We start from the raw sequence: 144179 nt of genomic DNA, 5'->3' as shown, positions 1-144179 counted from the left end.
GGCTCTGAAGAAGAATTTAGTTTTAATTGCTATGTTGGAAGACCGTGGCTACGATGTGATATTTAGCAAAGGAAAGGCTTTCCTTAGACATATTGCCATGGTACAAGTGAAGCGGATTGGGGTTCGTGTGAAGAGCCTTTACAAATTAGATGTAGATGACTGTGTTGCCTTGAGCACGAAAGCAAAGAAGGTGCAAATCCGAGATATTGGTGAATTATGGCATAGGAAAATTGGCCATTTGGACCATGGAGCCTTGAAGATCATGAAACAAATTTCTATAGGACTTCCCGAGGGTGCACTAGAGCAGCGAGATACATTCAAAGGGTGTACACTGAGGAAGTACACCAAAGCCACATTTCATGATAAGGATAGTAGAGCGCAAGCAGTCCTTGAAAGAGTTCACTCAAATGTCTGTGGACCCTTCTCGATAGCCTCCACGACCAAGCACATGTATTATGTTATATTTCAAGATGATTTCTCACGTAAGTGTTAGATTTTATTCATGCAGAAGAAATTGACGAGTCTCATCATTGAGTAATTATATGGACCTTAATTGGCCTTAATTCACCTCCTAGCTTAGTCAAACCAACTATTCTCACAACCTATTGCATACTTTTGATTATATTTTTCTTATGAGATGAGTTAGAGTTGGATATTTTGCTTTGTGGTCTAATGTGCATGTAATGCAAGAATAAAGGATAAGAGCAAGGGAAATGCAGGGATAAAAGGTAAAAGCAAGGCACTAAGGTAAAAGACCTTGGTAAAAACTCAGATGGGATAAGGGAGAGGAATTACAGGAGGTAAATCCTCCCCATTTACTGCCCATCCATTCGAATATCCCTCCATCAACTAAAGGTACAAGCAGCCAAATCAGGAGTATTAAAAGACAGCCAAGCAAGTGGAAGTACAAGCAGCCTCCCTACTAGAAGGTAGTCGAGCTAGTGAAAGTGAAAGGACAAGTTACCATTAAGTTGGGAGTTGTACCTCCCTAATTTTGAGGGAAGTCATTGAGAATTCAGATGTATAAATAAAGAGGCTTAGGACCTCAATTTTTTTAGTCAATTAGCCAATCAATAGTCAGTCAGTCAGTTAGCAAGTATTTGGACCTTTTGACTTGTAACAGTTTGATGTAATACAATGTTCTTTGATAATTAAGATGAGTTTTGATTTGAGCCAACATTGAGTTAACTCAGAGGGTTGAAGCTCTTGGGTTAGGGCCCAACCCTAGCAGCCAAATCTCCTCTTTATTGTACTGTTATGTTAGCATAGCTTCCTGCTTTCTATTCATTTGCTTAATCAAATGCATTCTCATTACAGCAGCAATATAGATTCATGCTTTCTATTCATTCACTTAAGCAGTTCATTTCCATTATAGCACTAGCATAGATGCATGGTTTGATTATTCATTTGGTTAAGTAGATGCATGTTCATTATAGTGGTTCAACATAGATTCATGGCTTTCCTGTTCATTTACTGAAGTGGCTTCCTGTTTTCTGTTCATTTGCTGAGTGGTTGCAATTTCATTACAGTAGTGCAGGGCAGATTGGTTGTGTTTCAGTTTGTTCCATTTATGCTTTTGTTTAACCAGTAAGTTGACAAAGAAAAGATCCACAAGGTTTCTCACAGGTGTCTTGGCCTCACCTCCTCCCTCTGGGACCATGAGGTGAGGAAGGAACCCTGCAGCAACCCCAAAAACACAGGGTTTTGGTTTTCATAGGGTTTGTCGTTTAAACACAGTCACTGAGTTCATTGCATTGTCACTCTGTTCCTCTCATGATTATCCACCCCTTCACTCTCTCTTTCTGTCATTTAGACCTCCACCCTCTTCCCAGATCTCTCATGCTGTCATTCTCCTTCAGCCTGAAACACTCAACGAGAGCTGTTAATTCATGTTCAAATGATTTTTAACCGTTGATCACCTTTCACACGCAAAACCCACCAATCACTACCCAATCCACTTTTCGCGTTTGACTTTCTGCCTTTTAAATCCCCACCGTCGATCTGCCTTGTCAGATCCGACAGTTATCGCACACCCGCTCACCAACCTGCTCGGTCACATCTCCGCCGTAGATCTGCCTTGCTAGATCCGACGACCCTCGTGCCATATCGCGTGGATTTCTTTCCGACCGTTATCGGGCTGAGGGCATGCAATATGGGCAGTTTCCTCGTGCTACGTGTTGGCCGGGGAGGCTAGTCACTCAAAATTCTGGAAAACCATTTACGGCTTTGAGGGCGCGTGATATTCCGCTTACCGCCCTCCAAACCCGCTTGTCATTTTTGCACGTTTTCTTTTACCCGCTTCCATCTTCGCCATAGATCTGTCCTCTGATCTGACAGTTGTCGCTTCACCTGATCACCAACTGGCTTGGCCGATCTCCGTCATTCATCTGCTAATCGCCTCCGCGATATAATCCTAGTCATCCATCCTATTAGTCCACCATGTCTGCCCATTTGCCTACGTACCCTCCTACTATCCGATCTCAACCATTCATTTACCCTTCACCCGCCTGATCCAACGGTCCTCATGTGTTGTTGCTCATTACATCCTCTTTTCACCATTTTGACCTCTGACCGCTTCTTCCGCTTATACACAGACTTAGCCTAGTTCCATTTTTGACCCCTTAGTCTAGTTTTGTTGCTTTACTCCTGCAACTTAGATAGTTAGCATTAGATTAGTGTTGCTTAGCAATTCTGCTTAGTCTAGCTATTTTCATGATTAATTAGGTTATGGTGATTTAGGTTTGCATGTTGTTTTCTTCATTTCTGCAGTAGAATAGCTCTCCCCTAGACTAGGTTTTCTCTCCTTCCATCAAAATCAAGCTTCTTCTGACCCTATAGAAGTCTGGCTTGGAACCCCTGGGGTCTCTTGCCAGATGAGCAGTGACAACAGGCAGTACCTTCACTTCTACTTGTGTATATAACATAGTCACCTCCAAGTTTGTATGAACCTTGAGTTGATAAGTAAAGCTGGTAGCCCTAGGAGTTGCAGCATTCTTGCTACAATACCTAGGCTCATCACTTTTTGGCGTCGTTGTCGGGGAGGTGTCAGAGTAGTAGTGATTATTGTTCTTTTCTTCTATTTTCTAGTTTCCAACTTTCTTCCATTAGTTTATTTTTGCAAAAGTAATCTAGTTTCTTTCTTTCATTTTGTCATTTATCTACTTTCCTTTCCATTCTACAAGATAATCTAGTTTCCCTTCCATTTTGCAAGTAGTTTCCTTTTGTTAGTGCTTTTCATTAAATTTAGCAATTTCATTCTACAAGTAGTTTTATTTCTATCAATAATTTATTTTCATTCAATCAACAATTTCAATTCAGCAAGTAGTTTTTCATTTAATCAACAATTTCCTTTCTACAATTACTTTCCAGCTTTAAAGAAAAATCTTCCAAAAGTCCAAAAACATTTCCTTTCATGCCTCGTAGGATTAGGGATAATTCAGGGAAATTCTTGCCAAATACCCCCACCTCATCCAATAGTCAACCTTCTTTCTTCTTCACTGACGGTGAATTGGAAGCTCCTTTAGGTGAGAAACCTAATATATTTGAGGAACCTATAGGGGAAGAAGAAGAGGAAGAACCCATTCCTACTGAACCAATGGCTGAACACTTAAGTGACAGAGGAGATAGAGGGAGAATTGTGAGTGCCTTCCCCTATAGGGAAACCAATGGGGACACTAAAATGAATAATATAAGCCCCTCTGCTCTACCTCATTTCCATGGCTTAACCACAGAGGAACCTGACACTTTCCTATTTGAGTTTGTTTTTGTCTGCCAAACCTATGACTACACAAATGATGAGCAAAAGTTGAAACTATTTCCATCTACCCTCAAGGAGGCAGCATTGCACTGGTTCATGGGTTTACGTGGAGATAGCATAACAACTTGGGCTTAGATGCAACAGGCCTTTAACAAAAAATATAGGGACTACTGAGGTCAAAAGACACTAAGAATGAGATTTTCAGGATGACCATTGGCCATGATGAATCCCTAAAAGACTATGAAGAAAGATTTCAGCCCAGTTACAAAAGGACCAGGTGCACACTTGACCCTGAGTCACTAAAGTTGGTCTTGCTTAGAGGAACAAGGGAGGATATCTTAGACACCTTACATATGTTATCAAGAGGGGATATCTACCAACTACCCTATGAGGAAATCAAGACTGTCTTTAGAAACCATTCTAGGGCAACCAGAAACAAGGGTAGAAGTAGTCAACCTATGGCCAGTACCTCATCTTCCAACTCATCCATCAAGGGTGAAATTGGAAATATGTTGGAGGACTTCAAAAGTGAGATGTTGCAAACCCTTGCCTTGCAATTGGATACCATGAAGCAGAGAGAGCCCTAGCCATCTTTTGTCCTAGATGCACCAGAAGGCATCCTAGGAATGAATGCCCATTAAATTGTATTGAGATTTTCTCAGTTTGTGAAGAAAACCACTCCACAGACAAGTGCCCTTCCTTACCTGGACTCAAAGTTGTATATCAAGGAGTTGAAGGGGTCACTAAGCAGCTTTGCTACATTAACCAAAGGAGACCTCCTGGGCCTAGACCATACCAGCAGGGTATGCAAGGATCATCCCATGCATATTACAGACCCAACCAAAACACAACTACACCTTCTTGGGGACCCCCTGCCAATCCTTCTTGGTCTACACCCCCTCCTTGGTCCTATGCATCTCAATATCATTCCCAGCCACCCAACCAGTCATTTCAACCATACAATCAGCCACAACATCAGTGGAATACCCCACCCTAGGGGTGGAGGCCCCAATTCAACAATGTTCCAGCTCTATTGCCTCCATCACCTACCCAACCGCAACTCCTGCACTCTGCTCCACCTAGGAAACCCCAGATGCCTGCCCAGCCAAATCTAAACCCAAACAATATTCATGCCTAACAAACATACGTTGGAGAGACATCATACCCAACTTATGTTGTTGAAATCTAGGAGATTAACCTGAGATCTGGAAGAATTCTCCTAGATAACCAACCTCCCTCTCTACATAAGGAGGTTGAGGAAAAAAGAGAGGAAAGCAACCTTAAAGAAAATCTATCCTTTCTTGAAAGATTAGCCCAACCACATGAGCCTACCCCAGAAGAAACTAAACTTTTGGGAGAATTGGAAAACCTATGTGTAAAGATCCCCCTTCACCAGGCAATCAAAGATGTGCCTATTTATAATAAACTGATTAAGGAGAAGCATTTTAAGCATCCAAGAAGAAGAAAAAGGGATGCCCCTACCATTAATGTCATTGGGCAATTATCTGACTTAATGTTGGGGTAGGCAATATGTCCAAAATACTTAGACCCTGGAAGCCCTGTAGTCAATGTCCACATCAATGGCACCATTGTCCCACACACTTTGATTGATCTTGGGGCTGCCATTAATGTGATGACCAAGGACACCATGCTCAAGCTTAACCTCCAAGGGTCATTAAGGAAGACCACAACAGTGCTGCAACTTGCAGACCGTTCCACAGTCACCCCTAAGGGAATTGTGGAGGATGTGATGGTCTCCATTGATTCCTGGGAGTACCCAATAGATTTCCTAGTTCTCCAGCCTAAGGCTAAGCTAACTGGTTACCCTCTCATCCTTGGGAGGCCATGGTTGGCCACAATTGATTCCTACATTAGCTGCAGAGCTGGGAATATGACCATCAAGAATGGGCATATGTCCAAGCAATTAGTCCTATACCCTCCTGCTCAACCCTCCCTAGAACATGACTTACCTTTATGGTTGGAGGAGGAGGAAGAAGATGAGCTTTATTCTGCCGAACTATATACTTTGGAAGCCATCATAGGAGGAGGACAACAAGATGAGGACGAGGTAATTGAACACCTACTCCAAATTCCAACTCCTAGTCCACTATCACCAGAAGAAGAAGTAAAGGAAACATTGAACAGTCATCAAATTGATTTATTCTTGGCCGATTCCAACCCAATCCGAGTTTGGCCCAGAAAAAACCTTGAAGATTAATTAATCTCTCTCTACTTTAGAAGAGGAACAACTATGCAACTTGTTGAAATAAAACTTAGAAGCCTTTGCTTAGAGCTACAAGGAAATGAAGGGAGTACACCCCTCGGTGTGTAATCACCACATATACTTCAAGGAAGGTTGCAAGCTAGTCAGGCAACCCCAAAGGAGGATGAATCTAGCCCTCAAAGACATAGTCAAGGAAGAACTGTAGAAACTGTTAGATGCAGGGTTCATTTACCCTATCTCTGACAGTGAGTGGGTCTCCCCTTTGGTGTTAGTTCCCAAGAAGAATGGGAAGTGGAGGATTTGTGTCGATTATGCGGAGCTGAATAAAGCCACAAAGAAGGATCATTTCCCCTTACCCTTCATTGACCAAGTGTTAGATGACCTGGTAGGGAAGAAATGCTTTTCTTTCCTAGATAGATTCTATGCGTACAACCAGATCCAAATCTACCCAGAAGACCAAGATAAGACCAATTTCACCTATCCTTGGGGTACGTTTGCCTATAGGGTCCTTCCTTTCGGCCTGTGTAATGCTCCTGCCACTTTCCAGAGAGCAGTCCTAAGTATTTTTGTTGAATTAGTTCATGACGTTGTGGAGATCTACATGGATGATTTTACACCTTATGGCTATGATTTCCAAGAGGCCCTAACTAACTTAGGCAAAATATTATGCAAATGCATTGAGATGAACCTGTCCCTCAGTCCAGAAAAATGTGAATTCTTAATGAATAAAGGGACTGTGCTAGGTCACTCAATATCCCAACAAGGACTGCAGGTGGACCCAAACAAGGTAGCAATCATTCAAAGGGTCCCACCTCCATAAAAGCAGAGAGATGTTAGGAGTTTCTTAGGGCTAGCTAGATATTACATAAGATTCATAAAAGACTTCAGCAAGATAACCTCTCCTTTGTTTGGATTATTAGCCAAAGACTCTGAGTTTATATGGTCAAAGAGTTGTCTAAAGGCCCTATACATTTTAAAGGATAAGGTAACCACTACACCAATCCTTAGAGGCCCAAACTAGGCCCTCCCTTTTCGCATTCATGTTGATGCCTCACATAAAGCCACAGGAGCAGCTTTAGGGCAGGTAGAAGAGAAATTGCCTTATGCCATCTATTTTACCAGTAAAAACCTGTCAAAGGCTGAGCTAAAATATACTGTGACAGAAAAAGAACTCTTGGTTTTTGTGCATTCATTAAAAAAGTTTAGGCATTACATTACAGGCTATTAGACATTTTTGCATACTGATCATGCTGCAATTAAATATTTAATGAACAAACCATATGTAAATGCTAGAATCATAAGATGGTTACTTTTATTGCAGTAGTTTGATTTAACCATCGTTGATAAGCCTGGTAAAGAAAATATTGTTGCTGAATTTCCGTCTAGAATAAATCTGCCTGCAGTTGAAGAAGGAATGGTGGATGATCAGTTCCCAGATGAGCATTTGTTTGCTATTTCAATGCTCTCCCCATGGTTTGTTGATATAGCAAACTATTTGGTGTCAACATAGTTCCCACCAAACCTGCCCTCTAGAGAGAAGAGCAAGATAATCAGGAAGAGTGCCCCCTTCACCTGGATTGGGGGCAATCTATTCAAACTTGGTCCAGATCAAATCTTGAGAAGATGTGTAAGGGAAGAGGAGGTCTTTGACATCCTTCTAACCTGTCATGATGGGCCTTGTGGAGGTCACTTTGCAGCAAAAAGGACAACATTCAAGGTGTTGCAAGTAGGCTATTATTGGCCTACTCTTCATCAGGATGTGAAGAAATATGTTAGTCAGTGTGATCGGTGCCAAAGGATGGGAAAGCCGACTCCAAGGGATGAAATTCCCCTGCAGCCTCAAGTGACTTTCGAGCCATTTGACAAGTGGGGCATGGACTTCATTGGGCCTATCAACCCTCCTTCCAAGAAAAAACAAAACATCATTGTGTGCACTGATTATATGACTATGTGGGCAGAAACCAAAGGAATCAAGGCAGCAACGGAACAAAAAGTGGTTGAGTTCCTAAGGGAAAATAAATTCTACAGGTACCCTAGAGAACTGGTCACAGACCAAGGCAACGAGTTCACCTCTAGCATGATCGAATAACTGCTCAAGCATCACAAGATAAAACACAGGACCTCCACTCCTTATCATCCACAAGCTGATGGCAGAGTGGAGGTGACCAACAGAGCACTAGAGAACATCCTAACCAAGGTAGTGAACAATAGCAAAAAGGACTGTGTTGAGAGACTAGTTGAGGCCACCTGGGCCTATAATACAAAATGGAAGACCACCACTTGGTTTACACCCTATGAGCTCGTATATGGGAAAAAGGTTTTGTTGTCCATTGAATTTGAATATAACACATTGAGGATGGTAGCCCAACTAGATCTAGATCTCAGTCATGCACAAAAAGAAAGGTTGTTCCATTTGAATGGCCTAGATGAATTCAAAATGCAGGCCCTCCTTCATACAGAGATAGTTCAGCTTCAGAGAAAAAACTGGCACGACAAGCATATCAAGGAGAAGCAATTTCAAGAAGGAGAGTGGGCATTATTATATGATTCAAGGTACAAAGACTTCAAGGGAAAGCTAAAAACAAGATGGCTTGGACCATATGTGGTGGAAAGATGCCATGACAATGGTTCAGTGTGAATTGGGACTATAGATGAAGAAGCCATTCCATTACTAGTTAATGGACACAGATTGAAATTATACAAGAAGCCTTCATCTAAAGAAGAGTTCATTGAAAGCATCAATAAGACAATGATGATGGTGGAGCAAGTTTCAGCTCCTCCCTCATCAGATCACTGAAAAAAGAAAATAGAATAAGGATTCAGGTGAAAACCTCCATGAGGCACCTGAGTCCCATCTTTGGGTTGAAAACCTCCATGAGGCGGCCCAAGGATGAGAAAAAAGGAAAGAAAAAGAAGATCCCTAGGTGAAAACCTTCCTTGAGGCGCCCAAGGCAGATATCTAGGGTGAAAACCTCTCTGAGGTAGCCTAGGTGTTTCTTTAAAAATATATATATATATATATATATAATAAAAAGAAAAGAAAAGAAAAAAGCATAATTGTTATTTGCAGGAGGACGAGAAAGACAATCAGGAAGCAAAGAGAAGATCCAAAGGGGGCCTTGCCTCACAAATGTTCATCTCCTCCACTCCCTACCATGCATCCCTCCATAAATTCCATTGTTTTTTACTTCACTACTTCAATTCGGGAGAAGATTATGTTTTCCACAGCATCACCTCATCCATTACCATCATCCCTACCTTTACACACACTCCTACTCCTTCTGTACATGCAACAACATTTGATCTGTAGTCACAGACATCATCAACAGACAGCAGAAGAGGCAGAAAGATGACCATACAGCAACAGCAGCAGCATCCAATCTGCAGTCAAGAAACCATCAGCAAACAACAGAGGAGGAAGAAGAATGACCATCAGCAGCACCTCTGATCTTTGACACTTGCAGCATGGCATTAAGGCCACAGGTAAGTATCCTACTCACTCACTCATCTGCATCATTTGATCAAAAGTTGTAAAGGTTAAGAGGTAGTTGGTTTGTGAGTAAAAAGGTGGCCAATTTCCTCTAAAAAGGCTATGCCCTCCAAAATCTCAGGATCCCTATAACATGGACAATCTTCAATGACTTACCAGCAGAGGATGACATCAAAACCTTCATCTATGATGTTAGTCCTTCTGTTAGTAAGGAGGAGACAAAACAAGAGAAAGCAGATACAAAGCTAGATGGGGAGGAGATGGATACAAAAGAAACTAATACAGAGGGACATGATGAAACATGATGCTGAAACAAAAGAGAAAGAAGGCATTGAAACAAAAAAAAGAGAGCAGCAAGAAACAAAAGAGCTAAGTGGCCTCAAGGACAGAGAAGTAGCTGAACAATCAAACCCCATGGCCCTAATCAACATCTAATTGCAAGTAATCCTTAGCTAACACTTAGATATCTTGTTGTCCAAGGGCAAGCAAGTACACATTATGAGGATCTGTTTAGGCTGCTAAAGAAATGATAATATACATGCCTGCTAAAATAGATAACACACTGCCACATAGCTTGAATATCAAAGAATATTAGTGGGGAGAAGGAGAAAGGAAAACAGACTACTATAAACAAGAAGAAAAGACCACAATAGAAGCATGAGATGTCAGAGAGGCTACCAAAGCCACTAAGTTTCTCAGAGGATAAGCAACACTTTCAGTAGGGGGGTGATGATGAGTCTCATCATTAAGTAATTATATGGGCCTTAATTGGCCGTAATTCACCTCCTAGCTTAGTCAAACCAACTATTCTCATAACCTATTGCATACTTTTGATTATATTTTGCTTATGAGATGAGTTAGAGTTGGATATTTGCTTTGTGGTCTAATGTGCATGTAATGCAGGAATAAAGGATAAAAGCAAGGGAAATGTAGGGATAAAAGGTAAAAGCAAGGAACTATGGTAAAAGACCTTGGTAAAAACTCAAATGAGACAAGGGAGAGGAATTACAGGAGGTAAATCCTCCTCATTTACTACCCATCCATTCGAATATCCCTCAATTAGCTAAAGGTACAAACAACCAAATTAGGAGTACTAAATGACAACCAAGCAAGTAGAAGTATAAGCAACCTCCCTACTAGAAGGCAGCCGAGCTCGTGAAAGTAAAAGGACAAGTTACCATTAAGTTGGGAGTTGTACCTCCCTAATTTTGAGGGAAGTCGTTGAGACTTCAGATGTATAAATAAGAGGCTTAGGACCTCAGTTTTTTAAGTCAATTAGCCAATCAATAGTCAGTCAATCAGTTAGCAAGTATTCAGACCTTTTGACTTGTAACAGTTTGATGTAATACAATGTTTTTTGATAATGAAGATGAGTTTTGATTTGAGCCAGCACTGAGTTAACTCAGAGGGTTGAAGCTCTTAGGTTAGAGCCCGACCCTAGTAGCCAAAGCTACTCTTTATTGTACTGTTATGTTAGCATAGCTTCCTGCTTTCTGTTCATTTGCTTAATCAAATGCATTCTCATTACAATAGCAGTATAGATTATGCCTTCTCTTCATTCACTTAAGTAGTTCATTTCCATTACAACACTAGCATAGATGCATGGTTTGATTATTCATTTGGTTAAATAGATGCATGTTCATTATAGTGGTTCAACATAGATTCATGGCTTTCTTGTTCATTTACTGAAGTGGTTTCCTGTTTTTTGTTCATTTGTTGAGTGGTTGCAGTTTCATTACATTAGTGCAGAGCATATTGGTTGTGTTTTAGTTTGTTCCATTTATGATTTCGTGTAACGAGTAAGTTGACAAAGAAAAGATCCACATGGTTTCTCATAGGTGTCTCGGCTTCACCTCCTCCCTCTGTGACCATGAGGTGAGGAAGGAACCCTGCAACAACCCCAAAAACACAGGGTTTTGGTTTTCGTAGGGTTTTTCATTTAAACACAGTCACTAAGTTCATTGCATTTTCACTTTGTTCCTCTCATGATTATCCACCCCTTCACTCTCTCTTTCTGTCATTTAGACCTCCACCCTCTTCCCATATCTCTCATACTGTCATTCTCCTTTAGCCCGAAATGCTCAACGAGAGCTGTTAATTCACGTTCAAACAGTTTTTAACTGTCGATTGCCTTTCGCACGCAAAACCCACCAATCGCTGCCCAATCCACTTTTCGCGTTGACTTTCTGCCTTTCAAATCTCCACCGTCAATCTGCCTTGTCAGATTTAACGATTGTCACACACCCGCTCACCAACCTGCTCGGTCACATCTCCGCTGTAGATCTGCCTTGCCAGATCCGACGGCCCTCGCGCCATATCGTGTGGATTTCCTTCCCACTGTTATCGGGTTGAGGGCACGCGATATGGGCAGTTTTCCCGTGCTACGTGTTAGCCGGGGAGGCTAGTCACGCAAAATTCTGGAAAACCATTTACGGCTTTGAGGGCACACAATATTTCGCTTACAGCCCTCCAAACTCGCTCATCATTTTTGCACGTTTTCTTTTACCCACTTCCATCTCTGTAGTTGATCTGTCCTCTGATCTGATGACTGTTGTAGAGTCTCCACTTTACACTTGGTTATCCATCATTTCCTACAGTTTTCCCTCACTCATCTCTCCCTTTTGCTCTATTTTGCTGCATAAACTCACCCAGATCATTACATATGATGGCATTAAGCATGATGTAGGGATTTTGCTAATGTGTGACTGTTTTGTTTAGATTTTGACATACTTACAGGCATTCCGCAGCCATCTGTTGATTCCGCAGCCATCTGATGATCCCGCAGCCTTTTTGTTAATCTCAAGGTTCCACGTGTCATTTTGCCAAATGAGCCACATGGGCACTTAGGAATCAAGGTGCTCGAGGTTCCTGTGCTATCTGTTCAGCCATCCACGTCATCTGTACCTCCGGTCAACGAGGGTCAAGTTACGGTCAATAAAGGCAGCTTAACGGTGATACGTAAGCTGTTGGGTCACGTCAGTTCAAACGGTGACTTGTCCGTCTTATGCAGGCCGTGGGGGACATAATCCAACTCTGGATTCAATGCCCATAACGACCATAACCTCCAGCTCATCCACGCAGACTTATGACGTGTTTTGATCCTTAATTACGCATGACAGTTAGTTAGTTTTCCAGTTTTAGCTGTACGCATTAGGCCGTCTTTTAGATGCCTATAAAACTAGCATTTGCATACGCTGAAGGTTACTTTTTAGTTGCTGCATTTTATAAACTTGTTGTTAATTTAGAGCATTCGAAGACTCTGTTTTTATAGTGCTGTTCTAGCACTCTGGACTGTATTTTTCTGCACATGGAGTAATAGAAATAGTGTTGTTTTGAAGTTTCCAATTGCTTGAGTCTCTTTTGGATGATATGAATGGAGGGCCCCTGTTCATGTTAGCCTTGTAAAGTATTTTATGTGCAGCATTTCCTTATTTCTATTCAGCATTTCTTTTAGTTGAAACATGTACAGCGTAATTTACTTTCTTGTTATTTCATTTCCAGCCTTTCTTTTTAGCTGATCAGCATTGTTCTTTTGCAGGTTTTTAAGCCCGGGATTGATTTTGTGTTTGTGTATTTGCTTAAATATCTAGTGGTAGTTTCAGTTGACAGATTCAAGTTGCTGCCTTTACTTTATTTTCATAGCTGATTTTTAGTTTTATTTCTCAAAGTGGTTTGCTAACATATGAATGATCTCTTTATCATAAATTGTCTATCTTTTAGAGATCAGAATATTAATAACTTGCAGCTGGCTTTGGGTGCTTTTTAGACTAATCCTTAACTACTTTCTAATCGTGTCTTACACAGTACTATGTGTTAGAGGCAGAGAGTTAGAGAGAGCTGAACATCATAACTAGTCTTTAAAGTAGATTTTTCTCATTTTTATCATTTTTTAGACTTATCTTTAGCTACTTCCTAATCGTGTCTTACACAGTACTATGTGTTAGAGGCAGAGAGTTAGGAAGAGATAAACTTTATCATTGGTCTTTTAAGTGATTTTCTTACCTTTTATTTGCAGCAGCATGAATGGTGTCTAATGCCATTATAAAGTGGTTCTTTGCTTTCAAGTTATTTCAAGTTACTTATTTCCTTCAAGCTTTTCCTTTTCAGCAAGTAGTTAGAAATCACTAATCACACACTCTCACTCATCTAGAATTCACTCTACACACACCATCACTCATCTGTTTATAAGTCACCACTCCATTTTAGGAAGATAAATCAACCACAAACAACACCCCCAAACGACAAAAACTCTAAGAGGTTGCTTAAGTACATATAGTACACCTTCACTTCATCAACTTACGAGCCCCGGGTTGACAATTAATGACATCAATTTAGGAACACTAAATTGACTAAACATTTTGGCGCCGTTGCCGGTGAAGTGAAATTAAGTAGCCATATTCTTAGAAAAAAAAAACATAAAAATTTCAAGGAAAGAAGTTGATAACCTATCAAAGTATGCTCTCCTCTTGCACTGCAAGGTGATCTGGAGGATCAGAAAAGAGAAAGTTATTAACTCGGTAGTTTCTTGAGTATGCTCTCTTCTTGCACCTAGAGTGAACTGGAAGATCAGAAAAAGAACTATTAACTTGACTTGAAGAAAATAATAAAAAATGACATGCATAGAGCTAGAGATTCTAGGGGAAGGTTTTTAGCTAGAGCTCGAAGTTCAATTTTTACAAGTCCATCTGCTTCAAGGGATAGACAAGAGACACCCCCCTTATCTCCAACCGAAACTCCTAGTCCTAGAATTCCTGAAACTCAAGAGCCAAGAGTTGACTCTCCTACACCTTCTATTGAGTTTGAACCAGGAAGAGACTCTTCTCTTTCTCCTAGAGGAAGACCAATTGTAATTGAGGAAGTAGAATCATCTGAAGAAGAAGGAGAAATCTCTTCTCATTCACCTTTTGTAGAGGAACCAGAAGATTTTGAAATCCCTAGGAGAATCATCATGGCAGAAGAAGAAGGAGGTGGTAGGGGTAGAGGTAGAGGTAGAGGAGGAGGAGGAAACAACAATAACAATAATGGAGGTAGAGGTCCCCTTGGGGGAGGAAATAGAGATGGGGATAATTCATTTGGGTTTCCCATTGTTAATGAGGATTCCCGAGCCACCATGAAAAACATATCACCATCTGTCCTCCCTAACTTCCATGGGTTAAGAACTGAGGACCCTGAAACATTCTTATTTGAGTTTGAAGTTGTGTGTCGAACTTATGACTATCTGGATGATACTCAGAAACTCAAATTGTTCCCCTCAACATTAAAAGATCAAGCTTTGAAATGGTTCATGGGGTTACTCACTCAATCCATTAGGACTTGGGATGAGATGAAACAGACATTTTTGGATAGGTATTTGGACTATTGTATGCCTACTAATCACAAGGACGAGGTTTTTAAAATGATACAAAAAGAAGATGAGAGTTTAGAAGATTTACTTGAAAGATTTCAATATAACTTGAAGAGAGCAAAAATGAGTACCTTTGATGAAGAGACCTTAAAAGCCCTCTTATTAAAAGCCATTAGGGATGAATGGATAGACATCTTAAACATGATGGGGAAAGGGGATATTTCTCAACTTTCTCTCAATGATATAGCAGAACTTTGTATCCATCTCTCAAGGGGCAAATCAAAAACTCAAAAAGGGCCTAGAGATCCTTCTCTCCTTAGGGCAAATAAATCTGCAACAGGATCAGTGAGTAGGGCTGAAATCGGCAGTATGCTTGATGAATTTAAAACTGACATCTTAGGGAGTCTCAGTGAACAACTTGATACCCTTAAGATTCACAATAAACAAAAAGTAGAAGCTGAGGCTTTGGCTATCTTTTGCCCGAAGTGTAGAAAAAACATGCTTTAAGGGAATGTCCCTTAGATGCACACGTTGTAGAAACATGTGTAATTTGCTCAGAAACTCATGAGACCAAGGATTGTCCTTCAATTCCTGGCCTCAAAGCAGTCTTTCAAGAGGATCCAGATACACTTGAATCTCTCTGTTTTATTGCAAGGAGACCTTGGCAAGGACAACAGAATCAAGGGTTTAACAACTCTATGAATTCTCAATCTCAACCAAATTGGAATCCTTGGCAACAACCTTGGCCTCAACCTCAAAATGCTTTTCAAGCATGGATGCAAAGCATGCAAAATCCTTATGCGAGACTTGCTCAATTCTATCAATATGCTCCATCATTTCAGAATCAGCAAGCTCCACAACTTCCAAATCAAGGTCAACAACTATCATTGCCATACCCTCAACAACAACAACCTCCTCCACAAAATCAAAATTCTCAACTCTCCCAGCAGAAGTCAAATCAACTTCCCTCTCAGCCATTACCAAATCCAAATAATAGGAACCCTCAAAATGCTTACATGATGGAAGGTCAACCATTCCCTACCTATATGGTTGTTCCTCTCAATGAAGTACAACTCAGATCAGGTAGAATCCTAGACCAACCTTCTACAAGTGTTCAACAACCAAGCATTTTTGAGGAAGAATCTCTCAAAGCCAATAAAGGTTCTGAAGTATCACTTCAAAACCAAAATATCCAAAAAGAAAAAGAAAAAGAATCAACCTCTACAACTCCCATAGTTGAGCAACCTACACCTTTAGCTACACCTCCTTTTCCTGAAAGATTGCAAATTGACAAAGGGGTGGAAAAGCAGATATGGGTGCCTGACTATAGCTTCCTAGACGAATTGAAGAATGTATGTATCAAGATCCCCTTGTTACAAGCCATTAAGGAAATTCCCATTCTAGCGAAGACAATAAAGGAGTTGAGTTTGAAGAAAACAGTAAAAAGAACCAGAGATACTAAAATGATACATCTAGTTGGAAAAATTGCAGACATAATGATGGGTAAGATTACCATGCAAAAATATGTAGATCCCGGTAGCCCTATTGTCAAAACTCATATTAATGGGGTTGAAATCCCAAATACTTTGATTGACTTAGGAGCCGCGATCAACATCATGAGTAGACAGACCATGGATCAGTTAAAGCTTCCTAACCTTCTCTTTACACCTACTTTGCTGCAGCTTGCAGATAGATCAATCATTAAACCTGATGGTGTATTGGAAGATATTCCAGTCTCTCTAGATTCTTGGGAATATCCAGTTGATTTTATAATTTTAACTCCCAAGAATAATCTAGGAGGACATCCTCTTATTTTAGGAAGACCTTGGCTGGCCACAGCTGATGCTTTCATAAGCTGTAGGTCTGGGGACATGTATATCTCAGATGGTAATTCCACCAAGAAATTCAACTTGTATCCCCCAGCAAAAGCTATAACAGAAATAGGAGAAGATGAATGGGTAGAGGATGAAGATATTATTCAACCTGTTCTAACCATCTCTGAGATTAGTGAAGACAGTCAAATTCTAAATACATTAGAAAATTTTGAAGTATCTTTAGAATATGACTCTACACATTTTCAGATAGATGCAGATATTGAATATCTCTCCTCTAGACAGATGTCTCTCTTCTCAATGGAAGAGTTTGGTAGTTCTACAGTTGAAATCCTTCCAGGAAAAACATTGAACATTAACAAAAACTTGGGAAGACCACAACAAGAAGAATTAACTAAACTGTTGCAAAAACATTCCACTGCCTTTGCATGGGAATACACTGACATGAAAGGAATCGATCCTAAGACTTGTATTCATCACATCTACATTGAAGAAAATAGCAGACCTATTAGGCAACCACAAAGAAGGATGAATCCAAACCTTAGGGAAATCGTGAAAGAAGAACTCCGGAAATTGCTCAAGGTAAACTTCATTTACCCCATTTCAGATAGCCAATGGGTTTCTCCCTTGGTTATAGTGCCCAAAAAGAATGGTAAATGGAGAGTTTGCATTGATTATCGAGAATTGAACAAGGCAACCTTAAAGGATCATTTCCCTCTACCTTTTATTGATCAGGTACTAGACACTTTAGCAGGTAAAAAGTATTTCTCATTCTTGGATGGTTTTAGTGGGTATAATCAAATTCAGGTAGCACCTGAAGATCAAGACAAAACCACATTCACTTGTCCTTGGGGAACTTTTGCTTACCGAGTACTCCCTTTTGGATTGTGCAATGCACCCGCTACATTTCAAAGGGTTGTACTAGGAATCTTTTCAGATCTGATTCATGATTGTGTAGAGGTATACATGGACGATTTCACAGTTTATGGTAATACATTTGAAGAAGCTTTGGAAAAATTGGAAAAAGTACTGGTAAGATGTAAGGAAACAAATCTTTCTTTAAGTCATGAAAAGTGTTTTATGATGTTTACTGAAGGGATTGTTTTAGGACATCATATTTCAGGAGATGGGATTAAGGTTGATAGATCCAAAGTTGAAGTCATCTCTAAGTTACCTGTTCCAAATTGCCAAAAGGATGTTAGGAGTTTTCTTGGGTTTACTGGGTATTACAGAAGATTTATTGAAAACTTCACTAAGATAGCATCCCCTCTTTTCAAATTGCTTACCAAGGACTGTGAGTTCAAATGGGATCCTGAGTGTCAATCTGCCTTTGAAGCTTTAAAGACTAGAATATCTGAAGCACCCATCTTAAGGGGGCCAAATTGGAAACTCCCTTTCCACATTTCTACTGATGCTTCAGATACAGCTCTAGGAGCTGTTTTGGGACAAAAGGATTTGATCCCTTATGCCATTTATTACACAAGTAAAAATTTGACTCCCACTGAGTTAAATTATACTGTTACAGAAAAAGAGTTCTTAGCTGTGGTACATGCAATCAACAAGTTTAGACACTACATAACTGGCTATGAAACCTTTGTCCATACTGATCACTCTGCCATAAGATATTTAATGAACAAACCTATCACTAATGGTAGAGTTACAAGATGGCTTTTACTTTTACAAGAATTCAACATTACTGTGTTAGATAGACCTGGAAAACAAAACACAATAACTGATTTCTTGTCTAGAATCCAAAACACTAATGAAGATTCTCCAGTAGAAGATAAGTTTCCAGATGAATACTTGTTTGCAGTGACTACCAAGACTCCTTGGTATGCAGATATGGCTAATTATCTTGTTACAGGGAAGCTTCCTCTACACTTATTTCCTAATGAGAAAAAGAAAATCATTCAGGAGAGTGCACATTATTCTTGGATTTCTAATGAATTGTTCAAAACAGGGCCAGATTGTATAATCAGAAGGTGTGTTCGGGAAGATGAAATGCCTGACATCCTTAAGGCATGTCATGATGAACCATGCGGCGGGCACTTTGCTGACAAGAGGACAGCCTATAAAATCCTTTCTCTAGGATATTATTGGCCTTCTCTCTTTAAAGATGCAAAGCAGTATGTTAAAAGGTGTGACAGCTGCCAAAGAGTTGGGAAACCAACTCCTTCAAATGAAATGCCTCTACAGCCTCAGGTATGCATCGAACCCTTTGAGAAATGGGCTCTAGATTTCGTTGGACCAATTAATCCACCATCAAAGCAAAAGAAATATATACTGGTTTGTACTGATTATGTTACTAAGTGGGTAGAAGCAAAAGCATTGCCTTCTGCCACTGAAAATTTAGTTGTTCAATTTCTTTTTGAGGATATTTTCACTCGTTTTGGTGTCCCAAGGGAAATTGTAACAGATCAGGGCAGCCAGTTCACATCTAAATTGATGGAGAAGCTGATGGAGGAATATAAGATCAAGCACAGAACATCTACTCCATACCATCCGCAGTCAAATGGCCAAGTGGAATCTACCAATAAAGTTCTTGAAGGCATTATCACCAAGACTGTTCATCTTCATAGAAGAGATTGGGCGGAAAGGCTCCCTGAAGCCTTATGGGCCTATAGAACTACATGGAAGAACACAACAGGACATTCTCCCTATGAACTTGTTTATGGGAAGGAAGTCCTGCTCCCCATTGAGTTCCAAATCAAGACCTTCAAGATGGCAGTCCAATTGGGAATGAGCCTCTCAGAAGCTCAAAGACACAGAATGGACCAGCTAAATGAGCTAGATGAAATAAGACAAGATGCAATTCTAAGGACCGATCTAGTTCAGCACCAAAGATCTAAATGGCATGATCGTCATATCAAAGAAAGAAAGTTTCAGAAAGGAGATTGGGCTCTATTGTTTGATTCAAAGTTCAAAGACTTCAAGGGAAAGTTTCAAACTCATTGGCTTGGGCCATATGAGATTGATGAAGTCTTTAGCAATGGAGCAGTTCGAGTAAAAACTATTGATGAATTTCATACTCCTCTTATTGTGAATGGCCACCGCTTGAAAATCTACCAGAAGCCATTCTCAAAAGAAGAGTTTGTCAAATTGTTCAAAGAAGATTCTGCAATCAGGTTGGTGGAGAAGGATTCTTCTCCTCCATCAGCCTAATCTTTGGTTTTTGAAAAAAAAAAAAAAAAAAAAAAAAAAAAAGAAAAAAAAAAAGAAAAAAGAAAAAAAAAAGAATAAATGTATGAGCCTGAAAACCAATCTCTGATTGGAAGTCTCATGCAGAAAACCTGAGGTGAAAATCAGGGTCACCTGACACCTCATGTTTTCCAAAAAAAAAAAAAAAATTCTCTTTCTCTCCTTATTCCATCTCATTTTCATCATTACCACCATTTCATCCACCATTTCATTCATTTTCACTCCACTTCATTTTTTTCATCCATCCATCCGTTCACTACATTCCATTCCATCAATAAAGTCATTTTTAGATAGCTAAAGTTGTTTTTGTGCAGCCGGAGGTTACCACTGCAGTTTCCGCAGCTGTTTGGCAATTCTGCAGCCATTCAGCCATTCCGCAGCCCTCTGCACCTGCATAAGAAAAACACAGTCTGTTTGAATTTTTTTTTTACAGTTCAGAAGTCATCAACAATAAATGGGAAAGAGTCATGCAACAACAATAAATCAATGAAGGGTTAGTGGCAAATCATCAAAAGCAAATCCAAGCACGGATCTGAGGTATGATTTAAATCCTAAACTTACGGTTATCTCATTTTGCAAAGTTTTCTGGGTTAAGTTTTTTTGCCACTACATGTAATGATTACCAGTTTCCCCTCTCATGCGACCATACATCCACGTATTTCCCAAATCTATCAGTCCTTGATTACCACGATTTTGAAATTCACTTGCGGATGCTTCTTTCATTAAGGCTTTTGTACCTAAGTGACGTAGCCTACTGTACTACGTCTCTCTATGACATAATCCCGCAGCCAAGTGTAAATCTACGCCCGAAACTTAAGGACCTAGCCGTTTCTACGCATCATTTCATAACCCTTCTACCCTCCTACGCTCATACCATTCCATTCACGCTGTGCTCACTACGCTGCCACCATTAACCATACTCTGTTTTATTCCTCTCTGCTAATTCTGATCACCAGTGAAGATCTGTTACAGCTGTATTAAGAGTCAAGAGCCGTAATCCTCTTTGTTAAGGCCGTAAATCCACTGTGTCAAGGCCGTAAATTTACTGTGTTAAGGCTATTGCTGAAGCCGTGTAACCTCCTTTTCCACAAAGTTCTAGAACAGAGCCGTGAATTTACTGTGTTAAGGCCACTATTGAAGCCGTGTTTTAGAACAGAGCCGTAGAGCCAATGGGGAAACTCTTAAGGGCAGAACCAGAGGGTTCAAAATTTCTGGAGGGATATCCTCAGGTTAAAGAAGCGTTGAAAAAAGCAAACTGGCTACAATGCATCCAGAAGTTCAGAGGTTACCACAAAGAAGTTACGAAGGCCTTTGCACGCTCCTTCAGAGATAAAGATAATCAAGTGGAGATAGGGGATTTAAAGTTCACAGTCACTGAGAGCAGCATAGCACAAGCTACCTCACTCCCACAGACTGGAGAAAGATGGTTTAAGAACCGGCCAGTTCAAGATCAACAGTGGAAGCAAATCTTAAAGAACCCAGGTATGGATACCAGCATCTTTACAAAAGGGATTCTTGTTTCTTATGTTAAGGAAGAATGGACAACTTTACTCCTATTAGTGCAAAAATTCTTCAGTTGTGAGGGAAGGTTTGGAGTCTTATATGTTTACCATGCCAAAGTCATGATGCATTTCTTAGGAGATGATATTAACCTTCCATACTTTCTACTCTCAAGTCTTAGAAAAATGTGTTCAATGGCCCAAAAGAACCCAACAAACATTGAATCACATCTATGTCATCATGGTCTTGTTAAAATGCTAGTTGAGGAACAGCTGAAAGCAAAAAGAGATACCTGGGAGAAAATTCTTGTGAGAAACCATTTTGAGGAAGCAGGAGAAACCTCTGTGCCTAGAAAGAGTAGAAGAAAACGAAAGGAGGCTACCCCTGAAACTGTTGTCCAAGAGGAAACTGTTGTCCAAGAGGAAACTGTTCAAGAGCAGATTGTAAAAGAAACTGATGTGCATCATTCTGAACATGATATTGATCCTGAGCCTGCTGTGGACATTGGTCAAACAGCTCAAGGAATTATCACAAAAACTCTTTCAGAACTTGCCCAAGAAATTGCTCAAAAGAGAAAAGAGAGTAAGAAGAAACAAAAGAAAGATAAAGGGAAATCCATAGCTCAAGAAACTTACCTCACTCCTGAGAATTCTAGTGAGGAAGACACTCAGCCCTTAGCACAAAGATTGGCTCAACTCCATAAAACTGCCCTTTCCAAAAAGGTGGAAAAACAAAAGCAAAAAGTACCAAAAGAAAAACAGACTACCACCTCTGTGAGAAGGAGCAGCAGATTACAAAACAAAAAAGTAGGGGCCACAAAGGGTAAACAGTCATTCTTCATTGACTTGAGCACACCTCAAAAAGGTGCTACAAGTCTTGACTTGGAGAAAAGTCCTTCACACGCTGAGTATGTAGAGACCAGTCCTCCACGTGAGGAAAGTCCATTTGAGCATGAGCCTGAATTTGAACAAGGATCCGAATTTCAGTATGAGCATAGCCCAAGGAGGTCACCTGAGGTTGACCCTGATCAACAAGAAGTTTATAATTACCTGGAGACGCTGGAACAAGCAGTGGCTGGGCCAAGCACTGCTCAACCCTTGGAGCAACAAATCCAATCATTGAAGCAGGAAATATTTGAACTAGAGGTACTAAATCGCCACATCAAACAAGAAAATGAAAAACTGAAGATACAGAGCAATGTGGACAAGATGGTCCAAGATAACACCATGCTTCATATGGGCTTGTGGCAAAAGGAAAACAAAAAGCTCAAGAAGAGATACAGAAAATTAAACAGAGCTTTAATCAATCTGAAATTCAGGTGTTTGATGAAAAGACCAAGGGTCAATGTGGCCACACAGAGAAAGAAGAGAAGGCTGGATGTCCTAGCAGAGGCATCCCAGCAGGTGGACTGAACCATGTTTTTGATTGCATGAGGACATGCAATACCCTCCCAGTGGGGGTATGTAGAGTCTCCACTTTACACTTGGTTATCCATCATTTCCTACAATTTTCCCTCACTCATCTCTCCCTTTTGCTCTATTTTGCTGCATAAACTCACCCAGATCATTACATATGATGGCATTAAGCATGATTTAGGGATTTTGCTAATGTGTGACTGTTTTGTTTAGATTTTGACATACTTACAGGCATTCCGCAGCCATCTGATGATCCCGCAGCCTTTTTGTTAATCTCAAGGTTCCACGTGTCATTTTGCCAAATGAGCCACATGGGCACTTAGGAATCAAGGTGCTCGAGGTTCCTGTGCTATCTGTTCAGCCATCCACGTCATCTGTACCTCCGGTCAACGAGGGTCAAGTTACGGTCAATAAAGGCAGCTTAACGGTGATACGTAAGCTGTTGGGTCACGTCAATTCAAACGGTGACTTGTCCGTCTTATGCAGGCCGTGGGGGACATAATCCAACTCTGGATTCAATGCCCATAACGACCAGAACCTCCAGCTCATCCACGCAGACTTATGACGTGTTTTGATCCTTAATTACGCATGACAGTTAGTTAGTTTTCCAGTTTTAGCTGTACGCATTAGGCCGTCTTTCAGATGCCTATAAAACTAGCGTTTGCATACGCTGAAGGTTACTTTTTAGTTGCTGCATTTTATAAACTTGTTGTTAATTTAGAGCATTCGAAGACTCTGTTTTTATAGTGCTGTTCTAGCACTCTGGACTGTATTTTTCTGCACATGGAGTAATAGAAATAGTGTTGTTTTGAAGTTTCCAATTCCTTGAGTCTCTTTTGGATGATATGAATGGAGGGCCCCTGTTCATGTTAGCCTTGTAAAGTATTTTATGTGCAGCATTTCCTTATTTCTATTCAGCATTTCTTTTAGTTGAAACATGTACAGCGTAATTTACTTTCTTGTTATTTCATTTCCAGCCTTTCTTTTTAGCTGATCAGCATTGTTCTTTTGCAGGTTTTTAAGCCCGGGATTGATTTTGTGTTTGTGTATTTGCTTAAATATCTAGTGGTAGTTTCAGTTGACAGATTCAAGTTGCTGCCTTTACTTTATTTTCATAGCTGATTTTTAGTTTTATTTCTCAAAGTGGTTTGCTAACATATGAATGATCTCTTTATCATAAATTGTCTATCTTTTAGAGATCATAATATTAATAACTTGCAGCTGGCTTTGGGTGCTTTTTAGACTAATCCTTAACTACTTTCTAATCGTGTCTTACACAGTACTATGTGTTAGAGGCAGAGAGTTAGAGAGAGCTGAACATCATAACTAGTCTTTAAAGTAGATTTTTCTCATTTTTATCATTTCTTAGACTTATCTTTAGCTACTTCCTAATCGTGTCTTACACAGTACTATGTGTTAGAGGCAGAGAGTTAGGAAGAGATAAACTTTATCATTGGTCTTTTAAGTGATTTTCTTACCTTTTATTTGCAGCAGCATGAATGGTGTCTAATGCCATTAGAAAGTGGTTCTTTGCTTTCAAGTTATTTCAAGTTACTTATTTCCTTCAAGCTTTTCCTTTTCAGCAAGTAGTTAGAAATCACTAATCACACACTCTCACTCATCTAGAATTCACTCTACACACACCATCACTCATCTGTTTATAAGTCACCACTCCATTTTAGGAAGATAAATCAACCACAAACAACACCCCCAAACGACAAAAACTCTAAGAGGTTGCTTAAGTACATATAGTACACCTTCACTTCATTAGCTTACGAGCCCCGGGTTGACAATTAATGACATCAATTTAGGAACACTAAATTGACTAAACAACTGTCACTTCACCCGATCACCAACTGGCTTAGCCGATCTCCACCGTTCATTTGTCGATCCCCTCCGTGATATACAGCCATCCATCTTGTTAGTCCACCATGTTGCCCATTTGCCTGCGTACCCTCCTACTGTCTGATCTCAACTGTTCATTTACCCTTCACCCGCCTGATCCAATGGTCCTCATGCGCTGTTGCTCATTGCGTCCTCTTTTCACTATTTTGACCTTTGACCGCTTCTTCCGCTTATACATAGACTTAGCATAGTTCCATTTTTGACCCCTTAGTCTAGTTTTACTGCTTTAGTCCTGCAACTTAGATAGTTAGCATTAGATTAGTGTTGCTTAGCAATTCTTCTTAGTCTAGTTGTTTTCATGATTAATTAGGTTATGGTGATTTAGGTTTGCATGTTGTTTTCTTCATTTCTGCAGTAGAATAGCTCTCCCCTAGACTAGGTTTTCTCTCCTTACATCAAAATCAAGCTTCTTATGACCCTATAGAAGTCTGGCTTGGAACCCCTGGGGTCTCTTGCCAGATAAGCAATGACAACAGGCAGTACCTTCACTTCTACTTATGTATATAGTACAGTCACCTCCAAGTTTTTACGAACCCCAGCTTGATAAGTAAAGCTAGTAGTCCTGGGAGTTGCAGCATTCTTGCTGCAATACCTAGGCTAATCAGAAATACCAGACATTCTCCAAATTTTGTGAATTTAAAGAACTTGTTGAGAAATACATTGGCAGGAAAGTGAAGGCTCTAAAGAGTGATAATGATGGTGAATATGTGTCGAATGAGTTCAAGAAATTATGTCTAAAAGAAGGCATTCCACAGGAGTTAATAGCACCCCATAACCACAACATAATGGGGTGGTTGAGAGGAAGAACAAAAGTATTGTGGGATTTGCATGGGCGATGTTGCATGATCAGGGCCTATCATTGCACTTGTGGGCTGAAACATGCAACACAGTTGTATATGTGCAGAACAGGAGTCCTCATCGGATTCGCGGGATGAGTACACAAGAATAAGCTTTTTCAGGGAAGAAACCAAATGTGTCACGCTTCCGGATCTTTGGTTCATCAGTTTACTATCACGTTTCCAAGGATGCAAGGAAAAATTTAGAGTCGATAGTTGAGTTGGGCATATTTGTGGGGTACACTAATACACCTCACAACTATCAGGTGTAGCTGCCATCTCAGGATGGCAATTGTTTGTAGAGATGTGAAGTTGGATGAAGAGAAGGCCATGAGATGTTCCCTTGAGAGGGAGCTTTAGTTGCATGCAAGTGAGGAGATTTTGGCTCCAACGGAAGAACCTCAGGATGTTGTGGAGAAACTACACACAAAGGAGCAGAGAGTGGAAGCACCCACTCATGTAGAGACATCCAGAGATGGAAGGAAGCACACTAGGGAAGCTGACAGATTATTGCATGATGCTAGAGAGAATGTGGGAGCACCCACATCGCAACGCAAGTAGAGTAGGTCTTGAGAATGATACACTGGGTACATGGCTATGATGAGTGAGCTATTTGAGACAGAACCATCCACATTCGAGGAAGCAGTGCAAAATCTAGTATGGGTTGATGCCATGGTAGAAGAATATGATTCCAAAGTTAGAAACAATGTTTGGGAAGTTGTCCCAAGACCAGAGAACAAGTTAGTGGTAGGTTCAAGGTGGATCTACAAAGTGAAGCAAGCAGCAGACGGAAGCATCGAGAAACACAAGGCTAAATTTGTGGCCAAGGGGTTCTCTCAGGTGGAGGGAATTGATTACAAGGAGACCTTTGCTCCAGTAGCAAGGTACTCTTCTATCAGATCAATTCTAGCACTTGCAGTACAAATGGGATGGAAGATCCATCAGATGGATGTGAGGACAACATTCCTTAATGGAGTGATTGAGGAGGAGGTGTACATTGAAAACTAGAAGGATTTAAGACCTTTGACAGAGAGTCGCATGTGTGAAGACTCAAGTGAGCATTGTATGGATTGAAACAAGCACCTTGTGCTTGGTACACCAGGATCGACAACTATTTCACTAGGTTGGGCTTCACCAAAAGTGAAGCAGATGCAAACCTTTACCATATTGTTGTTGAAGGTAAATTGTTGATTATAATATTATATGTCGATGATTTGATTTTAACCGATGATGAGAAGTTGATAAAATCTTGCAAAGAGGATCTTGCAAGAGAATTCAAGATGAAGGACATGGGACTCATGCATTATTTCCTCGGTTTGGAAGTATGGCAAGGAGATGGGGAACTTCTTATCTCTCAAGGCAAGTATGCCAACGAGATATTGAATAAGTTCCGCATGGAAAGTAGCAAACCCATGGACACTCCTCTAGCACGCAGTTGGAGGAAAGAGGATGCCACTTCAGGTGAGGAGGTGGAGGCCACTATTTACAGGCAACTTGTGGGTTCACTTATGTATTTGGTGAACACACGACCATACATGTGTTATGCAATTAATCAGCTTAGTCAAGCAATGGTTAAGCCAATGAAAATTTATTGGAAGGCAACCAAACATGTGTTGAGATACCTCAGAGGCACTACTTAGTATGGTCTTTGGTACATACAAAAATAGGGAATGAAGCTTCAAGGCTTCACGGATGCAGATTTGGTGGGTAGTCCATCAGATCATAAAAACAATTTAGGAGGAGTCTTAAGTATTGGGTCAACAACAATTTCTTGGTACCAGGAAGCAAAGATCAGTTGCACTCAGTTTAGCAAAAGCAAAGTACATGGGTGCTAGTCAAACAACTTGTGAAGCTATCTGGATGATGACGATTCTTGTTGGGTTATTTGGTCAGATGATGGACCCCATTGTGATTTACAGTGACAATCAGAGTTGTATCAAACTATCGGAAAATCCAGTTTTTCATGATCGATCCAAGCATATCGACATCTGGTATCACCATCTATGAGATTGCATGCAGAGGCAGATCATGTTGTTGGAATACATTCCTACAGAGGAACATGATGCAAATTTTTTGACAAAGGCACTCTCAAGTGGAAAATTCGAGTTCCATAGAGACATGACTGGGGTATCTGATAATCCCTTTCTTGTTGAGAGGGAGTGTTGAAAATGGCAACAAGAAAATCCTAATTTAATTTTCCCTTGAATTAAATTAGGAGAAAATTGTAATTCCACATAACAAGACAACAAAAATGAGTTAACTAAGTTAGTTTCACTTAGTTGGCTCAATTAATTCGAGTTGAGGGCCTAACTTGAGTCATGTAGTGTGGTTCCTCAATTTTAGGAGCCTAGGGTGAGTTTAATTTGAGTTGTAATAATTTAATTCAGTTAAACTGAGTTAAAGTTATTTAAACTAGTTCCAACTGTTGGAGGAGCTAGTAGGATGTCTAGTCGCGGGGTGCAACTTCAGTGTTCAACCAATTAACTAATAAATAAACCATAATTAACTCATGCATACATGAAATTCGAGTTACCCAGTTGAGGTTTGAGTTCAAGGGCAGTGTACTATCAATTGTATAATTTTCCGAGTTGTACAAGTGGTGCATGCAGTCAGAGAAGGGCCTACAAGGATTACACAATTCTAATTGGGAATTTACCTAATTAATAGGGGGCTAATTCCCAAGTAAAAGAGCTTGGCATGCAACAAAATTGGCTAAGTATTGGCTAGAGTCAACTTGTGAGGCAGTGAGATAGATTATACTTGTGCAATGATTGTTCAGGCTTGAACAAGCATTGCATTTCTTCTCTATTTTCTAACTAATGTAATACAAATAGGAAGGGGCTTTGAGCAGTTTCTTTCTCCTTAGATAAATCTCAGATGATATGTGATTGAATCTTGTCTCATGTTTATGTTGTGATTTCTCGAGGGATTAATTTTGTTCGCTGATGAGTAGAGTAGATTCAAGTCTTTTGTTTTAGCATATTACATAACTAGTTTGAATCTACAAGGAAATTTTATTCTTTATGAAATATCCCTTGGTTCTCGTACAACGTTCTCGTTAGACCTATAGTTATGAATGCTTCGTGTTTATATAGATTTTCGAGTAAATTTGTTGGTATCAATGATTTTTTCTAGTGACGCTCATTTGGGCTGTTACATATTTCTTGCACATATTTTAAGTTCAATTTGCTTAAAGAACGCTATTAAATGGTAATTAATGGATTCAACATCTCCATTGATATTCAACACTCTTCACATTAATTAATCGGCCACTATCAAACATGCATTAAATTGGACTTCCTTCCTTTGGAAGGTTGAATATGTCATCATACAAGATTACTAAAAACCATTATTAGACACCTTTTCGCATATGTTAGCTCTCTAAAAAGTTGACATTTTACATGCTAGAGCTAAAACATTTATAGATCTTTGACATAGTGTCATGCCCAAGTTTTCCTTATTATAATCTTCATGGCTTTTATGGTATAAAAAATACCTACTAGACTTAACACATTAAAAAATCTAGTACATAATGAAGGTTGATCATACTCTAGGGCCTTTCTATCTACATACTTCTATGATTTTAGAGTACATAAAATTAAACATAAAGAATATAAGGTGGTTTTCATAGCCAATATCAAGTTTGACATATAAATTTATATGGGTTGAAATGGGATGAAATGTTGTTGGTGATTAGAAATATGATATTTTGCGAGTTAAAATCTCAAATGATCTAATATATGACATTTTGCATTTTTATTATAGTAGCCCTCTTCAGCACCCATGAATTTAGCACTTATGTTGGTTGCATCTCCTTAAATTTGTCTTATATTGTTGAAGATGTGGATGCCTTGGTATAAAGCCATCCACTTTAGCTCCTTTATTGGACTAAATAGGTCCTATCTCAATGTGACTTCCATCTTTATAGGCCTTTGCTTAACAACCTCCTTCTCTAGTTTGCCCATGATTTTTTATTTATAACTCCATGATTGAAGAACTACAAACGTTTACTATCACTTTTCTTAGCTAAGCTACAACCCATTGTCCACTTCATCCTAACATTCCTAGATTACTTTCTCCATGGCTTAGAGTTGCAATAACATTTTGCTATACATCATTTATTTGCTTCCTATAATTGCTTGAGGGTCATTATAGGTAGTTCCTTACAACAACCTCAATACGATGAGGAAGAACCCACAACTCTTTTAATACTTATATTAATTTGGACAATTGCGAACGGAGTGAACCTTGGGGGTTTATGCTTTTATTGTCTCATCATTACCATTATTAATTTTAGCAAAAGTGGAAGTATGCTTGCCTTAGTCCAACTTAGCCTAGTTCACATGCTCTATCTTTCTTGCATGAGAAACAATGTTCGACGCCCCCTGTAGCCTCAAGGCAAGTAATGACACACAATCTAAGAAACATCATTTCATGAATGAGGAGGGAGGGGGGAGGGTTAGGAGTGGGGTTAATTTAGTTCCCCACCCATTACTCCTAATTAATCGCACTAGTCCAAGGTTTGTATTTCCTTCAATGGCTTGGTTAGCAAATCAATCCATCACTTTGTTGGTTGTCATTCTAGTATGAGAGAAGGGCTTGCTTGTTCTTTTCAAGATTATTGATTCCACTCTCCCCTTGATAAACAAATCAATGTACTTATCCTTTTTGTTCAAGGTGCCAACTATGATTAGTTTTGAAATTGTCCCCTCTTCAACATCATAATAACCATGTTTACCACAAAGATTATTGGGCTTAGTAAGAGAGTTAATCCATCCTCCATCTTTTTCATTTCCTTAATTAATCCCACTAGCTTAATTATTCCAAGGTCCCATTTCCTTCAATAACTTTGGTTAGCCAATGAATTTGCCACCTTATTGGTCATCTTTTTATATTATGGAAGGCCATGTTTTCTCATTTTGAGATTTCATTTATCTTCTCCACCATCCATTTAAAGCCAACTATTTTATTACTTATAGAGACACACTCCATGTCTACTCGTAAACATCTCATCTCACTGCTTATAAAAAGACACTAAATAGAATTGACATAAAATGTGTGGTAATTTATTTATTTATTTTAAAATAAAAATGTAACTAACATTGCCCATCCTACAAATAGAAACAATAAAACTAATCCCTAATGAGAAACATTTCAAATGATAGAGTATGCTTACATCTATAAATTTTAATAGTCAAATTGCTACACACATGAGGATTCCTTTTCTCCATAAGGTCTTATACCTCAATATAGTGTCTAATTTAATCGTAAACTTAAATTGCATTATTATGATTAAAAATAAAAATTGGAAACTTTATAATATTTAGATTTAATTATTAATTAATATCATAGTGTTATAATATTTAGATTTAATTATTAATTAATATCATAGTGTTTTCATGCTCAATCCATTTATGCATTAAAAAATGCATCCTAAACAATAAACAATCACATTCTTTCTTGAAATTGTTTTATTGTTTTACACTAGACCAAAAAATCTATCTCATCTATAAGTTACACTAATAACATGTAAATCAACATATACACATAATAACATATTTACGTGGAACTAAATTAAAAAAAAATAATTCACTATTTAATCACAATTTATATATTAAAAATATAATTACAAAAATCTTACATAAAATTATTTATCAATTAATATTATAAATTAACTTAGGTTTAATAATCATTTTTATCGAGTTTAATTCATTTATATATTATTATTATTTTCCTTTTAATACTAATTTGATTTACATTACAACAACTCCCTCCATTAATCCCACCTCAAAAAGATAAATATTATTTTTAAGTTAGTATTTTAGAGGTAGTGTAAAGAGGCTACAATTTTGTTCCTAATTGATAGGAATTTGGGAAAAAGATTTTGAAAATATGGGGTTCTGGATGGTGATATTTCTGTCATGAAATAAAAAAATCATAGTGACTCATCTTATTTAGGCAAAATTGTGGCCTTAGGCTATTTCTAAGATCAAATAAAAAAGTTATCAAAAAAACTTGCTGTGTAACTTCAGTGAACAACAACTAATTTTATTTGGGCGAAATTGTAGCCTTGGTAAACAACGGCTTATTTAAACCCCTTCCATTGACTTGGAACATCAGTAACCGGTTTTTATTAAAACTAAAAACAATCTGTTTGTTGTAGACTTTAAACTATAAACCTGCCCTCGTGTGCCTTTGTTGCAAGCAAGCTCCCTGCTGTCGGATCCTTCCTCTAACGGCCTAACCAACAACAAGGCAAGATATTACCTATACTCAGTGGTTGTGCTGCTCTGTTTTCTCCTCCGAGCGCGATCTAGATTTTTAGTAAAATTGAAATTTATGAGGTGGGAAAGTTTGAGGGTTCGATGTGCAAGAATTAGCTTTTTCGGTTTGGAAGCAGTGATTGTCGAAGTTTAATGCAATAAGTCGGCTTCGATTCTGAGTTGTATATCTCTGAGTTTCACCTAAAAATTTAAAACCCCCCTGTTTCAGGAGTTTTGTTCCCGCTGCGGCTCCTTACACCATTTAAAAAAAGGGTCGTTTCTGGAACGTTTTGAGGAGTGCCATTAAGATATGCTACCCGGAAGTTGGATTGGAGTGAGTTCTCCATTAATTAATTGACCTGATTTGACCTCACATTGACGTCAACTTTTGCCATAGAATGGCGCTGCTGGGCGAGGACGGCACTGGGTACGAGCTCGCTAAGAAACTGGAGGGCAGCGGAGCATGGAAATCATGGCTAGGAGACTCCCATTATATGCAATTGCTGCCATATTTGAATTCTTTGTGTTCGTGGCAGGATTTTTTGTCCGTAAATGGAACCAAATCCAAGGCTCAGATTGAGTTGCAGCTCAGGGTTAGAGCTCTTTTGTTCGAGAAGGCCAGCGCGTCCCTTTATTTACGACTGCCTTCATCTCATGCTGTTTCATCTCTGTATCCTTCCTGTAAGTAGTCCGCATTCAATTGTTTCCGATTGCGTTCTATAATATAATCCAACCTCAGGTTGAACTTTCTCAAATCTTAAATTTTTAGCGGCATTTGCTCTTTTCTAACAAGTATGATTAATATTTAGATAATGAATTTCGTCGATCCTTTAACAAATATGTGAATGATGCTTTCACTTCGGACTAAGTTTATTCAATTGTTTATTGATTTTCTGTATATTTTTATGCCTGGATGTACCCACTGTTTTAACAACTTCCAGTGAAGGCATATGCTATATGTTTTTAACAAGCAGCCCCAATATGAATCCTTTAATCACAAATTATCTTTTCTTATATTTTGATATCACAAAATTATCTGCAGTTAGGTTACAAGCAGCCCCAATATGAATCCTTTAATTACAAATTACCTTTTCTTAGTTTTTGATATCACAAAATTATCTGCAGTTAGATTACAAGCAGCCGCATTATGAATCCTTTAATCACAAATGATCTTTTCTTAGATTTTGATATCAAAAAATTATCTGCAGTTAGATTTGGACATTACATCGGCAACGATTAAAAGCCAAACAGTCAGAAAGGGCCACAAGACATAACACTAAAATCACAAGACATGATACTAAAATCACAAGCAGCCGAATATGAATCCTTTATCACAAATTATCTTTTCTTAGATTTTGATATCACAAAGTAATCTGCAGTTAGATTTGGACATTACATAGGCAACGATTAAAAGCCAAACAGTCAGAAAGGGCCAAAAGACATGACACTAAAATCACTAAATATATGATATTAATATCAAAGTGAGGAAGGAATCAGGATGCTAGCTTTAAGATTAGCAAACTTTTTTTGAACATATGTAATACCTAATAAGTCATGTCTGTCATACAATTGTTATACATGTGGGTTTATTCACAACACGCCCAAAACACACACACAGAAAAAGAGTTAGTATGGGACCGGGTATCAAATTTTCATGAAATTAATTTAACCTAGGAAGAAATTATAAATATAAAAATCTTTGTGGTGTTTGTGATTACAGTTTCAGATATTTCCTCTTGGATGAGTGAAGTCTGGCATCTCTGTTTAGTATGGGACCGGGTATCAAATTTTCATGAAATTAATTTAACCTAGGAAGAAATTATAAATATAAAAATCTTTGTGGTGTTTGTGATTACAGTTTCAGATATTTCCTCTTGGATGAGTGAAGTCTGGCATCTCTGTTCTGGCACATATCAAAGTCTGGGATTATAAATTTGATTTGGTTCATATACACGTGCCGTTGACAGTTCAATTATTCAAATGATTCCGGTATACATGCACACGTTAAGTCTGGTTCAAGCAGTGAGTGTGGGACCAGCTGCCTGCTGGGCAAAGGAGACTGCAGCAAACTATATACCTGTTGACCAAAACAGAAACTAGTTGGAACTTGGGACTGGCTGTTATCACACCTTTTCTGTACACTTGGGCCGAAGAAGGGTTTTAACCAAAAAACATCATTTATGGTCGAATACTGCTACAAGAAATAGTTAGGATGTCTGGGCAAAATCAAAGTCAGACTATGCAGTTGACTAAACTCATAGCCTTGCTGCACCACAGGCTATGCAAGTAATCCTTTGATACTCTTGCAGTCTTTCATGTATGGTACTGGTGCATTAAATCAGCAATCTGGCAGTTTCTATGCATACTCAGAGATGGGAAAAGGCTTAAAACCTTGCATTTTCACCAGTTGTGATAAAGTACTGAAGTCAGAGAGGAAATTAGATGGCCAAGGATGAAAAATATCTGCAGTTCCATGTATGGCATTTTTCAAATATGCAAATATGAAACAACCAATATACAACATATTTCGATGGGAAAGAGAACCCAAAAATTATATTTATAAAAGTTGAGAGAGAAATCTACAAAAATAAGAATGATGTCATGTAGGAGTAGCTGCGAAGTTGACCTTTTCATAAAAAAATCATTTTCAAAAGTTTGTGGGACTGGGTTCTCTTCCCCAGCAAAATATGCTGTGTATTGGTTGCTTCATCTTTGCATGATATTGATTTTAACTTAACAGTGTAGACAGTTTGATAATGTTATTAGTTATTGTGATATTTTGTGTAGCATAACATTACATTCATTAAAGTTTGAACTTTTATCATTCTTGAGAAATCTTGGTATTTATATACTTAAGAAATGTTACACTGAATACGTTTCTCAATTTAGCCCATGCAATTTCCTTTAACTTCAACACTTTTATCAAAACTGGAAAAAATGCTTGCGTGATTTAATGCACTAATGACGTACATGTAAACACGCATATCAAAGGATTACTTGTGTAGATTGCAGGGGCCTAAAGCACTGATGGGCCTTGCAGCTATGAGTTTAGTCAACTGCATGGTTTGACTTTGGTTCTTCCTGGATATCCTAATTATCATTTGTTATATATTGATTCATTTACTTGTGCCGGTATTCGACCATAAGTGATGTTTTTTATGGAAACCTGTCATCAGCACAAGCGGACAAAAATGGTTTGATAACATTGGCTGGCTGGTTCTACACTGAGTTTTTGTGAAACTTCCAAATTCATTCCATCTATGCTTCCAGATTTAAACACAGCTTTCTGTGAATGTTCCTTCAAAACATCTGTCGATAATTGAATTATCACTAATCACTGTAGATTTTTAACATTTGAAACTGCGGTGTTCAAATTTCCATGTTATGGTTTGGAAGTAAATGCTGTGAATTTGTTTGCCATCAAGGGCAGTGTAGGGGAGGGTACATTGTTACTGTTGAAAAGTGGACTGTCTCTATATGGAAAGGGGTTGGACTTGACAACTAATTGTTGATCATTTAATTTTCATTTAGTCACAACATATGCATATATAACATCGGACCTGATATCATGGGCACAGACTCTATAATTGGAAAGAGAGGGATCTGCCCTGATCTTATCATGGTTCTCTTATTTTAGTTTGCAGATTGCAAGAGTGCTACTACCCTTTTAGTGAGTCTGAAAGCTATCAACTCGGTGTTTGGGTTTGCCTGGCCGATAAATTCTGAATTATTGTCCTGTCTCCAGCCACTATAATACAAACAATATCTGTCCTTTTGAAATTTCAATTTAATATGTGAATATCTATCTGGCACTATATACTTCAGCACCTTTTCGGTGAACGAATAGGGTTCTACTCAAGATTCTTAGTTGAATATTTATTTTGGGTTGTCTGACATTAGACATGCTATAGGATCTTAGGTTTTCATTCTTTGTCATATTCTTTTTTATGGCAATGTGCAGTGGAATCAAGTCTTCTTCCACAAATCCATTGCTATATTGTCTTATGTACTTGTCTAGAAGTAAAGTATAGCCACAAAACGTTAAAATTTCACACAACAACAGATTACTGGCCATTCCGATCACTAGCAATTGATTCCATATTGATCAAAGGACTTGGGGTGTTCTACAGTGTCTACATTGGGGTCTATAGCTAGGTGAGGTTGTGGAACCATGAGTCTAGCCAGAAAATTAACAAATGTGGATAGGCACACGACCAATCCTTTGACTATGTTCACATGAGCTTTTAGCTTGTCAGACTTTTCCTGCAGCTCGCAAATTGTTGCTTTGGTGTCAAATTCCAAATTCCTCAAATGCTCGATGTAGGCTTGAATTGATTGTATGTCTGATGGAGGGTCTTTATGCTTTGTGTTAAAAATTAAGTGGAGAGACATATATTGATTGATAGAAACATTAAACCAACTAGCAACAACCATAACATGCAAACATTAATACCGTGTTTACCTTGGGAAAACCCCAACTCCAGGGAAAAACCTAGCTAACGGAATTCCATTATGTTGAAAATATTAGCGAGAAAGGTTCCTTGATTTGTGCCTTAATAAAAGGGACCTCAACATGTTATCCCTTAGCATGCTCAAATCCCTATAAGTTAGGAGCTAATTCCTATAAGTTAGGATGAATTCCTATAATTTAAGATTCATCCTGTTAAAATTGGCTGTGGCAACTAGGGCCAAATTCCACTTTGGACAGCTCATTTGATGGAGATGATTACGCATTGAATTCCTCTTTTCAAGAGGACCAAAATCGACCTAAAGATCATCAAATTTGGATAAGGAGAAACACGTTTTTGAATTTATGACCACTCATATGCAAATTGTCAAGGTCGGCCTCACCTCCATGTAGGCTCATAAAGCCCAAACGTCATGTCTCTTGGCCCTCACCGATTTGTATATATAGAGGTGTCCTCCAACCTCATTTGTCACTTTGTGACATCCGATGTGCATCACTCCTTGGCAAATATGTCTCTGAGGCAGCAAAGCTTAAGGAGGACGAATTTGTGTATGGTTGGGACTGTTTTGGTTATTGTTTTATCTCTACAGGTCCGAGTTCTGGAGCAGAGTTGTGCTGTGGTTAAGGGCAGATTTATGTGTGGGTTGTGGCTTGTTTTGTGTGGGATTTCTCTCTGCAGCTAGGAGATTCACTTACAGCTAGGCCGCAGGCCTAGAATCACCTGTTCAGGAGGCTGAGGTGCTGTAGTAGGCTGCATATCTAAACTGTTAGTGAACAGGTGGCTGTTGGAGGTGGCTTGGAGACCTAAAAAGAGGCCAGAACAGCAGCGAATAAGAGGGCCTTTGGAGAGCAGGCCGCACTGTTTGAAGGTCTACAAGTGTTGAAGAAGGGCTGGAGCAACATGCTACAGAAGCTGTAACCAAGATTGGAGGGAGCCGTGAGACCTTATCTTGTGTTAGATCAGCTGCAAGGTGAATAGGAGGCTAAGGGAGGATGGCTGCAGCCTTTTGGTGGACTGTTGCTTCAGGATGGGCTGCAGAGATAAAGTGATCGATGGACTTAATGTGGTCATAGACCAGCTCCTAGAGCCAGCAAAGGGTAGCATCATGTAGGATAAGGAAGGCCGCAGTAGAAAGGAGGAATTTTGGACCAGTTGAATTAGACAGCAGTGGACTGCAGTTGCCCTAACCAGACCAACCTCCTACAGTAATACAATTTGACCTCTGTGGACAGAGTGCCAGAATTACAGAATTGATTGGGTCTAAGAACAGTGATACCGGCTCTTCAAATTAGCAAGTCATTTTGACTCTAAATTATTGTACTCTCTCTCTGCTGAACATTTGTTATTAATAATAAGAAGATTTGATCAAGGGTTTTCCCTATCTTGTGGTTTTTTCCCTGGCTTAAGCCAATTTTGTGTTCTGTTGTCTTGGCTTGTCCTCTGCGTTTATGGTTTATGTTCTTTCTTCAGTTACTGTCAATATAATAATGGTTAATGTGATTGCAATGAAAATGTGAATTGGGCTAATAGGGATCATTGAAGTAACTGTCCTAAGCAATGAACATGTTAACTCAAAATTAACATGGTATCAGAGCTCAGGTGAGGTCAAACCCAAGCAAGAGTAAAAGCAATCACTAAAGGTGTATCAAATGCGTATCTAAAAGACTGTCTGAAATTGCCTTTGGCCTATGGAGAAAAGTCAAGGCACAAATTAGGAACGAGGGTTTATGATTATTGTGTATGCGTTGCAGATTTTGACCCTTCAAGACTAAATCTGGACCAGCGACTTGCCTGGAATTTTCTCTTTTTGTGTTTGGTCAAACACATGAAGAAACTGCATTGACTTTGTCTTTTGTTGCGTTACCCATCTCTTTGCATGTGAGCAGATCCAGGGCAAGATAAATTTGATGATTGGTTTGGTCTCAAGGGTTACTTTGACAGTAAACACGTTATATCTAAACTTGCTTTTATGTGCCGAGCAGATATCTAGAATTATCTTCATCATTATATGGGCAACAGTTTATCTTATAAACGTCGAAGTCTTTTGCATATCTGAGCCGAGTATATTCTTCCTTCTAGAGCAAAGAACTGTTCGAATGGAAGCAATAATAGACACATCTTAGTGCTAGCATATTACATGAAATTGCGATGGTAATGTTCAACTCCTGAACAGTGTGACAATTTAGAAATTGTTTATGTTATCTGGCACGGTATGAAGGTAATTGTAACTTCCAAGCTAAGCACGATGATGGTAATTGTAACTTCCAAGCTAAGCACACAGCATGGTTGAATGATCTCTAATTTTAAGCGTGTTCTGGTGATTCATGATGAAGAGTTTTGGTACACTTTTATGAACCAATCTAGCGTATAGGAGATGCGACGAATAGACTGATTGAAGTGATCCAGTGCGAAAGTTCATAGATGCTTTGCAATCAGTGTTGGTGCAATTGGTAAACTGTTCTCTTTGTCAGGAAGCATTGTGTTGTGCAGCAATGAAATATAATCCTGAAAATTTTCGGTCTTGTTTTGGAGTAAATTTCTGAACAAGTCCCTTATGGTCTGAAGCTTACATTTGTGATGGTAGCGTCGTGCTAAACCTTTGGAATCTCAGTAGCATAGCTTCTTATGTAGAGGAACTTTATATGATACCTAATCCCTGAAGTTTGCTGAATCAAGGAATATCCCCTGGCTGATTTGCTGATCTAAACGAAGTTTAAGATCTGGTGCATACTATAGTCAAGAATCAAGATAATGCAAACAGAGCTGCAATAGTATGGTTCATTGAAGTGTCACCTTGAATGCATTGAATCAGCACTATATGCCATCACTTTGCTCCTGTAGATCTGTGTCCATTGCATCTACAGCTGCCGAAGTTACAGTAAGTGTGGAGATATCAAAGAAAGCCTCACAAACAACAGTAGGCACAGTGCCAGAGACGTCATCTTCAGGCACACTGTTAGCAGCAAGAAATTTTCAGAAAGGGTTTCTTCATTCAGCTGTAAAGAACAGATTTGTGACAGTTTTCATGCTACTAGGGTTTGCCTTTTGAACAGAAGCACCACAAAGATAATAGGGCTCTCTCATAGAGACAAAATTGTTGTGATGCAGTAGAGTTAACAGTTTGACAAGAGATGTACACAATAGATATGTTTGGGCAGAAGTGGAATAGTGGTATGGGAAATGAAGAGAGACAACAAGAGCAGCAGCAGAAGTGGATAGTTAAAGTGGTAGTGTTAGCAGAAACAATGGATTGCAGAAAGCCACTGGCAGCAGTGGTGTAATTTAGAATGCAGTCCAGTGTCATATGACATCAAACTGAACATCATCACATGGGTGACAGTTACCTTGATAGTTATATGTGGCATTAGTTCTATGTGTGGCACTACCCTATGTATGGCAACTTAGCATGTACGACTCAACATCATTTATGGTTTCTTTTCAGTCCAACATTATGTATGATATTGTTACTGTCCAGTAGCAGTGGTGATATTTGGTAGCCCCAGGAAATTAATAACAATATTATAGGCTTGTTCACAAACAAAGTTGTGAATAAGACAGATGTAAACTTTGGATAGCTTATCTACTATGAAGAAGCTACAAAGATCTGCCAGTATAAGAAATTGCAGCTTTCATTCTTGAAGATCACCTAGGAGAAGGAGAGCATGGCACTTTGGATTCTGGAACAATTCTTTGTAACAACCCTTATCAACATGAAAACAGAGGCACCTTGAAGAAAGTGCAAGACAGATTCTATGTCTTTGTCAAGCATGATAAGCAGAAGATCCTGATTCTTGATATCTTGGTTGCATTAAGACAGGATGTTATGAAGAATTGTTTTATAGATATCGATGCCCAAATGAGAAAGACTCCTCCTCTTCATGGATTGGGTAATTTGATGCATTGGTAGCTGTCATAGTAAGGCTTCAGAGGGAGCTATAAAATCCCTGATGACTTTTTTGTTCAATATTTTTTTTTTTTAAATGGCAAGTCATGACAGCTGAGTATGATGACTCTGATAGTTCATATCTCTGTTTCCTTAGAGACTGCATATAAGCTGCATGATTATGATTGGATGATTTTGGCAAATGGATCAAAGGATTAATAGTAGGCTGCAAATAGCTCGATGGTTATATTTTGTGCAAGGTTACTTTTCCAATATTCAGAGGGAGCAATGATGTTTATTGACGATGTCTGTCCTAAGCTTAAAGGATGGAAAAGCTGCTAATCAGGATATAGACAACTTATGGTTAAGCCTCGTATATTGGACAACTGCTTATTAAGATTAATTACGTTCTGAAGTACACTGCTAAGAATTGCTGGTTTGGCAGTATGGTAAATGGATATGGTACAGCAGGGAGCAATATAGCTCCACCATTAGAAGATGAATTTGTAAATATCCTAACAAAGCTTCTTGGCAAGGGCAAGTTTATCTTCCTTCAGAGAAAGGTTGGGAGTCGTTGAAAGACCCTACTATGAGGGTCTCGGTTGAACATTGAGCTCTAGGAACTCTTGGGGGCTTAGGGTACTTGTAGCTACGCTGTGTATTGGGTGAGTGGTTCGCCTTCCCCTGTGATGCTCCATGATGATATATGCATAGGATGAGTGGTTCAACTTCTCTTGCAGATACCCCCATGAGAGATGCATATAGGCATCTGTTGGTTGTCATATGTTGACATGTTGATGGGGCATGGTTCATCGTTTCCCCGCATGTAGGATGCTCATTTTCTACTATTGATGATTGACATGTCGGTGGGACATGGTTCATCCTTTTCCCACGTGTAGGATCCTTCCTACGATTGATGGTTGGCATGCATGTAGGACATGGTTCATCCTTTCCCTATTCTTAGTGGGTCGAATGCATGTAGGATGTGGTTTATCCTTTCCCTACGATGGTTGTGACATATGACTATAGGGTGTGGTTTATCCTTTCCATACGTGTGATTGTGAGCAAGATGTGATTTATTCTTTCCCTGCTGCTACCCTAGCATCATCCTTCCCATGTACTCCGGGACACATGGGAAGTACCTCTCATCTAGCCAATGAGTTGGGAAAAGTGGTTAGGGACCATAGCACTACCGATGGACGCATCATGTATTTCCATACTCCCTATGTCTAGGATGCATGATGTTCAACCAAATTGATCACTTGGGATCAAGTCCGAGAGGGGTTTGACCCCTAGTTATGTGGACTGACTTTTGTTAGTGGAGAGTGGCAAGGTCTTGTGACTCACTCTTGATCAATTTTTCTTCATTATCTATATCAGTGTTTAGTAGAGTTGAGATGAGATGCAAATATGGTTCATGATGACAAGATGGCATGAAGGATTGGCAGGTGGAATTCTCCCTAGTTGAGAGGGAGTGTTAAAATTGGAAACTAGGGCCAAATTCCACTTTGGACAACTCATTTGATGGAGATGATTATTGCATTGAATTCCTCTTTTCGAGAGGACCAAAATCGACCTAAAGATCATCAAATTTGGATAAGGAGAAATGTGTTTTTGAATTTATGACCACTCATATGCAAATTGTCAAGGTTGGCCTCACCTCCATGTAGGCTCATAAAGCCCAAACGTCATGTCTCTTGACCCTCACCAATTTGTATATATAGAGGTGTCCTCCAATCTCATTTGTGACATCCCACGTGCATCACACATTGGCAAATATATACCTGAGGCAGTGAAGCTTAAGGAGGACAAATTTGTGTATGGTTGGGACTGTTTTGGTTATTGTTTTATCTCTACAGGTTCGAGTTCAGGAGCAGAGTTGCGCTGTGGTTAAGGGAAGATTTGTGGGGGTTGTGGCTTGTTTTGTGTGGTATTTCTCTTCGTAGGTAGGCTGTAGCTAGGAGATTCACTTACAGCTAGGTCGCAGGCCTAGAATCATCTGTTCAGGAGGTCGAGGTGTTGTAGTAGGCTGCAAACCTAAAATGTTAGTGAACAAGTGGTTGTTGGAGGTGGCTTGGAGACCTAAAAAGAGGTTAGAACAACAGTGAATAAGAGAGCCTTTGTTTGGAGAGTAGGCCACACTATTTGAAGGTCTACAAGTGTTGAAGAAGGGTTGGAGCAACATGCTACGGAAGCTGTAACCAAGATTGGAGGGAGTCGTGAGACCTTATCTTGGGTTAGATCAATTGCAAGTTGAATAGGAGGCTAAGGGAGAATGGTCACAACCTTTTGGTGGACTGTTGCTTTAGGATGGGTTGCAAAGATAAAGTGAACGATGGGCTTAATGTGGTCAGAGACTAGCTCCTAGAGCCAACGAAGGGCAACATCACATAGGATAAGGAAGGCCAAAGTAGAAAGCAAGAATTTTGGACCAGTTGAATTAGACAACAGTGGACTGCAGTTGCCCTAACCAAACCAACCTTCTATAGTAATACAATTTGACCTTTGTGGATAGAGTGCTAGAATTACAATATTGATTGGGTCTAAGAACAGTGATATCGAATCTTCAAATTGGCAAGTCATTTTGACTCTCAATTATTGTGCAATATATTTGTTGAACATTTGATATTAATAATAAGAAGATTTGATCAAGGGTTTTCCCCATCTTGTGGGTTTTTCCTTGGCTTGAGCCAATTTTGTATTCTGTTGTCTTGGCATGTCCTCTTCGTTTATGGTTTATGTTCTTTCTCTTGTTATTGTCAATATAATAATGGTTTATGTGATTGCAATGAAAATGTGAATTGGGCTAATATGGATTATTGAAGTAACTGTACTAAGCAAAGAACATGTTAACTCAAAATTAATAGCTTTTTAAAAGTTAGGTTGAGTTATGACGCAGTTAACTAATGTGCAAAAGTGGAACGCTGAGTTTTTTGTCTTCTAGTGCAAGTTAATTTGGGAAAAGGACATGTGATTGAAGCTCAAATTCTAGAATTGAGATGAGACGAGTTGCGCGAGTTAGTTTAATTTCGTTAACTCATCAATCACAAAATCAATTCCTAAAATATAATTTTCCAGATTTATCCATTCAAATTGCTTATAAGGAGGAGCGAATGCACAATTGTAATGATACTTGAGCACAAGTTTGTGAGGGAAAGAACGTGCAAGAGGAGCTTGTGCAAGTTTTTGAAGAAGGAAGAATTGCTTTGGGAATGTGCTAGGAAATAGGGGCTAATTCCTAAGAAATAAGAGTAGCCCATGCGCTAGGAAATAGGCTATTATTTCCTAGGATTTTTGCAAGGATTTCAGGTTCATTCAGGCAAGGCAAGAAGGCAAGCATATTAGGGGTATTGCAGATTGTTTCAAGCTTAGTTCAAGTAGGGAGATCATTGTATTCTCTTTTAAAACATAGATATTTTGTAAGAGACCTATTGCTCATTCTTCTTCAATAAGATTCTCAATCAAGCAGAGGGGTTTCTCAGTTGGGTTCCCTAGAAAAAATGTGTTGTTGAATTGTGTGATTGTGTATTCATTGCTGTTCCTATTCCGCTGCAAAATAAGTAGAGAAATTCTATGTCTATAATCTATATGAAAATAAATTAGTTACAAATTGTTCATATTAGTAATTGCATAATTTCGTGGATTTCTACACATTAGTCCCTTGGCCAAAACTTGGCCAAGCCGACCAGGTGAGCCTTCATCGCACACCTCCCTAGCAACTTACAATAGAGTCTTCACCTAGCCTTTTAAAGGCTTCATTACATGAATTCCATGGGCACAAAGCATGGGTACACAAATCTATGTGCCCAAAACCACCAAGGTTTGACTCTTTCCTCGAGTCAAGTTTTCATAAGAATCCCCCCTTAATCTGTGACTTGGGTTTTCCCTTGAACAAATCTAGCCAAGCTAGCCTAGTGAGTCAGCACTGCTCACTCTAGCCCTTACCCCCCTTAAAGTTTATAACCAAGGTATTCACATGCCCTCATTATCGCCTAGGTCTAACACTAGACTTTATTGACAATTTCCCAGGGGTACACATACCTTACCTGGTCTTCCAACACCATGCCCATTTACATACAATTTAAAAGTTTGACTCTATAACAATTTCTAAGAAATGCCATCATTCTCTCGCTTTACCCATCCTGCGCTCCTTATCCCAATTTTCACGCAGCTACAACCACCAAGAAACACATTCTCCTTAACCTAGAATAGGACCCTTCGTCATGCTTCCACTGTGTCCAATACCCCCAAAAAAACATAACATTTGTAGAATTTCCTTGAAATTATGCTATTGCTTGAATGAACAACTCTGAAACTAATTTGTAACCCAAGACACATAATTTCTCTATCAATTTGCAGAGGAATATAACAAAAATAAAACACAGTTACACGATAGCAAAAACACAAAAATTTCTAGGGAACCCAATTGGGAAAACCCTTTGCTAACTGTAGACATTTTATTGACAGAAGTTTGAGCAAATAGAATTATTAAAAGGTAAATCGTTTCTCTAGAGAAGAAGCTCGTTCTCCCTGCTAGTACTTAGCTCTAAACCTGCCTGCAAGAACCCTGCCCTTAGCTCCTAAATCCTTGCGTTGGCCCTGGAAATTCCTCCTATTTCCTAGTGCATACCAGCAAGGATTTCGTCTACTAAAAACACTGTGTGTAGGCCTCTCCTTCACGCTCTTCCTAGCTGTGCTAGCTCACACACAAACTCGTGCTCTCTATTGTCTTGTCTCACAACCTTGTGCTCACACAAAACAATGAATCAATTTTGTGCATTCGTCCACCTTATAAGTAATTCACTTCAGTTAAATCTGGAATTTTTATTTTTGGAACTCGGTCTTGTGATTGACTAGTTAACTGAGTCTAACTGATTCATGTAAGTTGTCCTAGCCCCAAATAACCATTGAGACTTCTAACTCTTACTAGGAGACAAACAACTGAGCCTCTAACTATTCACATGAGTTAAAATGCTTCATGAACTCATCATAATTTTTGGGAACTTGTCTTAACTTTTAGGAACTTGTGCATGCTAAAGAAGGACTGCCTGTGGTATCTTTGACTAAGGCACACATCAAAGAAGACCTTTCTCGCTACTATTTTCAACACTCCCTCTTAGTGAGGAAGGTGCTTTAGGAAGAACCTCATCCACCTGGATTTGTCTCCAACACTACCACATTCTCTGCTGCTGCCAATGTTTTTAAAACCGGAACCGGTGACCGGACCGGTTCACCTAATGAACCGGTTTACTGACCGGAACCGGTCTAACCGGCACTGGTTTGGTCTAAACGAACCGGTTTTAAAAAAATACATTAAATAATTAATTTTTAATGAAACAAAACTATTTTTAAGATGTAAAACCATGATTCCAAGCCAATAGAGACAAAATATGCAAAGTTTGCTCTTTTATATACCATGTAAAGGTGAATACATCAAAATGGCACCGAGTGCAATACATATCATCAACAAAATAGCAAAATACATAACAAATGAGGCTCTAAATGGCCTATAAAGTCCAAAAACATTGCTGCAAGCTATGAGGCCATTGGCCTACTACAAGTCTACAGTATACACATGATCAATCATCAAGTTCATTACCACTACTATTAGTAGACACAAGATCATCATCAGGAGCTACATAGACATCATCTGGTTCAGAGTCTGAGGATGCCTCAGCCTGATCTGCAACCTCAGTATCAATGCCACCAATGACAATAGAAGTGGACCTAAATGAAGCACGAGTTTGTCGACCTGCATGACTAGTGCCTTCCATTGGTTCCTTGCCTTTCCTTGATGCCGCTATTGATCCTGGTTCTGATGCCACCACATAATCTGCTTCATCCCCCGCCAAAGCCATGTCGATATCAAAATCAGCCTCAAACACAGGTTCTCCAGTCTCCTCCACCCATTCTGATGTTGGATCAATATCGTCCAACACAATGGGATCTAGATCAGGAGTTTTTCTTATCATTTGGAGCTCTAATTGCATTTATTGTTTACCCCCAAACCATGAAATCCTGAAAACCATTAAGTCTGCTGAATTTTGAGTGAAATCTAAAATTCTAGTTTCTCCATATGAAATCCAATGAGGTCGAAACCACTCTCAAACATCCTGAGTCATTTCATGGTAATGTTAAAAATTTAAGTAAAAGGATGAAAATGAAAATTAAAGGAAATGTCACTTTTACTTTAAGAATTTAACATTACCATTAATTGCCAACATTGTTAGGGTTGAAACACCCTTAGTCCCCCCCCAAAACCCCTCAAACACAGTCAAAAACATGTTTTTTAACTTTATGGTGGTTGTGCCTAAAACCGGCCGGTTTAGGACAAAACCGGCCGATTTGTAACAAACCAACCGGTTTTGTCCTAAACCGGCCGGTTTTCACCGGTTAGGGCCAAAAATCGGGCAAATGAAGGGTCTGACCGGCTTTTTAGGCCGGTTCGGACCGGCCAGCTAGCTAACCGGCCGGTTTGACCGGTTACCGGTTTTTCTGAGCGGTTTTTAAAACTATGGCTGCTGCATCTGCCCCCTCTGAACTAGAAGACTTCCTTGCTTTCTTTTGTGGAACCCGATCTAAAGACTTGTTCTTCCCAACCATGCTTTGCGACTCCATCACTTTAGTCAGAAGTGCCATGTAACCTGTGTACCTTTGTCGTCGCTTGTTTTGGCTAAAGGTGATACTAGAAGATCCAACTCTATCTTGATCTCCCTTAAACAAACCCTCTGCCCACTTGGCTCGAACTCTCCCTATATTGGGAGTCACTGACTAAGTGGTTGCTTCCACTCGCTTTGGTCTATGCTCCTCATCATCCCACTGGTTAACCCAAATACCAACTAGCTTAGACTCAAACTGAGATATTGGCTGAGGCTCCATCTTGAGAGCTCAGTCTTGCTCTTGCTCAACTATCACTTTTCTCTTCTGAGAACTTCCTGCCTTGTTGCTCAAGGATGTGCCTGTCTCTACTTGTAACTTGAAGAGATTCTTCACCCTCACACCTATCTGCTTCTTACATCTAGAGGTTGTGTTGGAGGTAAGCTTTATCTCTGTGCAAGATGACATCGTAACCCTTGTCCTCAAGGGTAGCTACCAAAACAAGATTTTGCTTTAATCCTCGAACATAGAGGACATCTCTAAGACGAAGAAATTATCTGACTCTCTCTGGAAGCTGACAGTACCAACTCCACTAGCTGCGCACTAACCATCATCTCCTAGCTCAATTTGAAACTGCATGTCCTTCTCCTTCAGGCGGCTGAAACTCTTCTTGTTCCCAGTCATATGGAAGGATGATCTTGAATCAATATAACATACATTGCTGTCTGCTGAGCTTGTTGTTCAAGCAATCAAATGAGAAATCTTTCTCGAAGTGGGCATAAAAAGCATCTACTTCTGCGGATGTAGCTACATGATCCTTACTGGAATCCTTCTTTTGCTTAGGACACTTAATGGCATAGTGTCTAAACTCATGGCAATGGAAGCACTTGATCTTGCTTAGATCCTTCTTCATGCCCTTTTGACTGGACTCGGCCAATCCTGAGTCCTTGGCCCTCCTTGCCCTTTAGGAACTACATTATATGATACCTTAAATTATCTATGTGACATGAACTTTGAGATTCGTACATTTTCTTAGTTAAATGCCCCTATTTAAATACTTGGCAATGTAAGTGGGTTAATCATAGACATGTTTCATTGTATCCTTCTATGTCTCCTAATTATTGTAGTTGCTAATTACACATTTTTCAATATAATATGAGTTGTTAATTGGACAAGTATGGTTTTGAAATGTCTTTTACAATTTTATTGCTCGATGTGTTTGTAGACACTTCGACCAAATGGCCATTTGATTTGCTTGAACATACCAAACTGGTTATGTTGTGGGTATTTGAGATAACTTGTGAATAATTTTGATCAGACAAGGTTATCACATGAAGTAGCACATGTGGTGTGTATATGGTTTATTTGTTTTTGTAAGTAATGTACACTTTTGTTACCACTTTTAAACTTTGTTTACCAGTAATTCCCTTTGGATGCTCTAATTTTCGTGGCTTGATACTCATTCCATCTATCTCTTTTGTCTTATAAGTAGAAACATACTTGCTTTCTAAAATTTTTCCTAGATCAAGTCCATTTCATATTAATTTATAACATCATTCCATGATTTGTCATTTTGATGACAATGATGGAAGGAAATATAGGAATATTTACCTAGTTTCTATTCATGGTTTGGTTATACTTATATGTGAGACATGCATGCAATGATTATACTTATGTGAATTATATCAAAGAAGCCATCAGTGATGATAGCAAAGTGCTTTTTGTTTTATCTTTTTGTGTTCTTTGGTTGTAGGATTTAACAATAGCACATTTTAAAGTATTCATGGCCTTTACTCAGATCTGCAATTACACGCTGATGACATTTATTACTCTTTGGAGGAAGATGCGAATGATTGGAATCGACTTGAAGCAGACGGTACTTTAACATTGGAATCTCTCCAAAAGAAGGTTCGAATTTTTTATGGTGCTTATGTTGTTGGTTGTATTCCCTTTGACCTCTCTTATTTATCAGTACTTGTAAAGTTATAATGCGATTGCATGTTTATTCATTTGTAGTTGGGGACCTTCATTTATCTGAGATTAGGACATAATATGGAGAAAGAATCAATACATTTTCTCTTTTTGAAAGCTTTAGTTAAATGTTTCATAATAAGATATTATTGAATTTACATTATTGCCAGACATTATTGGCAATTGATGAAGAATTGCTATTAAGAATTTGGGGTTAAGTTTTAATATTAAATTTATCCCTAACAATTTCTATGATAAGCAAGGTGTCCTCGTAATTGGGGCTAATGTTACTTTGCACAACCATGTCACATTGTTGTTCACTTAAAGTAGTAGTTTAATAAGGGTTAACATTTGGTAATTGATATTTGATAAGGGGCCTCTTGTAATTCTTGTTGATGTTTGAATCCTTTTCTAAAATTTCTCCTGCCACATCGTGAATTCAAAGGATAGATTATGCCAAGTCTTTTTTTGGTTGTGAGACTACGAGAAGCATAAGTAAACACTACCCATTGTGGAGAGACTTAACAATAAGTGGGAGCTTTAGGATATACGAGTGTGTTGCCCCTCATATTGCATGAGGTCACATCCAATTGCACAAGACAAATATTCTAATGACATTTGTTGATCACCTAAGTAACAAGACATGTCCAAACAGGACCTGAGTCCTGTATTCAATGTATTAGACACAAATATGTGAAGGCACATGTTCAACATGTGTCATAAACATGTGCCCTCAATGTGTTTCGAAAATCGGACGCACGTGCCTTATGAATGCGACCTGTGGCTTATAAAAACACTTTTGTTTCTTTCATTTGTGGTGATTTCACTCAAAAGCTGGAGGTGTGGGGTGATTTGGGGTGCAATTGAGGGTTATTGTGCAATGTTAGAAGGGATTCCAAGTTTTGGGCAAGTAGATTTGTTCACCAATATTCAAGTTTTTTCCTACGTTAGTCCACTGTCTTCCACATCTCACAGAAATCATGGCTCAATCATCAAAGGTAGCAGGAAAAGGTCAAAGGAAGGGGAGGGATGCCCCCACTAATGTTGTCTCCCCTCCATTTTCTTTAGGGTCTGCTAGTGCTCTATCTACTTGGAATGGGGTTGCAACAACTTCAAATGTTGAAAAAGTCACTGTTTAAGTTAGACAACATGCTTAAGAGCAAAAGTATCCATTGTGGTAGTATGTTACAAGACAACAAGGGCATGAGGCCAAATTAAAGTGGGAAGCGAATTTTCTTTAGACATGTAATTTTTTCCATAATCAGTTTAAGTCTTTTGAGCATGTTTCCTGCCTCAAGAAGGCTGTCGGGCAGCAGGTCACTACTTATATTGAACTGACCCTTTGGATGAAGAGGGACAACAGGAGCTAATCCTAGAAGCAAACATGGCAGTATGAGAAAAAAAACTAAGAGGTAGAGTAATTTTCAGAATATCTTGTTAAGTGAAAGAATCTTCTAGAAGAAGACATCACATGGGAAGGAGAACGAGTTTTACAGCATCCCAATTTGCAATTGCTTGAGGGCAAGCAATTTCAGGAAGGGGGGACTGTAATGTCCTCTCCAAATTGATGGGCTAATGGAGGACGAAATAGCCTATCTGACCCCGTAGGCTATAGTCTTGATAAAGGGGTAAAAACCCAATTTTTCCTATGTTGGGGCAACATTGGGCAAAAGTTGGGTTGGTTGGGGCTAAAAAACCCAAAATTGGGGGTTGCACCCACAACCCCTCACATTTTGGAGCCCATGGAAAATCTATAAATAGAGGAGAGTTGAGATCAAATCAATCATCATCAATTGTGGATCAAATCATCTGTTTCTTGAGTTGTAGCTCTGAGGGTTTTAAGATCCTTACTCTTCTAATTTCAGTGGTGAGAGAGTCCACCCTAGTTAGTTTTATTTTCTCTTTTTCTACTTTGTTCTGGCAACAGGGAATTCACAATCCAAGGAGCAGCAAGGTATCTTGAGGCAAATCTGTGAGTCTCAACGAATTTTTCTGAGGTTATCTATCTGGATGGATCAAAGTTCTTGTGGCTGGACACTTGTGAAAACTCATCTGGAGCAGGCTGCAATTTCCCTGGGGCTGGTATAGCGAACCTGAGGCAGGAAACATAATTTTCTGAGGAAGTCGAGGTTCCCTGTAGCCAACAGGTCGAAGCCTGAGGCACCCAAATTCATCTGAGGCAGGAAACCCGAACTTTCTGAGGCACAGTGAAACCTTTTGAGGTTAATCCTGTGCGAAAATACTCCTATCATTCTCCTGAGGCAACCCGCGGGTTCTGGAGCAGAACAAAGGTTTAATGAAGGAGCCAGACCTTCCTGAAAGTCTGTTTTTGGAGCTTGATTGGTGACTGTGGCAGACCAGAATCCCCTGTAGATAGTACAGGTCCTGAGGCAGGCTGTGGATGAGGTCCCTGAGGTGATTTAAAAGGTGGAATCAACAGATCTTAAACTTGGCATTGATCCTCCTGTAGCAGACTTCGGACTAAGGGTACTCCTTTAAGTCCTCTGATTAGAATTTGCAAGAGAACACTAGCTGTAGTCTGAGGATTTGAAAAGGCAGTCCTGGTCATTGGTAGTTAGGTGTAAAATTGTTCATTGACTACATTCTGTTGGACTTGGAAATTGATTGTTGATTGGTTGAATATTGGATGAACAGTGATATTGTTGATTGAATGAACAGTGATATTGTGTTGTTAAATTATTGTGGATCCTATTGAATGGATTGTTTGTTTCACCACTGAATTAGAAAGAAGGAAATTTGAAAACCTAAGGCAAAAAGAAATTCCCTAGGATATTTGTTGAAACAGCCAAGAATAGGGGACTAAAAATGCTCCAGAGTAGCCATGCTAATTTCCATGAAGACAAGGGTTTCATAATCGATGAATCCACTCAGCAAGCAAGAATAACCAACGTTTATCTTCATATCTGGATTCTGTACTGCTGGAAGGATGACTCAAAATGCACGTGCATTTTGAGGTTTAACAATCTGCATGGTAATGCTCCCACTGGCTGAGATGGGTCAACAGAAGGATGCAACCAGGAAATTTATGGTTCTGTATTCAACTCAAACGAATAGTGGTTTACATTAAATTTGACTTAATGCATTTTTTTTCATTTTAGTTCAGTTTAGAATTCACCTTGTACACCTAGGAGCTCATCGGGTGCATATGTTTTGTTGATATTTGAATTTTCACCAGCAATTGTGAAAGTGGATAGTTTTTCACTACTTTTCCCGCCATTGGGTGCATATGCCTTTATTGCAGATTAAGATGGCCTTTTCTAAGATTAGATGGAAAACCTTGAAATGTTTCCTTCTTGTATTGTCTTTTGTTCAGTAATAAGATGCATTTTCCAAAACAGCTGGAACATTTTTACGAAATAACATTTGTTGGCAGATTACCTAAGAAATATCTGAAGGGCTACTTGTGTCTGGTTTAACTCTGTTTCCTTACTGCCCATGTGCACATACTTTGATTTTAAAATGCGGATAGATATAACTTGTATATTTGAATGGTAATTAAACATTATGATATGTAAATTGTAAAATGTATGTAGTATATTATGCATGTTTAGTGATTTTTCCATATGTAACACTTTTGTACGAGTGTCATATGCTCTTTTCCATCTGCTTTTCTGTTTTATTTTCTTGATCTGGATATTGACATTGTGGCAGATGGTTTGGCCTATATTTTGAAGTATAATGTTGTACTTTTTGATGAAGCCTTGTATGTCTGAGATTTTGGTTCTAACATGCAACAAGCATCTAACATTGAAATTTAGGATGCATGTTGTTCTGGAGCATAACATTTGAGTGCTTTCTGTTCTTTGTGCAGGGACCTGATAGTAATTTGAAAAGACCGTTCAGCTCTGGCCAATCTTCTGAACAGGGTGTTGAAGGAACTTCGTTTGTTGGGTCCAAATTTCCTGGGTCTGATAGTGAAATACCAGAGATTTGGTATAGCCAATGGCATGAGAACCATTTGTTAGATAGGATGCAGCGGCTATCGTGGCGTTTGGCTCAACAACAACTTCCATTTGGCGAGCAAGAAACTTACAAAAGAACACCTGAAGGAATGTCTGCATACTTGAGCTTCTCACAAAAACACAAAAGGAAACGTCAAGTGACTGAACTAAATAAAGGGTCATGTCCTACTGATTCATTTATAGAAAATGGGTCAGATGGTCAAGCTGATTTGACTGCAGGAACCAATTGTTCAATTGATGAAGACATATCCTTTTTTCCAGAGACAATGTTTCCATCTAATTGTGTGCCAGATAGTGCTATTCCTCTGCATGATAAAGAGGTCGAGAATCCAAAGGTCGAATTTTTTGGGATTTTTGATAATCTTCCACATGGAATGAGTCGAAGCCCATTGTCAATAGAAAGATTTGGTATGGGATCAGAGTATTTAAGTCTCGGAGTTAATACAGGAAAGAACAGGGCACCTGGAAGGAAAAAAGTTTCCAGTGAAGAAGAAGCAGTACAAATAACTAAGCAAGCTGTAGTTCGATTAATTTCAGGGGTTGGGTTTGAAGGGCTAAAAGAAGGTTCAATGGATGTTCTATCCCAGCTTCTCAGCTGCCATATGTGCAAATTGGGTCGAATTTTGAGGCTGTTGGCAGATAGCTTTAGGAAACAGTATTCTCAAATGGAACTATTAAGAATGTTCCTACAAACCATTGGGTATAGGTAAGACCTGTGATATGATTGGTATTAATACAAGGATTCTTTCTTTTGTTTGTAATCTTACTTTTGAAAAGGTCACATCCTGAATTATGTCCAGTGTTATTTAGTCCTTGCTTTCATTCTCCTATTTGTCTTGAAAAACTGTTCTTAGATGTTAGAAAACTATATTATAGTATATGCTTTTTAAACTTTAACATTCTTTAGCACATTGAGGGGCATCTTGAGAGAAACAAAACTGCAGGGAATTATCCAAATACTAACCTGTTTTTCATTTTTAGCAAATGCTTTCACATAACTGAAAAGTGTCAAACTAATGAGAAGAGAATGCGAGAGAATAAATGAGAGATGTATTATTTCAATGTGTCTAAAATTACATAAGATGGTGTCACCTAATTATTAATTATCTACCTAATTAATAATTACATACATAATTTTATTATTAATAACTTAAAAATTATTGTTAATAAAATCATCATTACAGTGTCTGACATCCTTTCTTAAATATGATTTCATTTTCCATAACCCCTAACATTTCTCAATTTTTTTTCTTCGAATTTATCCTTATTTGTTAGATTTTACACGAACTCAACACCCAATATTTAATTCAAAGCAATAAATCACTGAACTAATACATGGTTAAGTTCCTAACAAATAATATTCTGCGGAAGCAAATTATGATCTTAATCACATAATCACAAATAGATTTCTGCCCAACAAATTAGTTCTTCATTAATAAAAATTTGCAACTTACTTGGGCTCCCGTCCTGGGATAATGGACCAATTAAGAAATTACGTATTACAATATGTTGGATCTGATCTAGCAGAGCTGCTGTCTCTTGCAGATCTAGATCTCCAACCCCTCTGCACTCTCTCGGACCCAACACACGCTCACTGAGATTCTGCTCTCAACCTTATATTGTTGTTGTGTGTCTTCTCCTCACCTTAGCCTTTCTTTTATAAATTTTCATTGAACGAAAACCCTTATCGTAACCCTAACCCTAATCTCAAAGTGATTAATGGCTGAGATCAAATCTCGCCTCACTTAAGATCAACAACTAAGGTTAAAAATTATTCACTAAAGTAAATAATGCACTTTTCCTAAGTTTTATTCTAACTCAATAAGCCAACATATTAATATGTGCTTTTCTTAAGTTATACTTAGGTGAAGTTACACCAACAACTGGCTGAACCTAGAGAAAGTGTTCTAAGGTGATGTGGGCGACTTCTGCACGGCTAGACATAAGGCATATGCAGAACTACTTGCCTGATCTATAAACTTCAACACTCCCTCTTAGTGAGGGAGTTACCTCTGGAAGAACCTGCTCCACCTGGATGTATCTCCAAGCCCATCTTAGTACCTATAACTGCTCCGTCCGAAAGCTTGTTCTGCTACCTGACCTGAGAACTTATCACAACCAACCATGCTTCAAGGAGTCCTATCACTCTTATGAGTATATTTATCAATGTCATATCATACCAATTGAGCCTTCTAGTAGTCCCTGGAGAATTACTCTTCCTAGTCACTTGCCCCCTTTCTGACACTGATCTTGTATCCAAGATCCCCTTGGATACACCTATAGGTTGTCCCAATAACCTGTATGATTGCCCCTGTCTGATGTTAAGGACTATCGCTACATCCAAGGTTGCTCCCTCTGAACAAAGAAGCACTTATCCATACCGAAACAAAATGCTATATCCATCATCATCCAAGGCTGATATTGAGGGCATGTGTACCATCAGCTTTGGAACAAATAACATCCTTGTCACCTCCAAAATTTCTCATGAATCTAGCTAGAATCTAACACATTCAATCCCCTTTACTGCATATGTGGTGCTATCTCCACAAGTCACGCTCCACAACTCGCATCGTTGTTTGAGCTTGTCTCTAAAATACTAAGAAACATTGACCTCATCCCTATCATGTGACTGGATGGTTGTTAATTTTAGGTAACAATGGTATGTTCTATGCTTAAGAGCAATTTACTTCAAATTCTTTATTAGCTCAATATCAATATCCAGTTTAGCAATCACATCAGCATGATAGTAAAATGTAGATAGAACATAAACATAAACAGTAGAACACAAGCCAAGACAAGAGGACACAAGATGTGGCACGAGCCAGGGACAAATCCCAATGTGGGGAAACCCTTGATCAACTCTTCTTATGTTTTTCAATAGTTCAGCAGGGAGAGATAGTACAAATTACAAATCTGATAATTTATGACAGCAGCAGAAAATCCCTAACTAGAAAAGTCAATGCTGGTCAAACAAGGCAAAATCCTTCCTCTAAATAGCTCGGTCAAACCCAGTCAACTTTGACCTCCAATAGCAAACCTAAATAGTCCAAAATAGTTTGAAAAAGTCTAGTCAAATGCTGGTCAACAAAGTCAAATTGCGACCAGATCTAGGGCAGTCAACGCTGGTCAAATGGGAGGTCAAATCACCTCGATTTCAGTGCCCAGATCTGTGGCCTGCCAAGGAGAAGGTCCTCACCCAAATCCATAGTCAAGAGGAGGCCAACGTAGCGCAAGAAACAACCTCTGCAATTCGGTCAAACTGGTCAACGCAGTCAAACAGAAAATGTCCTCCTTCGCACGTGTGAGAGATAGCTGCCAAATTTGCGTACCCAATCAAGTGAGGAGAGAGAGATGTGTGTGGATGAGATGATGATCAAATGGCTTGAGGTCTCCTCCTTTTATATGCAATGTTGAGGATGAGTTGGGGGTTTGAATCCCTGTTTTGCTCGCTGGCCGACCTTGACAATTTGCTAATAATGCAAATAAATTCATATCTTTATTTTTACATGTCAGAATCGTATGGTCTTTAGATCAATCCTATACCTCTCGGAGAGAGGAATCCAAGAAAAATATTAGCTGCCATAAATAAGATGACCCATGTGGAGTTTGGCCCTAGTTGCCAATTTTAACACTTCCTCTCAACTAGGGAGAACTCCCTCTGTCAGTCGGTACTATCTCTGCCATCAATGCATTGCTTTGCACTGCTCTGTTGAACTATGAAGAAGAAGTGATCGAGAATGTATCATACCATTCTCTACTGACCCGAAGTCAGTCCCAGATAGAAGAGAGTGTCTCATACCACTCTTACTGACCCGAAGTCAGTTCCAATCAAGAGAGAGTGTGTCATACCACTCTTATTGATCCGAAGCTAGTTCCAGATAAAAGAGGGTGTCTCATACCACTCTTATTGACCCGAAGTTAGTTCCAATTGATCCCAGATCAATATAGGTCATCCTAGCATAGGGAGTACAGTAGTACACGATGCATCCATCAGTAGTACTATGGTCCCTATCCTCATTCCCCTACTCATTGGCTAGATGAGAGGTACTTTCCATGAGTCCCAGACTGCATGGGTAGGATGTCTCAGTAGGAGAAGGATGAACCATTCATCCTGCCTACATGTCGCCATGGGTATCACAGGTGAAGGCTGAACCACTCACCTTGTACACAACAAACCACTAGGGGAAGGCTGAACCACTCACCTTGTACACAACAAACCACTAGGGGAAGGCTGAACCACTCAACCTATGGTTGCTCATCGCTCCAAGAAGTACCCCAAGCCCCTTGGAGCTCCTAGAGCTCAATGTCCATATCATACATGACCCACACAAGAGGGTCTCTCCACGATTCCAAATCGTTCTTGGAAGGCTAAGAACTTGACCTTCCATAGGGGCTTTGTCAGAATATCGACGACCTGCTCATCAGTCCCAATGTGATGGAACCTTATTGCTCCTCGTTGTACCATATCCCGGAGAAAGTGGTACTTGATATCTATATGCTTGGAGCGATCATGAAATACAAGATTCTCTGATAATTGGATCCCACTCTAGTTGTTGCAGAGGATCATGGTGGTATCCAACACATGTCCAAACAACTCATTGAAGAGCTTCCTTAATCAGACAACTTCACAGGAGGCCATACTAGCAGCTATGTATTCGGCCTCAACGGTGTTCAAGGCAACCAATTTCTGCTACCTGCTCATCCATGATATCGAAGCAGAACCCAAAGGAAAACAACACCTAGAAGTGCTCTTGCGATCCACCACACTGCCAGCCCAATCAACATCAGGATAAATATGCAGCCTCACATCTCCGACAGTGTATCTCAGTCCATGAGTGATTGTGCCCTGAAGATATCTCAAAAGGTTCTTGGCACCAATCCAATGTATATGATGAGGCTCAACCATATATTGGCTCAACATATTAACTGCAAAACATATATCCGGACGGGAGTTCACTAAGAACATCAATGCTCCTATGAGTTGACGATACTCAGAGGTATTTCCCAATTCAGGTCCGACACTACCACATAACTTCTTGAAGTTAAGTTCCATCGGGGTAGTCACAGGCTTGCATTCCACCATCCCAAATCTTTCTAATATCTTCACAACATATTTTCCTTGAGATAGGAAATTTTTCGTTGCTTTTGCCAGACCTCCAACCCTAGGAAGTAGTGCATCAGTCCTAGGTCTTTCATCTCAAATTCAGAAGCCAACTCCCTCTTACATTTGTGAATGAGAGGGTCTGCACCCGTCAGAAAGAGGTCGTCCACATAAAGTACCAGTATGAGAGGTTTATCATTTTCAACCTTAAAGTAAAGGTTCGGATCGAATTCACTTCTAGTGAATCTCAGCTTCATTAGATAGCTATCAATCCTCTCATACCAAGTCCGGGGTGCTTGCTTCAAACCATGGAGAGATTTCTTCAATCTACATACATGAGATTCCCGGTCATGAACCTCAAACCCCTCGTGTTGTTCCACATAGACTTCCTCTTTGATCGAACCATGCAAGATAGCGGTCTTGACATCCATCTGATGTAGGTTCCATCCTTGCGAGGCAGCGAGGGCTATGATCGAGTGGATGGTGGTGTATTAAGCAACAGGTGCAAATATCTCATTGTAATCTACACTTTCCTTTTGAGAGAAGCCTCGAGCAACAAAGCGAGCCTTCAACTTTTCTGCACTTCCATCAACTCCAGGTGACAACCGATTTGTCTTGGGGTCTAGGAACCACATCCTAGACATCATTCTTCATAATAGATTTGTATTCTTTATTCATAGCATCATTCCATACCTGTCGCTTCGTGACTTCTTCAAATGATGAAGGCTCATTTTGAATGATAGTGCTCATGACGGTCAAGTATCCTTGATACCTGTTCGTCTTCTTGCTTTCATGGAAAGTCCCCCTTGGTGCAATATGTCTATCGACATCTTCAAGAGTCTCCCTAAGCCATGAGGGTCTCCTCTTAGAGGAGGAGGGCCCTTGAGGAGGACGATCAATAGGATCCATAGGTTCATCAATATCCGACATCGTTTCATCTTCTTTTGCACCCTGTTTTCCGGTGTCAGCTTCTTTGTCCTTCCTTGGGATAGGAAGGTTGTTGATCTTGCTGAGGGCCATATCTTCATCAAAGGTGACATCATGACTTATCTCAACTTCCCTTTGACCAGCCACATAAATTCTATAACCCTTAGAATTTTCACTATAGCCCACAAAGATTCCTTTCTTCCCTGATGCACCTAATTTGCTTCTTTTCTTTTTCGGCACATGAAAATATACGAGACTTCCAAAAATTCTAAAATGAGAGACATCGGGTTTTTTACCAATGAACATTTCTTCGGGAGTCTTGGAGTCCAATGCTTGATGAGGGCATCGGTTTTGAACATACACGATGGTATTTGCAATTTCAACCCATAGGAACTTCGGAAGCCCTTGATCATGAAGCATGGCACGAAAAACTTCTACAGTAGTATGATTCTTCTATGCAATAATCATAGAATTCATTTGATTCGTACTTAGTCCCATTATCAGCCCTCAAAATCTTGATTCTCTTCTCAGATTGATTTTCGATCATGGCTTTGAGGTGACGGAACCAGGTGAACACTTCATCCTTCTTTTTCAAGAAGTAGATCCAAGTCTTGCGAGAATAATCATCCGTAAAGGTGAGATAATATAAGTATCCTCCCTAAGAGTTTACGGGTCTCATACCAGATATGTCTGAGTGGATCAACTACAATATATCCGTGGTCTTGCTATTAATTGTGGGGAATGGTCCCCTTGTAAGTTTTCCTTCGGCACATCCCGAACATACACCTTCATGCTCTACTTTGAACTCGGGCATACCTGTCACTATCTATCTCACATTGGGAAGAGCCTTATAATGAAGATGGGCAAACCTCCGGTGCCATAGTTCAAATTGTAGAGATGTGTTGCGAGACATGGCTCCCAATGGACTTCCTCCAACTTGATACAAAGTGTCAACCCTGAACCCAAGAGTAAAAACATCTTTAAAATTTATTTTCCAGACACGTACCTTTCCATCAATGAATGCCACCTTGTATCCTTTGTTTTCCATTGCCGAAATGGACACCAGGTTCTTTTTGAGATCAGGTACATATAGAACTTATTTTAAATGAATAATGTTACCTTGATTCAATTGAAGGGTAATATTCCCTACTCCCTTTACGGGATAGGTGGCATCTTCTCCAAGAATAATCTCCAAGTTTGTCTCCTTCTCTATCAGATTAGAGAGAGCTTCCTTGTATTTGGCGAAGTGCCTTGAGGCACCACTATCAATTAGCCAATTCTCCAAAGTGTCCGGAGGAGAGGTAGTGGAGAGGGCCGATATAAGATAGTATCCTTTTGCTTATTGTTAACAACATTTGATTCTTCATACCTGGAGTTCCTTGCTTTCTTGGAGGGTCGACCATTTCCTTGATGTCCCGCATTCCTTTTTTCCTTTGCCATTGAACTTGCCATTCCTTTGATTGTTGTGGTTGAAGTTGCCCCTGGAATGATTGTGATCATCATCATGTGATGTGTCCCTTCTATTTGGACACTCCCTTACATAGTGGCCAAACTTATTGCAAACAAAGCACCTGCCCTTCCTTCCACCCTTAGATCCAGGCTTTCCATTGAAATGACCTTTAGACCCTGCATTATTTCTCCTTTTGTAATGAGCGGAGAAAGCAGTGGGGTTGCTTCTATTACTTGGAATTTCTTGCTCCGTCATTCTTGTTTCTTCTTGAATGCATCTCGACATCAATTTTTCAAACCCTGGAATTCGATCATTATTGAGAATAGTGGTTCTAAATGTATACCACTCGGGTGGGAGTCCTCCAAGGGTAGTGAAAGTAAGTTCCCTGTTAGGAATCCTCTTCTACTTGTTTCGTGCAATCCTCTTCTTTCTTTTGAATTTGACACGTCTGTTCTTTTTCAATTCTTTTGGCTTCTTCAAGCTAGGTCTTCAGATAATGTTTTCTTGTTCTAGTTTGTTACCTGATGATTCATCAACATTTCCTCTCTTCTTTCTGCTTCATTTGCCTTCATCTCTAAGTGAGTAATTTCCTATTTCGTTTCATCAATGACATGATCCTTCCTTTCAACATCTTGCATTTGTTCCTTTAGCCTATTTATTTCCGCAATAATTGCATCAAGTTCCTTTTGCTTTGACTGACTTCTGCTACAAATTCCTTTAACTAACTTGTCAAGTTTTTCTCTTTCTTTTTAGCTTCCTGCACTTGAAGTCTTAGACGGGCAACTTCTTCGAGTACTTGATTTCACTTTCTTGCTCTGTTAAGATCACATAAGGTGCTAATTAATTCTGCTTCCAAATCTACTACTCTTTCTTCTTCCTCATTTGGATCACAATCATTATCATCATTTTCATCTTGAATTGCATGCTTCTTTGAGTAAAGATCATGGAGCTTCTTCCAAAGACTTTTGGCTGATGAGCACTGATCAACTTTGGCTTTTATATGGTTTGGCAGGGCACTGGAAATGGCATTCATGACTTTTGTATTGTACCTTCTAGATTTGTTGGTAAATGTGTCTCCAGAAACAATAGATTTCCATACATTATATCCTTGAGCTTGCATATGGACTTTCGTTCTAGATTCCCGTATTTCATATTTGGCTCCATCGAATTCAGGAGTTGGTGGACCAACTTGATTCACTTCATTAACTGCAACACTGGAGACTTACTTTGATTCTTTTGAAAGTTTGGCGGCTCGCTTCTTTGACTTTCTCATCTCTGCACTTTGAGACCTGCCTTCAACTTATAAGTTGCAACTGAAGGAACCTACTCTGATCCAATTGTTGGAAATACTAAGATGGGGGTGAATTAGTGTTTCATTTCAATTAGCTGATTTTTAATCTTCAGAGCATTAAATTCACAATAGCTTTAGATAACATCATATCACATGAATGATAAAAACCATTCAAAAGTGCATGACATCAAGACAGTACACAAGAGAATATTTAGGTGGAAACCCTTTTGGGAGAAAAATCAACGAACGCTTCTTAATATAGGTCTTCAAAATTTACATCAATTAGGAAGCTCCAACTTCCAAGATTTTTAGCATCAACTGAAGGAGGCTCCAACCCCTTGGTTTACATTCTCCAACACCCTGATTTACCGGCTCCAACTGGAAGGATGCTCTAACGCCCTCATTTAGCAGCTCCAACTGGAAGGACGCTCCGACGCCTTGATTTACCAACTCCAATTAGAAACACGCTCCAACGTCCAAGCTTTATCAGCTCTGACTTAAAGGACGCTCGAATGCCTTGTGCAGGCTCCAACCTGCCCTAGCACCACCTTGCTGCCGTGAAGTGTTCTTAAGCTCCAACCTGAAGGAGACTCCACTCTCTTGCCTTGCTCCACCTTGCCACCCTATTCATCAAGCAAACCGCATTTCAAAATTTTCAGATTGGATCCACCTGTGCTCAACATCAACGTCAAAGTACGAAGTAATTTCTGGTCAAACAATCAAATATGTTTCATTGTATCAATGACGTCCAGTAACCAAGATAATTCAACAACAACAAATCTCTGCTCATCAATAACATTAAGTTCTAGCAACAATGTATCACAACATGAAGCCTTAACTCATCAATTCAACATCATATTCTTACTGGCCAACATCATAAACAATGTATACTGGAGGCAACATATCTCTGATTAACAAAGTGATGGAATCCTAGCACATCAGTAACAATTCTGCCTTCAACTTTTAAAAACCCTAACAACATATCAACAATATACTGTCCAACAGTAATGGCATCAAGATGCTCTCTGCCATACTCTCAACAACAACAACAATAACAATACATTACTCTTTCAAAATCAACACTCATACCACAAGCAACTCTCTATGCTTAGCACATGCATTAAACCCTAGCATCAATCTTAACTTAGAACTTACACTTAGCCAATACCAATAGCAATATACTCATGATAATAGTAGCAAAAGCTCTGTAATACAAACCCTTCAACAAATAGTTCTCAATTTTGCTTGGTCACATTCAGACAAACTTAACAAATGGAGTGATTATATAAGTAGCACAACGTTATTCTTCAGGTAAGCTAAACACTTTTTATTTGCCATGTGCAACACCAGAAGGTAAACATACTTTTGCTACAACAAGGATCTCTGATGTGAACAATGATTGCTATAGCAACAAAGCAAATATGAACATTGATAAAAAATTTTGTCTAGCAAATCCTACCAACTCAGTCATAAAAAAGAGAACACATTTGGTTTGGAAATATGGGAGATTCGTCTTGACCCTGTGACTGATCCACTAGCGATTTGTTGCGTATCAATATTTTGAGTCTCGAGGAGGAGGACAAGTGGCCTATATAGAGGCATCTCAAGAGCCCGAATAGACGTGTCTCATCGTTGGGCCTGTTATCGCTCAAACTAGTAGGGGTACTAAGAGGGGATCCTACAGAGCAACTACTAGCTCAAGGGGCAACAATGGAGCAATAGCCCACTGTCACCTCAACTAAGGCTCCCTGCGCTTTACGGACTTTCACCAACGGGAGGAGTCCCGGTATAAGGGGAATCACTAGATGAATGGATCAATAAGAGGATAAGGAGTGATTCCTAAGGCCTATTCACAAGAGAGACTCAATTATATGACTTTCTTGCTCGAGAAGCAAGGTGATCTACTCTCTAGGAAGTGCTAAGAGGATTCTCGAGGCTAGGGTTTGGGAATATATCTTTTAAAGATGATTCCTAGGCCAGAAAATCCTTATGGAGAATTGGTCTTTATGTGATCTTTGTGAAATCAGAGTTATAAAGTTGTGGGACCACAAAGGACCAAGTGGACCCAGAATTAGGTCAAGGATATGGAGTTGATCAACCAAGGAGGGGCTTGACCTGATTAGGGAAGAGAAGAGGATCAAAGGGCAAATTTTTCTTTGAGGATTAAATGCAATGATCCAGATAAGGACACTAGCCAAGGGAAACCAAGGGCAAGAAATGGTCCTTGAGCTAGGGCATGCTATACTTGAGATCCCACCGTCAGAATCACTTCAAATTTGGAGGACCTATAGAGGAAACCCTAGCACAGTTATGGACCAAAAATCAAGATGTTTTAATGGCTACAATGAGATTTATCCAATGCCCTAGGTGACCTATGGTGGCTAGGCCTAGAAAGAGAGAGAGGAGGCAAGAAAAATAAGCATTTAGGTGACCACTAGTGGATGGATTAGTGCCTTGCCTTTGGGAGAGATGGAGTCAAGATGAACTTGTGATTTGGAGAGACTATACCCAATCAAGGAGACCTCTAGACAACTTTGCATGGCAATTAGGGCATGAGAGTAGTTGTCAGAAGATTTTATACTTCAATATGCAATAATTGATGACTTATCAAGGTATTTTCAACAAAGATAACCTCTAGGAACATTCATCCATTCATACATGACACATGCAATGATGCAACGCTTCAAAAGACCAAAATTTCCACAATTTCGCATAGAATAGTAGTAAATTTCAGACCTATATAACGAAAATCCCAACAACATTCATGTGACAAAGTAAATAACAAGAATAAACATGAAAAAGATCACCTACATGTACAATTGAGTATATCCAATCATCAAATTATGCCAATAATGAAGCTCCAAGACCAAGAAGATAGAATCCAAACATCAAAATTCTTTCCATGAAACCAAACTCGTCCTCCAAAAGATGATGAGAAAAATGAATCACCTCTCATCTATTTATACTGTCTCTAATGAGTTCAATTTGCCTAATTGGCCTAATTAAGCCCCAAATAATAAAATAATGTACAATGATAACATCCCTTAGTGACAAGCCCACCAAGATAGCCCAATAACATAAAAAATAAGCCTCTCAAGAGGGCAGAATGATCAATAGAATGAGCCATTGGACCTTTGAGGAGGCCTAATGAAATCTAGAGTGTGCCATGGTGAGAAAATGGACTCCAAACATAATGGACAAGGGGTTGGCCCCTTGTTTTCCAAGCAAGTCACTGTGGTGCTCCCAAGTGGGTGTGGGGGCACAAGGACGGGCATAAGGACATCCTCATGGGTCCCCAAGTGGATCGAAAATGGTTGTAAACCACCTGTAAGGGCTAGGATGATGACCTAAACCCTTCCTTTGTCTCATGTAGTGAGACACATCCTCATCTGGACCTTGAAACATCTGCCAAGTGTATGGTGCAAGTGTGGAGCCGACTGGGCATGGTGACCCAGGTGCATCATCCTCATCCAAAAGGTGGAACACGAGCAATCAATGAGCAGTGCTGGAGATCCATGAAGTAATCTCTGCTATGGTGGAGGCCCATGGATCTCAATGCTCACCCTACAAGTGCCAATGTGGCCCTCTGGAGGGCTAGGACCTTGTATAGGAAGGCCAAGCCCCAAATGGAGACCCACCTATAATCCTACATAAGATCCAATGCATCCCCTTGCCTTCCAATACGACAAATCATTAGAATAATCAAGTAAAAGAGCTTACATGTCATGGAATCAATGGGGATCTTTATGTTGGCATGCCCTTCCATAGTGGGTTTTGGCATGTACAAATGTCTCCAAACTCAACAAGATGGTTAAACAAGGACCCTATTAGGTGGTTTCAACCTTTAAATGGGGTGACATATCCATGGTACATCCATGAAGTGGCAAGTGGTAAATGATACAAGGGTATCTATAATAAGGGAAGCCACACCTGGGTATATGAGTGTAGGAGATAGCAAATCGTGGTATATGAGTTACCCCGACCTTTGTTTTTCCACCCTTTTTCATATGCCTTTTGCCTTTGACTGATTTTTTTTATAACTGCTCAAGGATCCAGCGGATGAGAACATGATGTGTATGATGAAGTAGTAGATACCCCCTTTTGAGGTGAGGCATTTCACTGCCCACCAGGGGTTGGGACAATCATGGGTTCCTTAATGATGGAGGCGGCTCATCTAGGGCCCATAGGAACTAAGGTGATGGCCATGGATAAGGGGTAGAGCTCTGTTAAAATTGGCAACTGGGGCCAAACTCCATGTGGGTCTACTTATATATGGAAACTGATATTTTTCTTGGATTCCTCTCATCGAGAGGTGTAGGATTGATCTAAAGATCATCCGATTCCGACATGTATTCATGGAGATATGAATTTATTTGTGTTATGTGACAATTCGTCAAGGTTGGCCAACAACCAAATTAACCCCTCTTGTCCTCAATGTTTTATTATAAATAGAAGAGGATCTCAAGTCATTTTGAGACACATCTCTTGTGATCTCTCTCCACTTGTTTGGGTTTTGGTGGTAGGAGAGATCCATAGGAGAATACTTTGCTCTAGAGAAGATCTAGCCCTAGCCCTAGCGCAGTCAAAGAAGGCTCTACGCAGTCCTAGGAGGAGACACCTCTACACAGTCAAGGAAGGTTTTATATGCAGTCAAGAGGAGGCTTCTCTAGCAGAAAGGAGAGGGTTTCTATACGCTATCTAAAGGGAACTTCAACGCTGTCAAAGGAAGCCCTAGATGTTGTCTAAGAGAAGTCTAAAATGCTGTCAATGAAGCATGCCCTAGCCGCAGTCATGGAGGAGTCCTATCACAGTGAAGTGAAGCTCCTTCGCTGTCCTAAAAGAGGCTTCTATAACGCAGCAAGGAGAAGTTCTAACACTGTTAAAATGCCCTAAACGTAGGTCTAGAAGAGACCCTATGCCACTGTCCTAAAGTGCCCTAAACGCTGTCCTAAAGGAGTCATATAACCGCAGAGGAAGAAGACACCTAACCACAGTCCAAACAAGGAGTTTAAGTTATAGTTCAGGTGTGCCATAATCTGTTGTCAAAGTAGGGCTAATGCTGCCCTAGTCACAGTCCTAAAGGAGGTCATCTTGGCCATAGTTGGATAGGACCTAATCAACAACAAATGAAGGAGGAAAGCCGTTGTTAAAGGGGCCCTTATCACAGTATGAAATGACCCTTAGACACAGCAAGGAAAATGAATCTAAACCGCAACAAGGGTAATTATATTACAGTGTGGAGGATCTGTGATATTGTCACATTGCTGTAGGTGACAGCAAGGCTGTTTGGGCATGACAATATTGTTCCTAAGCTCGATTTAAAGGGAAGGAGAATCTACTATAAGGAGGTGCTTGACACTGTTGTTTAAAGGCTGATTGGTTCATTGTGTGAAGGAACAAAAGTTACAGTCAACTGCTGGGCTAGGCCATAGGCCATAGCCAGCGGTTGGAGGCCTTTTTAAGTGCTGCGTTCAAACCCTATAAGGTAGTGTATCATTGAAGATCAGTGTGAAGGTTTTCCACAGTAAATAGGTGGATTGTGGAGTATGTTTATGGTGCAGTAGCTCTCGGATCTTGTGCCCTAACTAGAGATCAGGTTTGCCAAGATATGCATCAGTCCTTTCAGCGTTTACAAGTTGCTTGATGGGAAGCCTTGTCATGATCAGCAAAGCAGCAAAGGAAGGAGAGTCTTATGGAAGGAAAGCTTCAGTATTTTGGGGAAATTGGTTGAGCTGTTCTAGGCCTATCATTTGCTGCATATCTTCAGTCCTTGTCATCAGATCTATTGTGTCATTTTCATGTTGAAGATCTCTGAAATCTGATCTCCTATTTTGGCAAGTCTAGTATTGATTTAAATGTATTTGTACTATCTCTCTCTTTGCTAAACTATTGAAGAATATAAGAAGAATTGATCAACGGTTTCCCCACATTGGGGTTTGTCCCTGGCTGGTGCCACATCTTGTGTCCTCTTGTCTTGGCTTGTTTTCTGATGTTTATGTTTATGTTTTATCTGCACTTTACTATCATGCTGATGTGATTGCTAATCTGAATATTGTCATTGGGCTAATATGAAAAATTGAAGTAAATTGCTCTAAGCATAGAACATACCTAAAATTAACAAGTTCATGCTTCAGCCTTCAGGGAATTGTTCCAGGCCCAACCCAAGGTGTGGACAAGGGGAGGGGGACGCTAACCCTATGTGGACCCAACAAACACATGTGGACTTGGATGGGAAAAATGATGAATGGGGTTAAAATGAGCGGAAGGGAGTGGTGTATATGGTGTCGGGAAGTGAGACCACACAACCAAAATTGGGATATCCCATGTAGGGTCAACCCTAAAGCTAATGGCTATTAAAGGAGATTCCACGGGACTAGGATACAAGGTTAACGATGAAATCAGGCAGCGGAGACAAGAGTACAAACCTAACCTACTCTTTCCGCTGAGTTCCCCCACCAATCCATGCCCAAAAGTGCCCATGACAAGTAAGGAAAATTACTCAACTATACCAATGAAAAGCCATGCCTTTAGGGTCGGAAGGCCCACCTTCAAACATGCAATCATAGCGAATGGGCGAGGGGCTACATGGCCAGCTCAGGTGGCAGAGATAATGGCACATTGAGCTATCTAGTGGCCTCAAGGGGCTGCCGGTTGAGGAGCATCTAGGAGAAAAAATTTCTCCTATGCATACTACCCACGGGTGGTGGGTAACAAGGCTGACTTAATCTTTTTTTGGTGCCAAAAATTTAAATTTCAAAAACTGAAATTCCCTCTTTTGGAGCGACTTGGAACCCACATTTTATTTATGATTTCTCATATAATTGGAGGGCTAAAATAAAATTATGAAGACCGAACATTGCTTCAAAAATTCATCAAAAAGTAATTTATGTTTGATATATTGTGGCCCTTAAAGTAGGAATTACATTTAATAAATTGTATGAAAGTAAAATCTTGCATTATTGAATGTTAAACCCTACCTTTTAGGGCTGGCATAGTTCAGCCATAAAACTCCACTATAAACCCCAAATCCTAACTATCTATTTGAAGGGCTTGTCCCTTTTGTTGATTAATCATTGAGAAACCTTTTTCTTGGCTGTTATATGACATTGCATGCCTTATCATTAAAAATCTGCAAAACCCAACTTATAGCAGCCATATAATTGGTCTTGGAATAGAGTACTTGAACTTTGTAAGAGATCACTTAAGCCTTCTAGGCTCCATTGGCACTGTATCCCAATCATTAGACCATATTGTCTCACCTTGAGCCATTCCCATTGAGTATCCCTTAGGTGATCATTAGGGAAGCCTCCCTTGTGGCTGAATACCACTAAATAGCGGAAGATATGTTGCTGAGGTGATAGTGGCAACCCATCTCTTGTTGCCGTAAGGTTTAGTTTTTGCCTAGTGGGGCTTTGCACTAGGCTTGGTAGATTTCGCTGCAATAGGCCTTACACTAGCTCATTTAAGTGTGGCATGCTAGGGATTGTTGCTTCCTTGCCTTATCTTTTGGCCAAAATTTCCTTGATGAAAAAGGGGTTGACTGGATTGCCTTGAGTCAATTTGTTGATGATGGAGTGGAGGGTTCCATATTCCCTAACTTATAGCTGCCATATAATTAGTCTTGGAATAGAGTACTTGAACTTTGGAAGAGATCACTTAAGCCTTCTAGGCTCCATTGGCACTGTATCCCAATATCTAGACCATATTGTCTCACCTTGAGCCATTCCCATTGAGTATCCTTTAGGTAATCATTCCCAAAATTTCGTTGATGAAAAAGGGGTTGACTGGATTGCCTCGAGTCAATTTGTTGATGATGGAGTGGAGGGTTCCACATTCCTCTTCCTACTTGCAAATGCGTTTCTTTTGCCTAATCACAAAGTCCAATGACAGTGTCCTTGTTCTTTGCAATACAACACTTGTGGCCTTGGAGCTTTTGAGAGGGAAGGAATGGAAGCCTTGTTATCCTCAACTTTGCTATCTTGGAGATGCATTGGATTCCACAATTGCGCTCTCAAACCCATGAGGACTCTTGCCAATGGACCATGATTTGAGGAGCAAAAAACCGCCGGAAATGGAGACTGTGCTATAGAAGAGTTCGGGGGGGGGGGGGGGACACCAAAAGGTTCCCATATGAACCAAAACCTTGAACAAAACACTTGTAAGAAGATGAGAGGCCTCAAAGGCCTAGACAACCAACCAAAAGAGTGAGGTGGGCTGCCCTTGAATTGTTGAACAACTTTGAACAGAAAGGCCATTGAAGAAAGGTCTATGAAGGGATCTGCACATAGAGAAGGTGGAGTGAAAGAACAAAGGAATCATAATAAACTTAAAGGAGACTTGAGGGAATGTAGATCACTGATTCATTAAACCAGGGCTCTTAACTACCCCCACATCTAGATTTTTGAAATCGTTGCTGAGCACAAACTGAATAGACCCTTGATCACAGAACATAATGTTGCCATCCAACCCTAGATGTGTCATATTCGTATATCCATCTTGATTGCATGAAGCGAGGGTGATTAGTTCATAACATAGTTTTAACAATCGCCCGGTCTGAACTAGAAACCATTCAAGCTGGTCAGTTAGACAGGCCGAGGTAAAAAATTGGTAGAAAAACCTAATTGGTACAAACCAACCCCAACCGACCGATTCCAACCCTAATTGCCCCGGTTAGATCTCACATTTGTGGGGGAGTCTAGGACCACCAATGGCGGTTTTTCAGGTGGTTTTGGATGAAACCCAGGGGTTGTTCTCCTTCCAAAATAGTCCCCCTTGGCCATAAAACCAACCCTCCCCCTCCTAAACCCTGAATGTAAACAAAAAACCTAAGTCAACCCTAACAATGTGTTGAAGAAAGTGTAACTAGGTTCGGTCTTTATAATGACATGTAATTATGGTTGATGTAAATAATGTAATAAAGAGAACAAAATTATTATTGTAAACTTGCTTCATGGGTTTCATGAGCAAGTGATTTTAGAATAATAGGATTTGTCATTTAGAGTCTAGAATTAATGTCATGTATGAAGAGCTCTTCTTGAGCCTACGTTTAATGTATACAAGTCTATAGAAATGTCTAGAAGCCCTCCAAAGACAAGCACAATCCCTCTTGAAGAAGTCAGCCTCCAAACAATAGCAAAGGAAGTCAAGTTGGCTCACATATGGAGACACGCCCATTCAGCATGACATGTCGGCTCAAGTGTAGAGGCAAACCACTATTTATATGCGGCTAGGGTCACCATAGAAGGTAGAGAATTCAGACAAGCATCTCTGTGTTTTTTGGATGGGTACCACAGAGATGAAGTCTCGACCTCCTCATAGTCTCAACCTACCAATACTGTGATCATAGAAGCAACCTAGGGTGCCAGAGAATAAGGGCCCGAACCTGTCTCCTTGCAGTCTTGGCATATCTGTGATGAAGAGGATCTCGGTGATCCTAGAGTGAGGTTCGAATCTGTCTCCTTATAGTCTCAACATATTTGTAATGAGGAGGATCTCAGTGATCTCACAGTGACACGCTTTGTGTCGACATATATTCTGGATGCAGTCGTAATCTCGGCATAGATGTAATCATGGTCTCAATATAAATACAATCATGATCTTGATGAAGACATAGTTTCAAGGTCATGATCTCAGTGAATCTAGGTGCAACTCTCCTATATATATATATATATATACATGTACATATCTTGGTATAGAGATCTCGTTTTTATGGTGAAGGTCTCGGTGAAAGTGTAATAATAATGATCTTGGTGAAGGTGCAACAGTAATGACCTCGGTGGTGCAATAGTGATGGCCTCGATGTTGCAGTAGTGATGACTTTAGTAGTAGTGATGATGATCTCCGGAATGACGAAGAAGAGGATTGGTGTCTTGGTCTTGGAGTGGCCAAATAGTTCAAGAGTCATGGTCTTGGTATTCGTCAATTGGAATCTCTATAAGAAGAATTTGTGTGGGTTTTCCTCTCAAAGAGTGAGAGGTTTTGGCCCTGGCAGAAAGCCAACATCTTGTGTTCTTGTCTCTTTTGTTTTGGTAACTATTTGATGAAGTAAGAAAACACACTCTAATAATAAAAGAAGATTTTGCTAATAAGAAAAAGTAAAAAGTACCTCACAAATAGTTATCATCGCGAGAAGAATCTTATTAACCTAATTGCCCTAGATTCTTCAACATGGAATCAGAGCTAAGGTGTTGAAGTCAAAGGAAGGGTAGCAAAGAGACATTCAAGGATCAAGTTTCAAGAAGGGCATCAAAGCAAGTTGAAGGTTATCAAAGAAAAGGATCAAGATCTACATTGAAGAATCAAACCCTAAATCAAACTCTAGATCGAAGAAGCAGTTTACAACAACAAGAGCATTTGTTTCCGTAGTCATCATCAAAATGCCATCAAGACCCTCATCAAGTTGTCTACAAAGCAGGGTAGCTCGAAAGACCTGTAAAAATTTTCTCATTTCCCACCCCGGTTTTCAGTTTCACCTTATTTCTCCAAAGTAGTTAAATGCCCTTTCCCATAGCCATACATTCAACAACTGAAAAATAAATTTTGCTGAAAACACAAATTCTGGAAATTTTACAAAATGCTGGAAAATGCAGAAATATAAAAATCAGCACATTTAAATAGTCATTCAACACATTTAAACACAGTGATTTTTGGTCAAGGTGACCCTGGAAAAACCCCCTACAACTCTTGGGGAAAACCAGTTCGAGAGCTCTTTCTTATTTCTGGAAAATGCTTTTTAAAGTGAGAAATATTCAGCAAGAAAATTTTACAATTTATCTCGTTTTCCGTGCCTCATAGCTAACTGGAAAAACTTGCAACAACAAAACAAAACAGCAATAAATGTTGTACGACCTCCTAGAAAAGCGTGCCAAATTTCAGCGTGAAATTCTGCTGTACGACCTGCCTGGAAACTGCTGTACAGACTGTTGAAAACTGCTATACGGCTTGCTAAAACGCTGTACGGCCTGCTCCAAAAACGCTGTACAACCTTTCTAGAAAATCGTGCCTTTCACTGTGTGCTAACTCAGTGGTATGGACTTGCTGGAATGCTGCCTTGGAATGTGTGCCAAGCTGTTGTCTCCTTCTCCTCTGTGTTCAGAAATCTCCCTTGCTCTCTTGTTCTCCTTCTCCCAATCTGCTCATGAAAGAATGAATGACTTTTTCCTCCTATTCCTCCCTTAATCTAACCCTAAGTGACTTTTGGGGAATCCCTAAATCCAATGGCTGAAATAGATTGAGATCTCGGGCTGAGATTAAATGCTCATTTAAATCTCACTTTTTATTTTTTAATTCACCCCACTTTAATAAAGACCCACTTAGTCATTTATTTCCAAAGTCACTTTTCCTTTCTAATTTTACATTGCCCTTAATAAAGTCACTTTAAAATTAGACTTTAGTAACTTTATCACTTAAAGTCACTTTTAAATTAGATTTGACTTTATAAAAATTATAAAGTCACTTTAGGAGAAAAATTAAATTCTTTTGGACACTTTTCCCTAGGCCAAAGATCAAAGCCTTAGGGAACCACTTGTCCTCCGGTACGAAATTTCAACAGGACCTTAAAAACGAAGATCACATCATCTTGGAGAAAGTCGAAACCCTAGTAGTATTTTTGATCTACACTACAAAAGAAGGCAAAGCATATTGAAGGCATTGTCATCATCTTCAAGGTTATAAAACACGCAAGGATCATCTCCTTGCCCTAGAAGAAGATCTTCCAACGAAGCAGGAAATCATCCTCATCAAAAGGAGTAACCTTTTATATTGGAGAAAGGTTTTTTCATTTGAAAGAAGATCATCCAAGAGGAAGCTCTAATATATCTTCTTCAACCAGTGATCATTGTTCTTAAATGCACTAAAGCTAACTCATTCAACAACTTGTGGTCTCTATGTTAGATAGAAAAAGACAAGTTAAGGGCAAAAGTGTTGAAGGTTAAAGGACTCAAACATTTGCAGAAAGGAAAGGGAAGTTTGGTCCTCAAACAAGACAAAACAATATAGTTAAGATTTAATGTTATGGAAAGAAAGCTCATATAACCGGAAAGATGGAGGAAGCTGAAGAAAAAGGCCAAGGAAAGAGGGAGTAACAGATCTCTACTATGATTAAGATGGTATCCCTCACAAAAGGGTCTTATCATAAGCTCCTAAATCTTTTGTTATAAATATGACCATGATAAATAATAAGATGCATCGTGGCATCATGGAAGCATTAGAAACAAGAGCTCGTAACATCACCATGGGAATCATGAAGGACAAAAGGAACAAAATCCATGGCAGTCAAACATGAAGGATATAGCTCTTGGGAACCTCATTGGACATTGAAGGAAAGGATGAAGTCATCCAGGACAAGGTTCATCATACATCAAGTCTAAAAGGAAACGTTTGCCATATGGGGATATGTAATATCCTCAAAATTCTTTGATGGAATCCTCATCAGAGGGTTCACTAATCTAGAGAGGAAGCAAGTGTTTCATCAGGAACTCCAACTTGTGGAATTCATGGATGATGGTATGATGCAGTGTGGAAAAAGTCGAAGTCGGGATTAATTCGGCAAGGGCCCAAAAGTTGACAAACTCGGCAAAGTCGGGAGTTTTTCGAAAAAGTCGGCAAAATTAAAAAAACACAAAATTATTCATTTTTTTTTTTTAATTTTTTTTTAACATCTAGAGTATCCACAACATCAAATAAATGCATTTTCACATAAACATGTAAAGAAAGCTAATATATAACATGTATATGAAGTCTAGTGCTACATCACATATCAAAATAGTGAATCCACTCCTGAATTTTGAGTCCTGTCTGAGTCTCAACTCTCAAGAGTCAAAATATCAACAAAAAATATAATAAATGTACATCATGAGTCATCTAAAAGTCATCAAGTAATCACTAATCAGTCATTGAGATCCTCTTCCCCTTTTACGGGAATAGGGAATGGCTTTGCCTTTTCCTCTAGAGGAAGAAGACCCTGCCCCTGGGGATACAAAAGGAAATGGACTCAATCGTCCTCTAGAAGCTGATGGAAGAGGTGGCCTCTGTGCTACGCTGCCGCTGCTGCTGCCCACCCTAGATGGTGTCACCTCCTCCTCAGCATCCTCATCCAGCTCTGCTACTGCCTCCTGACCCTGATGTTGCTCCGCCTCCTCCTCCTCTATCTTTGGCTCTCCCTCCTCTGCAACTGCTACATCCTCTAGATCCACACCTAACCAATCCGGGATCGTGTCCAAGATTGGCCTCTCAGTCTCGACTCTCCATGTAGTGGTGGTATCAATATTGTCCAATGAGATGGCTTCCACATCAGTAGGTTTCTGAAGCTGTCTCACCCACAATCGAAGATTGTAGTAGACGTATACCATGTCATTGAGGCGTCGGGATTCCAATCTGTATTAGGGTCATAGATTGTAAATTAGTACTTAGAAAATTTAAATATTAAAATTAATCAAACGAATTCAAAAAATTTAATTTGAAATCTTTTTAGTTTTTACCTGTTGCGCTTTTTGGAGTGTATTTTGTCAAATACACTCCAGTTGCGCTCACACCCAGAGGAACTGCATGTTTGGCTGAGCACTCGAATGGCAAGCTTTTGGAGATGGGGTACTCTGGCACCATAGCTTGTCCACCAAGCATCTACAAGTTAAAAGAAAAATGATAAAGTTAGAAACATAAAAAAAAACATTGAAATTCAAAACTTGAAAGTTTGAAACAAACTAAAGCTTACCTGGCATTTTGGTCGTCCCATTCTTAATAGCCATGTTAAAACCAAATGTGCCACTTCCCATCCTATAGACCTCCATTTCTTTAGAAATCTCCTCACGTTCTTGCTCAGATGACACCATCCTCTCGACACAAGTGAAGAATCCATCCATCACCTCGGCATCAAATCTGAAACCACAAGCATAAGAAAATGCAGGGTTGAGGTAGACACCTGCAGCATGAATGGGGCGATGGAGGGTATTGTTCCATCGCTGATCAATCACTCTCCATATGACCTGTTGTTTCTCTAACCCCTTGTCTCCCTTATCTGCATAATAAGCACGGATGGCTTCTTTGGCCCTATCCACGACCTCATACAAGTAGCCCACTGCGGGCTTCTCTCCATCAACCAACTGAAGAACCTTTACCAAAGGTTCTGAAATGGCACACACCTCCTCTACTCCTGCCCAAAAGCTCTGATCATATGAAACTAGTCTGCATATGTCCTCTCCCTCTAGTTTGCGGCTAATAGATAAAGAACGCCAATCCGCTGAGAGAAACATGCTCTTCACCTCCCACATAGAATTCAACAGAGACTGAAGAGATATGAAAGTAGTGGCAAATCGTATAATTGCAGGCCGCACCAACTCTTTGTTGTTGGTGAATTTTCTCATCAAGCTACGCACAGATGAATGATTATAAATAAATTTTGTTATGCTCTTGGCTGATTCAACAATATCCCTCACAGTAGGAATTTTACCTATATCCTCCAACATCAAGTCAATGCAATGAGCAGCACAAGGTGTCCAAACTAAGTTAGGAGACCTCTCCATAAGCATCTTGCCAGCGGCAACATAATTTGCAGCGTTGTCCGTTATGACTTGGACAACATTGCTTAGGCCTACATCCTGAATGAAGAGGTCCAACAACTCACATAATAAACGTGCATCTTTAATGTGGTCAGATGCATCAACAGATTTCATAAACATTGTCCCCTTGGGACAACTAACCAAGAAGTTAAGAAGGGTCCTACCCTTCTGGTCAGTCCAACCATTTGACATGACTGTGCATCTAGTGTGCTCCCATGATGCCCTAAACTCTGCCAATCTAGTAGTGCACTCAGTCTTTTCATCTTGAAGAAGAGGCCCTCTCAATTCTGCAAAGGTGGGGGCTTTGTACCCCAGGCCAACGACAGCAACAGCATCAAACATAGGCTGGTAGAATGGGTTTGTCTTGGCAATGTTGAAAGGAACATCACTCCATAGAAGACACCTACTGACCAACTTGTCAGCTTCTGCCTTTTCCTTTTTTTTCATTGATGATCTAATCCCAGGTTGTGAACCAGTTGTTGTTCTAGGAACAAAAAAAGATGAGACAGAAGGATGAGTACCCATGGGTGAGGAAGGTGATGCTGCTGTAGAAGCATTGCCACTCTCAATTCCCCCCACTCTTGAGCCCCCTACAAGTTGTTTTGTTATTGCTGCCCTGGTCTCTTTTCCCTCCTCTTTATCCATCAATGATTGAATGGCCCGTCGGATGATTTCTGGAGTTGTGTTTTTGCAAAGTTCAACATTTTGCCCCGGAATTTGCCCCAAATGGAATTTTAATCTGTTGATGCCTCCTGACATATGCTTGCCACACAACTTGCAAGTCAAATACATTCTATTGACCCCCCCAGTTTCGGGTGTAGCATCAGGCTCACCAAACTCCCACATAGAATCCAAAATCCTCGGCATTTTGTTTTAAACTTTGAGCTGGAATTTAAACCTGGGCACAATAAAAATTGAAACAAATTCAAATCAGCAAAATATAATTAGTAATTTCAATTTGTATTGCACTCAGAATTTTCAATTTAGAAACAAATTAATAAATTTAAAATTTAAATTACAAATTTACAGTGATTTTAAATTTTAATTTTAATGTCAACACTGGCTGAATGACCTTAAGTGATAACATGACTCCTAAATATGACGTTGTTTGACATGGCAATAACCTTGACCTTGTTTGATTTGGCAATAATATTAATTTTGTTCTGTTACCTGTATGGCAATGATATATAATAATATAATATATATATTATAAACTATTAAACAGTGACATAAGACAGAAATTCCTATGCTCATGTGAACGATATGTAATGAGTCTAATGACAAAATGCTCTCACGGGTTACGAGTCACAACTGTGGTATGTAATATATAATATATATCAGTGAAACTTAAGTTACTTAACAGTGAAGTTTACTGTTTGAATACTGGTGACTGAAGTTTGAAGTTTTGATTCTTGAACAGTTATATAATATACAGTTACACTGTACAGATTGCACGCAGCGCGGCAGCACAATACCATTACATATACGCTGTTAAATTTTAATGGGCCATGGCTTTCACATTGCACGCAGGCGGCAACACAATACAATTACATATACGCTGTTAAATTTTAATGGGCCATGGCTTTCACATTGCACGCAGCACAATACAATTACATATGTCATATACGCTGTTAAATTTAATGGGCCATGGCTTTCCGCTGCTCGCAGGGCCGCAATGCTCATTGCGCATAACCATATATATTATATGTAATAATTTAATAAATATGAAACAGTGGTGAATGCTCTGAGCAGTGAATGCTGCATACCTTAACGTTGAGGGCCGAGGCGTGCGGGCTCCTGTTGGCAACGTTGCAACTGGAAAATGCACACCGAAAACCTATAGGTTGAAACCCTCGGGTGTTGATTCTCCACAGCGCGGATCCGGAACAAGCAAAAAGACAGTGAAAAATTAAATGAATGATTTCCGGCTTTTTATGCCCGCGGCGAAATTTTTTATAACGCAGACGATTTTTTCAATCAACTCCCGAAAAAATCGAGATTAATTCGATTTTATCGCAATTTTTTCGTTTTTCAAAAAATCGTCAAAAAGTCGGCCGATATAATCGTTTCGGCCAAAAAATCGCATTTTTAGAAATTAATCCCGATTTTTTCGGGACTTTTTCACACTGGTATGATGACATAAGAGATGAAGCAGATCAATGGGTTGAAGACACTTCAATCAAGGAAGCTACTGAAAGAGGCCTAGATGACCTAAAGATAAATGAGGTATGTATGCTTGTGTTTAATATTATAATTTCATGTCGTATGGTTGCAGGTAACATGGATCACTACTTCTATCTTGAGAAGCATGATCAAGGGAAAAGGATCTCCTCCTCTGGAAGGATGCAGGAAGGCATAAGTCACATTACATGAAGTCAACATAATATGTCCTCATTGAGGTGGTTGACTACAATTAAGGAACTTTGATTGGAAGCTCTTGGGAATGGAATGTGCAAGGAAGGAAGAGAGCGTGAGATATGCAACCATGACGAAGGTGATCCACATCCAAAAGACCAAGAAGATTTGACTAGGAAATCTCCCAGAAAGATATGAAGACTCTGATGAGAGTTTGAAAAAGATGGAGACCCTTGACAATGGATATCTTTGGGAGATGTGTCAACATGTATGCAGGATGCTGATAACTACTGGAAGATGTCATGATGAAGAGCCATCTCGTAAAGTACTATTTAATTTAATTTTATGTTTTAATTTCTTGAATAATATTTGGATGAGTTCATGCAGGGCTACCAGAACAGGAGTTGTAAGCACAAGTACAACTAGCATTCATGTGGTGAATGGAAATTCCTAAATGAAGCACGATGAGAAAGAAGTAGCCATATGAAGAAGGTTCCAGATATGTACCAAGAAGGCCATTTTCCATGAAGAAAGCAATGACATGACTAACCAAGGAGGAAAGTGATCAATGGCTAATGCCCTACAAGGAAGAAGCTCGACCGAATTTCATGACATCAAGGAAAGAAATTGATCAAGAAGTTGAAGGACCCATGAAGAAGAAGCTATTGATGAAAGGCGAGTCCCTAGTTAAGAGGGAGCTCTGACAAGTCCCTAATTAAGAGGGAGCTTGGGCAAGTCCCTAGTCAAAGGGAGCTTGGGTACATTCCTTTACAGGAATGTGCTATCTTCCCTAGTTGAGAGGGAGAGATAGACACAACATTCTTGTCTTCAGATGGGAATAAAGAATAGATGATTGGGTAATCATCTGGCATCTGATGCTCTCTGAGGATGTGTAGGGCATCCAAGGTAAGAGTAGGCAAGAGGACTGATATTGTTTGAGGGTTGGGAACCCAAGACAAGAATAGTCCTAAAAGGTCATACTTAGTGAACACTCGGGTGGGTATGTGCCTTGAGAGACAATGATGAAGGTGTCTATAATTATTGGTATTTCCAACATTGTGCTCTGATCTATTGAGAGATAGAGCTGTTAGTCAAGGCCTTGCTATGTGACAATGTTGGTTATGATGATGCTATATAGATGAATTACCAATTTGATTTTTCTTATGAGAAATTCTTCAGATTGAGAATGACCAAGTACCATTATGAATACCTCCCTAGTTAAGAGGGAGTGTTGAAGAAAATGCAACTAGGTTCGGTCTTCATAATGACATGTAATTATGACTAATGTAAATAATGTCATAAAGAGAACAAAATTATTATTGTAAACTTGCTTCATGGGTTTCATGAGCAAGTGATTTTAGAATAATAGGATTTGTCATTTAGAGTCTAGAATTAATGTCATGTATGAAGAGCTCTTCTTGAGCCTATGTTTAATGTATACAAGTCTATAGAAATGTCTAGAAGCCTTCCAAAGACAAGCACAATCACTCTTGAAGAAATCGACCTCCAAAAAATAACAAAGGAAATCAAGTCAGCTCACATATGGAGACAAAACCATTCAGCATGACATGTCGGCTTCAGTATAGAGGAAAACCACTATTTATATGCGGCTAGGGTCACCACAAAAGGCAGAGAATTCAGACAGGAATCTCTATATTTTTCGGATGGGTGCCACATAGATGAAGTCTCGACCTCCTCACAGTTTCGATGATCACAGTCTCAACCTACCAATACAGTGATCACAGAAGCAACCTCGGGTGCCACAGAAAAATTGCTCGGAATTGTCTCCTTGCAATGTTGGCATATCTGTGATGAAGAGGATCTTGGTGATCCCATAGTGAGGCTCGAACCTGTCTCCTTACACTCTCGACATATTTGTGATGAGGAGGATCTCAGTGATCTCACAGTGACACTTTGTGTCGACTTATATTCCAGATGCAGTCATAATCTCGACATAGATGTAATCATGGTCTTAGTATAGATACAATCATGATCTTGATGAAGACATAGGTTCAAGGTCACAATATCGGTGAATCTAGGTGCAACTCATATATATATATATGTATATATATATATATATATATATATGTATATATATATATATATATATATATCAGTATAGAGATCTCGTTGTTATGGTGAAGGTCTCCGTGAAGGTGTAACAATGGTGCAGTAGTAATGATCTCGGTGAAGGTGCAACAATAATGACCTCAGTGGTGTAATAGATTAGTGATGGCCTCGGTGTTGCAGTAGTGATGACTTTAGTAGCAGTGATGATGATCTCAACAATTACGAAGAAGAGGATTGGTGTCTTGGTCTAGGAGTGGCCAAATAGGTCAAGGGTCATGGTCTTGGTATTCGTCAATTGGAATCTCTATAAGAAGAATTTGTGCGGATTTTCCTCTCAAAGAGTGAGAGGTTTTGGCCCTAGCAAAAAGCCAACATCTTGTGTTCTTGTCTCTTTTGTTTTGGTAACTATTTGATGAAGTAAGAAAACACACTCTAATAATAAAATAAGATTGTGCTAATAAGAAAAAGTAAAAAGTACCTCACAAATAGTTATCATCGTGAGAAGAATCTTATTAACCTAATTGCCCGAGATTCTTCAACATAAATCAATGGTAGTGACATTTCCTTTATCTTTCATTTTCATAACATTACCATGAATAGACTCGAGATGTTTGACAGCGGTTTCCACCTTACTTGTTTTCATGCGGAGTTAACTGGAATTTTAGATCTCACTCAAAATCTAGCAGACTTAATACTTTTCAGGATTTCAGGATTTGGGGGATTGCAATGTTTCCATTTGATTTTCTCATGTGTGAGTGTATGGGATGACATTTGATCAAGAGCATGAAGCCCTTTTTGTACCTTGATGTTCGTGCTATTGATTGTTGAACTTCGTTGATGTTCGTTGTATTGATTATTGAACTCCTGTAACGTGGCCTTAACGAAAAAATACCCTTCAATCTATTGAGAATTCAATAGGGCAATGAATATGATAATTCTCTTAACTTGATAACTGTTTGTGTTACCTTCTACTTATTAGCTTTGTTTGTTATTATTCCAATGTGCAATACATCAAACAACTACCAAAACAGTTAGAACAGTGGCATAGTATATAGGCGGCAAGCCAGGGCCAAAACCCCTCCTCTTGAGGGGAAAACCCGTAAATCTCTTCCTTATCTTTCAGATGTTTCAATTGACAAATACCGTGACCTAGAGTGAGACAAATACCCTCCAAGATCAAGTTTACCAAGGCCTCCAGCTGCAATATCTTCGACCTCCCAGTAGATCCGAAATTCTGCTTCCCAGCAACTGCTGCTGCAATTCTAGGAGACTTCGATCTCCCTCTAATAGCCTTCCTCTTGACTTCGCTTGCCTTGACTTGAGTCCTAGGGCTAGTAGGATGCCCTAAGAGACCTTCGCTTGCCTTCCCTTCTCTTCTCCTTCCAAAATCGAACCCCAGAAGATCCAACGCAAAAAACCCTAACTTCGATCTTCCCAGAAGAATAGATAAGGCCCAAAAACTTTGACTTCTTCGACTTCCTCTTCTTCACACTTCCTTCTTGACTTCTTCTTCTTTTGCTTCTTCGCATAAGAGATGAGTGAGTGAGTGATCCAAATGGAGGACGAGTTCCTCTTATATATAGGCTTCTTCAAGGGTGGACGTCGCTCTTCATGTAGGCCGACTTGACAACTTATTAGGCTGACTTGATCTTGGAGGTATTTTGACACTTTAAAGACAAAATAATTTTTCCTTTACAATATACAATGTGCCCATAAGGTCTTCAATATATGACAATGACTCTTATACCTAAGACAAACCCTAGAAGCACTCAATGGGTGCTTGACCTATAAAATAAAAGAAGTTGAGCATGAAACCCATGCTCCAATAATAATAATAATAATTTCTTGTTCATTTGATATTTACAAGAATACATTTCATACTTATGAAGACTGAACCTAGTTACACATTTTTCAACACAAAGCAAATTAATTGGTTAGGCATGCTAAGCTTTTTCTACCATATTGTAAGGTTGAAGAGATGAACCCTTCACTCAAACCAAAATCATTGTTTAGGCATCTTAAACTTTTTCTATTTATACCATACTATAAGGTTGAACAATCCAAGTTTGAAGACTTTGAGCTAGATGATATTCATGTAGCTCTTGTTGATGATCCCATTTCTAGTAGTGGTGAATCAATGATGAGTATGATGCGTGATCATGTTGATCAATGATTTTTGTAGGCCAGTGGCCCAATAACTTGTAGCATTGTTTTTGAACTCTAGAGGTCACTTAGAGCCTCATTGATTATGTATTTTGTTGTTGATATGTATTGCACTCTGTGCCATTTGATATATCCACCCTTACATGGTATATGGATGAACAGACTTTGTAATAGTTTGGAATCTTAAAAATAAATTATTTTATGTATTTTTTTCATATCCAGTTTGATCCGGTTCCAATTTGAATCCTGGTTATATAGGGGACTGGTTCAAAACCCGGTTTTGGTTTTTAAAACTATGATTCATAATTGCAGCTTGAATTTGAAGTGGGTATGTGATAATGGATGTGTCACATTGCCCCCAAATTTATAGCTTGCCACTCATACTTCTGCATGGGAGCCAAATGTTCCATAAATAATGATTTGATATAAGGAAGTTTGCCACATATCATCAAGGGATAGGTTGTTGATAAATCCCGCCACTAAGGTTAATATATCCCCTTTTTCTTAATTGCATGATTATCTAAATAATCCACCTTTCTATTGTTCTCTTGTAAGACATGAATATTTTTTGCCTCCTGGATGCACTGCAATGTTTACTTGATTCTAAAGAAGACCACGACTGATTTGTACTTTTAAGGAGTGGTGTCTAACACCATGTGCAGGGAGGCTGCAATTCTAACTCTTGAAGGAGGGTGTATGCTTCTGCAAGGTTGTTTGATAGGACTCTTAGACTTCATGCATAAGTGCACTTGATGATCCCTCTTGGGTCTGTGAGAACCCCACCAATGCCTGCCACCCTAAAGAATCATTTTCACGAAACTTAAAGAATTGAGAGGTCAGTTATACCTTAAGCGTAATACCAAGGAAATGTGCGCATCGATAAATAACCTTCAACTGCATTTGAAAACTGAATCACCCATGTCATCAATAAATGCCTGCTAAGCGCAACTAGGACATGTTGAAAGATCCTCATATAACATGAGGGCTAACAAATTGTTTGTGGCGCCATTGAGCCATGCCATACCTCCAGATGTATAGAACATGCGTCCAAATAAGTAGATATGTTCACCCAAGGCATGATCATCTGTCAAAAGCAAGAAACATTCTCCTCTAACCCCAGCGCTCAAGATCTCATGCACATGAGGGTGGAACAATGATTGTGATGAAAGTTTTGCCATTGATCTTATATGGACTATGGATAAATGCACAATTACAGATATTTATCATTTTGTCACAAGTTATGAACATTTCAATGCATTATATTATTAGTATTTTGTGTTTCACTTTTTTTACTCTGTATGTTGTTGATTCACGCTTATTTGTTGTGTCGCTGTTGTACTAAATGACATTTTAATATTAAAACTGGTGCTTTTATTGGCAGAACAAATTTGATTCTAACTGAAAGATGGGTTTGTTATTTTTAAATATTTAGTAATCTCGGGACATTGATGGAGTGTTTAAAAGCTGGGACAAAGATTTCTCCTCAACAAACGCATCAGCTACTTGTGCGTACTACACAGCCACAGCAACAAACAATTTCACCGCATGCACAGCAGGTTAGATTAAATAAATGTTGCTTACATTTTCATTGGAGTTTGTTCCATTCTTTTAATTTTACTCTGTTTGTGAGTATACTTTCATCTGAAAATAAGGTTATGGTTTTTGGTGGATATATTATGATGGTAGTCCACTTTGTTGGGTTTTTTCAGCAGTTTGTGACATGTGTACACCTGCTAAATATCTTCTATTGGTTTTCAGTGGGAACTAATGAAGTAATTTTTTCCTTCCGTGCCTCTTTTCTAAACTACAGTTGGTTTTCTGTGGGTCCTAATAAAGCTGTTCTTCTCCTTACCTCTTTTTCTAGCCCTTATCTTGCACAGTTGCATCTAATATGAAGTATAACTTAACAGTAAGATCCAAATCAAGGAATGGGCCTGCAATTAGAGTTTTGTTTCCCTGTATTACAGAGGCAGTAGTTCTTTCTTCCTGCTAATATTGCTCTGTAGTCTAGAACTGTATTTGCTAGAATTTACCTCTTCTCGATTTTTTTTTCTTGTATAAATAAATTATGATAAAAATAAGAAATAATGTAATCTTATTAATGTGCTACTATGGCTAGAAGACACGAGTGGGAAATTAAAATCCCATGAAATGTCATAAATATGATGTAGAAGTAGAATATACTGTGTATCTTCTTAGACTACAATTGGAATTGTATGTAATAAGTTGCTGAATGTAAATATTTTCCCTGGGGGTTTTGTGATGAATTTTCTATAACATTTTTTCTTTTTATGGTATTTCCTCTTATCTTAATGCTGTAAGTTTGCCCTTCTCCAATCTGGCTTGCAGCATTCACATCAGAATCATTCGCCTGAGAGGCAATGAGGGGAGTTATCTATTCTGCCAAATTTGCCTGGGACTTGCACCTGGTGCCTACAGGATTCACAAGCACAGGCACACAAGTAGGAGCACAAGGACAAAAATGCCATTAAAGTGACTAGAACTCTGGTGGGGGCTTTAGTATCACCCTGCTTTTGACTGACCTGGCTAGACATTGTTGCCAATTTTTTTATAAGATCTGTCTCATGTAATTGAATAGTATGACAGATTAGGTCATAACATGAAGATATTTGTCATTGATTATATGCAGCAATGGCATATCCCCTTTGTCGTTTCATTTAGTACATGGATGGGTCATTGCCTCTTTCTTGTTTCAGTAGTCATTTATTACTGTCTTCCTTGGTAGAGTATGATCTTCTGTAGTTAATCAATCTCCTGGCTCAGTTGGCAGAGACCCCAAAAGTGAGTATTTGTTGGTACCTATGCTGCAGGAAATGCCTGGTAGGATGGTTAAGTGCGCATTCCCTTTTTCTCTCTCTTCTGGCGCCCACCTTCCAATGAGCTGCAATCTTTCCTTTTCACCCAAGCTCCTCAAGCCGAAATGATCTCCAAAACTCAAACTCCAAAATTGTGCTATGCCTATCACCTCCTCAGTAAACTTCCTTCATCTCCTCATCAAAATTGGGGATATTACAATTTTTGAGGGCTGATTTCCCTGGTAAGGGAGCCCTTGATTTTGTAGACAAGAATTTAATGAAGGAGAATTTGTTTGGGACAATTCCATTGTGTTTATTGTAGCTGATTTTTGTGACTGGTTTTCTGCAGAATTCAGTTGCTAATTTTTTGACTTAAAAGTGCCATAGTATTTATGTTTTATAATTTTCAGATTTGATTTTACAACAAAAAAATTATTTGTGGAGTTAAAAGTAATTTCTGCAGATAAAATAGCTATAGGAAACTTAAATCTGAACCTGGTACTTAGAAATTAACAATTTAAAAATGGATGCCCTAGTCATACCCCCTTATTCCAACGAGGTTGTTCTCATTGATCTCTACTTTGGAAAACTCCATCAAGCCCATTTAGGACAAGGCACTAGTCATTAAAGTGGTGATCAACCTCCTATTTATTAAATTTATCCTTCTTTCTTTTTTGTGGATATGTAGGGTTATGACTAGGGTTTTGTGTGGAAAATTGCTAAAAAGCAAATTTATGTTTGATGTTTTATGGTTCTTAAGATGGGAAATGCACTAATAAATAATACAAAAGCAAAATCTAGCATTCTTGCATGTTAAGCCCTCCTCTTTAGGGCTGATGTCATCATTTATTTGCTGTTTGTGCATTATTTTGGCCACAAAATTCGTTTGAAAACCCTAAATCCTTGGTATTTATTTGAAGGTCTTGCCTTATTTTGTTGATTATCTATTAAAAGCAATGTGGAAAAAGTCGAAGTCGGGATTAATTCGGCAAGGGTCCAAAAGTTGAAAAACTCGTTAAATTCAAGAGTTTTTTGAAAAAGTCGGCAAAAAGTCGGCAAAATTAAAAAACAACAAAATTATTCATTTTTAAATTTTTTTTTAACATCTAGAGTATCCACAACATCAAATAAATTCCTTTCCACATAAACATGTAAAGTAAGCTAATATATAATATGTATATGAAGTCTAGTGCTACATCACATATCAAAATAGTGAATCAACTCCTGAATTTTGAGTCCTGTCTGAGTCTCAACTCTCAAGAGTCAAAATATCAACAAAAAATATAATAAATGTATATCATGAGTCATCTAAAAGCCATCAAGTAATCAGTCACTGAGATCCTCTTCCCCTTTTAATTTTTGTTTCCGCTAATTGTATTAAGAAATAAGTTATGCATTTGTTCAGTGGATTGTAATCTGCGTGGGTAATAAGGTGTCAGGTGGTAGGTCCAATGAAAATTAACAATGAGTATCACAATAGATGTGAAAATTAACGCTTAGTGACTCCAAGCTGCTTATTTTCTGAGAAAACAGTAGATGTCAGATTACTAACCTAGCCTTGGCATCTATTATTCAAAAACTCTTGGAGGTAAAATCCACTTCTGATACATAACCTTTCCCCACATTTACAAGGAGTTCACCACTAAAGAAGATTCCCTTTCAAAACGTGCTCTCATTGCAGGAAGGATCTTTGCTGTCACAAGATTTCACAAGTACTTTGTTCCTGTCTGAAAATGGGTTCTTTTTTGAGGCACTGGTTTTGTTTTTTTTTTGGACAAGTTGTTGTTATTTGATCTTCATGACCTCCTCTTTGTTGTTTCTTCTAGAAGCATTCAACAACTGTAACAATGTTTTTGATGGTGTGGGGTTCTTTCTACGGAAGACTGTTGTATGCTTGTCCTTTTGGTACTTTTGTAATCTTTTGAAGGGGCAGTGGTTGTTAGAGTTTGGATCACTGAAAGCCTGGAGGCTTAGCCAATGTATACTTTACTTTCTAACTAGAAATATGAAGTATTAAGATTTGTTTTTCCTTGGAAAACAAAAACATATCTTAACCTCAAAACTAACAAATTACAAATGAGACTACTATGCTCGCAAGAAGTATGACAAACAATACCATGCAATAACTTGAAAATGCATGGATGGAAGCTTCAATTTACAATTTTTTCACCTTTGCGGCCTCTTTATCCACGGCCTGGGAAGGGAGGAAGACTTTTTGGGTCGACTCCCGATTAAATCAGGAGTATAAGGAAAAAATCGCAATCTTTTCCTTTGTGAAAAAGTCGCCAAAAAGTCGGGGGATTAAATCGTTTAGTTCAAAAAATCGCGTTTTTAGGATTAAATCGGGATTTTTTGTAGACTTTTTCCACACTGATTAAAAGACCTTTTATCTAGGTTATATGACATCGTATAACTTATTGTTGAAAATCTGCAAAACCCTAACTTATAATGACCCTCAAATTAGTCTAGTAATAGAGTACCTGAAATTTGGCACAAATTATTAGGCCTTCTAGGCCCCGCTGGTACTATATCCCAATTTGTAGACCTCATAACATTCACCTTGAGCCATTATTATTGAATATCCTTTAGGTGAGCATTTAAGGAAGCCTCCCTTGTGATCAAATACCAGTAAAGAGTAGGAGAAAGGTTGCTGAGGTGACAGTGGCAACCGATTCTCTTGTTGCCCCAAGGTCTGGTTTTGCCTAGTGGGGCTTTGCACTGAGCTTGCTAGATTTTGTGGCAACGAGCACCAGCCCTTTATGTACCTTGTGTTAGTGGCATTGATTGTTGAACTCCTCTATCATGACACTAGTAAAAATGCACCCACCATTCAAACAAAATCCTGATTTGACATGTTAAGCTTTTTCTATTTTATTTTAATTCTTAGAGGTTGATATTGATGATGAAGATCCCAATATAGGTAATGATTTTGATGATATGAAGATATATATTGTAGCATGATTTTTTTTGTGACATTAGAGGCCATTTGGAGCCACTTTGTTGATGTATTTTTGGTTCAGAGATGTATTGCACTAAATGCTATTTTGGCTATATGCACACTTTCTATATAAATAATAAATTTTGCATATTTGTGTATAAATGGTTTGGATTCATGTGGATGCACATGAATATATATGTTTTTCTTTAAAATTTAAATATTTGATATATTTTTTGGTTGACTATTTATTCATTTTTTATCTGGTTCCAAACTGGTTCTTGGTTTAGGGGGTCAATTGGTCTGGTTTTGCTAACATTGGTCTTGTTACTGCTCAAATTAGCAGGGGGCCTAAAAGGGACTCCTTAATGGACACCTACTAGATCAAGGAAAACAATGGAGGCTTAGCCTACTGTCGCTTCAACTAAGACTCCCTACTTTTTACGGACTTTCACTGATGGGAGGAGACCCGGTATATGGAAAGTCACTGGTGAAGGATGAATCAACGAATGGATGTGAAGTGACCTTAATGATACTTTTCCTAGAAGACGATTAACAGTGGAGCTTGCTTGCTCTTCAAGCAAGGTACAAAGCTTTCAAAGATGAGGAGGTGCAGATTTAAGGGCTAGGTTAGAGAAATATGCCTTGTAAAGGAGTTTCCCAATCCCTAAAATCTTTATTGAACTTGACTTCCCAAGTGGTTTTTGGAGAATTAACTTTTCAAAAGTATGGAACCACACAGGACCAAGTGGACCCAAGTGGACCAAGTGGACTTCATAATGCCCTGCCCTTCCATAATGGGCTTTGGCATGTGCTAATGTCTCCAAACTCCAAATGGGGTTAACCAAGTAGCCCATTAGGTGGTTTCTACTTTTAAAGGGGATAATATGTCCAAGGCACATCCTTTAAAAGGTGGTGGCATGTGATAAAGAGATGGATTGAGTAGGGAATGAAAAGGGGCAGCTTTGGGCCACATGCTGGGGTACAAGGGTAGCTAATAAAAGGTAAGCCCACACTTGGGTATATAATGTAAAGGAGGGAGCAATTGTGGTACATGAGGTGCCCCGACCTTGATTTTTCCACTCTTCTTTATATGCCTTTTTCCTTTTATGATTTTTCTTTAATTAACTGCTCGGGGCTCAAAGGGTAAGAGCATGATGTGTGAGATATAGCAGTGGAAAACCCCTTTTAAGGTAGGGCGGTTCATTGCTCACTAGGGTTTGGGACAATCATGGGTTCCTATATGATAAAGGAGGCTCATAGAGCCTGTAGGAACCAAGGTGATGGCTGTGATGATGAGGTAGAGCTCATGTATTGACTTTTTCCCACGTGCTAAATGTGTTTGTCTCGACCATCTTTTGCATTTGTGGTACATTTTCCTGTTGAATGTGGCCGATTATGCGTTTACTTTTCTTTTTAGCTGCAACAACCTTCAAGGCATCATTCTAGGCCCGACCCAAGGTGTGGGCAAAGGGTAGGGGAGAGCTAGTTGTTTGTGGACCCAGGTGGGAGAAATGATGGATGGGGTTATAATGAGTGGAAAGTTGGCAATATATGTGGATGAGGGAGTGGGACCACACGACCAAAATCGGGGTTTCCCATGAAATACAATCCCTAAGGCCAAACGATTAGTAAAAGAGATCCCATGGGACTAGAACCCAAGGTTAATACCCAAAAGGGGTCTAGGGGACAAGAGCACAGACCTAGCCCATTCTTTCCGCCGAATCCCCCCATTAATCCATGCCCAGAAGTGTCCATGATAAGCAAACTACAATATTCAATTACCAAATGACATGGCATACCTTTAGGTTCGGGAGACCCACCTTCAAACATACGATCACTGAGGACCATCTTGGAGAAGAATTTTCTCCTAGGGATATCACCCACAAAATGGTGGGTAACAGGTCCTAGGTGATAGGATGCCATGAATTCCTTTGCTTGCGGTGGAGGTAGCGGTTTGAAAACTAGAGCATGGAATAATGAGATGTTCACTGCTAATAAAGAGTCTAGAAAAATGAGTTGTCCATCCCTTGTACCACTACTCCAATGTACCTAAATAGAAGAAATATTTCCTCCCTCGAATAGCTTGATCCAATTGCTCAAAGCAAGAAAAAAGTTAGAAAGGAAAAAAGCTTTGCATTTATAGCTAGCCTTTCTCTTTTTTTCTGCTTTAGAAATGCTTTGTCTTTGGCTGAGTTGGCCTCTCCCTCTTGATTGATTTTTCAAAAAGAATCTACAAGCACTGTTATTCACTTTATTAGCTAGGTTCATTGTATTTGGAACTCAAGGAAGGGTCGAATAAGTGCTGGTGCACTGACTACTTTATGTCCTTTTTCTCACTTTGTGTATCAAACCAAAGAAGTTGACTTATGCTTTGTTTTTCTTTTATTGGTCTGATTTTGTGCTGTTTACAAAGTAGGTAGACAAACCATTGCATCCTTTAATTTTTGTTCCTGTTTATTTTCCCGTGGCTGCTTTCTAGATTTTTTTTTTTAAACTCGACACAACAACCACTTCTTTTTAGTCATAGAAATTTCTAAATTCATAAAAATGAAGAGCCTTTTATGACTGAAAAAGAGGGAGTTAAATAAAACATTCTTTGTCATTAACTCATCTACAAATGGAGCATGCCTTTCTTTAAACTGCACAATAATAATGCCCTGCCTAGATTGTCTTGGAATTAGTGCCCATCATGCTGTCAAGGGGTAGATGTAATGCACCATCATCTCTAGCTGAACTGATTTGTTCTTATAGGCCACAAATAGCTCAAGGGTGTTGCTCAAGCTGAAAGCATGGGAAATACCGGTGAGTATATCCTTCTGAATATTCGTGTCTTTCTAATGGATTCAAGCTACAGGAAACTCATTCAGATTAGGCTCCTCCTTGCGTAATTTTCTGAACATTCATTATGCATTGATTTCAGTCTTGGAGTCATTATCATAATGTTCTGGTTATTCACCTTGCAGAACTTTAATATTTTCGCTGATCAAGCCACCTCAATAATCTCTCATTTGTGGGAAAAACTCATGCCATGTATAACTTCTAGATCACCTTTGTATGCTTAACTAGAGGCCTTATCTCAATATAGTAGTTAAAAGCTAACTTGCTTATAGTTAGAATTTGGAACATTGTCTACTCGACAGGAGGGAACAGAGTCATGCATTCCCCCTCCAATATAGAGCCATGGCTGCTGCTACCATGTCAAAACTGCAAAATGTGCCAGTTTGAATTTTCTATATATTGCCTCAGCATTGGGAAGAACAGAATTGCAGCTAGCAGCAAATATTTTATAACAGGTAGGATATAATGAAGGGACATTTCATCCGCTAACCTAGTTCCGAATTTTTTTACAAGACTAATAAGATGCCCCTAGGTATGGGCATAACAAGATGGAAAAATGATGACCCATGCAGCAGCAACCATAACATTCAACATCTATCAGAAATTGTTTGAATTTGACAATGTCTTGCTTTCAAGGGAATAAGGGTTGTTTGTTCATCAATTACAAAGACCATACATCAATGGTTGCAATATAATCTGATGAATTCAACAGCAAGTCTGGAGCTCTATACCATCTAATAACCACATATTCTGTTCTGAAATTTTCAGATATAATCCAAGCAATTACCAAAATCATTATGCTGATAGGCGTATTTATTTTGGAATAGTGATTTTAGAATTTTAATTTAATTATCAATAATTAATAGGTGGATGGTAGGGATTTAACTTCTATGTAATATATATGGAATATTTTTAGCAGTAGTCAAGATAGTGGGAATCTCAAAGGTAGTTATGCCTTTTTTGCTTCTCAATTCAATTAAAAACAATGTTACCAGACTCGGAATCGGCAATAAATCAGCGAGGCAAAAGAGCGAAGAGTTTTAATCGGATCGGGAAAAAATCAGGAAAAAATTGGCAAATTCATTAAATAAAAATATACACATATATTGAATTAAAAAAACCATTTTTCATTAATATTGGGTAAAGGTATGTCCAAACAATGCATAATATCAATAGATGTCCAAAATATCATGAATAAATAAGTATCTCATATATGTTATGAGTCCACACATGATCCAAAGCACTGAGTCTTGAGTCCTTAGAAGCATATGCTTCTAAAAGTTTACAAAAAAGTTAAAAACTGCATACTAATCAGAAAAAAATCAGCAACTAAGAGTCTAAGACTCTTAAGAGTGAGAACTAGAAGCGATTCCTCCCACTCCTTCGCTTGCTTAACTCTCAAAGTTCTCCAAGTCATGAAGGCTGAAAAGAGGAGGCTCATCTAATTGAACCCATTCTGCCGCATTTGTAGCTTGCAAATCTAACTCTTCAAGGTCGATTGGTGAATGATCAATACCTGTCATTATCATGAGACATTGAAATGTGAATTACAAATTTCACTTTGAAGTTTGAACTTTAACTTTTAAAGTACGAACTAGATTATGAAACCTTCAAATTCAAGCTCTCGAATCTCACCTTGTATTTGTTTGTTGCGAAGTCGTAGATTGTAATGGACAAATACAAGGTCATTCAAGCGCTTTTGTGTCAATCGGTTGCGCTTCTTAGAATGTATTTTCTCAAACATGCTCCAGTTGCGTTCACAACCTGAAGCACTGCATGCTTGGTTTAAGATTCGAATGGCAAATCTCTTCAAATCTGGCGTATCACTACCAAAGTTTTGCCACCAAAGACCTAGCAAGTGGTAAGGGTTTGTGAGTAGAAGACTAGAAGTACCAAATTAGTAAATAGTAAAAACTTAAAAAGAAAAGAAAATTTAATAAAACATTTAACATACAAAATAAAGTTTAAACAAATTTAATGAATTGATGAAGCCTTCAAGCTGGGTACCTGGCAACATCTTTGACCTTTGTCTTATAGCACTGGTATAGGCAAACAATTTAGATGGTGCCCTATAATCTTGTAGTTGGGAAAAGACACGACTTTGTTGTTCTGGATCAGGGAAGCACCTTTCCAAGCATGTCATAAGTCCTCTGCCAACCTCCCCATCCTCATTAAATTTGCTCTTATCATAAAAATATTGTGGGTTTAAGAAGTACCCAGCAGCATGTAAGGGGGAATGCAATTGCCTATCCCAACGTGCATCTATAATGTCCCAAAGAGGCATATACTTTGTCTCATCATCCCCATATCTTCTTTTGATGGCCTCCTTTGCGAGATCCATCGCCTCATAAATGTAACCCATAGCGGGTTTGTCACCATCAACCATCCTGAAAGTTCAAGCATTCAAATTTAAAGAAATATGAAACATTGTAAATAAAAAGAAGCTTGAAATGAAATTTAAAAAATGAAAAAGTTAAAAGACTAAAAGTACCTGAGAACTCTAACAAGGGACTCCGTCACAGCAATAATCACTTCAGCATCTTTCCAGAAGCCATCATTAAACACAAGTGCAGCAATTTCGATGCCTTCAGGGGTCTTGGAATGTTTAGATCCCATCCACTCAGGTCTTAAGAACATCCTCTTCAGATTTATCTTTTGCTCAACCACAGATTGCAAAGATATGAAATTTGTTGCAAATCTAGTCACTGCAGGTCGAACAATTTCTTTACCTTCAGTGTATATTCTCATAGTGTTTAGGACAATAGTGTGGTTGTATAGGTATTTGGTTATGGATTTTGCCTTCTCCACAACCTCATGTATCCAATGAAGCTTACCAATGTCCTCAAGCATTAAATCTATGCAATGGGCAGCACAAGAGGTCCAAAAAATAGTGGGGTGCCTCATCTCAAAAAGTCTACCAGCAGCCATATAATTCGCTGCATTATCGGTGACAATTTGTACAACATGTTCTTCTCCCACTTCTTGAACGACTTCCTCCATCATTTCACAGATAAGTTGGGCAGTCTTAACCTTATCTGAAGCATCCACTGACTTGAGAAACATTGTGCCTGCGGGACAAGATACAAGGAAATTTATTAAAGTTCTATTCCTCTGATCTGTCCATCCATCACTCATGATGGTGCACCCTGTTTCTACCCATGATGAACGAAACTCAGCTAGCACAAGCATGACATCTTCAACACTCTCTAACAACATATCTGTCCTAAGGCTCTCTGATGTAGGGGCTTTGAACCCTGGACCTGCAGCAGCAATTGCATCAATCATAGCTTGCCAATAAGGACTTCTGGCACAGTGGAAAGGTATGTCAGAATAGTACCAAAAGTTAGCAATGGCCTTCCTTGCCTGACTATGGATATTTTTTTTCCAACCAGTGCCATCCAAGGTAGGTTGGGAACCGGGTTTTGTGCGGGGAGCAAAAAAGGTGTTTATGTTTCCACCTCCAGTGTTGAAGGAAGGAGTTGAAGGACTCGCATGGCTTTGAGTTTGACTTGGCCTTGGAGGCATGTGTGGAAAACTTGGGAATGGCATTGAGGATTCAACAGATTGAGGTGACATGGGGCTAGTGGCAGAAAAAGTATCAAGTTCAACTCCAACAGTTCCTATTTCAGCATTTTGCTTTGCTTTCTTGGCATTATGCTGCTCTAACATCTCAAGGGCCAAGGCTGCTTGGTGTTTGACATTGTCGTCAACCTTGCCGCAAATACCTATATCATGGCCAGGTATTTGTGCAAGGTGGAACTTGAATCTATAAATGCCTCCACTACATTTTGTTTTGCAAAATTTACAAAGGAGCCTGGGGTCTCCGGGAATCCTGTCACAATAAGCCCAAGCAAAGTCCTTCTCTCTCGGCATTGTTGTTGCTTTGAACTTGTGTTTAATTTGTGGCTTCTGTTAAGATTTGGAGTCTGGCTTCTATTTTATTTGTGGCTCCTGTGAAAGACAACAAAAAATCAAATTTAAAAATTATCCAAAAATTTAAAATATGCTAGAAATTTAAAAAATTAAATGAAGACAGAACCCCTCTTTTTCCTTTCTGCTGGACCAATGCCATCAATTTGGTCTGCCCCCAAAAGAAAACACAGGGATTTATGCTGCCAGTTCCTGCCATCAGGTAACGTCCAAAGAAAATTACAGCATATCCAAGTGTTGTTACCTTTGGGCAGCCATCTCTCTATCATAAGGCACATACAGTTTTGGAAGAAATTAGACTAATCAGTAATCACTAATCAGTGATCACCCATACCTCTAACTTTGACATATGGACAAAACAGTGAAACACTCATATCTGTAACTCTGACTGGGTAGTATGGGTAGAGCATTGGGTCATCTCAGATCTGTATATGGATCAAATTCTCATACATTTCACTCCTCTGGTGTGAACCAAGATAGTCATGAAAGAAGCCTTGTAGGCTTGTACAGTATTCAGGTTTTGCTGGTAGAAATATGGTCTCTGTTGAATCAGCAGTGTATGGATCTGGTGTTAGGGAGGCCCATTAACATGTTGTCTTGCAGGAACTAGGGAGACCATTGAAACAAGCAGCGAAAAGTTGCTTATACACAGGGCACATTCATGAAGAGGATATGAACTGTTTTGATTAGCTAAAGAAGGCACACTAATCACTGCAACATAGCAGCACACTTTCCTCTTTTACAGCAGTTTGAAGGTGCATGCATCAAGAGAGGGTAACTTTTATATCTTGAGACTGCATGAGGATGCATTCTAGGACAGCACATAGTAGGTGCATGCCATCATAAGACTTCGATATATATCATGCAAGAATGGGGACACACTTAGCTGGAGGTGAGTCCTAATGCATGTGTAGAGGTAAGTTCTAAAAGGTTGATTACTTGTTTTGAGTCTTGACATCTAACGCACACTTCAACCCATAGCCAAACTCATGCACACACCTTAGCAACAGTTACTTGTCTGTTTGGTAAGTCAAAAGGATGCAGGGTAATGAAGGTTGCAGCCTGCAGGTGGGTTGGCATGAAGATGGTGACACAACTGTGGCTAGCCGCTACAGAGATTTCCTATCTTTAGGAACAAATGAGAACACAATCAGTGTGAAAGGAATCCGAATACATGTACTCGAGCTTGCACAGCACATGTTGGCGAACTTGACAGTGTTAAGGTAGAATTTTAATGGATTGAACAGCAATATGATGGTGACTCAAACGCCGAAAACACATTAATCTTTGTAATTTACGTCGAATATGATTTGAGAAAACCCGAGCTACCTCTTTGTTACGTCAAGGCTGGCCGCTGAAGGCTCACGCGTGACGCAGGCTCTGCGGCTTCGAAGTTCGAATGCTGCTCTGTGGTGCTGCGGTGTCGAGTCTGTCGACTGAACAGTGAAGACTGCGGACTCGGGACTGTGCTCACTGCTATCAGTATCACTCTGCGGCTCTGCCTCTGCGCTATCAACCAATGAAACACGCACCAGTATCACCGTTACACTCTGCCTCTGCGCTATCAACCAATGAAACACGCACCAGTATCACCGTTAAACAATACGACGCATGTTATAAACGCAAACCGGAACCGAAAACCCTATGTGAAATTGGCGGGACTCGCTAAAAAATCGCAGAGTCGCGTAAATCGCAGGAATCGCGAGTCAAACTCGCGTTGACCACGAGTTAAACTCGGTCAACGCGAGTTGACTCGCCGAGTTTCAAATCGGGACTTTTTGCCGCCGAGCCGATTCATACTTGCGATTAATTGCCAGAATCGGCGATTCCTGTTTCACTGGTTACAACCCTAGCTGATGAAGCTTTCAAGTTGGGATTGCTTCAAAGGGATTTCCATTCATACAAAATTTGGACGATGCATTAGAGAAAACAGTGCCCATTGCTCTATTTAGAAATTATTGGCCCTTAGATTGAGGAAATGCGTATGGGTTTTGGAAGTAGGACAGGTTTAGGAATTTTTTTTTTAAAGTTCAATAAATGGGAAATGGCACACCATGCATTTATGTAATTATTTCTTTTTTAATTAAAACTAAAACAAAATCATATTTAGTATATTAGTAATACACTACCAATATAGTGCTTTTAATATTCTTGATATTATATTATTAATATTCTGATATATTAACAACGTATCTTAAATGGAATAATATTAAGATAATATTGATGATGCATTAATAACTTTTAAATTATTCATGCATTTATATATTAAAGTCAGAGCGTATAAACCAGTGTACTTGTACATCTCTCTAAAAGCTTCTCCCTCAGATCGACCATGTCATCTTCACTTGTATGAGTTCTGTCAATGTATGGATTCTTTCTCAACTGGAAAGTGATGATAAATTTATATGTTTGGAAAGGCAAATAAGGAGGAGGTACATGCTTGTATGGAGGATCTGTATACACCCAAATTTGGCTCTATGTTTATTCGGCAGTTTCCTTTTGATTCCATAACATTGATAAATGAAAAAACTATAAAAGAGAACATAGTGTTTTCTTGCTTGGAAAAACGGAAACAGCATTTTGATGCCTTTAACGTTTCCCAGGCATTTCTGTATCATTTCCACACTGGAAAACAGTATTAAAAATCAGAGATATCTTGTGATCTTTTCACCTCCCCAGTCATATCAGCTGTAAAAATTGCGATATTTTGAGGCCTGTGGGTATGCAAATTTTGTGATATATCATCAAAATATGGCTGGGGCAGAGGACTTTTGAAATTTTTTGCAACAGGTGATTGAGGGCAAAGGGCTTACTCACTGTTACCTTCACCTGTAAAAAGGGGTTGTCAGATTTTAAATAAATGAAAAAAAAGAGTATTTTAATATATTTGTTTTTTGAAAGTTTGCTGATATTTTCCCTGGTATTTCTGATAAGCTTCTTTCTGGACCCTCGGCCATATATTCGCTGACACAATATTTGTAACATTGCTGGAAAGGTTTAAGATCTACTTTTTCCAGTGTTATGGTTTACCAGGCCATTACATACTCTAAAGCACAGTGATGAGGTTGCCCAGGATGATTGTCGTTTGATGAAGCAAGCATTAGTAGGCAACGATGTTTTCCTCGCATTTTTGTTACTTCAGTTATGAACACCTTAAAAATATTTTGATATCAAATAATGAAAAGAAAGTACATATATCAAAATTAAATTCAGTCATCCTTTAAAAAATCATGACGGAGTTAGAGACTTTGTACTCCAAGATTTCGTTACAATATAGTCACTTTTAAAAGCTTGAGACATAGTTGATAGCTTGTACTCCACTATTTCATTATATGCACAGTTAATATTTGCCAACAGAGCGGTGAATGCTATGATTAACTCCATATTCTAACTAATAAAAGAGCTGTGAAATTTGAAGCAGATTCAGAGACAGCTACCTCAACAAATTCTCTCGCAGCAGCAGATTTCAACTCAGAACCTAACAATCCAGCAACAGCAATTTGAGAAGGCAAGGCGAAAGCAACCTTTAACCCCTCGCGGTGGTGGCAGAAAACTGGAGAAAGACAGATTTGTGGGTGACGTCAAAATCGAAAATAATAATGATTCAGCAATGGATTGCAAAGTGGCAGCTCCTGCTCCATTGGTTGCTCAGCATCACGCACAGTGGCAACAACAGCAATCAATTCTGGGGTCTCACCATACACAGCCCCTACCTCCATATAAGCATCATTCTTCACTGCAACATCCTCAAATTCAGCAACAGTAAGGGAATTGTATTGGAATAATATTTATTAAGTGTTTGTATTGGAATAATATTTATTAAGTGTCTACATAAATTTGATCCTCTACATAAATATGTACTGAGCTGAGATTGTTTTGTATCTGACATGTACTGTTGCAGGGGACTGTTCTCACGGGACACTGCTCAAATCAGGCCACCGCCTGTTAAGGTTGAAGGCTTTGAGGAATTGATGGGTAGTCCTCTGAGCAATGTGAAACAGGAACCCGAAGATGACATAAGCCGCACATTGACCTCTCCAAGGAAATGATAAAAGTATTGTGCATTGCAAATTGTATATACTATATCGTGTTATTGTTAGGCCAACAACCCAGTTTTCCCATTGCACAGGGATTTTAGTGCATCCTAATTATTTAAATCATTATGGAAATCCTTCTGAGATTTCTTTGTTTGGAGATTTGATGTTGAATGACTCTACCATTCAACAGTTCTTAGTGAAATTTGTCTACTTCATGCTCCTAGCCTGAATACTATTTATGATCGAGAAGCTTCACATTTAATAGTATGTATAATGACAAATTTCTTCCTGTTTACATCCGTCAACTTCACGCACTTAGGACTAGGAAGGTCTCTAATACTCCTTTGGTGTGTATCATGACAAATATTTTGCCTATCGTTTTCAGCAATTCTCCTAATATTTACTATTCCCTCCGTTTGTTCAATTCAAGTTTTGCTTGCTGCATCTGCTGCCTTTGAACTAACCTCCTCATGCCCCTGCAAAGACAGTATGGAAAAATTTAATGGACATAGATATCTAAGAAACTATGAAAAACAAAATATTCTGGTTGCCACTAGGACCTTTTACCTCACAGATGCCAAATGACGTTCAGTTAAAATTGACCAAAAATAGGACTAATTTTAATAGGCAGTATAAATTTCAAGTTCTGAAAAGCTGGATGCCACAACTAATTAAAATGACTTGTAACAGTACAGGCACTTGAATCCAACCCATTGGGGCCATAATTTCATTTAATCCTGTCAGTTTAGCTCTAAGAAGTCTTGAAACAACTGAGGGAAAGTGAAATCTACTTCACTTAAAAGATGTCTACGAAGCAGTTGCAGGCTTGGGGAATCTTTGTGAAGCAGTCCATCTTGGCAACATATCAATTCTAGCTTTGCCAATGGATATATGTGTCGCCTATAAGTTTTGTCAAAGGATGTGAGGAAATAACCCGTCTCTGGAAAGATTTGCAGTAATGTTTTTGATATCTAATATAATCATGGTTAATAGTTGGACCTTCGTTGCTTGTCCTGTATTTCAGATTGTCTAAGCACATGATAATAAGTGCTATTAAGTAGATTAAATGTTCTTCAACCTGATAAGATATTGCCATCCTTCTGCAAAGAAACTTTACCTATCATATTTCGTATTCTTGGATACCCAGTGAAAGGTCGTGTCGATGATATTTAAGGATGGACTTAATTCTTAGGTGGTGCTCAGGTCTGGGTTTGGCTATAATGTTTGTTTTTGGTTGAGTAGCTTGTGGGTATGTGACAAAACCACGCTGGGATTGGATGCTTGGAGAGTACATCAGTGTTAGTGTTTGTACACCAGTACACATGGAAACTGGGTTTGGCTATAATGTTTGTTTTTGGTTGAGTAGCTTGTGGGTATGTGACAAAACCACGCTGGGATTGGATGCTTGGAGAGTACATCAGTGTTAGTGTTTGTACACCAGTACACATGGAAACTATCTACTAGTCAAAACACATCAGGGGATACAAAGAGCAATTGCTTTCTAAAATCACCCTATGACATTTTATTCTTCTGCATCTACTTGTTTTCTAGACTCCATTGTAGTTCACTTCTAATGTTGGCCATCCTTGTGTGCTTTCAATACTGATTTCCACTTTTTATCCATGTGTTGTCACTAATGAATGACAAAAAATCAAAACCCTACAACATATTCGTTGTACTTCATTAAAAGGTGTTTGAATTACTGATAATACCTATAGGAATATTGAGGAGTAATGAATATGAAACATGAGTAGACTAGGTATCAAATACTTTAAAAAAACGTTATTAATGAGAAACAGAGATAAAATCTTTTTTAGTACTCTCGAAGTCTCAACAAAAATCAATAAAATACTCGGCAATTTCAGCTGCATGTTTATGGCAGCAAACCAAATTTTTGATATTGTTGAAAAATTAGGAAATCAGGTTTAGAATACAAATATCAATATGAACACTTTACTTTTAGTACATCTGTAGTAACTTTACCATTAAAGCTAAAAACATAAACCCCTTGAAAACGTTAAAGCAGTATATGTAACAGGTCCCTCCGAGAATAAGTAATATAATAATGTTAAAGCTAAAAACATAAACCCTTTGAAAACATTGAAGCTGTTATATGTAACAGGCATTACAGAGAATAAGTAATATAATTTTAAACAAATAGGGAATAAGTAATATAATTTTAAATAAATAACAGTAGAGGTCACTAAAGCATGAGTACGATTTAAAAATTGCATGAATATCTAATTATTTAAAGAAAGACACAACATTTCAGTGATAAAATAGAATATTGCGCGCCTGTTTATTTATTCTTTAAAATTTTGATAAGAATGTATTTTAGACATTCTATTTTATAAGGATAGAAATTTATTAGTCTAATTGGGAATGCACATTTGTTTCCCACTAGTATGAAAACTCTCATGTACTTTTTTATTTTTTACTATTTTAACAATTGCTTGGCTTACTTTCATATCATTTCATTTCATGCCTATTGATTTATTGTTGTATTTTTTTTTGTTACTTTATGCTTTTCAATTTCCAATATATTTTGGGAAATTCATTTTTCATTTTTTCCCTCCATTCAATTCAGACTACGTTACAATTTTTCATTCCAAGGTGTTTAAATTTATTATAAAATGGTTTGGATTGTAAATATATTTTTAGAAAGTAATGATAATAAATATTGAGAAAGTTAATATAAATGATAGTTTTCCATATAGGTTTTTAACCCAAAAAAAGTGACTTTTAAATTTTTATAAATAATTGATTCATATGTAATAAAAATATATATTCTATTTATTGTAAATATCAAATTAATATATACAATTTGAGTGGGTCTAATAGTTGAGTATGTGTTTCCTCTTAAGAAGTTACAAGTTCAAAACCAAAGGGGTAGAGATATCAAATTAATATATACAATTTGAGTGGGTCTAATGGTTATGAGTATGTGTTTCCTCTTAAGAAGTTACAAGTTCAAAACCAAAGGGGTAGAGAATGCATGCCTTCGTAGACTTAGTAGTCAAAACCGCTGTGTGGAGGTGGGTCCCTTGTCCCACAAATAAGGGTCCCATACACCAATTTGGTGTCTGGCTTGGCTGTGACCTTAAAATTGGATAATGATAATAATAATGATAATATAGTTATATTACCAAGAGAATGAATAATTCATATTTTTGTTTTATACAAATATGAAGGTGGGTAACTAATTGTGGAATTGGCTATTAAGTAGAGATAACAATCTATTAGCAATGAACCAAGATGCATTCCATGCTTTGAATAAAGTGTGGGGGTACATGCACACTTAGGACTTTATCAAGATCTCGCTTGGAACATCATTTGGCCTTCTTCTATACATTTTTAGGGTTTCAAATGACAACATCCTTTTTTTTTGTTTTTTTGTTCTTTTGTTTTTCTATTGATTCTCTGGTAAACTACAAGACCTTCCTTATTGTTTGGGATTTTCACCTAAAATTACCATTTTTCTATTTCTAGCAAGTTTATTTTTAGTTGGGGGTAACACTTAGGATGATATGTCATAGCGACTGGGTATTGGCATGGTGATTTCCTCCATTCATTCACATAACTACTAATGTGTAGTCTCTTCCTTATTTTAGGAGCCTACCTTATCCACAACATTATCTACTCATCTACCAACCTCATCCTTTAACTCTTAGTCTTATTTTTGGAGATTCCTTGTTTTTTTTGAATTAAGAGTTGCATGAGGGAGCCTACACTCTAATTTATTTTTGACTCCACTTATGTTAAGTCAACTCTATTTTAGACTCACCATATTTTAGGGTCTTACTATAATTTCAGAGTACTAGCTAATTAGGGAAAATGTTATGAACACATCTATTGTAGTAGTAGTAATAATAATAATTAAATAATCTAATTAATAATTATGAAAGGACATGTCTCAAAGGACATGATTGTTCATGAAAGAGCACCCCACGTAGATACGTATTTGGGGTCCTCATTTGTAACTCATACATTCATATATTATTATTTGATCCTCAATGGATTACTTTATATTCAAAGTCTTCTGGAACATTTTACAATAAGCTAGTTTTGACAATCACATTTGGTTTTAGAACTCCATTCACCAATGGTCAAAATTTCAGTGTTGTTTGCAACTTAACTGTAGGATTTTTTTTTTTTATAAACAAAGTGACTATTTTATATTATATTATAAAGCTGTAGAAACATGGCCAGTACCCTTTACATTTAAGATTTTCATCATCCATATAAAAAAACTAGAGTAGCTATTTCTTATCATTCCTATTGCCACGAGCATTTTTTTCTAACTTAGTACATTGACACTGTGCAAATATCTTGCAAAATTGTCCCAAAAGTAATTTATATCTACAAATCATAAATAGAAATCTTAGTTTTCTCCAGAGGGGCATAGGTCCATGTCAGGGTTTCCTTCAGGTACCTTCCGGTGGTACCTGCTTGTCAAGTGATGCAACAAACTCACCTTCTGCTTTGTTGCGCACTTCTGGCTGCAGATTGTAACGAGCAAAGTTCGTATACGTAACAAGGAGATTGAAAATATTTGACATATAAAAGTATCCATCATAGGATATGGTGTGCGTGTGTGTGTGTATACATAAGAGATATGAGACATTATGATTGTTACAAATGAGGCCTACTTATATACCTAGGCATGTGCCTCTTCATGGACAATCATGTCCCACTAGAGATGCTACTGAATCACTAATTAATGATTACTATGATTGTTATTATTATTTATATTTACATTATTTTTATATAATTTTATTCATAACATTGCCTTCCTCTTCGAAAATATTTGTTCTTAAAGCTTATTATTGACAAGGTGTGTCATTTGTTTCTTTGTCTTGTAAACTATTTGCATCTTTCGATATTCTTTGAGTTGTCATCTTCGTTGACACAAGATAAGATTCTTGGAGTGATAAATAAAATTGTCGAAATGAGAAGAGATCTGACCATCATAAATTAATCTTTTGTGGAACCTTGCGGTTACTAGAAACTTGTGATGAATTGTTATCACAGTATTGGATTGCGCAAACTTAAGTATTCTTCGGAACATAAGTTTGTTTGCATTCTGAGTGATACATGTATGCAGATTGATTGAGATGCCTACTCTTGTGATTCAGATGGCAGTAAGGCGCTGTTATGATCTGATCTCTCCTTAACCTCCTTGTTGCTATTTCTTGGTTTACTAGAGGCATTGATTCCTTTTAGGTACAAAAATCACTTGTTTAATTATTGGATCTTCATTTGATATTTTTTCTGTTTGAACTGCAACATCTTAATATGTCTTCACTTTGATTGGGTTTGAATTTGTCTGAACTATGAGATTAATGGGATTAGTGTCTGTTCTGTTTTCTTCAACTTTCACTGTTATGTCTAAAGACTTCGATATTTCTTTCATGAGAAGTTCTAATTTGTTTTTTAATGATTTTTTATCATCTAAGTTTTCTAATTTGAGTGAGTAGACTCTGATTATGGTTTTTGAGATGTAAGCGTTCTACAATTTCTAATTCATCAACCTTATTTTCAATTTTTAAACTTTTCGCCTTTTCAATTTATGATTTGTTCTAATACTCTTTGATTAAGGTATTTTAAGCGCAAATTTGCGCAAAATGAATACAAAGTGAATATTATCATTCTGACCAAGTCTTTATGCTTGTCCATGTTCTATATAGACACGCTGAACATGATGTTGATCACATAGAAAGCACCAATGAGAATGAACATGTTATTAAAGAATATCATTTTTATATCAGACATGATTGTACACATGATACACATTTTATACAATATTGCTTTGATAAGATTTATGATTCATTGAAAGATCTTGGAATAAAATTCAATGAGCATTCGATATGGTGAGATGGATGTGTAGGTCAATTCAAATCTTCACGATCATTCTTTTGGTTGCCGTTTTCATATGAAACCAACAATAAACATTGTTGACATTTCTTTGAGACTGGTCATGGAAAAGGAGAACATGATGGCGTAGAGGCATGTATAAAACGAGCACTTCGAAGATATCAGATAAACTACTCTGCCAACTGACTTGTCTCCACTGATCAAGTTCAATGGTGTATTATTGCACTAAGCCATGAGACTAACTATCAAGGGAGGTACGCATATATATATATATATATATATATATATATATATATATATATATATATATATATATGAACTTGTATATATTTTTAATATATGATGATTTTTATTAATTTTTAGATTATTAAAATTTCAAAATTATAATTTAAGTAACTGATCAATGATTGTCTTTGATATATAAATTGTATTTTAAATAAAATATTTAAATTTTTGTTTGAATTTGCTACAGGTTCTTTTGGCATATTGGAGCCCAAGATGTAGATAGATTGATTCCATATGAAGTTGAAACAATAAAAGAGACTTGAAAATTGCATTCAATTAGAACAAAAGAGTAATAAAATTCGTTTGCATTTGATAAAAGAAAACAATCTTGTTTTTTTCATATTTACATAGATGACAGAAAATTCAATGATGCTTGTAAAAACAATATATATGTGAAAACTTGGCAACATACAAAACTTAATAAAATGTGGAAAATGTGCTTGCAAGCTTGGAAGATATGAAATCATAAGATACTAGAGTGTCATTAGAAGGTGATAGAGTTTTTGATCTTGTTAGAGAAGGTAACATTTCAATTGATTTCAAAGGATATATATATATGTTTTATGTTTTTAAAATCACTGTGTATGAGTATAGATAATAGTTAAAATAGAGATCTAGATCTAATAAAATTATACATATTGATAACAAATTTCTTGTTAATGATGATCTAAATTTGCACACTGTTTTATTATTGTGAAAGAGATGTTTTTGCTATATTTGCACCCATTGACAACATAGAAAATGTCAAGTATTATTTGATGTGGTGCACTGGACAAAAGATGAAGCTTTTGGAGGACTATGATGATAATGGTTTTATATATGAAATAGGGTCTATTACACTGAAATGATATTTTTTCCAAAAAACTCATCAAACCAAAGAGTCATGTTTACTTTCAAGACTATCAACCAAATGGCATAAGTTGTCAATATAGTCACTTGGTGTGTGCAATGCACATAAATTTGGTAAAAGTTCAATCAAGAAAAAAATCAAAATTTAAAAAATGGAGAATTTCAAAAGCCACCATGAACAAATCATTGAGGATGGAATTCCATTAGAATCTTTTTAATTGAACTGGCCAACAATATCTTCTCCTTGTATTCATCTTTGAGAAAGAGTTCAAGTAGATTGTTAGCCTTCCTTTTTGTTGTTATGTAAAAAATTAGTTAACTTAGGTTTATTATTTAATTTTAATTTTAATTAGACGAAAGGGCATGATCATAAGATCATGCCCTTTCCCAAAGGGTGTCCATGGCGGTATATAAGCCAGGCACCACAATTGTAATATCATCATCTGTAATTTTCTTCTTTTAATAAAATATTTATACATATTTTCTGCGTATCAGAAGTTTTTTTACTTCATTGGTATCGGAGCGAGTAAGATCGCTGCCGTCCTGTGCTACGCTGCCTCAGTTGCTGTGTACAACATCGAGCGTCTGCATACCCGCCGCTGTCATAGGTCCGCTGCCCCACCGCCGCCATCATTCCTGTTTCCGTCGAAGCCTTCCACATCCATCTTTAATCCAATTGTTCTGTGTCTGCCATCTCCGTCTACCGTCTATCATCAGTGAACCCTCACGCTGTTCCGCACTAATTCCATGCATTATATATATCACCTGTTCACATTTAAACCGTAGCCATCCGCTATCAACTGCGGTGATATTCGCGATTTTCTAAACAGTTAACTGGTGCCGTCAGCCAACGTGACTGTTCGGTGGTAATATATAATATATATAATATAGTTCGATTTTCTAAACAGTTAACGGGTGCCGTGAGCCAACCTGACTGTTTGGTGGTAATATATAATATATATAATATAGTTATATCATTAATTTATATATATATATATATATATATATATTACATAACTTTATTTAATTATATTATATATTATATATAATATAATTAATTAAATTTATTTTAATTAATTAAAAGTTATATATATATATATATATATATATATAAAAGTTAATTTAATTAATTAAAATTATTTTAATTAATTAAAAAGTTATATACATATATATATATAGAAGTTAATTTAAGTAATTAAATTTATTTTAATTAATTAAAATTTATATGTATAAAATTTATTTTAGCTAATTTAAAAAAAGGAAGAAAAAATATTTTAGTTGGCAAATAAATACACGCCCCCGCAAACCCGCTCAATGTCGACAATGGCAATGGCGGATTTTCAAAAAAAAATTGTTGGATGCAGAACATAAGATAAACAACAACCACGATGAGGTCAATAAAAGATTAAATGAATTCCAGATCAAGCTTGGGGAGCAAGTTGATGAAATCAAAAATCTTCACGATACGACAAATCGAATAGAAATAAAGATGGAAAATTACCATGTCCAGATAGAAGCAGGGATCAGAGAGGTCTTAACAATGCTGAAAAGTCTGTGTAAAAGGTCGAATTGTACACCGAACAACTACTAAAAGAAGGTGAAGAGAATCAAGAACACATCTCGTCAGATTCAACTAAGTCCACAGACTCTCATGACAAAGTTGAATCCCCAAAAAAATCAGCGACACCCCACCAAGAAGCGAGTAACACAGCCTTTACAAACAAGCAACTATGGGATAACTTTACCAATCAACACCATTTTTTCGCTCAACTAGTAGCAACATACCAGCGAAGGGCAAAGGTTGAGATGCCTAAATTCGATGGAAACGAAAAAAACAATGTTGCATGGATAAATAAAGCAGAAGAATACTTTGAGATATATGACATCAATGACGATGACGAAAAGCTCAGGCATGCATCCATGAAAATGGAAGGAGAAGCATATAATTGGTATATGTGGTGGAAAAAGACAACACATGTCATTAGCTGGAGAAAATTTAAAGATGCATTCTTCAAAAGATTCCAAGGTGTAAAGGAAGAAGAATTCTTTTCAAAACTCATCAAATTACGACAAAAAGGAAGTGTGGATGAATACACTCAAGAATGGGAGACCTTAGTAACACGAGTACCTGGGTTATCAGAATCTCGTCTAATTTAGTCATACATCTCGGGACTCAAAACCCATTTACAAGCAGAACTTGAGATGCATGAAATTACATCTATAGAAGTAGCAAGACGAAAAGCAAAAACAGCCTAAAAGAAATCTGAACCAATATTTTGGTCAACAGCGGAAAAAGCTTATGCAAGATGAAGGATACCCCAGTATGTGGACTCAAATAATACAAGATATGTTCCACCACATCGTCGTGAAGATGAAAAATCTAATGTGGAAATGCAAAGGATAAAAGAGGGTAAATGTAAACGCTGTGGTGAGAAGTGGGACCCCAAACATAGATGTGCTAAAGGAAAAGAACCAAAGAACCTATATAATTGTGAAGCAACCAATGATTCAAACAGTGAAGATTATGACATAGAAGACATAGAAGACGCCCCAGAATTCTCACCAGAATTAGATGATGGAAGTATTCCACAAGTGTCATTATCAGCTATGACAAGTATATCACAACCTCAGACTTTAAAGGTAAAAGGACACATAAAGAAGAACAACGTAGTGGTTCTCGTCGACTCTGGAAGCACACACAATTTTTTAGATGCAACCATGGCAAAGAGACTCAATATCTTTTCATTTCCCTTACCAAACATGAAAGTGATGGTAGCTAATGGTAAGAAGATTGAAAAGGTAGGGAAATGCCATAAGGTCAATTTGCAGATTCAAGACTTTAATCTAGAGTCTCCATTCTTCACGGTACCGTTAGGAGGAGTAGATGTAGTCTTAGGTATCCAATGGTTACGAACTTTAGGTACTTATGCCGCCAACCATCAAGTACAATTTATAAAATTCAAATGGGGAGGTCAGAAGTACAAGCTACACGGATTCCAAGCACCAGAAAATCAAGTTGTATCATCATCTCAGATGATGAAACTAAGTCGAAAAGGAGCACCCGCTTATGTAGTACAATGTCACCAGTTAGAGATGTTATTTGCAAATATGACCAGAGAAGAGTCACCAGAGATACAAGATTTGATTCGGAGGCATGAAAAAGTATTTCAAGACCTACCTATGAAGATGCCACCTAATAGGGAAATTGAGCATACAATAGAAGTCAAGGCAGGGTCAGACCTTGTCAACATCAAGCCATACCGATATCCACATCACCAAAAAATGGAACTTGAGAGATTAATCTAAGACCTTTTAAAGTGTGCGACCTTGATCATCTTAGAATATCTGATCAAGTGGAAGGACTTACCCGAAGAAGACGCTTTCTGGGAGAATGAATCATTCTTCAACAACATCCGTCGTTACTTATGCTTTGAGGACAAAGCATTCTTTCGAGAGGAAGGCAATGTTATGTAAAAAATTAGTTAACTTAGGTTTATTATTTAATTTTATTTTTAATTAGACGAAAGGGCACGATCATAAGATCATGCCCTTTCCCAAAGGGTGTCCATGGCGGTATATAAGCCAGGCACCCACAATTGTAATATCATCATCTGTAATTTCTTCTTTTAATAAAATATTTATACATATTTTCTGCGTATCAGAAGTTTTTTTACTTCATTTGTGCATTCTTAAGTTGTTCATTCTAGCTACTACTAGGTATTACAAAATTGTTTTCATTAATGTGGTGCCTTTGTTGTTAAGTTAAAAGGAAATTCAAAGATCCCAAATACTACTATAATGTAAGGATGTAGCATCAAAATCTTCTTGTTTGTTGTTGATTATACATCTATCATGTTTGCAATGCATTTTTTTTCTTTATATTTTCTCTGTCTTTTAAATATTTTTAATATTATCTTAATGATATTATTTAATTTATTAAAATCACATTACCATCAATTTCAAATGTTTTATATCTCTTGTACATCTTGATAAAATCAAATTAGTGTCTTAAATAGGTCAAAAAATGCATTTTATTGTGTGTTTGTCCTATACATGTAGTGCATACACCATCTATATGTGCATTGCATAATCTCCATTATATGAACATATTAAAGCTAACAATGCATGCTCCACACATAGTATTTAATATTTGAAAATTTCATTTACTAAGACAAAAGTTAGGTCCACATTGAGGTTAACACAACTTTAGTGTATTCAACATTGCGATTTTTAATTCCCAATCTCTAAGCTTTCTCAAATTTCATGAAAAATACAATAGTAACCAACTTTAAGACATAAGGTGCTTTAACTTTAGAATGTATGTATTTAACAATCTTAATGGAATTTCCTTTTATACAAAACACATATCTCATATATATGTACCATAAATCTCATATAAAGAGAGAGAAAGTGCAAAGGTCTATTATATATGGGGCACTTAGTACAAATCTTCTTATAAAACATAAGTTCATGAGGCTATAATATAATTTCTTTCCATGTTCATATGAAATATTTCATCTCATACCTATTAAAGTTTTATTATAAAAAATTGATGCCCACATTTTCTAAATTAAATATCTTTGTTGTTCACAATTTTGATGCATTCTATTTATCCACATAACTATATGCATTTTACTCATCACTTGATGTATTTTAAGTTTATCATTTAACTTCAAAGATACATCACTTGAAAGGTTGGTATGGGGAAACTGTAACTATTACAAAAGGTATCAAAAGTCGGGTTCTAAAACTCTACATATGTGAACCATACAAACTACCAACTAAATGAAAATTTACTTTCATTGCTTCATATTCATGAATTTAAATGTAAAACCTTTAAGCATCAAACCATGCATCATGCAAAATGTATCATGTTATATAATGCTAATTGTTGATTAAACTCTCAAACTACAGCTTTAAACCTTACATCAAATAAAGGGTTGGAAATTAACTAGAGCAACCAAGAAAAGGTTGATCAATGAGAACTTTGGTGGATAAAAATGGCATCCAAAATGCAACTTATATGTGACTACTTGTTTTTTTACAATTTTGATGTGTTCTACTTATCCACATTTTAACTATATGCATTCTACTTATCATTTAACTTCAAACCTAAGTTGCATGAAACGGGGAAACGGGTACGAGTTTCCGAAACGGGCACGGGTACGAAACGTGACCCCCCAAATTTTGGAAACGGGGAAAAACAATATGTATATATATGGACATTTAAAAAATATGTGCAATCATGAAGCATATATGATACATTCTAATTTGTTACATTATGATTAAATTGTAAATTTTCAATGCATAAACTATAAGTCTCTAAATATACATCACATTTATTCATGAATGATCACATAATGAAAATAGCAATATCCAAAATCAGCCACGAGAAATTTCTAATTTCTTCTTTTGTGCTTGATTGGGAGTCTCCTCCTACATAGTCGAACGACCTTAGTTCTCTTGATTAAATACAAGTTCCATACCCTAGCTCCCTACGTGCTCTTGATTATTGGGAGTCTCCCCTGCATAGAGGGCTTGGTTCTCTTGATTAAATACAGGTTCCATACCCTAGTACATGACAAAATCCAATGGAAACATTGCAATCCCCACAATCCTGAAATCCTGAAAAATAGATAATTCTGCTGGATTTTAAGTGAGATCTAAAATTCTACTTTCTCCATATGAAATCCAATGAGGGCAAAACCACTCTCAAACATCCTGAGTCATTTCATGGTAATGTTAAAAATTTAAGTAAAAGTGACATTCTCCTTTATTTTTCTTTTTTCATCCTTTTACTTTAAGAATTAACATTACCATGAACTGCATATCAATATTGGGGCCATAGGCTTGAACATTAGGCTGCCCACTCAAAAAAATACTTTTTATTTTTTAATTTTTTTATTTATTTATAACTTGAGAGGCATCTGAAGCATCCATAAGATATTTTAGTCGCCCAATAAAAAATTAGAAGTGAAAAAAATAAAGAAAAAAATTAAAAAAAAAGTCAAGTTAGAAGAGGAAACTCCATCGTACGGCTTGGAAACTCGTTTCCGACCGTACTGGCCACGTTTCCTCCTTGAGAAATGGGCCAATACGGCCAGAAACCAGTTTCCAGGCCGTACGGTACGAGTTTCCTCGTTTCTGTTTCATTTCCGGTCGGAAACAGACCCTTCTCCAACGTTTCTTGCAACTTAGCTTCAAATACACATCACTTGAAAAGTTGGTATGGGGACACTGTGACTATTACAAAGGGTATCAAAAGTTGGGTTCTAAAACTCTACATATCTGAGCCATATAAAGTGCCAACTAAATGCAAATTTACTTTCATTGCTTCATATTCATGAACTTAAATGTAAAACCTTTAAGCATAAAACCATACATCACACAAAATGTACCATGTTTTATAATGCTAATTGTTGATTAAATTCACAAACTATAACTTGAAACCTTACATGAAACAAAAAGTTGGAAATAATTAACTAGAACAACCAAACAAAGGTTGATCAATGAGAACTTTGGTGGGTAATTATGACATCCAAAATGTGACTTATATGTGATTACATTTGTTCACAATTTTGATGCATTTTACTTATCCATATTTTTACTATATGCATTCTACTTATCACTTGATGCATTCTAAGTTGATCATTTAAGTTCGAACATACATCACTTGAAAATTTGGTATGGGGAAACTGTAACTATTATAAAGGGTATCAAAAGTTGGGTTCTTAAACTCTACATATGTGTACCATACAAAGTATCAATTAAATGCAAATTTGCTTTCATTCCTTCATATTCATGAATTTAAATGTAAAACCTTTAAGCATCAAACCATGCATCATGCAAAATGTACCATGTTTTATAATGTTGCTTGTTGATTAAACTCATAAACTATAACTTGAAACCTTACATCAAACAAATAGTTGGAAACTAACTAGAACAAACAAACAAAGGTTGATCAATGAGAAATTTGGTGGGTAATAATGACATCCAAAATGTGACTTATATGTAACTACATTTGTTCACAATTTTGATGCATTCTACTTATCCACATTTTTAACTATATACATTCTACTTATGACTTAGATTCATTCTACTTATCATTTAATTTCAAACATACATCACTTGAAAAGTTGGTATGGGAAAACTGTAACTATTACAAAGGGTATCAAAAGTTGGGTTCTAAAACTCTACATCTATCAGCCATACAAAGTACCAACTAAATACAAATTTACTTTCATTGCTTCATATTCATGAACTTAAATGTAAAACCTTTAAGCATCGAGCCATGCATCATGCAAAATGTACCATGTTTTATAATGCCGATTGTTGATTAAACTCACAAACTATAACTTGAAACCTTACATCAAACAAAGAGTTGGAAATTAACTAGAACAACCAAGTAAAGGTTGATCAATGAGAACTTTGGTGGGTAATAATGGCATTCAAAATGTAACTTATATGTGACTACATTTGTTCACAATTTTGATTCATTCTACTTAGCCACATTTTAACTATATGCATTCTACTTATTATTTGATGCATTCAAAGTTTATCATTAAACTTCAAACATACATCACTTGAAAAGTTGGTATGAGGAATCTGTAACTATTATAAAGGGTATCAAAAGTTGGGTTCTAAAACTCTACATATGTGAGGCATACAAAGTACCAACTAAATACAAATTTACTTTCATCATTTATTCACAATTTTGATTCATTCTACTTATCTACATTTTAACTATATGCATTCTACTTATTATTTGATGCATTCTAAGTTTATCATTTAACTTCAAACATACATCACTTGAAAAGTTGGCATGGGGAATCTGTAACTATTATAAAGGGCATCAAAAGTTGGGTTCTAAAACTCTACATATGTGAGGCATACAAAGTAACAACTAAATAAAAATTTAGTTTCATTTCTTCATATTCATGAACTTAAATGTAAAACCTTTAAGCATCAAACCATGTATCATGAAAAACGTACCATGTTATATAATGCTAATTGTTGATTAAGGGTGAAAATGTGAAGTTGGGTTACACTTTTTGCCATTTTTTGAGAAAAAAATATCATTTTTAGAAGTTCTTCAACTTTCAGCAAGCCAAAACAATTTTCTTGTTTAAAATTTCATTTTACAATAAAAAGAAAACTTGTCAGAAAATTTATTAGCTTTCTATTACTTATTTTTTGGAATTTTTTTATTCACATTTGGTATGTTAACTTAGCAATTATTTGACTGTGTTGTTTAAAAATGAAGGGATTCATAACCCGTCATGTTTTTGAGCACTAGTGTGTTCTTTGTTAATTTGGCGTTTTTGAAAAAAAAATGTGTTGCAACACTCTAGAAAAACTCTATTTCGATATCGTTATATTTACTAAACCAACTGATGCACATCATAATTACTAGAATTTTTTGAATTGAACCAATATGAAAAAATTGTAGATTTTGAAGATGTTTAGTTGAGCATTCAATTTCTCAACATATTAGTTATAAATTAAAATTCTAAAAACTACCCATTACAGAAGATGAACTAATGTAATGAACTATAATTTTTTCATATTTTTTATAGTGTATTTTGGAAGATATGGATTTGCACACATTTTTTTAGAAAAATTAATTAAAATTAACAAATTTCTATGAAATTCCATAAAATTTATATCCACTGAAAGATTATGCAAATGTTGGTATTGGTTCCGACAATAAATTCATCAAATTTGATGGAGTTGAAGCAAGTCGAAGTTGGAAAAAGGTGACCTAAGCCGAGCTATTGCAGAGTTGCAGGTTAAAATAGTTCGATCGAACTAAAACCACATTCGGCCAAACTTGTGTTTGTTGTCGACATCTGTTAAAATAAACGAAAAAATAATTCGTCCGAACTGAAACCACATTTGACCAAACTTTTGTTTGTCGTCGACATCCGTTAAAATAAACGGAAAAATAATTCGGCCGAATTATTTTTAAAAGTTTGTCAAAAAATGTGTTGATATTTTCTGTCGGTCGCAAAAATGAAATTATGCGACCCTTTGAAAAAACGTTTCACCCAAATGATATAAATAAATGGAGTCGAAACATTATTTTCACACTTTCCTCATTTGAAGTGAACTTTTAAGCTAAATCTTTCGGGTTGAATTTTTTGGAGGAATTTTTTTGGACTTAATTTTTGAAGTAAGTCTTTTGGGCTGAATTTTTTAAGTGAGATTTTTTAGTTTAAATTTTAAAGTGAGTCTTTTGTGTAGAATTTTTTAAGTAAGATTTTTTAGCTTAATTTTTAAAGTTTTTGGGGTTGAACTTTTTAAGTAAGATTTTTTAGCTTAATTCAAAAGTAAGTCTTTTGGGCTGAATTTTTAAAGTGATAATTTTTAGTTTAATTTTTAAAGTAATTCTTTTGGTCTTAATTTTTAAAGTAAGCCTTTTGGGTTGAATTTTTAAAGTGATTTTTTTGTGCTGAATTTTTAAAGTGAGTTTTTTTGAAAATAATTTTTTTCACTAAATTTTTAAAGTGAGTTTTTTTGAAAGTAAATCTTTTGTGCTGAATTTTTGAAGTGTTTTTTTTGGTATAAATTTTAAAAGTGTGTTTTTTTTGCAAGATTTTTGAAATTGACTTTTTTGGGTTGGATTTTAAAAATCTATATAGATTAAATTATCATGGGAAATCAAAGAAATTGCAAGAGAAAATATGATCGAACATGAGACATTGAGGCTCATAGAGAATACATGAGAAACTATTAAAAAGGAAAGAAGGAAGAACGTGCAAATATTGAAAGGCCAAATCAATCTCAACTAGAAGTGGAAGCAGGTATGTAAATGTAAATATTATGAATGATATTTAAAATTTAACTAGTGTATTGTGAAATTTAATTTTTATTTGATGAACTAATTTGAAAAATATTTTGCAATGTAAACATAGAGATATATTCTTCATAACATTGATGATGAGATTGAAATTATACATATTTATTAATTTCAATTTCACTCAAAATCTATTTTTCAATTTTATTATTTAATGAATATTTATATCCATTTACATTTAATTTTCACATGTATAGATGAAATCAATATCGATGATGAGATGTTAGAAAATGTTGACATTGACATATATGGAGATTAAAAAACTGAGTATGTTATACGATATCGTGTTAAGGTCATTATTAAAAAGTTCTTCAAAGATGAAAATGTGACATGTCAAGCTCAAATTTTGAGAGGTCTCTTAACATCAAAGAAATTAAAAGACACTACAACTCTATTGGGTATTCAAAAATCAACAAAAGATAAAAAAGTGAAGGAAAATATGATTCAAAATATAAATACTTCTCTAAAAAAATTGGAAGATCTAGAAAGAAAAAACGAAGTAGATGCATGTAGAGAAATACAAATGGTAGTGGTTTCATCAAGTACTAAAGAAAATTGTTTTGTAAAACCTATGGAAAAAGCATAGGGGCCTCACGAAAAACATTGCACAAACATATGAAATTTTGATTGCAAATAGATGTAAATGATGAGATCGCTTATTGGACAGTTATTTGTAGGAAACCATACAAAGATATATTCGGAGAAGATGTTAAAAAATAATAGATGAATATTGGATGAAAAATTCACATGTTTCACCAAAAGCAAGGCATGTGATGCAATGAAGAATAACACGAAATAAATATGAAGAACATGCAAAACATATCTTGGACACCACTCAGATGGAGTTGTTCAATAAGTTCATAGAAGAGAATCGTGGAATTACTATCTCAATCAATACTTTTGTGCAACAAAAACCATGGTATGTTAACCCTATCATTGTACACAACAATTGTTGTTGCCGTTATCATGTGGAATTTCAATTATATTATGATACCTTCCCTAATTTTGGTCATTTTTTTTGGAAGAATTCACCTCCTCCTTCCACTATCCATGGTTTCATATTCGAAATTCTATGTGAAAGAGAAAGTCATGAATTATTTTACCAAAAGAAATTTGTTGGTGGTAAAAAAATGTGATTATTGTGGAAATTTGACTTTATTCTACAACAAATATTCTATTGATATAAATGATCAATCATTGTCTAACCTAAAAGTGAAACGGAAGAGATATCGATATATCCATACATCGATAGACAATGCAAACTTTGAAACGGGAACTGATACTATTACCCGTTTCGTAGAGATAGCAAAAAAATAACCTGATTTTGAAAATGGGTGATGTAAAACACACATTTTTTTTAGAGCATATTTTTTGACACTTTATTTTTTTTTTATGTACATTACGTGTTAGAATGGTAGTGATTTTCATGCAGATTTAAAAAATTGGGTATTCTACATTAGACATTTTTTTAAAAGACCTATTTTTTGACTTTAAATTTTCTAATGTATGAAATGTAAATAATTATTTTGTAAATTTAATAATTTTTGAAGTGGTCATTTTCTTCATATTTTCTTGTTTTTTATTTTAATTTTAATTTTTTTGTAGTGAGGTTTTTATTGTTTTGTATTTTTAAATTAGAAGGTCGATATTTTGAATTTTCGATATTCTACATATTTATACATCCTTAACTAATTTTTCAATCCACCTGAAATAATTATTTCTAAAAAATAATATTTTTTAACAATGGACATAAAAATAATCATTTTTAACATAAATATAACTAAAAAACTACACGTTTTGATAATTTTTTGCTAGAATTGACATGTCAAAATCACAATTTTTATACAAAAATGTTAACTAAAAATGGTTAAGTAATAGTTTTTTAATAAATTTCATGTCAAAAAAAATAATAATCACTCGATTTTTTTTATTTTTTATTTTTTTATTTTTATTTTTCTTCTTCAAAATAATGATTAACTTAAAAATTAATGCAATAATCACATCTTACAAATATTGAACGCATAACAACCTTAATTGGGTGTTTATTCTTCTCATAAAATATCAAAGTCAAAGCATTGCAAAGCTTGATTTCCAAGCATAACTTAAATTTAATCAACAATGTCACGTAATCAAAACTCTTCGTTTTCTAGGGTTTCATCATTGTCTTCTTCCACAATATTTTCTGCTTCCTTTTGCTCATTTTCCTCTTCTAATGGATCTTTTATGTCTGCGAATCTCACAATGTATGTCTTTCCAAACATTCCATGTAATGGTGGTCGGGGTTCCTTTGCCTTTTTTGCCACACGTGATTCATTAAAGTCCCATTTCTTCAACCCAATTTCTTGCATTGCATCTGGAAGAAATTGAAGAGCATTAATTCTTTGCTGAATGAAATTGCACTGTATTGGATCTTTTTCAATTGCAATGAAATTTCTTCATTTTTGAAGGCAACATGCTAGTGTTGTACCTAATTATCAAGCACAAAAGAAATAATGAAGTAAATTAGTACAATGACATATAAATTAATAAATAACATATTGAAATTCAATTCCATATAATAAAACTTACCTGAGCCAAAAAATAAATCCAAAACCCAATCTCCTTCATTTTACTGTCGCAAAGACATGGCTGAATCGAGCTCCTAAATAACATTGAGTTACATTGTTTAAGTGCTCAAACGGCTCGATCGAGCGCTTAAAAAGGGCTCAATTGAGCAATCATTTTTTCCACCCAAACGTGCCATCTTTTGCCAAAAAGTGTAGCCCAGCTCCATGCTTTCACCCTTATAAATTATGAATTTCTAACAATCTATATCCTAATTATTATTATTATCCAATTTTAAGGTCAAAGCCAAGCCAAACACCAAATTGGTGTACGAAACCCCCTTGTTTGTAGGACAAGAGACCCACCTCCACGCAACGATTTAATTATTGTCTACAAAGGCATACCTACTCTAACCCCTTCTGGTTTTTGAACCTATGACCTCTTAGGAGGAAACACATGCTCTTAACCATTAGGCACTTGACCTGAGATGCCTCATGTTTAACTCTAATGCTATAGGAGCATTTTCTCAAGAACTCTATCCAATAATTGGACCTCACACACTCTACTGACCTCTAATTTTAGTTCTGTCGCATTTCAAAGTTTACACTCCAAAACTCATTTAAGGCCATAAATCACACTTAATATTGGTATACTATATTTGTGAAATTTCTAATTCTTTATAACTAATCATTTAGTTTGGGTTGTTGTTTCTAAAAGGGTATGGCCTAAAGCTTAATTATGTCCAATGTCACTTCATAATCTAATGATATGTAAGAAAGATCTCTTCCACTTGAATTAACAAGACACTAGAAACCTCACATACTCAAAACAAACCTATTGAAAACCAATTTGATTCAATAGACCTAATCAAAACAAACATACAAGAGAATGTAAAAATGAACATTTTATCATGAAAGGCTGAAATGTTTAGAAATTTTCTTGAATAACTATTTCAAATACCATTTAAGAAAAGATGGTAATGCAAGCACATAGAACCAATAAATAAGATTTCAAAGATGTAAGAGAATGTTATTGCCTAGGGGGCAAATCTCTAGTCTCTCTACAAACAAGCTACACCAAAACCATAAAAAAACTAATCAAGTTATTAAACCTTCCTAATTTTAGTTTATTAAGCATAGGTCACTATGTGTTAAATATCATAGTCTAAAAATAAAATAAGTAACTTGCACCTCAAACTTACATTGAAAAGAAACATTAATACAAATGATCCAATTTCAATTGAGAACAATAGTTTATTATAAGGAAAACAAAAAGAACAAATCCTTCTAATTCTAATTGAAACAAAGAGAAAATTCCAATATAAAAAACTCAACACCCATATCTAGATACATTATCACCGCATCTCTTTGACTACAAATAAAGCACTGGAGAAAATTTTAATATAAAAACCTGAGCACCCATATATAGATACATCAACACCCCATCTTTTGGAGTAAAAATCAAGCACTCCTCTTTGTACACTAAAAAGGAGGGATGAATCAATCTATCTTGGTTTATGAGGAGCAATGAATGGAATTTTTTTTATAATCTTCTAGTTTAGATTACACTAAAAAGGAGGGATGAATCAATCTATCTTGGTTTATGAGGAGCAATGAATGGAATTTTTTTTATAATCTTCTAGTTTAGATCAACTAAATAAAAAGGTCTAATAACTAATCATTTAGTTTGGGTTGTTGTTTCTAAAGGGTATGGCCCAAAGCTTAATTATGTCCAATTTCACTTCATAATCTAATGATATGTAAGAAAGATCTCTTCCACTTGAATTAATAAGACACTAGAAACCTCACATACTCAAAACAAACCTATTGAAAACCAATTTGATTCACTAGACCTAATCAAAACAAACATACAAGAGAATGTAAAAATGAACATTTGAGTATACTCAAATCTTGAAATTTGTGATCCCAATTCATAATTCTTTATTTATTTCTATCTCATCATACGTTAATTATTTTAGAAAAAGAAAAAGACACCTACATTTCTATCTTATTCGGAGTTCATTATTTTGGAAAAAAGAAAGAAACCTATGTGTTCATTTAAAACATGGAGAAGAGGTAAACTGTGTTAGATTGTCTCTTTTTCTTTCACAATACACACCAATAACCACTCTTTTTCTCTTGCCAAGATTATTTAGCATCAAAAAATTATCTGACAATGGAAGATGGGCAAATATTGTGTCATACACAATGATTGGAAAATATTGTGTCATACCCAATGAAAAAAAGGATGGGAAGGAAACAAATAGATGTGGCAGATCCATGGGTGAAAAAGAAAAGTCATAAATACTAAACATATTGCAGATTTTTATAATTGCTTGCAAACTTGGCATAGATGCCTAATCTATGCATCATGAATAAGAGATTTGGATAGGTTATAATTCTGAGGAGAGGAGATAGATCACATATCAAACCAAATTTGATATGAAACCTTATTGGCTAACCTTAGTCTGGTTTTTGTTGAGAAGGAATACTATGGTTTTTGTTGAGAAGGAATACCATGAAGATGGTTAGAAATAATAAAAAAATGTAATCTAATCAACGTTTATGGATTGATTATTCATTTATATCTTAGTCAGAGTTAATTATTAAAAAAACAAAAGAAAGAAAAAAGACGTTTATGGATTGATTATTCATTTATATCTTAGTCGGAGTTAATTATTCCAAAAAAACAAAAGAAAGAAAGAAAGAGGAACCTACATGTTCATTGAGAAGAAACGGTTGAGTTGGATTCTTCACTTTTTCTTCTGCCATATTTGATACATGCACCCACGCACTAGTAAATTTGATACATGCACTCGGAAGCGACTACTATAATATTTGGGACTATAAAGTAAACGTCCTTTGCATATAAAAATGAACTATAACATTTGAGACTATAAAGTAAACGTCCTTTGCATATAAAAATGAAAGTGGATTTGTGAAAATGTAAAATGACGGAAAATATATAAGATGGATTTATGAAATATTAAAAAGGGACTTAGTAGAATTATATACTACACATTATAAATACCAAAATTTATTTGAAAATAAAAATGACAACTCATCCTTAAGGGATAGATCTAGTCATAATTCAATAATAAAAGTCATCTCCAATGTAGCGTAATCTGCAACAAGGTCGCCCCAATTGCGGTGTTGTTTTCATGGAGGATAATCTCAAATGTAGCCACCCAGTTTGTAATATTTCTGATGTTGTTTTCATTGAGGATTTACCTCAAATCCAGACGTCAATATTGCAATAATCCCAATTTTGTAATTTGGGTATTTAAAAACTGCACGATGGTTTATGAATCGAAATAGATTATCAGAATTACGATTTAAATCATAAATTGATCAAATTAAAAAAAATGGTTTTTGAATCGAAATAGATTATCAAAATTGCAATTTAAACCATAAGTTGATCAAATTAAAATTTTTTTTGTGATACATGCACCCATGTGGATTTTTCTTATTCCAGAAACTGAAATATAGACAATCGTTTGCCTTAATGTACCCAACGATCTATACATCTACAACTGCTATTGCACAAAACATTCTTGAAATCCAATAAGCTTACATAATAACTTAGAACCAATATCTATTGTATGAGCTTCAATAATAACAATGAATATAGCTTTCTGCGACTTAGAACTTTGCTGTCAAATCCTTAATCTCCTCCGAAGAGATTGTCTGTTCTTTTCCAGCAAAATCATTATCAGTTGTTAGGAAAAGCATACAATGGCACTCCTTCCTTTCTCGCATAGGTACACATGGACAATTCCAAAATCCTTGTTCTGCCTCTGCACCTTTATCATCATAATGCCTGCAAGGACATAAAGGTGCGCCTAAGGTATCTTTATGTTCTGCCAAACCCTTAATAACAACAGAAGTAACTGCTTTATCAACACAAAAGTATGTGTCTGACCAACAAGCATATTGTTCAGAAAATTTCCTCATTATTTCAACAGATTTGTCGGAAGGTTCCACTTTAGCTCGGACTCGCATTGGGTATTTGGATTGAGTCCTGGCATTTGCGGACGACTTGAGTGAGGCAACACTCAGATTTGAAATGGAAGTGTTGATAACACTCGTCGCCATTTTGTTCTCCACGACAAATCCCCATGTGGATTCTTCACTTTTTCTTTTGCCAGCAGATGGGGCGGTTCTGAGAATCGCCCCATCTGCTACGAATTGCCCCAAACAATGCCTACTGGGAATCCAATACGATATTAAGCGGATTTCAGAATAGGAGTTCCTCTTCGTGAGGTAAAATTTATATATAGATATGAGTCAATAAGAATTATGGTAGCTGATTCATCCATGAAATGGGGACGAGCTAATTAATTTTCTTTGACAAAACTGCAGGTTGGCATGCAAAGAGATCAAGATTGGCGGCCAAAACACAAAGTTGGTATGTAATACTCATATGCTATTACATTCATACGGTCACTAATCTCCTCATTCCTTTAATTATGTTTTAGCGTTTGCGGTTGTTGTTAACATTGGGTAACTTTGCATGTGTGTGCAGATAATGTTGGAATCATTCCTTATTATTCTATGTGGAACAAAGCTCTGGTACATCTTACTCATTCATGGTGGATTCTTCGGAGGGAATTATTGTTGTTACGAGGACACCTACATCGCCACAACTACAACTACAACCGAGCCTCAGAAAGGAAGCACAACTGTGACTTCTTCCGTTTAACAACTGTTCTCTTGTAATCTATCACGATTTCATGAATGGCTTTTGTGGTTAGTGACTACAAAATTAATGCTCAGGAGAGAAAACCAGGTCTGGGCTTGAGAGGAACTGTGTAATTATTTTGTGCAAACTTCAGGTTTAACGAGTTGGATCCAGTTTGTGTATGAGTTACAATTTTGTAATATGTAAATCGTTGTTTCTTACTTATACTTCGCACAACAATTCTCTAATCAATTATAAAGTCTTTCCGCCCTTCTGTAATTAGTGTGTTGTTTGGGATACACTTCATAGATCTGTTGCATTAACTGTATATTGAATATGATTCATACAATGCTGTGTTGTCACTGGAGAAGTATGTTTTTAGTGTATCCCGGACCGTAATGTAATGGAGATCAGATGTGCACATTCATTTCCTTAATTTACATGGGATTAAATGTAACTTGAAATTTGTTGCAGCAATTTGATTTAGTTGATAAATTTTTCTGTTGTTGCAATATCTTGAATGCTACATTATTCTAGTAGTCAGTTTTTAGAATGATCGGGAATTAATACCTTTAACTGAGTTTCCATTTTTTTCCCATTGAAACCTTAATCGTCTTCACAAGTCCTTAGCGTACAACAATAGCAACGATAAAGTGATAATAGCAAAGAAATATGACAAATTATTAAGATTTTCTTCTACTAATAGGAAAATGTGAGAAACTTATTTAAAAGTCTTCAAATAAAAATATATATAACAAAGAAATAGTCAAATTATTTTCAAAGTTTATCATGAATAGACCATGGGTTAAATTTTCATTCAAATCATTTCATAGATACATGTACTCTTATGAGATTATGCTGGAAATTAAAATCAAGATCAGTCCAACTTTTTATATAACAGAGTGAGCAGCTGGTTGTCGTATTTGCAATTTTGCAGTAGTCTGTTTCACACAGGTGATGCTGCTTTCGTCGGTAGACATGTGGAAAAAACTTCTCGAGGAAATCGTCCATGGATGTTACACCGCCTGTTACACATTCAAAAACCCCCAATTAGTTTTCAAAATGTCGGCAATTTTCTAGATTTTTAAGCTCCACCTACAGCCTAAAGCTACTTCTGCACACATAAATCACAGTGAAATGTTTGTAGAGACAGTGAGATCTTTTGGAGTGAAGTAATTGTGCAAATAACGAGTCATTAAACATGAAATTTCCGGATTGAAATGTTCAAATTTTGAATCATTTTGCCTGAATTAAAATATTTGTGTTTGTCTCATCATAATCCAACAATTGCTGAAAGCAATTGTATGTACATTTAATACAGAATGGGGAATTCTGAGAATAGCATAGTTCCCTTTCAGAGCAAAAGCTGCTACGTCCACCACCCGACAATTCTCAGAATCACCCCATCCAGTGCTAGAATTTGACTTACGGTGTAAATTTCTACACGACAAACTTGTCCTGTATATCACTGACCCGTCATATTGACGCTTAATTTGGGATTGGAACCGTCCAAATCTATAATACCTAGCACCAACAAAGGTAACGCCAGGTAGGCTACTAATGTTTAATATGTATCTGGTATCTAGTTTTGTTTGCTTCTTTCCCACCTTGGATTCTAGCAAGCGAATTCATTAACATGGAAACCGTAGCAATTGACAAAATTAGGGTACATTGGTTGCGGTGTGTGTTAACTATAGATTAAATGGTCACCCTCAAGTCATAACTGCTGCTTAGATGGTTACTTGCACTTGATGACCGAATGCAAGCTGCAACGGGATTAAACTGATAGGTTGTAGGTTCTAATTTCCTACTCAACCTTGGAAAGAGGCACAAATTGATTAGCTTTTATCATAGGGGAGCACAAGTTCATGCCTAATCCTATAGAGCCACCCGTTGATTCTCTCAATCAGGGCGACAATTCTTCCAGGCTCATTAATGGTAACGCATTTTTTGAAAGTCACGGTATTTCTTCTTTACAATTCTTATCGTTCTCATCATTGCGTCTCTATTTCAAAGGATCCTTTTGAGCCTCGGTCATAAGTATGCTCGGTACTAGGTTTCTTGAATAAACAGTAAACATGCCTGAAACGCTGAATGGAAATCACAGTAAACATGCTTGAAATGTCGAATGGAAATCACTTGAAATCTCTGTCTTCGCAATCCTTGGGATGTAGGGAGTCTATTATCAATTCCTTTGGTCTAAGATATCTCATAATTTGAATTTCCTTTTATCAATTCCTTTGGTCTAAGATATCTTTATTATGATATAAGACGCATAATTTAAATTGTCATTTATCTTATTGGAACTGAAAGCCTCTAAATTCCTGCCATCTAAGATATTGTTTAGTACGAATAATGTAAATTATTTATTAGTGTGGAGTAAAGGACATGAAGAAATTGATGCAATGCAAGGGGAAATTTACCGAACCTGGAAACATGGAAAATAATCAAGTTGAGCATTCGTTTGAATAGCTAAAGAAATTAAGGGAAAGAAAAGCGTTTGAATTGGCATCGGATCCCAATTGGCATGGTGGAAACTCCAAAAGATAATCTAGTTCTTTGCATAACAAATACCACTTATATTAAAAGGAGTGTGATAAAATCATGGAATAATTGTAATATAATTAATGGCTGTGTAACATGGACACTTAAGGTGTGCACCACCATATATGGTTGGAAAGTATGGTGGTTTCATTGAGGATATTGGGAGTATTTATGTCTAGGTCACATGTGGATTCAATGTGGATGTTACATGTGAAACTTATAAGTTAACTTGGGGTAAGGATGTAATTTTGGTTGTAGTGACTCAATTTTTTGTTGTTGGTGAAAACGGTTATTTTTTAGTTCTCCTATAAAATTGATTATTGGGCATTAAAAATTGTGATTGGTGTATCTGATGTCCTTCTTGTAATAGGATCTCCTTGGTAGAGTTATTACCCAAATGTTTTAGTGTAGCTCATTTTCTATGTGGTGTCCCATTATTCTTCTTCTATTAATGGTTGAGAAAAGGTCGAATTAGAAAAATGTATGGTATTTGTTAGGCTTTTGCAGCTCGTTATATTTTCAATATGCTTCTTTAGCATGAAGGTATTTTATAGAAATATTGGTGTTTAGCTTGAAGGCATTTCATCTAAATATTGAGCTTAACATGTTAGTCGACTAATTTCGTTATATACACAATAGTAAAAAAGGACTTGATAAAGAATTTGAGAGATGATTTGTTAAGTATAAAAGTCATTGATGTATAAAAAAAGTCCCCTCCTTTATACATCTTACTAGAAACAAAATCAAAATATATATCAATTATTGCAACATGTATTATTTTTTTCCCTAAAAAAATCATTATATTTCATATCGAAATATATGTTGTGTTGACTCTTAGGTCCTAAAAAAAAACCTAGTTCAATGGACCATATAATTAGGAAATCAAAACATACTTGGCTACCATTAGAGCAGTTTAATTGTAACAAATAAACCTCATAATGTGTTATATCAAAAGTATGGTTGTATGCTATATCAAAACAAATAAACCTCATACTGTGTTATATCAAAAGTATGGTTGTATGCTATATCGAAACACATGCTAACTTGGGAAAAAATAAGGCACTCTTTTAGGGAGATTAATGAAAGTTGAAATGCAAGAGTAGTTGACACCCACAAATTTGGGTAGAACGTAAAATGAAGGGCATGAAAAATTCAAAAACGTCATCAAATTTTCATTTGATGGGCATAGGGGATTTGAAATTCCAGGCCTGGCCCCATCTGCTACGAATCGCCCCAAACAATGCTTATTGGGCATCCAATACAATATTAAGTGGAGAAATCCCAGAACAGGAGTTCCTCTTCCTCCTCAAAGACTAATACCTGTATATCGAACAATGCATATAGATCAAAATCTATATTCATAAGTGAACTGGTAATTAATAGCTGTTTGTCACTGAGAGTGTTTGTACTGGTTGGTAGATCAAAATCTATATCCATAAGTGGGCTGCCAGAGCCCACAATAAGCTGACCTTCCTTCTCGCTCATTTTCAGGGCAGCTGAGCCATGTGGCTGCCTCCCGACATATTTATGTCGGTGTTAGCTCATCAGACAATATGGAGCCACCAAATTGTCCTGTTCGATGAAAATTTGCAGCAATGCATGAATCTAATCGTGAGGTAAATGCTCTAATTGTGGGCAGAATCTAATCGCGAGGCAAATTCGATTTTAAATTGGAGGAAGAGGCATCTCAAGTTCAGTGCAGCCACCTTTACCATGGTATGGCGGGTGTGGGAGGGCAGGTGTGGGTTTGATAATTGATGGTATGGACCAGAAGAAAACACTTTTACCACATTTTGTTCGCACACCCAAAAATTTACAGGAGGAAAATTTTATTCAGTTTCACTTGGTCGGTTGTATGGTCTTCAATGGGAAAATGTTGCCAAGGGTGTACTTCACAGCTCCAAATATTCATAATGATGCAAATCTGACCATAACCATAATTCATGATGTGATTTCTCATTGGTATGGTAATCTTCCTGAAGTTTTGTATCTACAATTGGACAACACTTGCCGTGAAAACAAAAATCGGGTTGTTTTTGGATATCTAAACATTCTTGTTGAATTGAGAATTTTTCAAAAGGTAAAGGTTGGTTTCCTTCTTGTTGGGCACACTCATGACCATATTGTTCAGATGTTCAGTCGTTTTTCAATCACATTGAGGAGGAAGGAAGTTGGGAAATTGCCATCACTAATTGAATGTATTAAGAAATCATACATGCCAAAGCCTACTTTTGATGTGTTGGAAGAAACTGTTGACATGCAAAGGTTTATTCTGGGATCATATGGTGAGGGGAAATGCATTGAACAACTTAATGAGGAAAGAGAGATGTATATTGGTTCCAGAAGATCTCGTGCACAACGTGAAGCCATGGAAGACCTTTACAGGGGTTCAGTACAGGATATTAAGGAGGGTTGCATGATTGCAGTGCTAGCAGATGGAGATCCCAATGGCTATCCATTCTGGGTTGCTAAAGTTATAAAGGTCTTTATAGAAAATGAGGATGTTACAAGTGTTGAAGTACATTGGTATGCCACAAATACACACCCATTCAATGGTGTGTATAAGCCAGAGATGGTAGTTGACCAAAAAAATGGCAGAAAGAGAAAAAGAAAGGGTAGAAATATGAATTGCCGCCGCACAAACATATTAAAATTGGAGGATGTTGACATACTTGTTTATGACTTCAATTTAACAAAGAGAGGAACTCTTCGCTTCAAAACGATAGAGATTCTGAAAAGGTTGTTACCAGAAGGAACAATGTTGAGATGGGAGTCTGCTGAAACCTGTCGTAGATCTAGAAGAATTTTGAAACCTAAAATGTTGGGCATGCATGTGGACTCAGATGGGGCACTAGTTGATGAAAGAGAAGAATATGGAACATCTTCGTCAGCATCCAGTCACTCATCTGAAGATGTGAATTTTGATGGTGTGCAAGAAAATATGAGTGATTTTGAATAATTGTTTAAGACAGTTTATATAACTAATGTATGCATCGTATCTTGAAATAAAATTAATGATTTCCATATGTTGTTAAATGAGAAGTTATGAGGCATTTTTATGTTGTTGGATTATATGTATTAATTATGATAATTTTTATTGTTTAAAATATCTACAATGCAATATTAAATTAGAGATATAATGTATGTTTTATTCAATATACAAATAATGACTTTTGAATTCATTTAGTGATGTAATTTGTTCATAATGTCATGGTTTTTTAGTTTTATAGTTGCAAAAATTTCAATTTCTTTTATATCTAGCATGTTATGGATGAGAACATGTTGAATTTATACTTAGGAAAGAAAAATGATATTCTACCAAAAACATTAATATGTTTTTTCCTCATAAACAACTTTGTTTGGCACATAAAAATTTGGTTTTACTAGCATTTTTTTTAAAGTTTGAAAATTGGCCCTAAAAAAAATCATCATTCCAGTATCATCACTTTTTCATTTTGAAACTATATTTTGCATGCAAATTTTGTAGTATTTCCATTTTTAAAACATGTTCAAACTTGACCCCTAAAAAATAAAATCATCGTTCCAGTATACACATTTTTCATTTTTAGCACTGTTTTTGATGTTTTTTCGGGGTTTTTTGGCCAGAGTTCTCGTTTCAAAGTTTACAAGTGCTAAATGATTTACAAGAACAATAATTTCTGTTTTAGAGTTTTTGAAGAAATTTGAGACAAAAAATTATAAGTACACAAGCATTCGCATAGAGCTCAATGGCAAGACCCGCAATTCAAAAAATCCTGTGAAATTTTTCCACTAGGGACCATTTTCAATATTTGATTTTGTAAAGAATTACACATTTGTTGCACAAAATGAAATACATAGTGAATATTATAATTTTGACCAAGTCTTTATGCTTGTCCATATTCTATATAGACATGATGAACAAAATGTTGATGATATAGAAAGCACTAATGAGAATCGACATGTTATTAAAGAATACTACTTTTATATCATCGATGATCATACACATTATACACATTTTGTACAACATTGTTTTGATAAGATTTATGAGTCATTTAAAGGTTGTGGAATAAAATACAATGAACATTGGATATGGTCAGATGGATGCGCAAGTCAATTCAAATCTTCACGATCAATTTTTTGGTTGTGTCGTCTTCATAAGAAAACCCACATTAAACATTGTAGGAATTTCTTTGACATTGGTCATGGAAAAGGAGAACATGATGTTGTGGGGGCATGTATAAAACGAGCACTACGAAGATATCAAATGGGCCACTTTGCAAACAGACTTGTCTCAGCTGGACAAGTTGTTCAATGGTGCAATGTTGCACTAAGCCATCAGACTAACCCATCAAGGGAGGTATGGAGGTATGTACATATATACAAATTAACTTGTATATAGTTTTAATATATGATAATTTTTATTAATTTTCTAATTTTAAACATTTATAAATTATATAGTTTAAACAATAAGAGGATGATTATCTTTGATAAATAAATTGTATTTTAAATAACATATTTAAATTATTGTTTGAATTTGCTATAGGGTTTTTTGGCATATTGGAGTCGAAGAAGTAGGTAGATCGATTACATATGAAGTGGAAATAGTAAAAGGGACTCAAAAATGCATTCAATTAAAACAAAAGATTACCAAAATGCATTTTCATTTGATAAAAGAAAATATTCTTGTTTTTGTCTTGTTTGCATAAAGGGCACATAATCCAATGATGTTTGTGAAAACAATATGTATGTAAAAACTTGGCAACATATAGAACTAAATACAAAGGGAAAAATGTCAGTTGTAAGCTCTGAAGAGATGGAATCAAAGGAGACTATAGTATCATCTGAAGGTGATCGAGTTTCTGATCTTGTTAGAGAAGGTAACCTTTCAATTTCTTTCAATATATATATATATATATATATATATATATATATATATATATATGTTTCATGTTTTTAAAATTAATGCATATAAGTATCTAGAGATAATATTTAAAATATAGAGTTCTAGAAATAGATAAAATCAAGTCCATATTGATATTTAGTTAATTTCATGTTAATTATGATACAAATTTACACTTGTTTTATTGTGCAGGAGATGTTTTTGCTGTAGTTGCACCCATTAACAACATAGAAAATGTCAAGTATTATTTGATGCAGTGCACTAAACGAAAAATGAAGTTATTGGAATACTATGATGATAACGGTTTTATATATGAAAGAGGGTATATTATATAGAAAGGTTATTTTGTCCAAGAAACACACCAAATTGAGAGTAATGTTTACTTTCAAGACTATCAACCCGATGTCATAAGTTGTCAATATACTTGGTGTGTGCAACGCGCATAAAGTTGATAGAAGTTCAATCAACAAAACAATTGAAAGTTAAAAAGAGGAGAATGTCAAAATATGATCATGAACGGATTATTGAAGATGGCATACCATTAGAATTTTTTTAATTGAATTGTCCAAAAATTTCTTCTACTTGGATTCATCTTTGAGAACTTAGAGTTCAAGTACATTATTAACATTTCCTTTTGTGCACTCTTAAGTTGTACATTCATAAGAATGTGATGATGTGAAAGCGATACTCATCGGGTCTTGTATCGAGTTACAAAGTTATATGTATACTTCCTATTATGTAGACTTGTATTGAGGATTTACTGCTCTGTTAATTTGTGATGTATACTACGATGTTGTTGCCATGTTAATTTGTGATTGTGGTTGGTTGAGCTGAGCGCTGTTACTGCTTTGGTAATTTGTGATTGTGGTTGGTTGAGTCACTTACTAAAAATCATTTACTAACATTATAAGAATGATTGAATGGAAAATGCACCAACTAAATGTAAATTTACTTTCATTTCTACATATTCATGAACTCAAATTATATGTAAAGCATTTAGAAGCATCAAACGCATGCATCATGCAAATTGTGGGCCATGTTTTATAATGCAAATTTATCTAACTTATGTAAATGTGCATTCAAACAACTTTATATTAAAAGTTAACTATCATCCGACATCCATAGTAGCTTTTCTATACATGAATGCAAAATGTACATACCATATTTTATAATGAAATTTTAAGTTATCATTGTTTTAGGCATTTACACCGAATTATAAGATTGATTCAAATGCAAAATGTAGACCTCACATTTTGTAATTTAAAATTTTAATAGATTCATTTTAAATAAGTCAAGACAAAACAAATTAAAAAAAAAACCTAAGAATCATCTACTAACATTATAGGAATGATTGAATGCAAAATGTACCAACCAAAAGTAAATATGTAAAACATTTAAAAGCGTAAACTATGCATGCATCATGTAAATTGTGGGCATGTTTTATAATGCAATTTTATCTAACTTATGTAAATGTGCATTCTACAACAAAGTTAACTATCAATCGACATCCATAGTAGCTTTTCCATACATGAATGAAAAATGTACATACCATATTTTACAATACAATTTTAAGTTATCATTGTTTTAGACATCTACATCGAATTATAAGATTCATTCAAATGCAAAATGTAGACCTCACATTTTGTAATTTGCAATTTTAATAGATTCATTTTAAATAAGTCAAGACAAAACAACTTAAAAAAAAACCTAAGAATCATCTACTAACATTATAAGAGTGTTTGAATGCAAAATGTACCAACTAAATGCAAATATGTAAAACTTTTAAAATCATCAAACCATGCATGCAACATGCAAATTGTGGGCCATGTTTTATAATGTAATTTTATCTAACTTATGTAAATGTGCATTCAAACAACTTTATATTAAAAGTTAACTATCAACCGACATCCATAGTAGCCTTTCTATAAATGAATGCAAAATGTACATACCATATTTTATAATACAATTTTAAGTTATCATTGTTTTAGACATCTATATCGAATTATAATATTCATTCAAATGCAAAATCTAGACCTCACATTTTGCAATTTGCAATTTTAATAGATTCATTTTAAATAAGTCAAGGCAAAATTACTTTCATTACTACATATTCATGAACTTAAATATGTAAAACCAAGTTTTAAGCATCAAACCATACATCATGCAAATTGTACCATGCAAAATGTACATAAACTCCAACATTTAAGATGTATTAAATCATAATAAAGAGTTCGAGATTCAAAATATGTCCAAAATTTATATCATTATAAAAGTAAATATATAATAAAAAATTGTCAAATAATAAGATGCATCAATTCTGTTGAAGTTTCTAAGTTTACTTAGTTAGAAACCCTTCATGCACTTTATCTGATTTATTCCTACCTACCTGTTATTTTTCCTTAACAAGTTATTTACAAGGTAAATATTGAAAATAAACATCAGTGCATGCTCAACATATTACAGAAAAGCAACTAAAAGAAACAAGAACAAACACACCATATGACACCATTATTTTTGGACTAATGTCCCCAGAAAAACCCAATGTGGGAAAACAATGTATATGAGGGTTTTCTTATTAAGCAATATCAGAGTACAATCTGGGTGCCGAAACTAGCCTACCCAACAAAGAATTTCCTTAGCAGTAATACCTCTCCTTTTCAGACAAATCTACTGGCTGAAACCCCGGATAATTCTTCCGACAGCTACTCAACACCAATCTGCCCCTGAAACCCCAACATCTGCCCAATCTGGACTGCGTCAGCCTCTCCTAGCCCAGCACTGGCCTTGCGTCAGCCTATCTTGGCCTGCGTTAGCCCTAGGAGGCCCTACGTCATCTCTCTAAGCCTCTGCATCAGCTACACTAGCCCCTCTAGTGCTCTGCGCAACACTTAGCTGCCTCTGCGTGGCCCTGCGTGAGCACCGACTGCTCATGCGTCTCTCTCTCTAGCTGCTCTCCTACTATCCTGACACTATCTCTCCCTCTATATCTCTCTATACTCAATTCCCCTCAGCTGCTCTCTCGATCACTGATTCTATCTCTCTTAGCAAACCCCGCTCTAGAGAATAGAATGACTGATTACTCTGGTGTATTCTCCAAGTGACCCTCAAGCATCCTCTTATACTTTTCCTGTTGACATATCAACGGTCGAGATTAAGTCCCTAATCAACGACTAAGATTACATCTGGCTTGATCCATGTCTTTTGAACCATTTTAACACAGATTCATATTAATACACATTAATATTTTATTTTCCCTAAGTTTAGACATAGGGACTCCATTAAAAATATTAATTATTTTAATATCTCCTTATATATTTAGAATCTTCCCAAACCCTTTCTGGGTATTAGAGATCTCATGTGCACCAACCTCTCCTCCAAATTTCGTGGCTAGAGCACATCTGATGCTACCCCAAATCAACACTCCCTCTTAGAGGACTGTGCTCTAACAATACTCCTCACTGAGTATTCCTCTGATCATCTGGCATCGGTACCTATGCTGATGTTAGGCCTTCCTGCCCAACATTCTCTGCACTACTGCCTCCTGTACTGATGCCCATGGTTCTGCCATTACCACTGCTGCCCTTTGCATTCGTGCTGCTACTGGTCCTTTCTCCTAGCACTGCATCTGCACTACACCTCCTCTCATCATGTTGCATTGTGCTGCCCACTACTGCACTGAAACTCAGTAACTGATCTCTCAACTGACTTCCCTGTTGAGCTAGAGACACCCATTGATGCTGAAGCTCCCTCTGCCGCTGAAAAGTGCTCCCTGTCTGACCTTTGCGTTGCTGCAACAACTCCCTACATATCACACTGTTGCACACCTCTCTGTGCCATCCTACACTAGTGCAACAATCCTGTGCCTCTTGCACTACTATAGCCTGCTAGCCTCGCGCTGTCTCAGGACTACTACAATGTATCTCTTTCTACTGCTCCATCCACATCCATCTCTACCTGACTCAGCCTGTCCTGCTACTCTTCATCGGGGCTCCCGTAGCAAGGTCTAATCCAAGAGGCTGGGTACCTCGAGGATCCTGCCCCTCATCGCTTGTAGTCCACATGACTACAACTCGATGTCTCCCCACTTCCGCTCAAGTGGTATGTGTGCACTCATGGCATCATCGTCTTTCAAAACTTCCTTCTCTGCCCATCCTGGCGCTGCCTTTGTCTTGGAAGACTCTCCCTTACTCTTCTTTCTTGGACATTTGGTTGCATAATGATCTAGCTCCCCACAGTGGAAGCACTTGATCTTGGAGACATATTTCTTCTTTCGCTTCTCCTGCTTTCCCTCAGATGCTAGGGCCACATCTTCCTCCTCCTGCTTGAATTTGATCCCCTTGCTGCTGCTACCCGTCTTCGACTACTGTCTGATCTCTTCTTGGCAAAGAGCTGCCCACATCTTGTCCCAAGGTGGAAGTGTCCCTCAGCCCAGTATACTCACGAAAAATACTTCCCAATCTTCTGAGACAACATTCAGGGTTGTCCTCACCATAAGCTCCTGATCCGGTGTCACTCCTATAGCAGTCAACTGGTCTCAGATCTCATTCTGTCCTCTGAGGAAGGTGTCAATTGATTGACCCTTCTTCATCTGATACGACCTCATCTGGTTCTCGAGAAGCATTCTTCTCTACACAGAAGTATGTTGGTACAACTTCTTGAGAGCCTCCCACATCTCAAATTTCATTTCCTTCTCGGATATATGTGGTACCACATGATCCTTGACCCCGTCAAGGATAATGCACTTGGCCCTCGCCATCGCCTCTTTGTACCTGTCATTATCATTGGGGTCGACTGGGACAACTATTACCTTCAAGGCGAAGTTCTTGACATGATTCCTATCAAGCACTGATAAGATTCTGGCCTTCTAGACGGCGAAGTTTGATGCTCCGTCTAGTCTATCCTGGTCTCTTACCCCGTGTAGTGCCATGATGCTCCTCTACTTCCCTCTTGGAAGTTCTCTGTTCGACTCCTCTGAGTCCCAACTTCTCGTCTAGAAGTTCTCTTTTAAAATCCCTCTAAGTCTTGATTTCCCTCTTGGAAATCCTTTTGCTGCTTGTCGAGATGCCCCCACTCTGATTGATTTGTGTAACTGCACTTCTGATCCGAGTTCCTCGGCCAGAAACCCTCAGTAAAAACTCCTCTAGCCCTGCTCTGTCAGGTACTATTCTGACTACAGTACCTCACCAGCTCCACTCTGCAATATTCTTGCAGCCTTCTAGACCCCAACAACCTCCTCTCTTTGAACTGCGTCAGCCCCTCTCTGCCTCATGCTGGCTCTGCGTCACCCTGGATGGGTCTGAATCAACCCTGGGATGCCCTGTGTCAACCCTCTGGTCCTCTGCGTCAGCAACGCTGGCCTCTCTGAGGCTTTGCATAGTTCCCAACTTCTTCTGTGTGGCTCTAGCTGGCTCTGTGTCACACTTCCTTGGCTTCTGTGCTGCTAGAAACAACTTCTGTCACCTTGGGACAACTGTTTTATACTACTATTGCTCCACTCAGCTGATGTCCTTTAGTCCTCCTGTGATCTGCAATCACGCTCTGATACCAGGTTGAATTTTCTAAGTTTACTTAGTTAGAAACCCTTCATGCACTTTATTTGATTTATTCCTACCTACTTGTTATTTTTCCTTAACAAGTTATTTACAAAGTAAATACTGAAAATAAACACTAGTGCATTCTCAACATATTACAGATCAAAAACTAAAAGAAACAAGAACAAACACACCATATGACACCATTATTTTTGGGCTAATGTCCATGGAAAAACCCAATGTGTGAAAATGATGCAACTATCTAAGGGTTTTCTTACTAAGCAATATCAGAGTACAATCTAGGTGCTGAAACTGGCCTACCCAACAAATAATTTCCTTAGCAGTAATACCTCTCCATTTCAGACAAATCTACTGGCTAAAACCCCAGATAATCCTTCCGGCAGCTACTTAGCACCAATCTGCCCCTGAAACCCCAACATCTGCCCAATCTGGACTGCGTCAGCCTCTCCTAGCCCAGCACTGGCCTTGCGTCAGCTCTCTGAGCCTTTGCGTCAGTTACGCTGGCCCCTCTGGTGCTCTGCGTAGCACTTAGCTGCCTCTGCGTGAGCACTGGCTGCTCCCGCGTCTCTGTCTTTGGCTACTCTGCTGCTATCCCGACACGATCTCTACCTCTTTGTATTTCTGTACTCAATTCCCCTCAGCTGCTTTCCTGATCACTGATTCTATCTCTCTTAGCAAACCCTGCTCTAGAGAATGAATGACTGATCACTCTGGTGTATTCTCAGAGTGACCCTCAAGCCTCTTCTTATAATTTTCCTGTTTACATCTCAACGACTGAGATTAAGTCCCTAATCAACGACTAAGATTAGATCTAGATTGATCCATGTATTTTGGACCATTCTAACACAGATTCATATTAATACACATTAATATTTTATTTTCATTAAAAATATTAATTATTTTAATATCTCCTAGTATGTTTAGAATTTGCGCAAACCCTTTGTAGGTATTTGAGATCTCATGTACCTCAAGCTCTCCACCAAATTTATTGGCTAGAGCACATCCGATACTACCCAAAATCAACAAATTCATAGTAAAGAGTTTTACTTTAAATAGTCCAAAATTTATATCATGTTAAAATTAAATATAATATAAAAATATTTTCAAATAAAAAGTTGCATCAAAGAGAATCTCATTGAAATATACAATTTATCAACATCCTCGTGCTCTCATTAGTATCATGGGTGCCCTGCACAACATGTGTAATTGCATATATACATAAGATTATGTACTTTAAAATTAAATTTTAATGTTTTAAAATTAAATGAGAATGTAAGATCATCAAAACAAAATTATAAAAAGTTTCAAATTCCATGCAATACCTCATGGTGTTCCCCCTCCATTGTGCCCTTTTGGTGTTCACCATGCATTGCACCCTCCTGGATGCCTTGTACAATACATGTACATGTATATGTTAAAAATTTTAAATTGCACATGAAAATTATGCATAAACTCGCAATATTAAAAAAATTGTTACACGACTTTTTCAAATTGTTTAGATGATCCTATCCCCATTGTTGACTCCATTGCTAAAGTCCCTGGAGAATGGAAATCATCTCCCCAAACCTAAAATTCCAAAATTTTAAAACTATAAGATAAATCTATCTCATTTTTTAATGAAACTTGCACTTCAATTTATAACAAAACATAAGTGAAATATTCAATACTTGTGGTACATCTCCTAATAGGGAGGAAGAAGGTGGTGCTATGTCCAAAACATCGGTCAGAATCATAATCTGTTAACATTTAATTATATATACATAATTATTTCTTTTAAAAATATGTCCTCACAATATACCGATATAATAAAAGTAAAATAATAATTGTATCAACATGAACTCTTCAAAAAAACTAACATCTCTCAAAATATATTCATTGGGACCTGAACCTGGGACTGTAAAATTATCAAATTTTTTCGTTCAATAAACGAGTTAACTGTAAATGGTGAACATATGATACATTTGTGTTAGATTATATTTGTAAAAAATAACAAAATGTATTCGAATTGATATTAACACATACATTACAAATTACATATTGATCCCACACCCTCTTGTTCATGAACAATTAAGCCTTTCCAACCATTATGACAAGCCTTTGCATATGCTTTAAGCTCCTCGGTATTCATATTATCTATCTCCTCATCTATTTTATATACAAAATTAGCACATGCATCAACTCGTGTTCTTTTCTGATTTAGACTAATATCAATTCCGGTCAATGCACTTTGTATGTTGTCTATAATGGCATTCCTTCCTTCTCGACTAATTTGAGAAGTGGCATCCATATATGATGGCAAAGTTACCAGACGAGGAGGTTGGCATACCAAAGGTGGTTGAGGGCGAGGGAATTCAGTATCACGTAATGTGCCCTTACGATCATATAACCCACCTTTCCTAGTACCATAATATTCAGATGGAAGGTCAGTATAGTCGGGTTTCATAACTAAAAAAAAATGTGCATAAAATAACTTTGCAAAATAAACTGGAACCTCATAATTCCATGGAAGATTTCAATACACTGTAATGAATCTATCATACAAATGGCTAGTTATATCAGGGTGCTTGAAATATTGCACCTAGAGCATCTTTCTTTTCAGCCTTTCTTTGATATTAAACATAGATTTTTCATTTTCTTTTGTAACCCTTTTATTAACCTGGACCCATTTATCGGGACCCATCATTGTTTCCTTTCTATGCTTCATAATATCTATAAATGAATCTGTGGATGGCCCAAGCTTCTCATAAATATCAAGAAATGATCTAGAGAGTGCGTAACTATTTATAAGCTTTTTCTACTCCCTGCAGGAGCTCTAAACTCCCAAGATCTTTCCTCAATTTAAAATAATGAGCTTTGCACCTTTGTAATGTGCATTGTTGGAGGTTTGTCTCCCAGGGAAGCTCATCCAGAATATCAGATGGATAAATGGTAGTTGGCGTTTGGCCTTCTTCTTGAACTGTTTGGCTTCGCTTACATATACTTGGACCAACATTTTCATCCATAATGTGGATATCTATAGATATATAGATGCATGATATTTAAAAAGTTATCTCATGCATTTACAATTCTTTTTAAAATTGTTATTTAAAAAGATCAAGAATTTAGAAAATTGTTGTAACCTTTGAAGTTACCTCATGCATTTAAAAATCTTGAAATTTATATTTAAAAAGATTAAGACTTAAGAAAATTGATATAACCCTTGAAGTTACCTCATGCATTTAATTGATGTAATCCTTGAAATTACATCATGCATTTTAAGATCTTAAAATTGTGATTAAAAACATTGAAAGAATTCAATTAATGTAAGAATCTGAAGCTCTTTATTTAAAATATACTCAAGGCTAAAAGCACAAATGTTGAAGCACACATGCTTTGAAAATTAAATACAAAATTTTCTAAAACATGTCAAGTTCATCAAGTTGTGCTTACATAGTGGGGTCACACTTGGTATGGAATTGAAAAAAACACATGGCCATTAAAAATGACACATTTATAATTAAAAAAAATACACATATCAAAGATATATTACAATGTCCATCAATAAATATTGATGGAGATCTTCTTAACACTAATTCATCTTTCATCCACAAATATTGAATTAGCATTGCCCCATACAATAGATCACTAGACATCCTATTAACACTTGCACAATGTCTTATGCTAAATGATTGAAATTGACTGACAATATTTTTTGCTTCTACATGCAGTTGTTTTAACCTCTCTTTTTTAACTTTGTACACGCATTTCATCTAGTTGCACACAAGTTCAGAGTTGGTGAAGACTACAATTCCATTGGATCCATACTACCTAGATGTCCCTAAGCCTTCTATCAATGCAATATAATATGATTCATTATTTGTTGTTCTTCTAGGTACATTCCTTCTCCCTTGGAGAACTTTGTTTGTCACAATATTGCATAACACATAAGTAATCACTGCTTGACCTGGATTGGGATAACAAGAAACTTCTATGCATAATGTCCATTTTTCAACCATGTTTAATGGATTTTCTGATCCCTGTAGAAAACAAATTCAATAAAATGAATTTAATATATTTATACAAATATTGTTAGGTTGTGCAAAAGATCACTGTTTAGACAAATCAATCGGAAGACGAGGTAGCAAGAAAGGTTGTTTCTAGTTGGTTGGATGGTTCAAAAATTACAAGAAGAAAACAACTAGAGATATCTAACTCAACTAAACTACAAATCTCTAATTCATTCAGCTTAGCTTCAAATCAAATGAAGGTTGAAAGTATTTATTAATTTATGTTTATGTTCATTCCACAGATACAAATCTTTCTAATTAGTTGAAAAAGCAATGCCAACACTCTAATTAGCTTCAATCTCATGCACCCAACAAAATAGAAATGAAAAAGATGTATCTCAAAAAGAAACTACTAATTAAAAAAACAAGTACAAGAACCTTTAATTAAGTGTATTCGGCCTCACCTTAGGAAGTTAATAAATCCCATGTTCCAAGAAAATAGGGAAGCTTGAAGTGAATTACACATAACGAAGAAGGAAACATAAATGAACATATAACAACAAAAGTAAGGAAATTATGTTACCAAGAAGTATCAAGGTTGTTCTACGAGATAAATCAAGGTAAAACAAGTCAACCCAATAATATTAAAATTAAAACACCAAAAATAGATGACAAAGCAATGTCAACACTCTAATTAAAAATCCAATAACATTAAAATTAAAACACCAAAAATAGATGACAAAACAATGGCAATACTTTAATTAGCTTCAATCTCATGCACCCAACAAAATAGAAATGAAAAAGATGTATCTAGAAAAGAAACTACTACTTGAAAAGAGAAAATACTAGAACCTTCAATAAAGTGTATCCTGCCTCATCTTAGGAAGTTAATAAGACCCATGTTCCAAGAAAATAGGGAAGCAAAGTGAATTACACACAATGAAAAAGGAAACATAAATGAGCATATAACAACAAAAGAAATGAAAATATGTTACCAAGAAGCATAAAGGTTGTTCAATGGCCATGATATCATCATCTTTTTCATTGGCGTCCTCTTCATTGATCAAAATTTTCATTTTGTCAATTAAAATGTTATGATCTGAGAAGATGGGGATATGACACTAGCATTAATGGTAGGTGCATCATTTCTAGTTATTTGGCACTGCATCATATGCCCATATTCTTAGGATAGAACATTTTGGTCGATTAGGGGCTCCTTATAATTGTAGGGATTTTCTCTTCAGAGCATTTTAGTGCATTTGGATCATATTTCTACGAGATAAATCAAGGTAGAACAAGCCAACCCAATAACATTTAAATTAAAGCACCAAAATTAGATGACAAAGGAATACCAACATTCTAATTAGCAACCTAATAACATTAAAATTAAAACACCAAAAATAGATGACAAAGCAATGCCAACACTCTAATTAGCTTCAATCTCATGCACCCAACAACATAGAAATGAAAAAGATATATCTCAAAAAACACTACTACTTGAAAAGAGCAAGTACAAGAACTTTCAATTAAGTATATTTTGCCTCATCTTAGAAAGCTAATAAGACCCATGTTCCAAGAAAATAGGGAAGCTTGAAGTGAATTACACATAATGGAAAATGAAACATAAAGGAACATATAACAACAAAAGCAAGGAAATCATGTTACCAAGAAGCATCAAAGTTATTCTACGAGATAAATCAAGGTAGACCAAGTCAACCAATAACATTAAAATTAAAACACCAAAAATAGATGACAAAGTAATGCCAACACTCTAATTAGCTTCAATTTCATGCACCCAAAAAAATAGAAATGAAAAAGATGTATCTAGAAAAGAAACTACTACTTGAAAATCTAGCGAGTACAATAACCTTCAATTAAGTGTATTCTGCCTCATCTTAGGAAGCTAATAAGACCCATGTTTCAAGCAAATATGGAAGCTTGAAGTGAATTACAAAATATATATATATATATATATATATATAAATGAAGCAGTCATGCTGTAAAGGGAAACAAAAGTGACCTGGAACAAATTGATAATGTGGAGGATTGAAATTGATAATGTGATAGCAATGATTTGGGGGAATCCGAGCTAGAGGTAACATTTAGGGAATATGCATTGATAGTATTATTGTCCTCTGAAATTATTATTATCGAGTGACCTGGTTAAATGGGTCATTTACAACATTTTTTTAAAATACTTACATAGTCTAATTTTATTTAAAAATAATGCGTTCTGCAAGCACTCTTTAGCTACTATATTATATATGCTATTATGTGAACACTAAATTTTCAATGTACAGATTGAAATTTGTTCATTAAATTGATTGAAATTTGTTATTTATGAAACTGGTTTTAAGAATGGAAAATCATAGTTATTTTTGGAGAGTTACATTTACTACTCTTCATTTGTGAAAATTCAAAAAAAAATTATTACAGTTTTCATTCTATATTTAAAATTTATAAGCTTATTTACAAAATTTACTATGATTACAAGGTCAATTAACTAAGGTGATGAATCTAGATTATGGTGCCCCATATATATATATATCCAATGGAAAAATAGTAATCTTTCATTAAGTAGAAAAATTACATGTAGTAGATGCTTGTAGCATATGCGAGTACTATTGATCCAAGACCAATTCGAAACAAACTGTAAAAAAATATGAATGGCAAAGCCATGTCATGTACATATTCAGACTGTTTGTCTATATATATCAGCAGATATAAATATTTACATATTTGATGAAACTCTGATATAAACACAAAAAATTATATATAATTAGGGCCTATCCACCCTATGGTAATCCTGGTCTATATATGGCCTGTGGTGATATTGGTAGAAGTCTGCTCCCATCTATTCAGAGATTATCCACATGCCTCGGGGAAGTAGAGATCCCTCCTTGGAAAGTATGTTAGCATCTTCATTATATTCCCTGTATATATGATGACAAGAGACTAAGTTAAACACTGCTTTGTAATTGTAGACTTAATCCAAAATGTTTTGTAGAGAAATAAGATGGCAATGATTTTTTTTGTTGAACCAACTAATAATAATTTTGGAATCCCCATAGATCTAAATAGAAGAGCAGTCATGTGCTAATGCAAAATGGAGCAGATGTCTGAGGGTAATAAGCTCGGCAAAGTTGTTTGTACCCTCCCCTAGACCTAATTGGACCTTAAAGAAATTCTATCTAGAGATGTATAGCATGAAACCCCCTCCACAACCATGTGGTTGGGAAACTCCATCGAAGTAAGCCCATGGCTTGCATTTATCAATCCGATCCGGTCCCGAGGTTCTGCGAGTGTGGGGGTTTGCCTCTTCTGGGATATCCTAATAAGCTGCTACGACCTTTGCAATGAGAAGTGACCATTGGGCAGTTTCATTCTTGAAAATAATTTTGTTCTAGGTAATCCATAAGGTCCAATAGATGATGAGAGGTAGGCATTGTGCCTTAGCTCCCTGGTGTGTTGCAATCCAGTTGTTCCATGCTTGGAGAATAGAAGTGCCTTGTCATGCATTCTGCATAGAGAGTTGTTGAGTTGTGACTTGCCAGAATTGTATGATAGTTGGACAGAGGAGAAATAGGTGTTCATTGTTTTCAGTGTCTTGAGTGCAGAGAACACACCAGGTTGGGCCATGAATAGGTCTGTGCATAAGGGCATCGCCTGTAGGAGTTTTGTTACATAAATCACTCCACATGAAGAGGTGTTCCCAAGGAGGAGTTTTCAATTTCTAGATCTGTTGCCACCATGTTTGAGAGTGTGTAGGCTTGCGATCCAAGAGAAGTTGATTGTATCCCTATTTTGGTGTGTATTTCCCATGCTCAGCTGGGATCCAAACAAGTACATCTGGGTCGTGATTTAGGTGTACATGAGCTTCAGACAGAGCTGATAGATATGAATCCCAGGACTTTTGCCATTGTGCAGGAATGTTTAATTCAGGTGTTGTCCTCTAGGTTTGACTAAATATAGTGTTGTGCTCGGGATCG

General features: G+C 37.2%; 2 protein-coding genes and 1 pseudogene across 2 annotated transcripts; 1 reads left to right on the top strand and 2 right to left on the bottom strand.

Annotated features, from left to right (window-relative positions):
* Positions 1-31620: 31620 nt before the first annotated feature.
* LOC149140925 (transcription initiation factor TFIID subunit) lies at positions 31621-99433 on the top strand. The gene is made up of 6 exons (XM_089446369.1): positions 31621-32445; positions 48512-48621; positions 52517-53373; positions 84012-84135; positions 98523-98863; positions 99003-99433. The coding sequence occupies exons 1-6, from the start codon at positions 32163-32165 to the stop codon at positions 99148-99150; spliced, it is 1863 nt and encodes a 620-aa protein (XP_089302495.1). The 5' UTR covers positions 31621-32162; the 3' UTR covers positions 99151-99433.
* LOC149140926 (uncharacterized) lies at positions 92563-93688 on the bottom strand. Its single transcript, XM_089448440.1, has 3 exons — positions 93179-93688; positions 92807-93022; positions 92563-92687 (listed from the first exon to the last, which is right to left on the bottom strand). Exons 1-3 carry the CDS (start codon positions 93555-93557, stop codon positions 92563-92565), a joined length of 720 nt encoding a protein of 239 aa, XP_089304566.1. The 5' UTR covers positions 93558-93688.
* Positions 99434-122144: 22711 nt separating the features above from the next.
* LOC149140924 (ferredoxin-thioredoxin reductase catalytic chain, chloroplastic pseudogene) lies at positions 122145-122651 on the bottom strand (annotated as a pseudogene).
* Positions 122652-144179: the final 21528 nt, after the last annotated feature.

The sequence above is a fragment of the Pinus tabuliformis genome, chromosome X (genome assembly GCF_031772625.1).
Source record: "Pinus tabuliformis cultivar Carrire ecotype Pingquan chromosome X, CPIR1, whole genome shotgun sequence".
Taxonomy (NCBI): Eukaryota; Viridiplantae; Streptophyta; class Pinopsida; order Pinales; family Pinaceae; genus Pinus; species Pinus tabuliformis.
Note: the sequence above shows the minus strand (reverse complement) of the source record. Positions and strands in the feature narration are given on the sequence as shown.

What these genes read in the sequence shown, in the direction of transcription:
- LOC149140925 (XM_089446369.1), top strand. Translation starts at nt 32,163, where the DNA reads ATGGCGCTGCTGGGCGAGGACGGCACTGGGTACGAGCTCGCTAAGAAA. An exon ending in TTCATCTCTGTATCCTTCCT is followed by an intron (nt 32,446 to 48,511) that starts GTAAGTAGTCCG and finishes GCCTTTACTCAG; the next exon opens with ATCTGCAATTACACGCTGAT. An exon ending in CTACAAACCATTGGGTATAG is followed by an intron (nt 53,374 to 84,011) that starts GTAAGACCTGTG and finishes TTAAATATTTAG; the next exon opens with TAATCTCGGGACATTGATGG.
- LOC149140926 (XM_089448440.1), bottom strand. Translation starts at nt 93,557, where the DNA reads ATGGTTGATGGTGACAAACCCGCTATGGGTTACATTTATGAGGCGATG. An exon ending in AAGGTCAAAGATGTTGCCAG is followed by an intron (nt 93,023 to 93,178) that starts GTACCCAGCTTG and finishes ACCACTTGCTAG; the next exon opens with GTCTTTGGTGGCAAAACTTT. An exon ending in TCGCAACAAACAAATACAAG is followed by an intron (nt 92,688 to 92,806) that starts GTGAGATTCGAG and finishes TGATAATGACAG; the next exon opens with GTATTGATCATTCACCAATC.